Source organism: Urocitellus parryii, chromosome 3 (genome assembly GCF_045843805.1).
Source record: "Urocitellus parryii isolate mUroPar1 chromosome 3, mUroPar1.hap1, whole genome shotgun sequence".
NCBI lineage: Eukaryota > Metazoa > Chordata > Mammalia > Rodentia > Sciuridae > Urocitellus > Urocitellus parryii.
Genome location: NC_135533.1, coordinates 91951425 through 92095603, shown reverse-complemented (window position 1 = coordinate 92095603; position 144179 = coordinate 91951425). Strand labels below are relative to the sequence as shown.

The 144179-nt window shown below is 34.2% G+C and overlaps 2 protein-coding genes across 3 annotated transcripts in view; both read left to right on the top strand.

Moving 5' to 3' along the window:
* Positions 1–42300, top strand: part of Tbx20 (T-box transcription factor 20) — a 47156-nt gene extending 4856 nt beyond the window's left edge. The window contains exons 3-8 of the mRNA XM_026387636.2: positions 182–346; positions 3915–4023; positions 7996–8154; positions 17449–17525; positions 40687–40799; positions 41960–42300. Of these exons, the coding sequence (XP_026243421.1) occupies positions 182–346; positions 3915–4023; positions 7996–8154; positions 17449–17525; positions 40687–40799; positions 41960–42300 (964 nt within the window). The remainder of the gene's footprint in view (positions 1–181; positions 347–3914; positions 4024–7995; positions 8155–17448; positions 17526–40686; positions 40800–41959) is intronic.
* Positions 42301–64108: 21808 nt separating this feature from the next.
* On the top strand, positions 64109–134761 carry Dpy19l2 (dpy-19 like 2). Of its 2 annotated transcripts, XM_077796780.1 has the most exons (23): positions 64109–64502; positions 68810–68834; positions 70187–70274; positions 72826–72963; positions 75846–75966; positions 78854–78947; positions 81107–81164; positions 83333–83424; positions 85881–85980; positions 101809–101886; positions 102666–102752; positions 105265–105324; positions 111556–111636; positions 113816–113917; positions 115151–115222; positions 116515–116561; positions 117863–117884; positions 126892–126939; positions 127405–127524; positions 128393–128567; positions 129837–129936; positions 131100–131225; positions 134611–134761. In XM_077796780.1, exons 1-23 carry the CDS (start codon positions 64109–64111, stop codon positions 134759–134761), a joined length of 2379 nt encoding a protein of 792 aa, XP_077652906.1. The 2 variants fall into 2 exon arrangements, with proteins under 2 accessions (XP_077652906.1, XP_026243405.2); XM_026387620.2 differs by lacking the exon at positions 117863–117884 and having other exon boundaries at positions 126915–126939.
* Positions 134762–144179: the final 9418 nt, after the last annotated feature.

The following is a 144179-nucleotide window of genomic DNA, read 5'->3' as shown; positions in this document are numbered from 1 at the left end:
TCTCTGTATTCACATCACTGTGGCTTTACAAGAAAAAAAAAAAAAAAAAAAGGTGGTTTGGGAAGGGATGCACTTGGATGAAAGTCCATCCTTTCCCTCCCCTCCCAATTCGAGTCAGTTCAGTTCAAGTCATTTCACTAGGAAGTGTGAACAGGGCCGGTTCTTTGTCTCTCTTTGTCAGGAGGATGTTTCCAACCATCCGGGTGTCCTTTTCGGGCGTGGATCCTGAGGCCAAGTACATAGTCTTGATGGACATCGTCCCTGTGGACAACAAGAGGTATCGCTATGCCTACCACCGGTCCTCCTGGCTGGTGGCCGGCAAGGCTGACCCGCCGCTGCCAGCCAGGTTCGTGCAGTTTCGTGCTTCTGGATTTTTCTGTGGAGCAAAATGTTATTAACCCCTCTGGCAGAATGTCTCTGGCTTATGTGAATTTTAAGCAGGTCTGTTTTTGAAGCAGGGTTCTGGCATGAAGACTTTTCAAACCTGGAAACTCCAGGGTTGAATGGAAAATATATTAGTCTCTAAGAAAGACAGTTTACACATAGAGAAAACACTGATTTTGTTTTTCTTGTATTTCAAAGTTTTCCTTAAATTTGAATATTTATGAGAAATGTAAACCATCTGATTTATGTTTGTGTATAAAATTTCTAATTGATACTTAAAACCCAACTAGGTAAAAATACTAATGAAATGGTTGCCCTACATTTTTTTTCAGAACAATGTATTTTAGCAGAGGGTTTGCTTATTGTGAACATTTTTTAGTAATTGGTTATATTTGCACATAATAAACATCATTTTGGTAAAATTTGGTTGTTTTTGACAGATAAAGGGTTCAGAGATTTCAAGAAAATCAAACCCTTTTCCCCCCTCCACAGTTTTAGTGGATCAATGTAATTCAACAAGTTAAGACTCTTTTACATGAAACATTACTCAGTTAATGTATTAGGGATCATATGTATTTATTCATGTGGTAGTCATTGCTAATAATGTTTTTCTAGGAATATACTGTTTAAAAGAATTCCACACACACTTTTATTATTGTTGATATTTCACTCAAATGACCATTCTGGGGGTGGGGGGGAGCATGTATTTGTGAATAGTAATAGCTAAAGCTACAAAATCTAACCTCATAATTTAATATAAAACAGAATATTAGTTGACTTTGTATTTTGTGTTTAACCTCATAACTTTTAAATTGTTTCATGACTATTTTTTTTTTGTGTATGTGGGTGGGTAACTGAAAAGTGGTGTCAGATAAGAATTTACTTAAATGTGCAGATTTTGAAGTTATGACTGATATATATCTAGTATGGAGTTCTTGTCAAGACACACAATTTACACATTCAGCTCAGATATTCTACTTAATCAATAGTTGGTCACATTACTGAGTTTATTGTGTGCTAAATCCACTAGAGAAAGGATTATTAGCACCCTTTCAGTTTTCTTAGAGTAGGAAGGTCATCTTCCCAACCTTTCTAAATCAATATATTAAATAACACTTAGGACTAAGACATGTCTTTAAAATTACAACTCATATTTTTAGTTGAGCAAGATGTTACAGTTTACAATATAAAATTAATGGAACTAGTATTCTCTATTATTTAATAGTCAATTTACTGTTATTCTTGAGCTTCCTTCTGAACTTTTTGATATGTTTTAAATGAGAGAGAGAGAGAGAGAGAGAGAGAGAGAGAGAGAGAGAGATTTTAGCCGATTCTTAACTGTTTTTTATAAACACTCTTTTTTGTTTTCCCAGTCTTCTAAGAAGTTAATCGCTCTTATTTAACATGCATTTTCTTCCTATCTGAAGGTATGGGGAAATGGTGCAGGCCAGCAGGACTTTGGAAATATGACATGTCTTGTTTATGTTACTAATCTGTTCTGGTTAGAGAAAGAAAGCTTGTACCAATACACTATCTTAACTGAAGCATGTTTAAGCTATTGCTGGAATTTTAAGTCCTCCTTGGGAGGGGGTCGAGAGGGGAGGGGCTTCCTGTAAGAGTTTTCATTTATTCTACTTCAGTTTATTTATGTTGATATTAGATAAAACTGTGTAGTGGATTATGGGATATAAATATTCTGGATAATTTAAGCAACTATTCTTTATTATCATTGTCAAAAGAAATAGTTTGCTGTATTCTTTACCTCCCCAAAGAAAAGGGGGAAAATTGGGGGAAACGAGAATTTTTGTACTGATAGAAAAAATTTTTTGTGGTTCTAGGTCTTTGAAGCACTATATTTTAAAGTCTGTTGGTCTGTCATTTTTAATCAGAAGAAATAATGCCTGACAATATTATTTGATAGTTATGGGCAAGACATTTTCATATAGGACATTCTTTTTTTAAAAAAATGATTAGTATGTAAATGGGTTACTATTTACTCTTAATGTGATTATGTACAGTGACTGTGATACTTTAAAGAAGAAAATTTCATCAACTTCTTGGATTTTCAGTAATTTTGTACTTTTGGGGGAGGGTAGGAAAGGATACTGATCAATAAAACAACTGCACTTATAAAATTACAGAGGGATGAATTTGAAAAGCTATTATTTCTGTGCTATAAAAAATGAATACTTTAATGAAAGCAGTCATGAGCACCCGTCCTAAGAACAGTGAAACAAACACCTGAAGGCTTTAAAGTTCTTCCATGAATCTGGCAAACATCTTAAATGCTGTTAGCCTTTTCTTTGCTTTGCTCTGAGTGGGCTTTGTGAGTTCCAGCCTGAGTTCAATAGTCTTCTATTCTTAGTCTTCTTGACAAACCGTGGCATAACCTTCTTGTCCTGTATACAAACGTTACAAGGAAATGTTTTTGTGACTTCTTTCTCTTGCTTTGCCCAACCAAAATATTAATGTTTAATTATATTTATAAGACTCCTAAATGGAACCTCCATATAAATAGCCTGTTTCATGGATAAAGGAATTTATCAGGGTTGGGGTGTAGCTCAGTGGTAGAACTCATTCTTTGCATGTAGAGGCTCTGAGTTCAATCCCTCAGATCTTATTTTTTTCTGTGAAAACCAGAATTTCACCTTCCCCCTCAATAGTTCTTTAATTTCCCTCTGATTTCAGAAAGGTTTTGTCAAGAAAACATCAGGATAGAGATTTACAAAGAGTTGTACTTGAGGTAATGGTTGCAGGTATAACAAATGGCCTATGTTTTGCTGTGAGTAAAAGATTGCCTTGCATATAGGAATGGATCAATAAATGATAGATTTTTTTCCATCAAAACTTTTATTTATTTGCTTAAGCTGTTTTACAAATGAATTGATTGAATAATTCAAAGCTTATGCAGCTTGTTTAAACTCTTATTTAGTGAGCATATAAACAGATGATGATGAAAGTAGGTGACAGTGTTTAAAGTACCAGAAGGCTCACCAGAATGTCAGCTCTGATAGAATTCTCTATGTTCCTGTATGAAAATTCCCTTTTTTATGTTTGCAAAGAACATGGACTTTAAACCAAGTCACTATTAAGTTTAAATAAATGGATTCTCTAAAATTGTTGCCTCTTTTAAATTCTTTGTTTACCTTGCTTTTTAATGATACTTGTAATAGGAACTCATGTAAATAGTCTTTTTCTTCTGAAAATACCTACAAGATTTTGTGTTTGGTAGTTGCAGACTGGTAGCTGACTAGATAGATAGAAAAAAACAACCCATCTTTTAAAAGTGGCTTGCTTGGCACATATAGAATACTTATTATTACCCTTTTTAGATCATTGGTGCATGAAACATAAGATATGTTTTTGAATTATTTTAGCATTATTTATATTAATAAAATGGAAGCATACGGAACAAACAAAATGAGCCACTTATATAAGGTTTATGTGTTCCTGTAGGCACAGAACATTGTACAACTCACAGAGACAGATTTTTAAAAAAGTGTCTCAATGAAGTTCTCTCATGATTTTAGGCTCTACGTGCACCCAGACTCTCCCTTTACTGGCGAGCAGTTACTCAAACAGATGGTGTCTTTTGAAAAGGTGAAACTTACCAACAACGAGTTGGATCAACATGGACACGTAAGTAGGGTGCCTTGGACTGTGCTGGTACTTTGGATGGAATGGAGAAGTCATACAAACGTCCTCTCAGTCCTTTCCTCCCTTCCCACTCCACTTTCTGATTTTCATCTCTGAGTCATTCTATGAGAACATTCATGTGTTCTTCAGGGAACCTTGACAGATTTTGTCAAGAAGCCATTGCACAGATGTCATGTGCCACTGCCCTGGGAGAAGGTCAGGGATCTTCTGTGCCATGGGTTTCCCAACACTTCTGCAACTGCCTTATCACCTGAGTCGACTACACATAGGAGGCTATTGCAAACTGGTCTTGGCTTAAGCATCTAATTTCTGTTAGTAGTGTTTCAAAAATTCAGCATAAAGGAAACGGGACTAAGACTTTCCTTGAGTGTGTTCTATAGAACACATTCATGTAAGATGCAATAGAATAAAAGGGCTTTTTTTTTTTAATAAGTTTGCAATGCTGTTTACTTATTTTGTATCCCCTTTTGGAGAGTTTTGTAAATTTTAAAACAGAGAATCCTTGCAATTAAAAATGAAACATTTATTTTGTGTCAATAGAGAGTTCATTAAAATATGGAAAAAAGTGAAATTATAACCATAAGCTCTTATCAGTAGATAATAGAACAAATAGTCATTGATGAAGACCCTTACACATTTGCCAGAATTCCTTTTTAAGGCATTATCTGTGATGTGATTGAGTGCTTCTATATGGCAATTTACATAATACATTTGGATTCAGTTTTTATATTAAGAAACTTTAGACAAACTTGCAAACTTCTTTTCAATAAGAAATTACTATCTTTTTCTTTCTTTTACCTCTTTACTAAGTAAGGATTTTGTAACTTAAGGTTTTAGTTTTTATTGAATCTGTGCCAATTAGAGGAAGTATTTCAAAATCTTTTTCAAAGATGTCTTTAAATAGGTAATTAAATAGAGAGTTCTAGATACAGTTTCAAATGACTGGATTGAACCTGGAACCAACTAAATGGCTTTTGGTGTTACCACCATTCATTTGCCCCCAGGCCTCCTTTATAACATCAGTCAGGGTGACCAGGTTAACTTCTGTCTATTGATGGCGCTATTGAGATATTGAAAGTAGGTTAGTAAGCTTTTGTTGTTTTAAGTACTGACCTTTATGGATGTTGACATAACTTCCTTTCAGTATTTTATTTAATAATAATAATAATAACAATTTTGATGTGTCCATTCATGGATTTTTTTTCAGGTTAAAATTTATGAAGCATCCGAATGATTTTTTTTGTAGGTCAGTGATAATTTTTAAAATTTATTGGGCACCAACTGAAATCTTTGCAAGGAGAAAGGAAATTCTTTTATGGGTCTGGTATTTTCCCTATGTGAAGCTTTTAGGAGGATTATTTGGGTCATTCCAGAAAGACCTGACTGTTCATCTTGAGATAAACTGTCCAGAATTTAAATGTCTTTCTTGTTCATGACAGCTTCATGGTGGGACTAGCACTACACTGGATTTCAGGAGCTCTGGGTTTTAACTTCTTCATGTCAAGATCAGACCTTGACAAACTATTGCTCAGATCCATTAAAAATTTCATGATTCAATATAACCCTTGGTCACCAGAATGAGTGTGTTCTGAAAATTTTAACCAAAGATTTTTTTGACAATGTGTTGTGGCTTTTTTGAACATGTTCTGAAGCCCTAATACAGATGCAGTTTTAGCCTTATAACAGGGCAATTTCCTATCCCCAGAAATTTATTTTTGCAATGAAGCAGAGTCCATATTTCTTTTAATGTTTCTTAGCTCCAGGAGGCATGGTGACTAGAGTCAGAAACTCTGGGGTCTCAGACTGTTTGGTGCATGTTCCCAAATGAAATTGGCCTTGGGGGCAATTGGAAGTAGGGGAAAGGGTGTTATTTAAAGCTTACTATATTTTTTTTGTCATTTCAATATGCATATGTATGAGGGGGTGTGTAAATGATTTGAAAATTATTCTTAGTAGAACATATAAGGAATGTTGAAGTTTTTATTTTTTCTTATATCAGTGTTGAAGACAAATGCTTCCTTTGGTTGATTCAAATGTATTCCAGTTTTGTGATTAGCATCAGTAGCATGAACTTCCAGGGATAAATGTATTATGCAAAGAGATGACATTATTTTTTAAAGTTTTATTTAATTCATTTGAAGTTCTAATTTGTTTCAGTTATTCCTATTCTAGTTTAGAGTCATAAAAAGGTGACATATGCAAAATTCAATCCCTTCCCTTCCTGTTACTTTACTTTGGCTTAAAAGTTAAAGAGACTGATAGAGATTGATTATATTGTTCCCTCCATATCAGTGGGGGTTGGTTCTCAGACCCCCCCCCCCCCCCCGTGGAAAGCAAAATTCATGGATGTTCAAAAACCTTTATATAAACTTATGCAGACTTTGCATATAACTTCCTATATACTTCAGATAACCAGTAGCTTATTTATAATACCTAATACAGTGTACAGTTGTTATACTATGTTGTTTAGGAAATAATGACAAGAAAAAAGTCTATATGTTCTATATATGCAATTAAAAAATTTTTTTGGATTTGAAGTTGATTTAATCTGGAGATGCAGATTGTATATAAATTTATCCCACAATATCTAGCACTTAATTCTGCTAAAGCCTATTGGCAGAAACACTCACCACACCCATGTTAGCAGGAGAGCAAGGGAGTCATCAGCTGCAGTATCAGTAGCAGCAACCAACACTGAGTGCCTGCGTGCGGCCCTGCCACACTGTTTATCAAGTGAGTGTGAGAGCCAGTCTCTCTGCTAGGGGCTTAGAGGAAAGCAAATAATGTAAGCCCCTCAGCCCAGGAAAGAGACCCAGTTTTAGACATTTAGGTAGCTATCTGGGTGATAGTGGGAAGAGGTGAGAAATTTTTATATCTAAAAATGTGTTTTGTTGCTTACATTTCATAATGAAAATGTTTTATATTTTATTTAAAAGATAAATGAAAGATGTTGTCTCTTAGTTGCCTTGTAACAGGGTATCTTTATTATTTCTAAGAATTTGTCAGCTTTAATCAGCTATAGAATGGAAGATGGCCACCACTGTGATTCAGATTTAGCTTTCTTTCTTTTATCTTTTGGCTGGGCAGATACTAAGAAATTGAACCCAGGAGTACTCTACCACTGAGCTATATCCCCAGCCCTTTTTATTTTTATTTTGAAACAGGGTCTTGCTAAGTTGCCCAGGGTAGCCTTGAACTTACAGTTCTCCTGCCTTCCAAGTAGCTGGGATCAGAGGCATGCAGCACTGTGCTGGACTTCAGGTTTCATGTTATAACTGGAAGTTTTGAATGGGGGAAGCTGTCATAAATATGAACAGTAGAGTTCATATTTACTGAGCATTTCCTATTTCTGTGTGCTTTACCAGGGTTATGCTGTCTGGTCCTCATCAGAGCCCTACGAGGTTAGCCTTGTTTTTGCATTTGAGAAAACTAGAGGTTGGAGAGTTTTAAATCATTTGGTCCCAAGATTAAAGAGCTGTAAAATGGAAGATCTGGGATTCGAACATACGTCTGTCTTATACCATACATCCTTTCTAAGTTATTTTACTCCGGCCCCTATGAGTCATAACCTGGCCTCCTAGAATATGTAATTTTTTTTATTTTAGAAAATTCAGACATACATTACTTTTGGCCTAACTAATAAAAGTATTTAAAGACTTGATTTTTACCAAATGAATAGAACTTATCCTCCAGACGACCCACTCCTTCTCCCTCATCATTTTAGAAAGGACCTTTGAAGCAAACTGGGTTATTTGCAGTTATTTTGGTAAAATGTGATTCATAACAATGACTCTGCAGAAGTGTGTGAAAATGATTTGCCTGGAATGGAAAGGATAGATCCTAATCTTAAAATTGAATTTGAAATTATGGATTTGATTTTTCTTGCTTTGCCTCACTGTACTCTTTGGCTGGCTAAGTATGTAAAATTCAGTACTTTCTATCTCTTTGTTGTAGATCATTTTGAATTCAATGCATAAGTACCAGCCAAGGGTACACATCATTAAGAAGAAAGACCACACGGCCTCCTTGCTCAACTTGAAGTCTGAAGAATTCAGAACGTTCATCTTTCCCGAGACAGTTTTTACAGCAGTCACAGCCTACCAGAATCAGCTGGTGAGTGCACAGTGCACAATTTAGCTTCTGCAGAGGGTAAGGACTTAGGACACTTCAGTTGCCAGCCCTCAGAATGGTTGTTTACTTAGGATAAAGCTACTGAATGGCAGCCCTAGGCCCTCTAGGGGTGTGATGAGTGGCTGTATATGACATCATTTTACTTTCTAGAATCTTCAGATTCCGAGTCAGTTGTTCATTGCCCACTCTCTGCCCCAATCTGCCTTCTCAAATTTTCTTTTTAAATATTTTTTTAGTTATAGATGGACTTTTTAAAAAAATTTATACGTGGTGCTGAGAATCGAACTCAGTGCCTCAGACATGCTATGCAACTTCTCTACCACTGGGCTATAACCCTAGCCCTACTTTTTCATATGATCTTTTCTAGAAGATTATCTGCTTCTTTTTTCTCTACCTCCTGTCAACATGTACAACCCTGTCCTTGTTGCTCCATAAAATTTAAAAGTTCAGTTTCTCTGATTAATTAAACACACATCTTCTTGTCAACTGTCCAAACTACTGATACTTCAGATATCTTGTGAGGTTGGCTCAATTGTAATTTAGAATGATTCTAGTAAAATTATTTTAAATGTTTCTTTAAATAATAAACTGCAGTATGTAAACGGTTATGCATTTAATTAACATCAAGATATTTAATTTATATTCTTGATATTACATTTCAAATTTGTGCATTTTATTTGTCCATAAAGTTTATTCCAACATAGTAAATATTTATCAAGGTCCCAGTAAGGGCCTAGCACTGTTAGATACATTTTCTTCTTTTGTGGTCAGCATGAGCTCAAGAGACTTACAGCAATAGTAACAATCTACAGGTGAGGAAGTTGAGCGAAGAGGTAAGTGACTTCTGTAGTTCAGAAACACCAGAATTCAAATTCCTTTGGATATTCTTCAGTAAAAGGGGCTCAAGCTCTCAGTGTACTTCCCGATTCAGTTGTTCATAGCCTGGTTTCGTATCTTGCTTTTATTTGATTAGTTGTGGGTAGTCAGGACAGTTGCTCTCCTCTTGTGGTATTCTTGAGCTTTAGTTTCTGAGTGAATAACGACGAGGTACTGCCTGATAGATGGCTCAGAGTCCATCATAGGTTGACCAAGCAGAGGGAATATGGTATAGGCTCTTAGGAAAAGCAAGATAAAGCCTAGAGCACAGGTAGCCCATTGCTCATGAAGGAATGGAAGCCCAGGAAAGGGATGTGGGCAAATTGCCAGAGTGGGTATGTAATGCTTGAGGACCTACAATTCCTGTATGACTTTTGAGTAGGCTTTATTTCACCACTGTGGCTGCCATTTTCCTTACTGATAAGTTAGGGCTAAGAACTGACCAGACCATCTTAAGGGACTGCCATGAAGATTCAGTGAAAGCAAACATGCCTTTGGACGGTGTCAAGCTGGACTATCTCAGGCATGTCAAACGAGAATTTGTCATTGTTTGAATTTTAAATTTAACGATGTCTTTTCTCAATGAGATAAATGAGGGCATCGTTGTTATCCTGTGAGTCATCTTATTGCAGAAACAAAACAAAGTATTTTACCTTTCACATTTTCTCCAAAATGACAACACAAGAAGAGAACCTTTCAGAGAATGCCCAGCTAAAACAATGTGTACTGCCTGAAGTCCACAAAAGCCAAAAACCCTAATGCTTGTTGCCCTGAAAATCTGGAATTTTGAAACCAGTAGTCCCATTTTTAATTTACTTGAAGGCACATGGAATGCAGATATCATAGATTCAGAAGAAGTTTGGGAAACATTCAATTCATTTTTATACTAACTGAATTTAAAACCTTGATAATACAAATATCAGATTTACAAAAATTTAAGAAGCCCTGTTGATGTTTCAGAATGAAGTAAACACTTGTCACTTGGACATTTCAATACTTTTATCTGAATTCTTTGTAAAAAGGGCAAAAAATTAGTAATTGTTTTTAGTGAAAATTATAGAGACAGATCAAAAACTAAAGGAAGTTTCTATATATAATGCATTAAATTTAGTTTAGCAGGTAACAGAGCAATCATGAATAAATATAGGTAGGACTTTTCATAGTACACTGAAATAGGAGCATATTATATATAATAATAATTTCAGTACTTACTATGCACAAAACACTGTTTGAAGGGTATTTTATTTTTTACTTTTCACAGTGATATTATGAGATAGGAACAACAAAAGAGAAATTATTAAAAGAGAATTTTGAGGGCTGGGGATGTGGCTCAGGGCGCTGGGTTCGATCCTCATCACCACATAAAAAATAAAAAAATAAAGATGTTGTGTCCACCAAAAACTGAAAAATAAATATTAAAAAATTCTCTCTCTTTCTTCTCTCTCTCTTTAAAAAAAGAGAATTTTGACCAATTTTTAAGCAAAATTTGTATTCTGCATTATACAGTTGTTAAAATCGAGGCAGAAGTTAAAAAAGTCACCCAGAGTGATCTTACTGCTCCCATCACAGATTTAAATCCAGGTGGTTACATTTGAGAATTGTTTTTAACCTTCAACGTGTAGGTGCCTACTGTTCAGAACTCATCTTCTCTCTACTTTTGACCCTTATATGCTGAGACATCCTTTTTTTTTTTTTAAATAGGGTTTCATCTCTTTATGCTCTTTTTTTTTCTCTTCCAAAAATACTCACTGCTCATCTGCTGTGTGAAGGGTTCCATTCACACTACAAATTATTGAGTGTAACTGGAGGGTCACCATCCTCAACTGGAGGTCAGAAGATATACTAGTGTTAGCTGTAACTAATAGGAGCTATATGCTTTAATGTCATATTATCTCATATAATTATTTTTCCACTAAACTTTTTACTTAGAAATTTTCAAATAAGCAAGGAAAAATGTAGTGAATGTACCCTCCTTTTAGATTCAACAACTGACATTTTTCCAAATTTGCTTCATCTCTTCCTTCTCTCTCCTATTTGTATACATACTTTCCCTTTCCCTGAATTACTTGAAACTGATATGCAACATCATGACATTTTATTACTAAAGACTTCTACAAGTGTATCCTGACAATAAGGATATTTTTATGACCATAATATCTTTATCAATTAATAAGAATTATTCATTAATGTCATCTAATATTCAGTTCATTTAAAATTTTTAGGGTAGACCAATATGTGTTTGGTAATTTTTTTCTCTCTCTCTTCACTAGGCTCTAACTCAAGTTCGTAGTTTGGATTTATTATTTCAAATTTAGAAAAACCTTTCCACATTTTTTTCTTAATCTATTTAATTCTGACAGTTATCCCTAAAGGAAGCTCTATGAGCATCATTTTGTAGATAAAAAAAACTGAGGTTCAGAGTGGTTAAGTCACTCGCCCAAGGCCACAGTTTTGATAAACAACACGGTCCATCCTGAGGTTTTGATCTTCCAGGTTTTAATTCTTCCCTTTTGGTGGCATTATGGTGTGTTTCAAGGCCAAGGATATGACCACTGCCTGTGTCAAAGGTTTGAGAAGTGAGTTTGAACATGTTACTAAGTTAAAATAGGTTAAGATAATAATTAACGCTGACTCCAACACTAATTGCTTCTCTTGCTAATGTTTTATTTCTAATTGATACTATAAATGGACTTAAAATCCAGCCACAAGAATCCCACTATCCTTTATTGCATCGTAAAGTATAAAGATTAATATGATTAGTATGTCATTTCATTGCTGAATAACCCACAATGGAAGCATGTGAATTCAGAATTAACTTCCTCAGCAGACCCTTTTGTGCCTTAGTTTATTTCTGTGCATTTGCCTTTAAAACCACCATCTTTAGTATAAACCCTTTTATAAATGTGAAATTCAGTTAATAGTCCAAAACTTGATTTTATATACTGATAGGCCAGTTTTGCAAATGGTTTATAAATCTCAGAAGATGAATCAAAATTCCTAAAGCAGATGCTTAAAAACATGTGGAATGAATAAATCAGTTTGAAGGGTTTAGCATTTTTACTAGTTTTATGACAGTTTCTAAAGTTTTACTTAATTCTTTCTAGGTCTCTGTATATCAACAGCTTCTTCAGTGTTAGGCTGTTTATGCACTGTTTTCCTTACAGTAAACATATGCTACAATAAGTGTATAAGATATAAACAAAGTAAATATATACTGTGTATAGCATAAATATTAAAATTTTTTCATGAGTGAAGAAGAAGGAAGTAAGTAAGAAAAAAGAGGAGAGGATTTGAAAGTTGATATTTAGGACCACTTTTTATCTTGAATTTTGGATAAGACCATTCTTTTTATTTCTATTCAAATCCAAATCAAAGTTTTCAGTAGAATTTGTGGGGAAAAAAAGCTTCTCATTTATTATGGCTGGTGGTTTTATTTATAAGTAATGAAAATCAAAACTTTTTTTTTTTTTTGCTACTCCTTTCTCCTTTCTTTGCAAGGGAATGATTGCATTTCTGTACATTATTAGATAAAAGCTAAATACATTACACTTTCAACAAACTGTTTTATAATTTAAAATTTAAAGGTCATGCATTGCTTTTGAGCAGGCAGATCATTGCCTTAGAGTTGAAGTGTAGGTCAGGTTTCATTTTTAAATGCCTTTGGTCAGATCTTTTCCTGATAATTGGAGAAATGGTCTCTGAGGGCCAGTTTCACCTTGTCACTGGGAACCCCAGATTAGGTTCAGAGTCCTGTGATATCACTGGGAATCAGGACACTGCAAAAGCTTCCTTTTGACAAATGGTGGTGTCAAAAATCTGCCCTCCAATGATGACATATATATTTGCAGATAATATAGATTTTAAAAGAGTAAATTTTCTCCAAAAGAATTTTATTATGCTCTATATTGTGGAAATCATACATACAAAATAAAAGCAGCATTGTATTTTGACTTGAATTAGTCATACACACTCTACACTGTAGGCGCTCTTAAGCAATTACAATTACTTTATGTTCTTTTCACCAAGTAAGAAACATGGCTTCCTTTAAAAATTGATTTTGAATGATAAAGAAGCCATAGCCCTGGTTTCTCTATAAGTGATGTTTCGTAGTTGATCCTTTTTTGATTCTTCTTTTTTTAAATCTTTGACAAGGGTGATCTTGTCCCATGGCACACCTCAGGCTTCCTGTATTAGAGCATGAGTGAAATGATGTCCAGCTGCAGCCGGGACTATAGTTCAGCTCTTCTCTCTGACCAACTCTCAAGTGCGCTGCTTTTTCAGTTTTCCCAGATTTCAGAAAGGGATGTAAAACTACACCTCCTGAAGTGAAAATCTGCCTGTATAACTACTGGCTTTTATTTAAATAGTGAGGAAGGGAATCTCTCTCTGATCTCTTAACATGTGGTTACCTAGAATGTTAAAATTTTACTATTTAAAAATCATTTTATCTTAAAAATTAGAAAATGAAATAAAATGCTTTTAAGTAAATTTACAGTTTTAGTTAGTCTGTAACTAGTAAAAGGATGAAATCATATTTCCGGCTGCTTGTTGTTGAAGTAAAGCATAACATACATTTTGAGTCTATTAGTGTGGACACCCAGGTAAATTCAGCCGTCTAGCTTTATTATGGTGAGTGTGATGGGCTCACTGAGAAGTTGAACCCAGGTCCCTGTGCTGCCAATTAATACTCCAGAAAAAAAAAATTAAGGATGTAGTATCAACCAAGAGTTCCTATACAATTTTAATGATAATAGATTTTTCCCCTCTAATATATAAAAGGAATTATGTTCTCCAGAATTAGACAAAGTGGTCCATAGAAAATGTAAACACCTGGTAATTGTCTCGAAGTCTTTTTTCTAATAATATCAAAATGTAGAAGAAAAAGTTACCATTGATAGTTCTGGATTATGAAAACTGGGTTTAAGAAATATTGAAGTAGAGAATTCTAATAATAAAAGAAAATTCAAAAAAATTTGAAAACTCACATTAAATTTAATTCAGTTCTTTGCTCAAAGCTGTGGCAGTAACATAAAGGGAGACAGTGAACAATACATTTTTAGAGTACATATTCTATATGGTGTTAGGGACTGAAGGTTTTAAGATCACTCCACACTCATCACATTCTGACACATTAATCTTTATTTTTGGAAATATGAACAAGACCAAATATATTTTGATATCTTTTTTCAGGGACAAAAATATTTAGAAATTATAAAAGATAGATAATCCCTTCTGTCCTTTTAGTTTACACTGGGATTTAAAAAAGCTTTCCATGGTTCACATTTAAGAACATCTGTAAAAGAATTTCTTACAATATGAGCTTTTCTATCTGATTTCTTATCTGCTATTATCTCTAGAACATTTAATCACTGGAAAATCCATTCATTTTTTTTTGCTTTTATAAACATGCTACTTGAAGGAAAGCTCACCTTTTTTATTCTGTCCTGTTGTTTTGGCTTGAAATTTTCATCTGGGTTTGATTCATCCTTAAGGTGACTAACCATGCAGGGACATGGTGCCACCTTTCAGTTCCAGTTAGCAGTGCATCTCTCTGCCTGCACCAAGAGACCATGTGTTCTTTATTTATGAACTATTCAACATCTAGCACTGTACATGCAAAGTAACCCTCATCAAGTAGTTGTTGATGAATTATTGCAAAAATATTTTCATGAACTATAGAACACCTTAGAAATATAAAATATTTTAAATTATAATTGTTCAGTAGACCAACCTAGATGCCATTCAATAGATGAATGGATAAAAAATGTGGCATATGTACCCAATGGAATATACTGAGCAAGAAAAGAGAATAAAATCATGGCATTTGCAGGTAAATGGATGGAGTTAAAGAAGATAATGCTAAGTGAAGTTAGCCAATCCCAAAAAAACAAATGTCAAAAGTTTTCTCTGATATAAGGATCCGTAGCGGGGTAGGGATAGGGAGCATGGGAGAAATAGACAAACTCAAGATAGGGCAGAGTGGTGGGAGGGGAAAAGGGAGCATAGGTTTAGAAATGATGGTGGAAAGTGATGGACATCATTATCCAAAGTACATGTATGAAGACACGAATTGGTGTGAATGTACTTTGAATACAACCAGACATGAAAAATTGTGCTCTATATATGTAATAAGAATTGAAATGCATTCCACTGTCAAATATAAATAAAAAATAATTTTAAAAGATCAAAAAAAAATAATAATTGTTCAGTAGAAAGAGACATAGCTCTTGCCTTTGAGGATTTTAAAATCTTGTTGATACTTAGAATCCTAGAATACATTGATAGTGTGAGTATTAGGAGATATTTATGATTTATTTCAAACAAACAAAAATTTTTTCCTTCCTGAAAAATCAACCTTCAAAAATAAAGTTCTAGTCCGCATGAACAAATGGCTGGAGCTGACAACTCTTTAGTAAATGTTAGTTATGTATGAGAAAAGGTTCTCTACTAGCTTTTGATGGCATGTTATAGAGGCAACCTCAGGTGACCTGTATATTATTTGTGTATATCCTCTAAGTAGATGTTGTTCTCCATTGTCATCAGGTTGTTTATTTATCTTGCTTATTTTCTTCCCTATTTACCAATTTCCATAACTAAGTAAGAAGGAAATTAGTTACTTTCTTTTGGTGCTCTACAGTGGATGTTCATGAACTAAAGATAAATATTTCTGAGAAACTTAAAGCCCTTAAAGGTTATTACCACAAACCCCATCTTGTGGCTTCCTAGTGTAATGGATAGAATAGAGCTGTCCATCTGGTGGGAATTGTGCAGGAGAGCTTCCATCTTTTTTTTTTTTAATATTTTTGAGTTGTCAATCAATCTTTTATTTATTTATATGCAATGCTGAGGATTGAACCCAGGGCCTCACACAAGCCAAGCAAGTGCTCTACCACTGAGCTATGACTCCAGCCCCAAGAGCTTCCATCTTAAGGGAGATGAAGAGCTTGTGTGCAATTTTGCAAGTTTAGCTCACATTAAGAAAACTAGAAAAAAAACCCATCTTTTTTAGTGAGAAAATAAATTATGTGTTAATGATTTGAAGGGAACTGTGGATATACTTTAATTAGAAAAAGTTACACTTGGCAACATATTATTTCACACTCCCTATTCTAGTTGTTATTCCTTATTTTGAAGGAAAAGGACATTTTTCAATCCATGACTACCTTCCCTGTAAGAATATTTTGTATGTGTTTTCCTTCAAAGATTAACATGGGGTCTAATTTTGATGCTGGTGAACTGTGTCTCTCTTGGTAGGTTTCCTCTGTTCTAATTCAGTTACTGACCAGCTGTATCTTGGTCCTTACACCTTTGTGCCTCAGTGGAACCATATATCAGAGGAGGGCATGGGTTCAATGCTCTCTGAGGTTCCTTTCAGCTCTGATAGCAATTTTCCATGTCAAGTATCTTTTAATTAGTATCTCATCTATTTTTTGCTTCACAACCTAATGTATTTTTCATTGGAGACATGGTACATATGATTTAATGGATCTTTCTACTTTAATGTTAGTATTATAAGAATTATAAATACTGTTGGGTATGACATCACATGCCTGTCTTTCCAGTGGCCCAGGACACTGAGGTAGAAGGATTCCAAGTTTTCTCCTTATCTTCAACAGGAGAAACGTCAGCAACTTAGAGAGACCCCACCTCAAAAATAAATCATAATGACTAGGGATATAGCTCTGTGGTATAAGCACCCCTGGTTTCAATCTCCAATACAAAAAAAATTATAAATTCTTTGGCATAGACACTTAATACTGAAGACTGCAACTCTTATTAGAAAGTATTGCTTTCCATATAAGCATAGAGTTCTATAAATAACTTTGTATGGAAGATAACAAAAAATGGACTAATTTGATTCTAATTTAGTCAAGAGGAAAGAGGGAGGGGGTACACTTATATTCTGAAGACTTTATAACATGTATTTATGCTGTGTAATTAATATAGTGTTGAACATGAGGCTATGATTAGCCATTTAATTTTTTTATTTATTATGACATATGTACATGCTGATAGTATTAACAAAATCTGTTGCCAAATCAGAGTGAGTTTGCAGTTTTGCTTTTATTCCCCATTTCCCACCAATGCTGGAATTGTACACAGCTCTCCCACTTAGGGAGCTGCCCCTTCTGCAGTTGAATTCTAGCCTTTCACTATTCTCTTAAATGATTCAAACTCCAGTTTATGTCTACCCTTGCTGCAAGGCCCTCAAATCTAATTATGTTTATCTTGGCCATGATCCATTCCTTCTGTGAACTTGTCTAACACTGAAACCCTGCTTACGATTTGAGAGACATTATGATATTCTTGGGGTGCTATGAAAAGTGAACAAACTTTCTGATTTTCCCTCCTTGAGCACAGAAATGAGATTATTTTGTACCCATTCTTTTTTTTTTCCAGATAACCAAGCTGAAAATAGATAGCAATCCCTTTGCCAAAGGTTTCCGGGACTCCTCCAGGCTCACTGACATTGAGAGGTAATGAGAATTCTCTGTTTACTTTTTTGTCCAGATAAGATAAAGAGAAGAGTGAGTTTGTAAGAACACATGCCTTTCGACGCCAAGGAACCATAACCTTTCTGCATATAGTCTCCAGTTCTTTGCACCCTTTCCTTCCAGTTGTAAACCCCACAGATATTCAGTTCTTAAGTTTTGACAGCTGCTGCAACTGGATCTATCATATGCTCAGTTTGAGTAAGGAGATGCTTTGGTTGGGGCACTCATTTCACTGTGAAAAATAGGACTTTGTTGTTATCAAAGTCTTAGTCCTCTTGATAGTATTAAGTTTCATGTTTTGAGGAGTGACAGTCTGCATAAAAATGAAAACTTGATAGCCTTTTGCCTTCTGAAGTGGATGTATTTGCTGACACCAAGAGTATAAGGTTAATTTGGAAGTTTGAAACAAGGAAATGTAATTTAATTTAAGGTTACATGATTTTACCTATAGAGTAGATGTCTTATCTTCAACAGGAGAAATGTCAGATCTCAGGACCTGTATGAAGACAAGCAATAGTCATGTACCTATAACTTAGCTTACTTCTTCTCAATTAAAATGGTTCATGCAGTTTGAGACCATCTAGGTCATGGGTAATGACTATATCGAGATTCATAGTTTGCCCAATATGAATGTCAAAAAATATATTTCCCAAAGAAACTTCTAACCATATCAGTTATTTGTATTTCTTCAACACACTGTCTCCCTATATTTAATTTTTTACGTGACTGATGTCTGTGTTGACAAGGTGAGTACCTTAGATCCCAGCCCTTTGGTTTACTTGTGTCTCCATATCTTTGTGTGATTTCTTCACCAACTCCTATACATTTCTGCCACACTCTTTGTTACCCACCACATAGCCACATCTGACCTCAGCACTTCTGCCCAATTTCTCTTGGCAACTCATATTAAAGGATAAGGATGTCTGATTCTTCTTGCACCTTCCCAAGTGTCAGAGAAATGGGGAAGTGGTTTGGATGGGGAGAAGAAATACAGAGACTCAGTTTGGAGGCAGAGGATCAAGCAGGACTGGCTGAACATTGGATTCAAACTGTGGAATTTGAATCAAAAAGAAAGATTAATTAGTTGGAGAGTTTCACAAGTGGTAGGGGGTGGAAAGGTCAGGGTAGGATACTTGGGCTTATGGTTGCAAATCCACTGCAAAATGCAGAGAAAAGACAGGGGGTAATTCTCCAGGTAGGTGAATAAGTCAGTGAGAATGTTGTAACCAGTGTGGGTAAGAAAGGAGTTTACTTACAAAGCCTTCTTTATTTATGTGTGACTTTTCCAATTCCTCCTTCTGAGGGCCAGAAACTCGGATGCAGATGAGTTTGTGCAGCTGGAATGATTTTAAGTGAATTTTTCTTCAGTTTTATATGGGTTTCAAGTATGAATACCAACAATGACTCAGTGGTGCAGTAGTAATATATTTCCAGTGTGTATGTACTGTCATATCTCCTGTCTCAGATCAGGGGGTAAGCATGATATATTGGGAGAAAACCGTCATGGGGTAGGGTTGCAGCTCTGCCTTTTCCTAGGAGAATGATCCTGGAAAAGTCACTGAATCAAAGTCTCTTTCCTAATCCAGAAAATGGACACAATAATCTTGCTCACTTTGAAGGTTTATTGGAGAATCAAGTAAGAGGACATGTATGGAAGCACTTTATAAAATATAAAAATGCAAAATAATTGCAAGCTTCTCATTGCATTAGGTGGGCATTGCCTCTCACAACTTGTCCACCATCTAAGGCTACTTTTAATGGTCTCAATGAACTACTCTTAGAGTAAAAATAACCTTGTAGTCACACATATGCTCATGAGATAGGCGTACACAGTCTGACTGCCCTTTAGAGCAGCAGATTTGATAATACACGTGGCCACATTTTCCACTTATTGAATAAGCATCCTGATGTGAGAGCACTCACGTGTATGTGAAGCTAAGTAGTTTTCAATGGTCTGAGGGCCAAGAGAGCACTCTTACGTGACTAGCTGAAAGTTTGCAAGATGACCTAAGTAGTGTGAAATTGGCCAAGGTTTTGGATTTCATTTCCAGGTAGTTAAGTCTGAATTTTTCCTAAACAGCCTTTGGGGATGGGACAAATCAGATCAATTGATCTTTAGAGACCTACAGAAATTAAATTAGTCTGGAGTCAGTTACTGCACTAAACCATCTAGTAATTGAATTGCTTCTTGTAACTGATTGAAAACAGCCCCATCTGTAACAATATTGGGAGCTTTTCTTCATAAGAGATCTGAGAGAAAAACACATCTTTTTATGACATGATGACAGATATTGCACTTTTCTAACCTAATTGAATATGATGTTATGAATATGTGACCTTAATGATTTCAAGTTTCCTGTTCGAGATTTACAACTTACTGTGTAGGACAACCGAACAAAAATGCCTTTAGGATCTGATCTGTTTGTCTATACCTTGAAACTCTGTTATTATTCCTTTTGTAACTGCACTAGCTTCGTTACTATTAAGGCATTAGGTTTTTCTAGGTTTAATTTTACTACATTGTGTTTGAAGAGTGGAATGTCTCACGTCATGTATAATCTTACTTTTCAGGGACAACATCTTCCTCGCTTGTAAAAGAAAACCAATCTTGTTATCAAAAATAGAAAGTATATCCACTATGGACAGCTAAGAAGCGGTCTAAAAAGCCCAAAGGGATATCTTAATGTAATCTAATTTCTAGTTATTTAGATCAGAAAAAGAATTACCTACTGGTTCCGTATGATAAATAACTACAGACAGTCTGCCAGTTGGCATTTTCTTTTTTGCTTTAGGCAGAGGGTACATTGTGCACTACACAAAGGCACAGTATTCCACCTGAGAAAGGAAAAATATCTGAGAATTTTTTTTTAAGAAAATGATTTCTTCAGAAATGTTTGTTTTATTAATTTTTCCCTTTTACCAAAAGAGCTCATGCTCATTGCAAAAAAAAAAAAAAAAAAAAAAAAAAAAAAAAAAAAAAACCAACCAAACAAACAAAAAACCTAGAAAATAATGACAAGGAAGAAAAAGCATAAAAATAATGAGAATCCCATTCAATTAGAAATAACCACTGGCAAACCCTGTTATCTGTTCATTCTTTCAAGTGCTGCTCTCTGCATGTACAGAACATTATTTCCTTTAAAATTTGTCATGCTGCACAAACTATTTTAACTCTCTATTTACCTAATAATCTATACCTATGACACACTTTTTAATGGCTGCCTATGTTTTCATTATGTACCATTATTTATTTGACTAATCCAATGTGTTGGCTACTTAAGTTCTTTATTATTATTTTGTTTTGCCATTACAAGTATGTCAGGAGGAAAATGATTTTTTTAAATACATATTCTTAATTATGACTCACATAATTTTTGTGGGTAGGACAAATACCCACAAGTAAAAATGCTGGGTCATGGCTTATACTTTCTTTTCTTTTTATTGTAGTGCTATTTTTAATGTAAAAAATTGGGGGGTAAGAACATAATGTTCAATAGCATAATAATGGTTTTTAATGAACTTTATAATCATGGAAATTTTAAAAATAGTGGAAAATATACATAAAAAAATTACCATTTAACAGTTTTTAACTGTGCCATTCCATGACATTAATTATGTTCATGATGTTAGGCTGCCATCACCTCTATCCATTTCCAGAATGTTTTTACCATTTCATCCTAATAGACACTCTGTACCCATTAAAATAACTCCCCATTCCTTTTACCTCCAACACTTAGTAATTTCCACTCCACTTTCTGTCTCTGAATTTTCCTGGGGTGGGTACCTCATATAAGTGGAAAGATACACATGTTTTCAATCAATTCAAGCTTCCTTTCAGAAAGACTGTATTAACTGCCCACTACCCTGCACTCTTGTCAAACATGATCATCATCTTTTAATCTTTGCCAGTATGATAGGTGAAAATTTGAGTTTTCTTTTGGAAATTGGCCCATTTATTTCTTGAGCTCAGTTTTTTTCCTTTTTGATTGCTCACCTTCTTCTTTTATTTATCTGTATAAGGTATTTATGTATCAAGAGTGTACATATTTATTGTTCCTATATGTTGGAATCATTTTACCAGTTTGAAAAGTTATGTTTTTGAGAAATAAAAGATTTTATTACAAAATTTATCATTCTCTTTATGATTTTTGCCCTAGGAAGACTTTCTTCACTCCAAAATTACATGAATATTCAACTATAGATTTTCTATCACTTTATTTTTTTAATTTTCCACTTAAATCTTTAATTCATGTGTTATTTATTTTGGTATAAGATATAAAATAGACATATTACCTGCTTTATTTTTTAACAAGTAGCCCTAATATCATATATTTACTAATATATTTATTTTCTACTTATTTATAATTCTCCCTTCATGAATTCCAGATTCTTATCTGTATTTTTTAGTTTATTACACTGTTATAATTTTCATAAATTGATAGCAGTTGATGATACCTAAATAACTGAGATTTCAAATCTGTTCTTTTTACTTGTCATTTTTTAGATCTTCTTTATCTTCTTAATGTTTATGCTTCTAGTATTTAGAATCATTTTGTTAAGTCCTCTAAAAAATCTTGGAACTTTAATTGACTTAGATATTGAGACTTCCATTTTAGAAGTATGTCATATATTTGTTCTTCCATTGTAATCTCCTCCTATGTTCTAAGAAGTTTTGGCATTTTCAAGTTTGTAAGTCTTGTATGTATTTTCCTAGGCACATACTTGTCCAATACAATAGCTATTGGTCACAGGTAGCTGGTGAGTACTTAAAATAATCCTTATTGAGATGTGCTTTAGATGTAAAACATAAAAAAAAAAACTATGGCCCAAGGGAACAATCCTCTTTCCCCCCATTCAAAAAAAATAAAAATAAAATAAAACAAATCTGGACTGGATTTTTAAGACTCAGTATAAAAATAAGAATGAAAAGTTCTCATGAACAGTTTTAAAATACTGATTAATACTGAAGGATATCTTGATTTGGTTAAATAAAATATGTTTTTTATGTTTAATGTGGAAACTAGACTATTTCAGAATTAGTTATGTGGCTCACATTACATTTCTATTGCAAACTAGAGTTTTCGTAGGGGCACAGGTTGCTTTTGTAAATAAAATTTTAAATTAGAAATCTGCCTAATTTAATCTATAAAAACTATTACTTTCCCTGTCTTTAGCATTCTTCCGTTTACAATACAAAAAATTAGTTTTAATAAATTTCCATTTTAGTCTGTTTTTCAGATTGCTGTGTCATTTGGAAAAAAAAATGATTTTTCTCTGTTCTACTAGTTACACATTAACTTTTTCTTATGACAGTGACTAAAATTTCCAAGATAGTACAGAAGAATAAAAATAATTGGCATTTTTTCTTTTTTTTTTTGATTTATATAATAATGCTTGTAGTGTAGATAGTTTTTGATGGCTTTCAATTTCAGATGATATAAATGCAGTACCCATCTATGCCTGAATTAAGAATCTTTTGCTAACTTAATTTCAATTGAATTTATATTTAATGCTTTTTAACATCTATTGAGTTGATCTTAGTTATGTTTCTATTTTCACATAACAATTTGATTAACTCTAGTCATATTGTCTAGGTTGAACCATCCTTATATTCCTGCAATAAATCCTACCTGAATTCTATGTTATTCTTGTAATATATTGCTAAGTTGAATTTACATTTTTTAAAATATTTATTTTTTAGTTGTAGTTGGACACAATACCTTTATTTCACTTATTTATTTTTATGTGGTGCTGAGTATCGAACCCAGGGCCTCACACGTGTGAGGCGAGCGCTCTACCACTGAGCCACAACCTCAGCCCATTTTTTAAGGACTTTTGTTATCAATCTTCATAACAAAGATATAACTTTGTTTTTCCTTCTATCAGTTTTGGGTGTCAGATTTCTGCTAGTTTGTTCATATGAAATGAAATATTTTCTTTTTAATTTTTTTGGATTAGTTTAAATAGCAAAGAAGTAATCATTTACCTGAAGAGTTTATCGATCTGGTCCATAAATCCATCTGGGTGCAGTATTATTTGGAGGGAATACTTCTTTAACAGTGTTCTTAGTTTGTTCCAAATTCACAAATATAAATTGACTTCTGTCCCATTTAGTGCTGTTTGCCTCAAATTCTACTTTGTCTAATCTACATTTCTACCCTTTAAAAATTTTTGCTCTGTTTGCCTGTTGATTTTTAAAAAATGTTCCCCTCTTGTATCAGCATAGAAATATCCTGACATTACTTTCATTAAGACATAAACAACCCTCTCTTGATTCATTTGCCTTTCTCAGTTTTCTGCTCCTTCTTAGAGTAAAGCTTCTTAGGAAGTTGTATTTCCTTCTCCAATCCCTTGCTTTCCTTTCTGCTGCTCTGCCTTTTAGATTTGCACTGCCAGTATCCCCCAGCCCATCTTTTCCAGATCACCAGCGAACTCACCATTGCCCAAACCAGTGACCAGGCCCATTCCAGTCTTCATCCTACCTGCCTGTCAGCAGCAGCATTGAGAACAGTTGTTGATTCCCTCCCTGTTCCCTCCCTTGGCTCCCAAGACCTCTCTTCACTCTTTTGGCCAAGACTCCTCACTCTTCTGGGTTTTGGGATTTTTTTTGGGGGTGGGTACCAGGGATTGAACTAAGGGGTACTCAACCACTGAGTCACATCCCCAGTCCTATTTTGTATTTTATTTAGAGACAGGGTCTCACTGAGTTGCTTAGTGCCTCACCATTGCTGAGGCTGGCTTTGAACTCAGGATCCTCCTGCCTCAGCCTACTGAGCTGCTGGGATTACAGGCATGTGCTTTACCACGCCTGGATAAAGCTTTATCCTTTTAATTATAATAACAACAGTAAGAGCAAACACTCCATATTTGCTATGTGTCAGGCAGTGAGTTATATACTTGGTGCATTTTATTTTAGTTACTCTTGAAAACAGTCACATAACAAGGAAACTATTATCGTCCCTATTTTACAGGTGATACACCTGAAGCTGAGAATTTAATACTTTGTCCACATTCACATGATTAGTACAGAAATCATGTGAACCCAATTTAATTTGTTAGAAACCAAAGTCCTTTCTCTAATGTTCATTACATTTCTTTCAAATAATTATAACATCCTTAAATTCTAAAAGAACCTTAAAATTCTAGAAGAAAGTAATATAAAGTTGGTACTTCTCTTTTTTTTTTGCCAAGAATGAATTTATTCATTTTTACGTTTTCTTGTCTGACAAAATAGGAACTACACATACTACCTCTTTCTCAACCACTAATTTTTGTTTAAATAATCTTAAACTTAAAATACAGACTTTTATTCCCATATTTTTATAGTCTTTCTCAGATTTTTCCTTAATGTTCATAGAAGGATTGCAACACATTAATTACAATCATTTAAAATTTAATGCAAGCCACTCATTTTGTTGCTTATTGCTCATTTCTTCTATACTTTCTTGAATCACTGCAATTGTATTGTGACTTTATTCTCAGTGTTGAGTAAACATTAAGTAATTGGCTGAGGAAGGTCATGCTGGACTTCCTCATGCGTTCTTGTTTTTTCTTTGCAGGAAACTTGCCTGTTTCCTGTCTGTACAAATTATTTCTAGAATGTTTTCTTTATCTTTGAAATTCATAAATTGTATCAATATCTGTCCTGTTGTAGGTTTTTTTTCATTAGTGTTTAAAAATTATTTAAGCTTTCCCTTTAACAACTCAAGTTTTAATTGAGCTCAGGAAGATTTACTTCCTGTTTTTCTTTTTCTTTCTCCTCCTCTTCTTCCTTCTATTTCTCCTAGCTTCCAATTGGTCTGCTCTACTCAGATCTTCTAAAACTCCTGTCATGGAACATATGTTGCATCTCCTGAATCTATTACCTATTTATATATTTAACTTTTTACTCTGAATTTTTGGAGAACTTCTTGTATCAGTTTTCCAATTTGTTTATTCTCTTTTTTTGCAGCATCCAATATTCTGATTACTGTCTTTATGCGTTCCTACAAAATGCTGTTTTATTGTTTCCAGAAAATTTGTACAAGTTCAAAATGTTTCCCTTTCATGGCTTCTAGTTCCTGTTTTATTAATATAGTCTTCTTAACTCTCACTGAAAATTTGAAAACACAAGTTAGATTTTTAAAACCATGTCTTCCTGTTTCTTGCAATAAATCTGTTTCAGGGGGAATAATTTATTTTGCTTTATCAAATAACTCTTCTCCTTTTGAATTGCTGAATGGTTTGTAATGTCCAATTTTTTTTCTGTAGTTGATCTATAGAATGCAATATCTGTTTAATATTAGAAACTAAGGTTAATTCTGAATGTTAGTGTGTGGTGCTATGTCAGATCTTCCAAATGCAGACTGAAGAAAGGGGAGTAAATTTACTGTCATTTTACCAATATGGAAACACAGTATTTCTGTGTAGATTAGAGAGCTGTTGCAGTTAGGGGGAAGCAGCCTCTGAAAAGGGAGCATTATCTTTGCAATGCTATCTACCTTGGCTGCTAGAAACCAGTCAAGTGACCCATGCCTCCTCCAGAGCTGTTCACAGTCATGGCTTCACACTCTTGGGTGAACCAAATGCATTGTGAGCTAATTCTGTCCCTCTGGACTCCAGAAGTATGAGAATCTGCTCCCTATCAAGTACACAAAGATTTGCCTTCATCTTAACATCCATTGCTCCAAAGCTCAGAAGCCTTCTCATTTACTTCCCTCAGATATTTTTCTTCTTTGCACATGGACAGATGGCAAGCTGGTGAATACCTCCCTCATTCCTCTCCTGTTTGTGGGTGAAATATCTTTTTTTTTTTAATTTTTTTAGAGAGAGTGAGAGAGAAATTTTAATATTTATTTTTTAGTTGGCGGACACAACATCTTTGTTGGTATGTGGTGCTGAGGATCGAACCCGGGCCGCACGCATGCCAGGCTAGCGCGCTACCGCTTGAGCCACATCCCCAGCCCCTGTGGGTGAAATATGTAATGACGAGTTTGGCACCATATACCTCATTTTGGGGTTTCTCTTGTTTTCTTGGTCATATCAGTGGAGCAGGAAATTAAATATATGTTTATATCACCCCATTGGTTTGGAATTCATACTGAGAATCTCTGTAAAAGTGATTTAAAAAACCCCTTACATTGAATAAAACTTTCAAAACATGAAATTTGGACAAAAGCTCAGTGGGCTTTTTTTTTTTCCCCTCAGAATTCACTGTTGGTTTAGATGAGGAAGGAGACTTTAAGAAATCAAGTTGAAAATCTAATTTCTAGGAATTTATAGAATTTTTATCTACATCAAGGCAGTGAGTTGCAAGCATGTTGGCAGATTTGCTGAAGAGGTACCCAGTTTGCAGATAATTTATGGGGTCTTTCATAATGACTTACAGTGCCAGAAATTATTGTGTAGTCCCATCATAGATCTAGGCCAGTTTGTATTTTCTGATGCAGAAGATTTTCCTTAGGAGTACTACATGGTTAGCAGAGCCTACATCTAATCAGTTAAACAACCTTGAGCAAGAGATGGATAATGATAGCACACAAGCTAAGAATGGCTTCTCACAATTTTAAATGGCTGAAAAACTTTTAAAGTAATATGTCCTGACATGCAAAAATAATAGAGAGTAAATACTTTTGTCTATTAATAAAGTTTTATTGGAACATAGTCAATATAGTTTATATTTTGAATGTGTTTGCCATCCTGCTATAAGAGTTGAGTATGTGTGACAGAGACCATATGGCTTGCAAAGCTTAACGTATTTACTGTCTGGCTCATAACAGAAAAAGTTTGCTGATCTATCTTTGCTTAGATCTTAAGGGGCTATGAAATATTGGCAGCAAGGAAACCTACTATAAAATTTTACCTCTTTAGGGTGATTTTTCCTCTTTTTTTTCCTGTAACTAAAATGAAGAATCCTAACCTCATTGTGAGACCCACATGGTGACACTACTTTGACAAAGCTGGAGATATCTGATCTCTGCTAATACATGTCCTGCCTGTCCCTAAAGAGGTAGTGGAGACGTGTTATTAGGGTTGTTTTCGCACTGGTAGTTGAAGCCAGAAGAAAGATGACAGAGTGGGAAAATGTAATAGCTTAGAGATGCACACTTTTCAATGATTCCCTAGAGATCTTAGTTATCTGTGTAACTTTTGTCCATCTTCTAAACTTGTGCCTTAGTTATTGTGAGTAACTGAAAACCAGGTTATGCTATGGTTTGAAGGCTGTAAGTTGAGGCTTGGTCTCCATGGGGTGGTGGGGATAGCAACTTTATGAGATGATTAGATCACCAGAGATGAGCACTTTACTTAAGGGAGTGAGTCCTTACTCTAGAGGGACTAGACTGCTCACTTTGAGAATGTCTCCTTCATCTTGCTTGCTTGCCTTCTCTCTATCCATGTGACCTCTCTCTCCTTTGCACACACCATCATCATTGTCACACATGCTGTCACATGATGCTATCCACCATGTTATGACACAGCACCAGGTTCTTGACAGATGGGGTCAACACCCAATCTTGGACTTTCAGCCTCCAAAACCGCAAGTTAAGTAAATCTCTTTTCTTTATAAAGTACTCAGTCACATATATTTTGGGGATGTTAGTACAAAACAGACTAAGGTTGTAATTGTTTTCTCTTTCAGAGTACTAGAACCTTGCAGTCTTTAGACAATTAGTATTAAAGGAGTTAGGAAAAAATAAAAAATAAAGTAGGAGTTAGTGGGTGTTAAAAAGATTACTTGAATATCAGCTTGTTAAAGGATTGGAAAATACCTTCTTTTTCCTTTGCTTTTATTGTGTATGCAAATGGTAGGGTTTTCAGGGGGCATTATTGGGGCATTATTTCAGGGCCTCTATTTCTTTTACCCACAGACTTTCTGAAACAACAGAAAGAGGGTAGAAGTAATTCTCTGAATATCACTTTTTCTCTTCTTTGTACTTTCTTAGAATGAGGGGTCCTTTGAAGACACCTTGAGACTCTGCCTACACTAAATTATAGGGAGCTTCCCAGTGGAATCCTTTTTACATTGTCAAAAGCTCTGCTGATGACTTTATGGGTGAAGAGGAGGAAATTCACAGTGAAATGAAGGATGAGGATTATGAAGATTTCCCTTCTCTCATCCAGTACTCCTCTGGCACTTGAGCCAGCTCAGTGGACTGGGAGATCTGAATGGGCTCCATAGTCTGTCTGTCCTATAGTAGAGGCATTTCTTAAAATCCTCCTCTGCCTTGGAATTCTGAACATATTAGTCACTTTTCTTAGAGTTTGATCCAGAATGAGACTTTCTGCAGTGCAGTTTTGTGCATCTAGTTCCTCTCTCCTCTGTGTAGGATGTCTGCTTGTCTGGGCTTTCTTCCAAGCCTTCTGTCTAGCTCAGAAAAGAGAGAACTCTGCCACTGTCACGAACCAATTAGTTCAACCTGATGGTCGTTACTCAGGTAGCGAACAAAATAAGTTCTCATTATCACTCTTAAAGAAAATCAGATAGATTTGGGCCAAGGAGAAGATTATTTATATTAATTTTTGGAGGAAGGGAAACAATACTAGCTCAGAATAATATCTATTAAGCTTAAGCCTAGTGAATAACAAAATTATTATGGCTCATAAATTAGCTAATTTCCTTAATCTTTCATAAATACAACTATATTTGGGTAATAAAGTAGAAGTGAAATGTCATTTGCATTTGTTATTTAAATGTCATAAATGTCATTTTATGTAAATATACATAAAAATCCATCAAACAAGCCTGAATAAAGGGAAACACTACAGAAGAAGCAAGCTACTTGAAAGAAATACTAAAGATAGGAAATGGCAAAAGTTAATGTCAATTTTTTCTGTACCTTAGACTGTACCCCTTCTCCTGCTAACCTGCAGTGCTCTCCTGGGACCTACACTCTGTTATAAGGAGCCATGGAACAGATTAGGGCTTCTGAGATGGGGAGACTAGAGGACATCTATGTCACTTCTGCTTAGAGGGAGGGAACCCAGCAGCATACTGTTACTTGGATGTGTCTTAGTAACTAAGGCTGCTTTAACAAAAGACATAAATTGTGTGGATTACAAGTAACTAACATCTGTTTCTCATGGTTCTAGAGGCTGGGAAGTCCAAGATCAAGGTGCTGGCAAATTTGTTGTCTGGTTCATCTCCCTCTCTGCTTTATAGATGGTGCCTTCTTGGTGGAAGCCAAACAAGCTCCTTCAGGTGTCTTTTATAAGGGTACCAGTCCTCATACACGAGGGCTCCACTCTCATGACCTAGTCCTTTCAGCATCCACCTCTTAATATTATTATCACATTGGGGATTAGATTTCAGATTCAAACTTTGATGGGACATAGACATCAAGACCATAGTAGATATTAGAACCAAGAGACAAAAATAAAGGAGTTTAAAATTGAATTTTATCTCTGTGACTACTGAATAGCATATTATAATATTCTAATCTTGTTGAAATGAAAATAGCTTTTTTTCTTAATTATTGGTGTGTGATTTACTCTTTCTTAAATATGGATTAAAAAGTAAGGAAATTAGTTTTCAACTTTATTATGTGTACAAAGGTATGCCCTGGTGTTTTGCTTTTAAATTTTCAGGAAAGAACTTAATAGGAAGTATTTATTTTGACATTAAAATTAAATTTAGTAGTTTATCATTTTATCCCTGTCAGTATACCAATTGTGGCAACTAGGGTCCAGACAAAAAGTGATTTGCCTAAAGTCAGCCACACAAATAGTAGATTTGGGGTTAGCACTCAAGTTTCTTTTCAACTAACACTTGAATTTTCCAAACTAACTACTTTAACTTTTTGCTTTTATTTATATGTAATCATGTGTTACTTAACAACAGGGATATCCTCTGAGAATTGCATCATTACACAATTGCGCAGTTGTATGAACATCACAGAGTATACTAATACAAACCTAGATAGTGTGGCCTACTGCAGACCTGGGCTGTAAGATACAACCATCCTGGTCTATGTGTTCTGTCATTGACTTAAATGTCATTACATGGTACATGGCTCTATTTATAGCTTCATAAACAATATGCCATTCCCCTCCACATCCACTTTTATGGAAGAAATCAAAGCCCAGATATATATATAAGGAATCTGGTTATTTAGCTTCTTGGGAAAGAAAAAGTCTCCAATGAAAATAGACTTGGTATAAAAGTCTACATGCATAAAATAAAAGCAGTTTTGCTTGGCAACTATATTAAATTTTGCTCTTTAATAAAATCTATTCATTTAATAAAATTTAAATAGTCTGTTAAGAAAACAACAAATGAGAAGGGATGGACTTTAACAAAGTTAATTTCTTTTTTCAAATTATTGGACAAATCACCACAAAATTCCTTTAACTAGCAAAATGTTTTTCTGCATTAAGAAGTTACTCATTTATCTACAACTTTTAAGAGGAAACATTTGTTTTACAAAACTGCAAGTCTAAATCACTTCAAAAAAATCCCCTTTTTTCCCCTTCCTAGAGACTAGCATAAGTAGCAATCCTTCATGGTTGACTTGTGGTTGTGAATTATCCTGTTTTGTTCTTGCTGGTGTCTTTCCATCTGAATGCAAAGGATGTCTGTTCCCTACTTCACAATTTAGTGAAGTTTATTTATAGGCTGAGTAATCTGGACTTTGCATGAAAGCTTTCTTCTAGTTGTCACAGCCCTAAGACTTACAAAACTAAGTTTTTGTTTTTTTCACTGAAAAATTATTTAAGTTACTAATTATAATATAAAACTAGAAATGTATATTACTGTGAAAAGGAAAAAATCAATAGGATTTAGTCAAATAAAAATAAAGTCTAAAAGCTTTTTAAAAGATTAAGTATTTTGTTTTCCATAATTGATTGCTTAATATATTTCAATTCTCAAATTAAAATTAATGATTTATAATACATCTCAAATTGTATTACCTAAAAATTTTCATTTATCAAGTATTTTGTGGAAGCTACAATATTGATGTATTATAATTTATAATATACCTGCATAAATCTTTAGAAAAATATTGTGACAAGGAGCTATTTATAAAGACTCAATGAGACATGATATAAACTTGAACAAGTTGATGAGCAACAACTTTAAATATTTTGTTTTTGAAAAGTTAGGTTTGTTTTTAATGGATTTAACATTTTCTCCTTGAACACAGTTTTTGCCAGGTCTGTATTTAGAAGAGGAAATTAAAGTTTAAATGAAAATAACATTTAAGTATATATAATCAGAAAGAATATATATATATATATATATATATATATATATATATATAAAATTTGGTGGGAAGTAAGGTTTAAATGAAGCATAGAAAGTTGTAGGGCTTGGTAGTGTCAATTTCAGCTAAAATGAATGATTGTGTAATTAGCTTTTGGAACACAGGATCTTGATACTCATTATTAATAAAGAAAATTTAATTTTATTATCTATAAACATTTACTGAGCTATGCTAGATAATAATTAAGCTGTATATGTGCATGAATTCACTTAACCATAACTTTTAAGAGAGAGATCATATTAAAATCCTCATTTTACAGAGAGAAAATGGAGACATGGGAAAGTGAAGTAATTTGCCCTCAAGCACACAGCTGACAAGAGGCAGAATAAAGACAGTTAAACAGCTCCAGCAAGCACACTCTTAAATCATTTATTAAGGCAGTGATTTTCTTAGTGTGGCCTCCATGCTAGTGGCATCAATGTCACTTGGAAACATGTTAGATTCACCCCCCAGACATAGTCTGAAGCTCTAGGGTAGGGCTGGACAGTTTATGGAACCCCCTAGGTGATTCTGATGCACACCATGTCTGAGAACCCTTGCTTAGACAAAAGAAGCATTTTTTTTTTTTTTCTGATCTGGGACCAGTAGTCCAAGAATGAAGACAGTCAATGCAAGCACATAATTACTATTAATCTAGTAAGTGCAGTAAAAGAGGAATCTATTTGGAACAGTGGTGATGAAGAGAATGTGAGGGGAAAGGGAAAGCTTTGCTTTTTGAGCATTGAGACATTTCAGAGATAGAGGAAGGGCAGCCAGTTCTAATTGGTAGAACACTGGAGAGTTTGAACAAATAGTTCAAATGACTTGAAGTAGTTCTGAACATTTTGGTAGGAGCTATGAAAATCATTGTCACCATCCTCTATTTTGTCCATGTTTGGCTCTGATTGTGTCTCTGACATGCATATTATTCCTGGAATTGATGGTAACAAAGTAGTCAGAAAAGTTCTTTTGAAGATCACCCAAGAGAATGATGCACTTTTTTGCCTAGAAGATAATTTAGCAATAGATGCTAAAAAGGCTAACCTTCCATAATGATATCCATTTTATTTACCTTTTAAATCCAAAGGCAAATCTACTAAAACTCAAATCTCTTGCACTAGCATATAACAGAATTGAGCATGACAAGATACTGTCATAGCTCAAAAGACCTAAGTCACTTAACCTATTAGGTGAGTCATCCCTCATTTTTGAGGATACAGCATTTTAGAAATCCTTGTGATAGGCTTCCAGGCTACGTAAATTCTTTGCACTTTTCATTCTGCTGCAAATAGGGATTAGACATAAAGTAAACAACATGGGCTGACTACTTTTTGTAACATCTTCTGAAGAGATGGCTCTGATATGCACCACTGTGTTCAATCACTTAAAAGGCAATAATTCAATTATGCTATCCTTTATATAAGAACTGCCATTGCTTTCAGTTCACTTCCAGGCCTGACACAAGTAAATCACTTCGATAAAATCCCTTTTTTTCCCTTCCTAGAGACTAGCATAAGTAATGATACCAATGATCTAGCAAGGACAAAATGAATATAATGTATTTTTTATAGAAAGGCAGAATGTTTCTCAAGGCAGTGATTCATTGTGTTATTTAGAAAATGAGTTTTCTTTTGAGTGTATGTGAAAGATGTTTAAATGCTCTTATATGAAAAAGCACTTTTGGAGAGGCAAATACTGTAATTCTATTTAGAATTTCAATGCTTGAATGTAGCATTTTGTATACGGAAATTACAGAAAGAGGAATACATCTTAGAAATATACCATCAATAATTTGGGCCCTTTGATGGCCATTCCTTTATAACTATACCAAAGAAAATATTTCTAGGATATTGAAACAAGTTTTGCTTGTACTGAAACAATCACCTAATTCTTATCTAATTTTATTTTAAATATTAAAAATAGAACACATGGCCCAGACTCAAAAAGATACCAACTTGAGTATTTGTTATAATTTTAATTTTATTATGAGTTGTATAGGTCATTTGACTTTCTTCTTAAGGATACAGGTTATCCAAAATGATAGTCACTTTCTAATATTATAGTAAATTAAATCCTTGAGTAAGTGACATTAACTGTTAAAGCTTCTAGTTTCAAAATTCAGCATATAATGATTGAAATATTTGGCAGTTAGCAGATTAATTAGGACCTATGTCATGCCAAATTGTCATTTTCATTATTTTTTAAATTAATGTGGATTGTACATGTTAATGTGGTTAGGTGTGATACTTCAACACAGGTACTCAGTGTATACTTATCATATCTAGCCTCCCTTATCTACTCTCTTGTCCTCACATCCCAATCTGTAGTAATCACTATTCTGTATTCAAATCAACTTTTAAAAAATATTTCCACATATGAGAGAGAGCTTTTTTCACTTAACATAATGCCCTCCAGTTATGTCCATTTTCTTGCAAATAGCAAGATTTCTTTTTTATAGCAGAATAATTTTACTGTGTGTGTGTGTGTGTGTGTGTGTGTGTGATTTTCTTTAGCCATTCATCTGTTGATGGGGACGTACATTGATTCTATATTTTAGCTGCACAATGAACACAGGCATGTATCTTCTTTTAAAATATTTTTTTTTAGTTGTAGATGGACACAACACCTTTATTTTGTTTATTTATTTTTATGTGGTGCTGAGGATTGAACTCATGGCCTCACACTTACTTATGCAAGTGCTCCACCACTGAGCCACAACCCCTGAAGGTTTCTTTTCAGCATGCTGATTTCATTTTCTTTGGATATACACTCAGAAATGGAATAGCTTGATCATCAGTTACCATGGTGAAGTTTTTATTTCAACAAGTCTGCTCAAAGAATTTCAAAAAAATAGATTATATTTGTTATCAAGTGAAAAAGAATCACGAAAGCTTTCATTTCCTCATGAAAATATTAATATGATAGATATAATTTTGTAGTAGAATTGTAAAAATCATTCTAGAAAATTCCTCTGCTCACTTTAACATTAAATCATGGGAAAATGATTTAATGTTAATAAATCATTAGATAAGGAATCACATTATTATGAAAAGGATTATTCAGAAAGGTAGAAATGGAGAAAAAAATCTAGAGAATAAAATATTTTTGTCTGTTTTAGATATATTTTTCTAGGGCTCTAACATTTTCTGCATATCTTCTATGTGTCAGATACTTTTTTAAGTAATTCAAATTCAGTATTATTTAATGCTGACACTAACAGTTATTATCATTATTCTCTGATTTCCTATTTATATTTTTCCTAGCACTATGATTTAATTTACTGTGCTTTTCTTCCCCACCCCCACGATTTTCCTCCCTTAGTAGGCAGGGAAGTTTAAGTGCTTTGTTTACTGCTATCTCTGCAATTTCTAAAATAATGCATTGTTCATAGCAGCAACCCATCATATACATTTCTATATGTGTGGATGTATCATATATTCATTTGTTTATTCACTATTCACTCATTTTATTTATATATAAGCATCTGAAAAGATTGCAGGAAACAACCAGTGCCTAATGTTCACACAGGAATGGGAAAAGTGCCTAATCCAACCAGTTGGAATGGAAAATTTTTGATTTTACATGGCATTTGGTAGAGTGCTTAGGAGGGTTTTGCTTCAGAAGTGAGGAAAGGTTAGCTCTCAGCTGAACGGGGGTCCAGTCCTACATCACATATTTTGAAGCCAAACCCAAAATTTTACTTCCAAATAATTTACTCATATCCCAGAAGAAAGTTCTGTAATAAGAAGAATAAAGATAAAGATGAGAGCAGGTTTATTGTTAGAAACAAAGTGAGGAGACAGTGAAGGAATATTTTTAAAGAACAGAAAGAAAAGGTCTGTCAACCTAGAGTTCTATACCCAGAAAAAAAAAATGTCTTTCAAAAAACAAAAGCAAAATAAAGACTTTTCTTCAGACATACAAAAGCTAAAACAAACTGCACTACAGATGTGTTCAATGAAGTTCTTCAGGTGAAAGGGGATTATACTAGATGTCAGTCTGGGTTTACACAAAAAAATGAAGAGCAGGAGGAATGATAACTACTTGGAAAAGGAGATCAAATATTTTCATACTATTTAAATTTTTTTAAAACAATAATTAACTATTTAAACAAATATAATAATGCATAGTGGGATTTATGTAAATCAAAATGTTTGACAGGAATGGCACAAAGGTTGGAGAGGAGAAATGAAAATATATTATTGTGATTTTTGGGGGTGGGACATTGCTGGGGATTGGTAAGTTGCTTTTTTTTGGGGGGGAGGCATATACCAGGGATTGAACTCAGGGGAACTCAGCCACTGAGGCACATTCCCAGCCCTATTTTGTATTTTATTTAGAGATAGGGTCTCACTGGCACCTTGATGTTGCTGAGGCTGGCTTTGAACTCATGATCCTCCTGCCTCAGCCTCCCAAACCATTGGAATTACAGGCGTGTACCACTGCACAAGGCAGTGAGATTCTTATACCATACTTGAAAACATAATAATTAACTTGAAGATAAATTATGACAAATTAAAGATATTTACTACAAATGTGAAGGCATCTACTATCAAAGCATAAGAAAGTTGTAACTAATAAACCAATGAAGGAAACAAAATGGAATCATAAAAATTTAACCATAAAGAAGGAAAAATAAAGGAAAAAGACAATAAGGAACAGATGTACAAATAGGAAACATATAGGAAGCTAATATATTTCAGTGTAACCACATAAAAATCACTTTAAATATAAATTCACTAAATACCTCAATTTTTGTTTGAATTAAAAAGTGAGCCCAAACTTATGTTGCCTACAAGGAACACACTTTACATATAAAGACATAAACTGAAAGTAAAGCAATAGAAAAAAATGATCTGAATGTTAGCACTAATCAAAAGAAAGCCAGAATGGCTATATTAATGTCAAAGTAGATTTCAGGGAAAAGAATGTTATTAGAGACAAAGTAGATCATTTCATACTAATTAAAAGGCTCTACTCATCAGGAGGACATGCAATCTTAGGTGTTATGCACCTAATAATAAATCTTCATGTTTGGCAGAACTATAAGGACAAAGAGACAAATATACAGTCATCCTTAAAAATTTCAATATTCCTCTCTCAAAATAATCAGGTAGACCAAGTATATATAAAATGAGTAATGAAGAATATTTGAATATCAACCAAATTGACCCCGTTTACATTAGAAAACACTCCTTCCAGCATCAGCTAAATATATCTTCTTTGCAAATTTTCCATGATAGACCATACTCTATATCACAAGTCTCAATATATTTAAATGCATGTAACTTTTACAAAATATGTTCTCTGACCACAACAGACATGAATTACATCAGAAATCAATGACAGGAAGACATCTGGAGAGTCTATACATATTTGGAAACTAAATAGCTAACTAAATCTGTTATTTATATAACAGATTATATAATTATGTTAAACTAAAACTGTTATTTATATAGAAAATGAAAACAACCCATAGAGCAAGAAAAATATCAAAAAGGAAATAAGAAAATATTTTGAACTGAAGGAAGATGAAAATATGACATAGAAACTTGTGGGATGCTGCTAAAAAGTATTTAGGGAAAATTTTTATCTTCTTTAGTATTGAAGGAATATCTCAAATCAATTACCTCATCTTTCATCTCAAGAAACTAAACAAAAAGAGCACATGAGATCCAAGTTCAGGGGAAGAAAGTAAATAATAAATATTAGAGTCGAAATCAATGGAATAGAAAACAGGAGAACAACAAAGAGCACCATTGGAACCAAATGAAGAGATTAATAAAATTGACAATTCTTTCAGCCATACTGACCCAAAAAAAGTGGGGGGTGGAAAACACAAATTACCATTATTAATGAGAGAAGTAATATCACCATAGATTCTTCAAATATTAAACAGAATGATAATAAAAGAATATATTCTATAACATATTATAAACACTTCTTATAATTTCCACAATTTAAATAAAATGCACAATTTTTTGAAGGCCCAAACTACTAAATATTATTTAAGAAGAAGTAGACAATCTGATGGCTGTGAATTTGTAGTTAAAAACCATTTCATAAAAAAAAAATTGCAGGTGCAATGACTTTACTGGTAAATTGCACCAAACATTTAAGGAAAAAATAATAATTTTACATAAGCTATTCTAGAAAATTGAAGAAAAGGGAATATTTTAAAACTAATTATGTGAGACCAGTGTAATAACCTTAATGCTAAAACTAAAGAAAGATATCACAAAATGGAAAACTATAGCCAAATATCCTTTATAAATATTATGGAAAAATTCTAAACAGAATTCTAGGCAATTGAGTCCAACAAAAAGATAATATATCAGGACTGACTAGGGGTTAGTTCAGGAATGTTGGGTTAGTTTAACATATGAAGTCCAATCAATATATAATTGACCATATTAACAAACTAAAAAAGAAAAAGCATTTGATCATTTCAGTAGACATATGAAAACATTTAAGAAAATTCAACATCTTCCTGGTAAAAATTTATTAAACTAGGGAACCTTTTCAGTCTGATACAGGCATATACAAAACATTGAGGGCTAATATTATACCTAGTGGTCAAAGACTAAATGATTTTGTTCAAAATAAGGAAAAATCATGGATGTCTACTCTTACCACTGTGAGTTCAAATTTGTATGGGCACTTTTAGCTATTGCAATAAGCCAGGAAAATTAAATAAAATCCATCATGATTGGAAAATAAACAAGCAAAATTATCTCTGTTCACACAGAATTTTTTTATCTGTTATTTATATAGAAAATGAAAACCTATAAAAAAGCTACTCGAGTAAAAAGGTGTGTTTAGTAAGGTCACAGGATACAGGATCAACATGCAAAAAAATAACATACCTATTATCAGTGAACAATTAGAAATCAAAATAAAAAGCAATATTTACTAAAATATGTTTAGAGATAAATCTGGCAACAGACATGTAAGACATATTTAAAACTACAAAACACTGCCAGCTGTGTCGGGTAGCACACGCCTGTAATCCCAGTGGCTTGGGAGGCTTCAGTGCTGCAGTCCGGCTGCAGCAAAATAACCGGGGAGTGACGAGGAACTTGTATAGATCAATACAGCAGGAGTGGGAGCCGTTTATTGTAGGACAGGAGGGGTATATATACCACACAGTTTATCTTAATTAACATAAACTAGATACAGCAGTCAACCAATAAGGAATCTCCACACTTAATGGCTCGCTGGCATTACTTCAGAAACCACTCCCCCTGGCAAAATGTCAGGCGCCATCTTGACTTGTTTCTAGACCCTAACACATCAGCAGGAGGATTGTAAGTTCAAAGCTGGCATCAACAACTTATTGAGATCCTAAGCAATTTAGTGAGACCTTGTCTTTAAATAAAATACAAAAAAGGGTTTCAATGTGGCTCAGTGGTTAAATGCCTCTGGGTTCAATCTCTGATACCAAAACAAACAAACAAACAAAAACCCAAAAACCAAAGCACTGCTGAGAGAAACTAAAGAAGACTTAAATAAAAGAAAGGACATATTGGTGCATGGGTTGAAAGACTAAATATGTCAGTTCTTCACAAATTGTTCTACAGATTTAACACAATTCTGATCAAAATCCCAGTAGGCTTTTTAAAAGAAATGAATAAAGTGTAATACTGAAATTCACATTATAATACAAAGGGAATAGAATAACAAAAACAACTTTGAAAAAATACTAGCTAATTTCAAGACTTTATTTGAGCTATAGTAATCAGGACAGTGTGGTTTTGTTATCAAGATCACGCACAGATCAAAAGAACAGAATGGAGGATTGAGAAGTAGACTCATCCCCTATTCTAGCTGAGAAGACTACCCTTTTCATCTGTGCACATACATGAGCTTTCTAGAACACCAAATGCACTATGAATTAGATAGTATTTTTCCCATAGGTAAAGTATGTATATCTATGTGAAATCATAAGGTTACATTTTGAAAAGTTAGTATGACATTTATTCATTTTTCTTATTCCTCCAATATGAAATTTACTACCAACATAAAATTTTAAATCCTCTTTTGGTCATTTGGTGGTTAATTTAGTGTTGATCATTAGTTCACAGATATACCTAAAATATATGCTGTGCAAACTTATGTGCTATTAGTATTCATTTTTGGCAAAGAACTTAACTTGGCTAAAATCTTGATAGATTTTTTTTTTGAATAGCAGCAGATCAATTGCCCAGTACCAAAAATAATTTTTGTTTTTAAAGTTAACCTCATTCTTTGATTCACAGACTGTGGTGCAAGAGGAAGATAATCTACAAAGACAATGTACCAGTTTTTCTAGGGGCTTACTGCCATTGATGTCTCCTTCACAGGTTTTCTGTAATTTTCAGTCTTAAAGCAATAAGGATCTCAAAGTGTGCATTACCCAAACTATCCATATTGTCATGCACTATCATCAATTGTTTGATCTGTTAGTAAACAATAAGTCTTTTTTATGATCAATTATTTTGGATTTTTTGGCAACATTTTGTCAGATGTTGAATCAGTGCCGTTTGGATCATTTGAGTATTTTGTATTCATTGTCAGTGAAATCATTAGAAAATGCTCCACAGATTCTCTTCGGTCACAAAATTTTTCACATCATTAAATTCCATATTCCTGTAGTCAGGTATCATGGTTCCTTGTTCACCTCTTTATCCTTCGTCTTATAGGGTTTCAAGAGATTGCTCTCATCCTATAGTTTTATGTGCTTGCATTTATGGACTTGAGTTGATGTCTGAGGAGTCACTCTACAATAGAATACATGAACACATTTCACATGTTGTTTCCCTGAAGTGGTTTCCTTTTGACTGAGAAAACAGATTTACTAACTAGTGAATTATCCTTAAGACCCCCTTGTATCTCTGAGTTCTTAACTTCGTAGTGAACTCATTACATATTACTTTGTAACCTAGGGAAAGTGTGGAGAGCCTGATCCAGAAGCATTCCTATGCCCGCTCACCCATCCGTACCTATGGAGGAGAAGAGGATGTCCTGGGGGATGAGACTCAGACAACCCAAAATCGAGGTAAGATAGCTTTGGGGGTTGTGGAGCCAGTGGGAGCTAGAGTTCCTAAAGGAGAATGAAGGTAGGTACTTGATGAGACAGCCTGTCCCCAAGGTACACACTGTCAGGAAAGGATTTCAGGGCCTTCTCAGGAGGGGACAGCCCCTTATGATCTTATGATCTCCACATGTATTATTGTCCAAGTTCTAAGTGATTACACTGCCTAAAGTTACCGTTTTCTAGTAAAAGGACACTGAGCCTTTGACTTAGGGGTCAGGAGGTACTTGTCTGTAATTTAGTACCAAAGAGCTGTTGAACCTTGGCAGCAGTTTACTAGTCTTTCTGAACTTCAGCTATATAATCTGAAAATGAAGGAATATATCTGTTCTGCGTACATTAGGTATGTCTTATTAGGATCAAAGACAGAAGTGGAAAACACTTTTAAAAGAGGATTGTCCTGTGAAGGGTATCACGTAAAAGTGATGACCCCAGTGGTGAGAGGAAGAATAAGCCTAGTTTCCCTGTCTCAGGGAGGAGCCCCTACACTTGGGGAAGGAAGTCCTGAGAAGCGGCCAAAGGTGCTCTATCCCAGGAACTGGAGCATTTGTATGGGGAGGGAACCTCTGTTATTTTTTTTGCCCATACTTTAGAAGATATCATCAGAGAAAATATAGAATATTTCTTATTACTTAACCATGCAAACTGCTAATGCAGCCACAAAATTTAATGTCAATTCTTGTTTAAACTTTTAGGTGCTGCAGTATAGGACAGTTTATTCTTTTAGATTCTCATAAGTGGCTTTGGAAGTTATATAGCTTTGTTGAGACTTAGACATCCATAAGGAGTCTTTTTTATGGAGATGCTGCAAAAGTTAGAACACAGATATTTGGAGCCCCAGGGAATCAGTTCATCACCTTCAGGCAAGTTATTGTGTTTTGGTCATTCTGTGGGAATATGCAGGCCATTTAGTGAGTTAAGTCTTTTTTCAGTTAGTAAATTCTTTCTTCCATGCAGGATTTAAATAATATCTTCATATCTAAAAAGGTAGATTTGGCCCATGACAGATCTCAAGTGCAGTTGTCTTTTCAAATCATAGATCTATTAAATATTTTTGAAAATAAATAGAACTTTACAGATAATGCCATTCCAGTCTAATGAGTGTTTTTTTTTTTTCCTCATAGGGTCAGCCTTTACAACATCTGACAATTTGTCTCTCAGCTCCTGGGTATCATCTTCTTCCAGTTTTCCTGGATTTCAGCACCCACAGTCTCTGACTGCTCTTGGCACCAGCACAGCATCCATAGCAACACCCATTCCTCACCCCATACAGGGTTCTCTGCCACCATATAGTCGGCTGGGGATGCCTCTGACCCCATCAGCCATTGCGAGCTCCATGCAAGGGAGTGGTCCAACGTTCCCTTCATTCCACATGCCACGGTACCATCACTACTTTCAGCAGGGGCCCTATGCTGCCATCCAGGGACTGCGCCACTCCTCTGCTGTGATGACACCATTTGTATGACTCTTCTAAAAAGGGGAGAATTTAGATCCAGAATGTGCAAATGGGTATGGAAATATAGGCAGGGCTGGGTGGGCGGGATGGCGGGTATTGGAGCAGGGGCTCTCCAAGATACATGGGACCTATTAAAGAGGAGAGCTGGACTCACAATAAAATCTAATGCTAAGGGAATGCACCATGGACCAGGATTCATCTGTAGTTGGGAGAATATCTCTTAGAGAACTTAAGTTGGGAACCTGTCTTAGGTTCAGGAGAGAATCAACATAAAGTTCTTAGCCAGCCTAAATCTTGCAACTAATAGGATATTAATTTACCCAGAAAGCTTAATAATATAAGGCAGATGAATGTTAAGGTGCTTTACTCCTTAGTTAAAAATGCTGTGTCAATGCAGTAATGTATAAAATCAGTGTGTATAGGTTTTCTTTCTGCTTTCCACAGTTAAAAGAATCTTCAAAGAGGCAATACTATATAGCATACTGACCATATGACTAACTTAAGTCAGTTTCTCCCTGTAGAAAGTGGGAGCCAATAGAGAAATATCTGTAGTGCTGTAGCTTAAGCATGTTTAGTTTTTTGTATTTAGTTTGCTGGGGAAGGAGCTGAGATAATGCTAATGCATCCTGTTGTGTGGATGGATATGTGTAGTAAGCCTTCACAAAGCTCTTTTTGCAATATTGAAGGGCCAGTACTTGACAAGCTCAGTCTTTAGTCTTTTTTCTTTCTAATTCTCTTTCTTACAACAACTTGTTGGTTTTGAAGCAAGGGCCTCTCTAGATTAAGGACTGATTTTTTTTTTTTTTCTGGGCTGCATTCTAAATACACTACTGACTTATCACTGAGGAACCCTCCAAAGCCTATGCATGATGATATGTGAAGCTTTATTTCACTTACAGCTTAAATAAAAAGATGGTTGTTCTGTTCTGAAAGGAATTTTTCTACAGAGGGAGCCAAAGGCCCCTTCATTTTCACTTCAGCTTTTGGGAGACTTTATGGATGTTAAAATGCACTGGGCCCATATTCTTATTTTTGATAAATCTGCTTTGTTGCTGCTGCCACTGATTGACAGGGTTTGAGAATGACCATTCTAAATGCTTGGGTAGCCATGATTTAGTGTGCTCATGTGTAGTAATGTGCCCATGTATCTGACTTACCTTTTTTCCTTACTGTGTTACATTTGGAGACTCTTACCATTTTCTCACTCCTTAATATGAAATTGCATATTAACTTGCTGACAGAAACATTGGTAGTTCTTATAAGTCCATTAGAGCTTCATCCACTTTATTTTCAACTTTCGCTATCTTCTTAAGCCTTTCTTTAATGTGTATAATAGTAATCAGTTATATTTTAATTCTATATAATCCATATTATTTTTGAGCATCATATATCTTAGCATTTACAGTCTGGGTAACCACATTTGGTATTTAGCAACAGTTCATTTTCCTAATAATAAAGATTTAATGAAATTAATAGTCTTTCAACTCAAGGTATAATGCATTCCAGCTATAGGATGTAAACTGTCTTCTTAGCCAATTTCCTCAAAACTCTAATTTAATATCTATATGTAATTTTCATTCTATTCTGTTCTTACTGCAAAAGTATTGAATCTATTATGAGAGATCGGAAATATTGTTACTGACAGTAGAAGTGTATTTGGGGGGTAAATGCAATATACTTATCACATCAGACTTCCGTAGATTTTATTTGGTTGTTTAACGTTAGACTTCTACACATCAAATGCCTTTCTTGGGCATGTTCAGCCCATGAAACAAGGCATGTTGACATAGTCTGGCCATGAAATGCCAATTTTGGATTTTACACTTGCCATTTTTCACTGAATCCTAAAGTCTACTTACAAAGGAACAGGGACTCTGTTAACAAAGCATTTCAAAGCCCTATGACATATACTGTAGGTTAGTTTCTAACTTCTTGCATGTTATGCTGTAGCATCCTTAGGTAGTTTACTTTCAGAGTACAGATGTGCAGTTCTTTAAACAAAGCAGTTATGACTAATGTTTAGATAGGGGCTTAATGTTTAATAGTTGGCCTATTGCCAGTATTCCTTTGAATACAGAGTGCTGTTGCCTAAAGCAGGAATAACAAAAGATGCTCTTTTACACAATGATGCCACTTAATTACTTGTTGGCTTAAGTGAATCTGTGTCTAAATTTCCTTTTCAAAGAGAATTAGAGGATTATTTACTATTTGAAAGTTCTCCCAATAGCAAGTAGGCTTATGTGTTTTTTTGTGAAATGTAGTTGTATACCATTATTTCCTAACTCAGAACTTTGTTTTGTAATTAAGCAATATGAGACTAAAACTAGGGTAGACTGCTTAAAGAAAAGCAAAGCAGGCTCTGAAAAAATGATCCCTGAAATTTTACATGGGATATATTTTTAAGCATTGGTCTTACCTGAACTAGAGAGAAAAAGCACAAGAGAAACAGATTGCAAGCAAATCAGTCACTCTAGTCATGGGAACCAAGAGGTAGACATTAACCCCACCTGTGTCATTCCAAATGATTCTGTTGTCAATTCTTATTGACCCCTGGGGAGCTTAGTATTTAAAATTCCAAATCTATTCTACCTAAGGTGATTGCAAGAACTATATATTTAATGGGAAAGCCAACCAAATGATAACAACCAGGAGTTACATTTGTAATAAATTCTTGTTTTTTCCTCTAAGTATATTACAGTATCAAAAAGCACAGCTAATGTGCAGTGCTGCTAAAAAGAGTTCCTGCCTGTCAGACCAGATTGGTGGAACTATAAGGAATCAAATCAGTTTATAACTTAGTAGGCTCTGAATTTGAGATTTGTTTTTAAAACAATTGTCAATAATTTTAAGTTCAGTTATTCTTTCTACTTATTTAGTAAATCTCTTCCCTCCTCTGCCTACCTTTAGCAGTACAAGCAATAAATATATCTATCTTGTGTCTAACATATCACAAATTTTTAGGTAACAGGTCTCGATTAACAATTTTGTATTGCATTGCTGGTCACTTCGAGTTTATACCAATGGTATCTTTCCGGGAGGGCCTATCACCATTTCTGATAGTTGGGCACTGAGTGCATGATATTATAAAGCTTCCTGATAATGCCGTATTATCTAGCAAGCACCCTTGTGTAGGGCTAAGCTGCAGGCGGTACAGTGACTTCTGGGGCATTCCAAGATCTCTCCTCTTCCACCTTTATCCACACTTCTGTCATTTTGTTTCTTTAGCCACAACCATCTCCTAAACAAAAAGGAAAAGGAAATCCTCTAACAGCCCAGGAAATAAATGTGAAGTATCTTCATCTCACACTGCTTATGAATTTTTCGGAAAGATGTCAGGATATTTATTCCATTTCTATGTTTCACGTTAGCTTTTCACACTGTCGTGTTTATATAAAGCCCGGTTATACTGAGAATGAGCACCTTCAAATAAAGTGGATGGAATGACTTTATACCCCATTAAATATACAGAAAAGGTTAATCATGACTTAGTAACTAAAGCTCCAGAAATTCAGTTATGCAATATATAGGGAAACATCACAAGAAAACGAACACTTTATTCTATCTTCCACTGATTTAAGTGAGTAAAATTGTTTTCATTATGAAATGGATAGAGAATTGATAATTATTAAAACAAGAAGATGCTCTAGCCTAAATCTAGACAGAAGATTTTCAACTTGCACCTCTAGTGAGTGGTGGCTGAGAGGAGTTTTGTATAAATTTTTATATTATGTTAGAATTAAAGGATTCTTTTTTCTGTAAACAAGCAAATGTTACAGACTCTTAAAACTTTAGAAAATCATAAAACTCTTCCTTCATTACTTCCTCATCCATTCCATTTATAAAATATCCTAGTTCTTATTTTTCTTCAGCATGCTTAAATATAGAAAAGTTCATTTATAAATATTTGATGAGCAAGTAATCCAAAAATATTTTCCAGCCTTCTTTCTGTTTCTCTCTCAAATAATTTCAACCCCCTCTCCCCTCTAAACAAAGTAGAAGGTAATAACTTTTCATTGTTTCAAGTAATAAGTAAATAACATTTTTGTGAAATAGTATATCTGGACAAAAAATACAATTTGTTGTATTTTACTTCTGGTACATTAACATATTGTATTTAGTTATTTTTTTTTAATTTCCAAAACCTAAAAGAAGTTCTTTTATTTCCTAAAGGGTAAAATTAGATATGCCTCTTTAGACTATCACAGTTTCATGGTTTGCTGTGTCTTCGTTTGCTTACTGAACTGTGTGAGAACCATCACTATAATGAAGTGTGTGTGTTCAGGGTGGGAGGGAAGGGCTTGGGAAATGTTCTATGGAAAAAAGGAAATTATACACGTAATACTATGAAGTAACATCTAATGAAGTTCTTTTTAAGTGCAATATATTTATTTCTGCTAGAAATGTATTATCAACCTTATGTAATATTTGAAGCAGTACATGTTATTTGTAAACAGCTTAAAATTATATATTACCCCAAATTGTACAGAAGTACAAATGTGTGGATATCAGTTTCTTTCATTAAAAATGGTGTGGTTTTGATATATATGCACACATTTACATCTCTCATTATCTTACACACTGTAACTTTTGGTACCTTTTTCCTCACCTGAAAGAAAGATTGACACCATATGGTCACAGCTGGCCTCTCCCAGACCAGACACAGCACTGGCTTATAACACAATATTGTAGCATGATTTTTAATTACATTTGAATGACATCAGCAAAAGCATTACTCGTATACCCCACCATTTCCCATTTTTCTACTCCTAGTCCCCTTCTGTTTATCTTATATAATGTACCCTCAGAATCCTGTGATTTTTGCACCTCTTGTACTGAATGGTCCTGAAGACCACATAAAACTTAAAGAATTCCTACCTGTCATTCCAGCCATGAGTACTTGGATGTGCTATAATGATATTACACAAAGCAGGTTGACCTGAAATAAGATTAGTCAAATTCAAAGTCCTAATCCTCCTTCCACATGACAGTCCTTCAAAATATGTGGCATTATCAGACCTTCTGCTTTCAAGTTTGCTCTTACCCTTAAATTTTTGTTCATGTTGAACAACAACCTTTTAAAAATCATTTAGTTAGAAAAATTTCAAGTTTTAAGAAAAGTTGCAAGAATGGTATAACAAAAATCTGTACATCCTTAACCCAGATTCACCTGTTGCTACCTTTAGCACTATTTGCTTTATCTTGTGCACACTGTGTACACGAACACACACATACATACACACTCAGTGCACAGCTAAGTAATATATAGAGCTTGCTCTCTGAATCATTATGGATTAAGTTGAACATATGCCCCATTGTGTCTAAATAATTCAGAGTATATTTAAAAAATAAAGATTTCATTAAATAGCCACAGGACTGTTAGCAATTTCAGAAGATTTAACAATGACACAACACTTTAATCTAGCTTCTGTATTTGTTTTGACAAATATGTACTCATGATTCGAAATATCAATATGTACTCAGTTTTGTCAAATGACCAGTAGTGTCTTTTGTAGCACATTATTTCTAACAGAATAGATCCACTTGGTCTTTTATGACCAAAGGATTCTTATTTTTCAATGGTTTATAATTTATTATTATACTTAATTATTCTGATGCTCAAATTATTCCAGTTTTGCCATCTGACAAAAATGAGTACATATTGTTATTTTTAATTCCAAAGTATTCCCAGTAGGGTCCTTTTTACCTTTGACACATTGCATCTTTATCTGGCCTCTTCCATGGTATGTACCCTGGATCCCAACAATGTCAACATATTTGTTAAATTATATAACAAATTTTATATTTTTCACTCATACTATCTATCAAAAACAAGCCGACTAAAAAGGAGTCAGGGCCTGTGCAGTGAAGCACACCTGTAATCCCAGTGACTCAGGAGGCTGAGGCAGATGGATTGCAAGTTCAAGGCCAGCCTTAGCAACTTACAGAGGCCCTAAGCAACTTAGAAGACCCTGCCTCAAAAAAAAAAAATAATAAGGGCTGGGGATGTGTGGCTCAGTGGTTAAGCACTCTTGGGTTAAATACACAGTACAAAACAAAACAAAACAAGGTAGGATATATTTGCTGTTGTTTTCCTGATATTCAACTTAAGAGTATTGTCACAGACACATTCAGGATTTAGGTGAGGGTCCTTCTTGCCCTCCTTGCAGCACAGCTGTTTATATTTCAGTTTTCTTTTTGTTTAAATGGATTTTTCTTCCCATACTTATTGTTTTAAAAATATACAAAAAATTAAGAAGCTTCTAACAACAACAAAAAATAACTCATATAATTAATGATTAGCAAGTTTGTAGTACAAGGTTAATATTTAAAAAGTCGACTGTTTTCTTCTATGCCAGAAATGAACAATTGGAATTTGAAGTAAAAGCAAAACACCATTTATATCAGCACTAAACAAGTGAAAAATAAAAACATGATATAAATAAACAAAATATGTTCAAGGTCTGTGTGAGAAAAACTACAAAATGCTTAAGAAAGAAGTCAAAGAAAAGCTAAATAAATGGAGAGATACTGGAGATACTGCATGTTATGATTAGGAAGACTCAATATTGTGAAGATGTCACTTTTTCCCAATTTGTAGTTTCAGCATAGTACTGATAAAAATCCCAGCAGGTTAATTGTGGCTATAAAATAAGCTTCTAAAGTTTATGTGGAAAGGCTAAAGACCCAGGATAGCCAACTCAATATTGAATCAAGTCAGAGAACTGGCAGAGGTCAACTTGAAAGCTTACTACAAAATTAGAGTAATAAAGACAGGGTGTACTGGTAAGAGAAAAGACAGATTGGGGGACAGAAGAGGGAACTCAGAAATAGACTCACATGTGTAAAATCAATGGATCTTTGACAAAGGAACAAAGGCAATTCAGTGGAGGAGCTGTAATATTTTCAACAATGATAGTGGAACAATTGAATATCTACATCAAAATAATAAACCTAAACATAGACCTTACACCTTTTCAAAAATTAACTCAAAATGAGGCATACTCCTAAATGTAAAATACAAAACTATAAAACTTTTAAAAGATAACATAAAATCTAAGTAACATTTTTTTAGATGTAACACTGAAACCATGTTGATTATTGATTAAAAAAAAAAGGTAATGGACTACATCAAAATTAAAAACTTCCATGCTGTGAAAGTCTCTATTAAGAGAATGAAAAGACTAGTCATAGAGTAGGAGAAAATATTTTCAAAATACATATCTGATAAAGGACTTTTTATGCAAAATGTAGAGAACACCTTAAAACTCAACAATATGAAAACAAGCAACCTAATTAAAGTAAAGGCAAAGATCTAACTGAACAGGCATCTCCCCTATGAAGGTATACACATGGAAAATAACCATATGAATCCCAGCACTGCAAAAAAGAAAAGGAATAACTTTCAGTTACAACATTAATGAACCTTGCAATTAGGTGAATTATATCAACAAAAAAGGAAGGAAGCCAATCAACAAGACTACAGTGTTACAGGATTCCATTTATATGCATTGTCCATAATAAGAAAATTTATAGAGATAAAAATATTAGTAGTTACCTAGGGCTCACTGAGAGTGGGAGAGGTGAGTTAGTAGGTGAAGTGATTGTAATTATGTGAATTATATCAATAAAACATTACTTAAACATTAAAGAAATAACATCATGCGATGAGGGAATTGTAAATTAAAACATGAGATACTACTCCACTTCTATTAGAATGGCTAAAATCCCAAACACTAGCAACACCATCCTGTTGATGAACAACATGAACTCGCACTAATGGCAAGCAGCATTGCAAACGGTATAGCCATTTTACAACACAAGTGTATCAGTTTCTTGCAAAATTACCATAGTATTATCATGTGATCCAGCCATTGTGCTCTTAGATATTCACCCAAATGATTTGAAATTTTATGTCCCACAAAAATCTGCACATGAATATTTATAGCAGATTTATTCATAATTGCCCAAAGGTGGAAACAACTAAGGATGTTCTTCAACAGGTAAATGGATGATCAGATGTACATCCATTATCCTTCCATCAGAATATTATTTAGTAATAAAAAGAAACACTATAACTCAATGGTAGAGTGCTTGCCCAGCATGCATGAGACCCTAGGTTTGACCCCCTAGTACCACAAGAGAGAGGGGAGGACTATCAATCTGAGAAAAGATTTGAAGGAATCTTAAATGCATATTGTTTAAAGAAAAAAAATCATTCTGAAGGGATCACACACTATAAAATGCCAACTATAAAACATTCGGGAAGAAAACAAAATTATTGAGACTATAAAAACATCCATGGTTTCCAGGGTTTGGAAGGAGAGAGGGAGGAATAAATGAATGGGGAGCACAGGAGTTTGGGGAGGCAGTGAAACAATTCTGTCCTGATACCTTAATGGAAAATACAGGAAAATCATGCATTTATAAAACAGTACAACTTAAAGGATAAAATACAATGTAAACTATGAACTTTAATAATGCATCAATATTGGTTCATTAAATGTACTGCACTAATGTAAGATGTTAATGATAAAAATTATGTATAAGAGTAAAGTAAGGGGAGTCTATTGGAACTGTATTTTGCACATTTTTTTCTTTAAATAAAAATTGCTCTGAAAAAAATAAAGTCTAATAGTAAAACAACAATGACAACAAAGTATTACTTTGTACCCACAGGGATGGCTACAATCATTAATTGTGTATAATAACAGGTGTTGGTAAGGATTTGGAAAAATTGGACCACTGCCTCAACATTGGTTATTGGGAATGTAAGATGGTGCAGCCACATTGGAAACACAGTTACAATATGACCCAACAATTCCACGCCTAGGTACATACCTAAGATAAGTTAAAATACATGTCAAAACATATAAGAATGCCCATAGTGTTATAATTCACAATAGGCAAAAATGGGAAAAATTCAAATGTCCATTAGCTAATGAATTGATAAATGAAACATGGTATATCTGTAAAATAGAATAAATGAAAGGTTAAAGCATGGATCAACCTTGAAAACATCATGTTCAGAGAATGAAGCCAGTAACAAAGGGCAACATATTATACGACCTCACTTATACGAAATGTCCTGCTTGTCAGAGACTGGAAGGAAGGAGAAATGGAAATAAGTACTAATGGATATGAGATTTCTTTCAGGAATAGTAAAAATGTGGAATAAAATAATGGTGATGTTTGCATAACTTTGTGAATCTAATAAAATCTCTCAATCACACACTTTAAAGGGGGTGAGTTTTATGGTATGTGAATTATATGTCACAAAGTTCTTATTTAAAACTTTGGGAAAAAAAAGAAAAAGAAAAATACAACCCAGAAAATCTTTTATTTCAATTCTATAGGTAGCTCAACATGTCAATCTTGAAGATTTCCAGGGAAGTTAAATTTTGTATACTTATAAGAGTGGGCTGTCCAACTTCTGTTATCTGTAAAAAGAAGCTATTTATGCTATTTGATAGCTTCAGGTGAAACCTATGTAATTTATGTTAGTTTATTTTTCTTTTCTGTTTATTTATTTTACTTTAGTTTTCTCTCTGTTTCCCCCTAGGGAACAAAGTCAAAGCTGGTTCTTTGGACTCCTTAGAAAATAAATAAAAATCATGTACACAATCCATTCTCCATTTTGATCGTTAATATGGTGATGATTATAAAATATTTATTTATCTTTTATAAAATATTTATTTTACCCATGAACCATTTTCATAAAGGTGAGCTTATGGTAATGAATCTACTCCTACCACATAATTCTTTCATGAGAGTGGAGTTCCCATGACCTAGTCACTTCCAACTCGGGCCCACTTATTAAAGGGTTCACCAGTTCAACTCTGCTATACTGGGGACAAAACTTACTGCAAAGGAAACTCTGGGGGACAAGCCACAGGCTAGCTGTGTCATCAACCTTGTCTTTTCTGAACCCATGTATACAACCTTAATTAAGAAATATAAAAGCTCCAACAAATACATGAAACAATGTTCAACATCTTTAGCAATCAGGGAAATACAAATCAAAACTACACTGAGATTTCATCTCCAGTTAGAATGCAATCATTAAGAATACAAAAAAAATAATAAATGTTGGTGAGGATGCGGGAGGAAAAAATATGTGTATATGCTATTGGTGGGATTGTAAATTAGTACAACCACTGTGGAGATTAGTATGGAGGGTCCTCAAAACATTAGAAATGGAAAAGCCATATGGCCCAGCTATGCCACTCCTTAAAACATATCCAAAAGAATTAAGGTCAGCAAACTATAGCAATACCTGCCTACCCATGTTTATTGCACTACAATTCATAATTGCTGAACTATAGAACCAGCCTTGTTGTCCAGCAATGGATGAATCGATTTAAAAAGGTAGAGTTTTATAATGGAGTTTTATTCAGCCATAAAGAAGAAGGAAATTATGGCATTTGCAGGAAAATGAATGGAATTGGAGAACATCATGCTAATAAGATAAGCCAGATTCAAAAAGTCAAAGGTCCTAAGTTTTTTCTCATATATGAAACATAAGAGAGAAAAAGGAAAGAAAAGGACCTCATCAAAAAAAAAAATTGAGGGCTGGAGTTATAGCCCAGTGGTAGATTGCTCACCTTGCAAGTATGAGGTCCTGGGTTTGATCCTTAGAACCACATAAAAATTAAAAAAAAGGTATTACGTCCACCTACAACTAAAAAAAATATTAAAAAAATAATAGAATTGAGACCATTAGAGTAGATAAAGGGGAAAAAGGTATGGAGGAATGTAATAGACATTATGTATAATTAGAATGCTCTAATATAAAATGGAAAAAGAGAAAAATGTAGAGCAAATGCCTACTGACAATGATTTATTGAATTATTTGACACTTAGAAAAGTAAAAAAGAAATATAAAACCTGGATAACTCAACAATTTTTCACTTAATGGAGTAAAAATTGTCATTGGTAAGTATCTCAAGAAGGGTTTCATCAGACTATAGCAGAGACAAGGAGAGGACTTTAAAGTTCCATCTTTATTTTTGGGAGATGAGTTAATATTTATGTGCAAGTTGGACTCTGCTGCCCAAAACAAAGGTCTGGTAGTTGTTTTTGTTTTTGTGGTCTTGATGTAAGCATTTAGGAGTTATGCATGGATGTTCCCCCCTGCTCCTTATATTCTAGTTTCCATTTAGGCTCTGCTATGGTTTGGATATGTGGCGTCCCCCAAAAGATCCCGAGTTACTGTAGGAATATTCAGAAGTCAAATGATTAGATTATTAGAGCTATAACCTAGTCTGAGCGGACCAACTGGGTGGTAACTGTAGGCAGGTATGGCATGGCTAGATGAGGAGGGTCACTGGGGGTGTGCCCTGGAATGCTTCATCTTCCCTGAATCTCTCTCTGCTTCCTGGCCACTATGAAGTGAGTACCACTCCTCTACCACATCCTCCCACCATGATGTTCTGCCTCACCTTGGGCCCACAGCAATGAGACAGCCCACCATGGACTAAACCTCTGTTAAAAACTTAACATTATGAAAACAAACACTAATTAAAATAAGGGTAAAAGAGCTATCTGAATGGATATCTCCCCTAAGAAGGTGTAAATGGAAAATAATCATATGAAAAGATGATCAGCATCATGTGATTAGGGAGTTATAAATTAAAACAACATGAGATACCACTACACATCTATTAGAATAAGTATTAAATATATTAGAAATCATGACTGCACATTGATATTTCCAATTCCAATGAACTTCCAAGAGCTCCCTGCAACCCCAACATTTCAGTTATGAGACTGTGAGACAAAATAAACTTTCCTCCTCTAAGTTGGTCTTATTGAATATTTTGTTCATAGATGCATAAAGCTTACTAACATAGGCTGCTAGTGGATTGAAGTAATTAGAAAATAGGAATAATAGAGTTTAGAGACAAACAAAACTAAAAGTTGGTTCTTCGAAAAAATAAATAAGATCAACAGACCCTTAGCCATGCTAACGAAGAGAAGAAGAGAGAGAACTCAAATTACTAACATACGGGATGAAAAAGGCAATATCACAACAGATGCTACAGAAATACAGAAGACAATTAGAAATTATTTTGAAAACCTATATTCCAATAAAATAGAAGATAGTGAAGACATCAATAAATTTCTTAAGTCATATGATTTGCCCAGACTGAGTCAGGAGGATACACACAATTTGAACAGACAAATATCAATGGATGAAATTGAAGAAGCAATCAAAAGACTACCAACCAAGAAAAGCCCAGGACCGGATGGGTATACAGCGGAGTTTTACAAAACCTTTAAAGAAGAATTAATACCAATACTTTTCAAGTTATTTCAGGAAATAGAAAAAGAGGGAGCTCTTCCAAATTCACTCTATGAGGCCAACATCACCCTGATTCCGAAACCAGACAAAGACACCTCAAAGAAAGAAAACTACAGACCAATATCTCTAATGAACCTAGATGCAAAAATCCTCAATAAAATTCTGGTGAATCGAATACAAAAACACATCAAAAAAATTGTGCACCATGATCAAGTAGGATTCATCCCTGGGATGCAAGGATGGTTCAATATACTGAAATCAACAAATGTTATTCATCACATCAATAGACTTAAAGATAAGAACCATATGATCATCTCGATAGATGCAGAAAAAGCATTCGACAAAGTACAGCATCCCTTTATGTTCAAAACATTAGAAAAACTAGGGATAACGGGAACTTACCTTGACATTGTAAAAGCTATCTATGCTAAGCCTCAGGCTAGCATCATTCTGAATGGAGAAAAATTGAAGGCATTCCCTCTAAAATCTGGAACAAGACAGGGATGCCCTCTATCATCACTTCTATTCAATATAGTTCTCTAAACACTGGCCAGAGCAATTAGACAGATGAAAGAAATTAAAGGCATAAAAATAGGAAAAGAAGAACTTAAATTATCACTATTTGCAGATGACATGATTCTATACCTAGAAGACCCAAAAGGGTCTACAAAGAAACTACTAGAACTAATAAATGAATTCAGCAAAGTGGCAGGATATAAAACCAACACACATAAATCAAAGGCATTTCTGTATATCAGCGACAAAACTTCTGAAACGGAAATGAGGAAAAACACTCCATTCACAATATCCTCAAAAAAAATAAAATACTTGGGAATCAACCTAACAAAAGAGGTGAAAGATTTATACAATGAAAACTACAGAACCCTAAAGAGAGAAGTAGAAGAAGATCTTAGAAGATGGAAAATATACCCTGTTCATGGATAGGCAGAACTAACATTATCAAAATGGCGATATTACCAAAAGTTCTCTATAGGTTTAATGCAATGCCAATCAAAATCCCAACGGTATTTCTTGTAGAAATAGATAAAGCAATCATGAAATTCATATGGAAAAATAAAAGACCCAGAATAGCAAAAGCAATTCTAAGCAGGAAGTGTGAATCAGGCGGTATAGCGATACCAGATTTCAAACTATATTACAGAGCAATAGTGACAAAAACAGCATGGTACTGGTACCAAAACAGGCGGGTAGACCAATGGTACAGAATAGAGGACACAGTGACTAATCCACAAAGCTACAACTATCTTATATTTGATAAAGGGGCTAAAAGCATGCAATGGAGGAAGTATAGCATCTTCAACAAATGGTGTTGGGAAAACTGGAAATCCATATGCAACAAAATGAAACTGAATCCCTTTCTCTCGCCATGCACAAAAGTTAACTCAAAATGGATCAAGGAGCTTGATATCAAATCAGAGACTCTGTGTCTGATAGAAGAAAAAGTTGGCTCCGATCTACATATTGTGGGGTTGGGCTTCAAATTCCTTAACAGGACACCCATAGCACAAGAGTTAATAACAAGAATCAACAAATGGGACTTACTTAAACTAAAAAGTTTTTTCTCAGCAAGAGAAACAATAATAGAGGTAAATAGGGAGCCTACATCATGGGAACAAATTTTTACTCCTCACACTTCAGATAGAGCCCTAATATCCAGAGTATACAAAGAACTCAAAAAATTAAACAATAAGGTAACAAATAACCCAATCAACAAATGGGCCAAGGACCTGAACAGACACTTCTCAGAGGAGGATATACAATCAATCAACAAGTACATGAAAAAATGCTCACCATCTCTAGCAGTCAGAGAAATGCAAATCAAAACCACCCTAAGATACCATCTCACTCCAGTAAGATTGGCAGCCACTATGAAGTCAAACAACAACAAGTGCTGGCGAGGATGTGGAGAAAAGGGTACACTTGTACATTGCTGGTGGGTCTGCAAATTGGTGCGGCCAATTTGGAAAGCAATATGGAGATTCCTGGGAAAGCTGGGAATGGAACCACCATTTGACCCAGCTATTGCCCTTCTCGGACTATTCCCTGAAGACCTTAAAAGAGCATACTACAGGGATACTGCCACATCAATGTTCATAGCAGCACAATTCACAATATCTAGACTGTGGAACCAACCCAGATGCCCTTCAATAGATGAATGGATAAAAAAAAATGTGGCATCTATACACAATGGAGTACTATGCAGCAATAAAAAATGACAAAATCATAGAATTTGCAGGGAAATGGATGGCACTAGAGCAGATTATGCTTAGTGAAGCTAGCCAATCCCTAAAAAACAAATACCAAATGTCTTCTTTGATATAATGAGAGCAACTATGAACAGAGCAGGGAGGAAGAGCAGGAAGAAAAGATTAACATTAAACAGAGACATGAGATGGGAGGGAAAGGGAGAGAAAAGGGAAATTGCATGGAAATGAAGGGAGGCCCTCATTGCTATACAAAATTACATATAAGAGGTTGTGAGAGGAATGGGAAAATAAACAAGGAGAGAAATGAATTACAGTAGATGGGGTAGAGATAGAAGATGGGAGGGAAGGGGAGGGGGGATAGTAGGGGATAGGAAAGGTAGCAGAATACAACAGTTACTAATAGGGCATTATGTAAAATTGTGGATGTGTAACCGACGTGATTCTGCAATCTGCATTTGGGGTAAAAATCGGGAGTTCATAACACACTTCAATCTAATGTATGAAATATGATATGTCAAGAGCTTTGTAATGTTGTGAACAACCAATAAAAAAAACCCTTTTGACCCATTTTTGAATCAGGTTGTTTTCATATGGTTGAATTTTCAGAGTTCTTGTATATAAAAAAAAAAAAAAAAAAACCAGGGAGTGGTTACTTCAGCCTGGGGTCTTAGAAAAAAAAAATTACCCCAACAACTGGAAACTTAACAATATGCTACCAAATGAACATGGGTTGTAGAGGTCTTCAAGGAGGAGATTAAAAAATTCTTAGAGGTAAATGAGAACACAGACACAACATTTCTAAATCTCTGGGACACTATGAAAGCAGTACTAAGAGGAAAGTTGAATGCATGGAATTCATTCCTTAAAAGAAAAAAAAAGTCAATAAATAAATGACTTAACATTACATCTCAAAGCCATAGAAAAAGAAGAACAAATCAACACTGAAAGCAGTAGAAGGCAGGAAATAATTAAAATTAGAGCTGAAATCAATAACATCAAAACAAAAGAAACTATTGAAAAAAATTGACAAAATAAAAAGTTGGTTCTTTGAAAAAATATATAAAATTGGCAGACCCTTAGCTATACTAATGAAGAGAAGGAGAGAGAAAACTCAAATTACTAACATATGTGATGAAAAAGACAATGTCACAACAGACACTACAGAAATACAGAGGATAATTAGAAATTATTTTGAAAAATTGTACTCCAAAAGAGTAGAAGATATTGAAGGTATCAACAAATTTATTAAGTCATACGATTGTCCAAATTGAATTGGGGTGATACTTAAATATTTAAATCAGGATGGCACTATTTAAACAGATCAATTTCAAGTGACGAAATAGCAGACGCCATCAGAAGTCTACCAACCAAGAAGAGCCCAGGATAGGATGGACACACAGCCAAGTTCTACAGACCTTTAAAGAAGAACTAGCACCAATACTCTCCAATTTATTTCAGGAAATAGAAAAAGAGGGAGCACTTCCAAACTCATTCTATGAGGCCAATATTACCCTGATTTCAAAACCAGGCAAAGACACATCAAAAAGAAAACTTCAGACTAATATCTCTAATGAATATGGATGCAAAAATTTTCAATAAAATTCTGAAAAATCGAATACAAAAACACATCAAAAAGATAGTGCCCCACGATCAAGTGGGGTTCATCCCAGGAATGCTAGGTTGGTTCAACATATGGAAATCAATAAATGTAATTCATCACATCAATAGACTTAAAGATAAGAATCACATGATCATCTCAACAGACGCAGAAAAAGCATTTGACAAAATACAGCACCCCTTCATGTTCAAAATACTAGAAAAACTAAGGCTAACAGGAATGTATCTCAACATTGTAAAGGCTATCTACGCTAAATCCCAAGCCAACATCATTCTAAATGGGGAAAAATTGAAAGCATTCCCTCTAAAAACTGGAACAAGACAGGGATGCCTTCTTTCACCACTTCTATTTGACATAGTTCTTGAAACACTGGCCAGAGCAATTAGACGAAAGAAATTAAAGGGATATGGATAGGTAAAGAAGAACTCAAATTAGCACTATTTGCCGATGTTATGATTCTATACCTACAAGACCCAAAAAATTCCACCAGAAAACTTCTAGAACTAATAAATGAATTCAGCAAAGTAGCAGGATACAAAATCAACACCCATAAATCAAAGGCATTTCTGTATATCAGTGACAAATCCTCAGAAAGGGAAATGAGAAAACTACCCCATTTTCAATAGCCTCAAAAAAATAAAATACTTGGGAATCAACAAAAGAGGCAAAAGACCCCTACAATAAAAATTACAGAACACTAAAGAAAGAAATTAAAGAAGACCTTAGAAGATGAAAAGACCTACCTTGCTCTTGGATAGGCAGAATTAATATTGTCAAAGTGACCATACTATCAAAAGTACTATACAGATTTAATGCAATTCCAATCAAAATCCCTATGACACCCCTCATAGAAATAGAAAAAGCAGTCATGAAAATTATCTAGAAAAATAAGAGACCCAGAATAGCTAAAGCAATCTTTAGCAAGAAGAGTGAAGCAGGTGGCATCACTATACCAGACCTTAAAGTATACTACAGAGCAATGGTAACAAAAACAGCATGGTATTGGCACCAAATAGACTTGTAGACCGATGGTACAGAATAGAGGGCACAGAGACTAACTCATTTAATTATAATTATCTTATATTTGACAAAAGTGCCAAAAACATACATTGGAGAAAAGATAGCCTCTTCAACAAATGGTGCTGGGAAAATTGGAAAATCCATCCGCAACAAAATGAAATTAAACCCCTATCTCTCACCATGCACAAAACTCAACTGAAAGTGGATCAAGAACCTCAGAATTAAACCAGAGATGCTGTATCTATTAGAAGAAAAAATAGGCCCAAATCTCCATCATGTGAGATTAGGCCCCAACTTCCTTAATAAGACTCCTATATTGCAAAAATTAATATCAAGAATCAATAAATGGGATGTATTCAAACTATAAAAAACTTTTTTCTCAGCAAAAGAAACAATCAGTGAGGTAAATAGAGAGCCTACTAATGGGGAACAAATTCTTACCACTTGCACATCAGATAGAGCACTAATCTCTAGAATATATAAAGAACTCAAAAAGCAAAACAGCAAAAAACCAAATGAGGCCAATCAATAAATGGGCTAAGCTACCTAACAAATGCTTCCAGAAGAAGATATATAATCAGTTATCAAATATATTAATAAATATTCAACATCTCTAGCAATTAGAGAAATGCAAATCAAAACTACTCTTAAGATTTCATTTCACTTCAGTCAGAATGGCAGCAATTAAGAATACAAATAACAATCAGTGTTGGCAAGGATGTGGGGGAAAAGGCACCCTCATACATATAATGCTAAGTGAAATTAGCCGATCCCCCCAAACCAAATTCCGAATCATTTCTTTGATTCAAGCATGCTGATTCATAATATACTACAGGGGGTGGGGATGGGAGGATTAAATGAACTCTAGATAGGGCAAAGGGAAAGGGTATGGAGGAAAAGGAAGGGAACAGAGGGGTAGGAAAGATGGTGGAATGCGATGGTCATCATTAAGTACATGTATGAAGAACGAAGGATGTGCCTCTACTTTGTGTACAACCAGAGATGTGAAAAATTGTGCTCTACATGTGTAAAATGAATTGTAATGCATTCTGTTGTTACATATAACAAGTTAAAATTTTAAAAAGATGCATTTACCTTTAAACTTGCTATATGCTTCACTGTATGACAACTTTCCATTTTCCCCTTTAAAGCAGCCCCTGTACCCAACTAGAATTTTAAAAAGCTCTATAAAGTAATTCAATATTAGCTTTTAAAGTAAAATTTTTACTATTTAAAAATTAATCAACCCTAGATTTGTAATGATTATAGATTAAATAAGTAGGTGTTTTATAAAATACACAAAGTTGAAAGATACTCATTTTCAGCAGAGGCAACTTGCTGAAGAATAATTTGAAAGACTCTTTTAATATATAAAAACAGATTTGAAATTATGTGAAAAACAAATAGCCTTTAAGAAGCACATACCCTAGTTTTAGGAGACCAAAATAGAGATATATAATAAAACAAAAACATTTTTAATCTTTGAATGTATAGAAAAAGTCTTAAGGAAGTATAATTAAAGTGAGTAAAACTAAAAAGTAAAATTATCTAAAAGATTTGAAATGTAGCTTAAGTGCAGTTCACATAATTGTGCGATCCTAAGAATTTTGCCAGCATTTTGGAAGACAACTAATTTTGATAGACTAAAGATAAATATATTGATGCCATTTCCAACTCATTGCACCATAAAAAGCATTTTGTGAGAAGTAGCACAAAACCATCTTTCATGCAGAATAATATCAATCAAAGTGAAAGCAGGATTTTAAATGATCAAATTAAAAGTGCAAAGTTTATAACATTTTCAAAATGGTGTTCATTGAATTCCTTCTATCTAAATTGGTCCACATAATCAAGGTAGATATTGATGTAGCTAAGCTTAATTTAAATTTGTATCTGTGTATTTGTGCAAAGCTAAAGCACTGAAATTTTATAGACAATTTTTCTGAACCAACTAAAACACAGTCATTATTATTTGGAAAACTATTGATCATAATGACTATCTTAATGATTTTCATACAGGAAATATGCTATATAATTGTTATTATGTGGGTTTACATTTAGGATTTCCCTACATTTCATATTTAGTAAACTGATTCATTACAATAATAGTGATTTTGTTCTTTTTCAAAAAATTTTAATTTATTCATTTAAAACTATCTAAAATGTTTTAAAATTCTGATTTACAGGTCATTATTGCCACCTGCTGGTTACATAGTTAAGTTGCTTTTTTTTTTTGGTAAAAAATTACCAATTACCTTACTAAAAGACAAAGGGAACAAATAGGCAAGTTTTAGATACATATGACTGGATTAGAAATCTTTATGCAAGGAAAATCAGTTGATGTATCATGAGGCATCTTCATTTCTAACAACATAAGGTAATGTAGAAATATATTGCATTATATCTAATTATATTGTGCTATTTAAATTATTTTATAACAGAATGAAATATCAGGAATATTGGTTTAAGTTGTTATTGTTAATAAGCATGTAGCTGAAATGTGACTCAAATAACTTTTTAAGATAACTAGGTTCAAAAGAGATCATTCTTACAGAAGATATAAAAAGATGAAAATACGCATGATTCTAATGAACTGTGGATAAAATAAATGTCATGATTTCCCTCTTACACACAGATCTGCTCTGTTTAGTAACAGAACACATAACTATTTAGGCAACTGTTTCAGTTTTCTCAGTTAACTAATGAACTTAGAACATGTAGTGTTGTTCAATAATAGAACTAATATATAACTTGATGATTATGAATCCAGGTGAGCAAAATTTTAATTGGAAGTAATACTCTCCAGCATCCCATAAAATATTCCATCTAAAACATGGTAATGTAACATTAATTAAGTATGCACTAGGTTTTAGGTGGTTTACGATCATTATTTCATTCAGTGATACCATTCAGTAAGATGTATGAACTTCACTCATTTTTCAAATGAAGAAATTAATCTTAGAGTGGCTAAATTACTAGCTCAATGTCACACTGTTGATTTTCCTATGAGGGTCCTCTATGTAAAAGATTTAGAAGAGTGCCAAACACTATTAATTAATCCTATGTTTACTATATATCTGATTCAAAACGAAAAATACAATTACTGCACTGCCTTTATTGTTCCAAAATATTAAAACATAAAGTATTCTATTTTGTGTATTCATTCAAGAACACTTTTACCAACCACTCATAAATACCTTGTATTTTAAACTCAGTACTGAACAGGTAGAATTTACTAGCTGTTAAAAATTGGGCAAATTACTATATCCCTGATCTGCAATTTCCTATAAGTTGAGTGCCAAAACATAAAAACAAAAACAAAAACAAACAAACAAACAAACAAACAAAAAAACCCCACAGTACAGGAATGTAGAAATGCTCCCTGGGGAGAAACAATAACAACCAACCTTGTAAAACAACACATTGACCATAATAGTACTTATTGAACTTTGGGTGTTTTTAAATATTTTTATTTTTGTGCTTAGTGAATTTAAACTAGTATCCAGATGAATAATACTTGTCCATAAGAGCTCTAGACTCTCAGAGAAGGAGTAATTACTGCAGCCCAAAGGTGACAAAATTCAGGTGGGCAGGGAGAAAAGGATTTTTAAAAAGCCAGTTACAGAGCCTCCTGCTGTGGCCCTCTCACTTGGAATGACTGGAATGGAAGATCAGCGTCTGGGAAATGGGAAAGTTGAAAAGGTAGATGTGGGCAGATTACTGAAGGCTTGATGAGCAAACCAGGGAGTTTACGCTTTATGGGCTATGTGGAGCCATGAACATTTCTAAACGGTGTTGCATTAGGGTCACTAACCTGGCTACAGTGATTTATATTTCTGACGGGGAACTGGGGATTAGGGAGTTAAATCTCCTCGACAAAAAAAAAAAAAAAAAAAAAAAAAAAACAACAAAACAAAAAAAACCCGAAACGAAACAAAACAGATGGAACGTGAAGCAGTATGACTGCTGCATTATGGACTGTGCCAGAGGACATGGAATATGCCACCCCGCACCCTCTCCCGTCCATCTGTACCAGCCACTCAGGCCTCCATGGGATGGTGTGGTGACTGTGACAACAAGCGCGCACCTCTTAGTTGGTCCTGGGTAAAGACTGATTTAGGAAAGTGCTGCACGCCTTGAACACAACCCTTCTATGGCAGAGGAATTCTGACGCCCCTGGTGGAACTCCAATAAAGGATAGTAAGGCGAAAACCATGGTATCACATTACACACGTCCACCTCAGGCTGTGGGGTGACATCTCCTGACTCACGCGGGCTGGGTACCCGTCGCTCGTGGGATGGCACGTGGGGGCTGGATGCGAGCGGGGCTGGAGGCGCGCAGGGTTGTGCTCGGGAGGCGGTGCGCGTGGGTGGCTCGCGCGTGCAGCTGGCGTGGAGCGCTGCTCTTGGGAGGTGGCGAGCGCCGGGGTGCTGCGCCGAGGCTGTGCGCGCGGGTGGCGCGAAGCAGCGAGGCTCGCGCCCCCACCCTCCACGTTTCGCGGTTGCCATGACGACTGGGAAGCCCGCAACGGCGGCGAGGACTAGTCGTTGAGGCTGCGAGGCCAGTCAGGCCCCTCGGGACCTCGCCTGAGTCGGCTGGGCCCGCTGCCTAGAGAGACCCAGCTCCATCCGAACAGGGACTATGAGAAAATGGTCGGGCAAACGAGGAGTAAACTCAAAGAAGCGACTTCAGAGCCACCTGAATCTACTCCCGCCTTGCAGTCGAAGCGGCGGCGCAAGGCCACCGGAGCCGGAGCCGGGGAGCCCGAGTTGGAAAAAGAGCTGCAGGAGGAGATGGAAAAGCCGGAGCTGCTTCTGCAGCCTTCGTCCCTAAGCGGCAGAAACCTGCCAGGGGGCTCCCGGGATTACACGCCGCGGAAGATCCGAAATTTGAACGCGCAAAACTGCTTGCATCTGGAACAGCTCGCCAAAACACTACTTTTCGGCCGCTTTCAATTTCTCTACTGTTTCCTGGAACAGGTCCGCGAAAAGGTGCACGTATTGCAGACCCTTAAGGTCTCGAGCAGGACCACCTTCAGCATAGGTGAGCAGAGCAGGCAGGAGAGCCCTTGGAAGGAGTCTGATGGCGCTCCTGCCAGGGTCCCGCGGTGCTAGGCTTTTCCCTTGGAGCCTAGAAAGATTTGAAGTGGTTTTCTTGAGTCTTAATGGAGAAGAATTTAACAAGCGTTTGTGGGTTCCTAGCAGCAATAATGATGAGATCCAAGCGCTGGAGAAGCACTTGCCAAGAATTCCCAGCCTCCTTACTTCTTGTGTTAAAATAGGATTTTTGGGCTTAGTGGTCACTTCTGTGTCAATAAAATATTATTTAACCTAGGAAGCCAATTCTCACACTTTGTAAAAGTGATTGGCAAGATTTTTTGGGTGGGAGGTAAAGATATTTTATGCTTCTCTTCATCTTAAATAAAGCAAAACGAAGGAAGTGTTTTTTCAAATTAGTTGACATCATTGATATTGAAAATAGGGTCAGACTGGACAAAGATGACCCAGTGCTGATACCCATTTACTTTCCGTCTGGTGTGGTGCTTCCATGCTTAAAATTAGGGATTTTGTCTTATTTAGGTACTTGAAATAGTTTTCTTCCTTCATCTTTTGTAGTTTGGGATATAACTTAAATGTTATTGTTGTCTCTATTTTGAACCCAATCCTTGGTCAGACTGAATACCAATATAAATTGAGACATAGATAAATGTCTTTTAATGCGAGTCATTGTATTTTCTTTTCCACCAGGTTAGTGGAAGCTCTGCACATGAGTGATAACAATACTTGAGAAATAATGGTAGTTTTTGTTTAGATTTTTATCACATTTCTAATTATGTCAGTAGACATATTCCACATCCAGAATCAACATGGGTTTGGAAACCACACCATTTTCCCAAATCCAAGTTCCAGTGCACTGAAGTTTGGTCCTTAAGAGGCACCTGATGAGTGTTGGGTGCAGTAATGACAGACGATATCAGTTGTTATGGGAGCTTAGAAGAACAAGTTAATATTTTAGGGCTGGGAGTGAGAAAGGAGACCAGGAAACACTGTTGGGGAAAATTGGGGCTCAAATTGTCACAAAGGGCCAATATTTGGATGTACGGAGCTGAGAACAAGTATTAGAGGCTGATGGAACTGTATGATTAAAGTTGTGGAAGTAAGACTACATGAAAGCCATATTAGGCTGAAAGGAAAGATGTGGAAAAAAGAGAAAGTAGGAAGTAAATTGAAAAGGTTGATTGGGATTGGCCATGAAGAGCCAAATCAAGGCCGAGGGTTGGGCATTTGACCTCTATTATTTATTAGTAAGAAGGCACTGATTGATTCTTTTCTTCAAAAACATTTTTTAAGGAGATAATTTGAAATTTCCACCTGAAAGGGTATAATTCAGTGGCATATTAGTACATTCACTGTGTTGGCACTGAATGACTTTCAAATTGGAGAATGATTTGATGAGGCATATGCTTCACAGAGGTTCACTCAGCAGCAGGGTGGACACTGGGCTGGACATAGAAAAGGAAATAGAATGGCTATAATGGTCTTAGCATGTAGGAATGGGGAGGGCCAGACAGAGATTGACAGGACAAGATAGGTGGTTAGAACAGGAACTGAGGGAGGTGGAGGGAGAGAGAAAGTTCAGGTTTGAAGATCATGGATGTGGTAATAATTAGTGTAGAAATGATCATTGAGAATTTGAGATTGCCAAGAGATACCAATGTGGCGAGAGAAAGGGGGATACAGTAAAGAGACCTGGAGAAAACTTTTAAACTTAGTTTCAGAGGATGAGAAGAAAAGGAAAAAAAAAACAGGTAAATGTATAAAATGTTTTTAGGAAAATAGAATGGGGAGATTTGGTGTGACAGAGATGAGAGAAAAAAAATCCAAGAAACTGATCAAATGCTACAGGAAGATGGAAGAGCATAGGAATTGAAACAGAGCGTTGATTTTGATAACTAAGAGGTCATTGGTTATTTAAAGAGTTTGGGAACTTCAAAGGAGAAAAGTGGCCAAGAGTCTTGTCATTAAATGGGAGAGAAACAGGGGCGGTCATGTTCCACTCTTGGAAGGGTTCTTACCTTAAGGGAAGTGTTTTCAGTTCTAGGAAAATGAAAGATCAACAAATGAAAGACCCAAGAAAGGAAATAATTGATGGAGCAACGTTTTAGAATGTTTGAGAAGGGGGAATTAAAAACACAAACTTGAGAAACTAGGGAAAAAAGGAGAGAGACTTTCTCTTCCGAGGTGGTAGAGAATAGAAAAAACAAGGATTACTGTGTAGAGAAATGTTGAAGTGGAGGTAAAAGCAGTTGGGAGTGCTGGTGGCCCTTGGTGTTTGTTTCAGTCAAGTTGAAGACTGGGTCACCCTCAGGGTGAGACTGATAGACACAGGGTGTAGGGACATACTTTTAATCACTATGTAAAGGCCTAATGCTAAGCACTTCATGCACCAGGAAAACTGTATATTATACCCATGTTTGTCCTTTGTGGGGGGGGAGGTGTGGAATATAGGGTGAGGGGGAGAGAGTTACACAAAGACTTTTGAGGATCTTTGAAAAGGTTGATGGATTTGGTAGAATCTTTTGGTAGATCTTTTCCACTTAAAATATTATTTTTAAGAATTTTTGCCAATGCATTTCATTTTCGGGAGAATAAGAGAGTACAAATATAGTTGAGTAGTACAGTTACTGTATTTCTTAAAGTTCATGAAGCCTTATCAGATGGGCATCTTTTTCCAATTTAGAGAGAACGGTGACTCAGACTACATTAGATAGGAAATGTTAACAAATGTATAAACAGTGAGTAAATATTTCAAACTTTGCAGGGCAAATAGTGTCCATTATATCATCATCTTCTTTTTGGTACCAGGGATTGAACCCAGGGACACTAAACCACTGAGCCACATGCCCAGCCCTTTTTAAATTTTTTTATTTTGAGAGTGGGTCTTGCTTAGTTGCTTAGGGCCTTGATAAGTTGTTGAGACTGGTTTTGAACTTGCGGTCCTCCTGCCTTAGCCTCTAGAGTTTACAAGCATGTGCCACCTGCTCAGTATCTTCATCTTTTTTTTTTTTCTTACAACCTTTTAAAAACATAAAGACCATTTATAGCTTGTGGAAAGTACAGAAACAAACCATAGGCTGCAGTTTACCCATCCTGATATAAAGCAGGTAAATTTTGTGGAAATTATTTAAGATGAATCCAGGATAGTAATATGAAAAAAGAGCTGGAGAAACATGATTGGGGATTTCATCATTGTAATTTTTAATTCCTTTATTGAATAACTTGCATTTATTTTATTAGCCAATTTGAGTAAGTTTTAAATTTTTAAAGGGGTTAATGTTTGTGGTTTTTAAGATGACTTGCTAAGTATATTTGGGGCAACCATTAGAATTATTACAAAGTCTTAGAAGGAAGGCAGGACTTCTGAAATAGTAAATTCACTTCTCCCTGACAAGAAGGAAGATATTTAGGAGATTATCAAAATCAACTTTTTCATAACTTCAGAAATTAGCCAAAGGATTACAATAACCTAAAGAACATTAATTCAAGTAAAGCTGCTGAACCCTTTGAGAACGGTAGGGTTTGTGGTATTCTTGTTCTGCCTCCTCCACCACTGCCCACCCCTTCTCACCCCTTTCTTCTCCCCAGCTCCATGGTATTCTTATAAAAAGCAACTTTCTGGTCACCAGAGGGCACAGACTATGTTTGTTGCTCTTTAAAAACTCCATATCTAAAGAGTCCCTATCGGACCTCATAGCCCTCTAGTAAAGCCTCATGCACGGGGTGCATGTTATGGGCCATTTAGAGGTACCTAGATCTGGGAACTCACAAAGAGCTGACACTTCCTCAAGGTTTGAATTGCATAATGGGGTTTTCAAATGGGCTCTTAAGAAATGATTTTCTACATTTAACCATTTTCTGATGAGCCCAAGGGACAGTGTTCTAGAGTGGTTCCTGTTGGCTTAAGTCTTTTCTAAAAAAATCTGAGCCTGGTGTACTTATTTACTTCCTTTTTAAAATTTACACAATAGAGAATAAGAGACAATAGAAAATAATACTGAAAAAAACCAAAAAGTTTCAAAAGCACGTATTTCATCACTTTACAAATTATCTAAGAGGCATATATAAACCTTTCAAGTCTCCCCCTTTGCTCAGTTGTCAAGGTCCCTTTGCAAAAGGTAAGTGTGATTTGCAATTTGTTTTGTGTCCTATGTTCACATGAACCAGAAGTAGCTGGCCATCTATCTTTATTTTCTATCTCTCTGGACATGTAAGCAAATGCATTTGAAATACTTGTTTTAAAGGTATTTCAGGTAAAGCATCTTTTAATTTCCTTTTTTTTTCTTTTTCCAGCTGCTATTGTGGGAATTTTGCACTGGTAAGATTTAGTTTTCTTTTGGAATAAATAAAAAAATTTGGTTTATAACTTGCCATCAATATTTTCATATAGTAAAACATAACTTCTAGCCATGTATATGGAATATCTCTATGTGTACCAATTTATAAATGTTATTTTTTAATAAATCTCATATGTGAAGCAGAATTTATAAAATAGATTAATTATGAGAATAGTTACTTACAAATTTAAATATTCTGGCTTTACCAAAGAATTCCCCACTGTATTTCCTTAAATATTTAAGTTTCCTAGTGTATTTTGTAGCTTAAACTAAAATACTTTCTTACTTTAGAGTATCAATGTGTTGTTAAGTGACATGAGTTTAGAGATAAAATTTTATTAATACTTGTCAACTGGTGAGCAGGTAGAATCGAAGAGAAAGACTCTAGTAGTAGTAAAGGCAGAAATAAATGACTTTGAGCCTTTTACTATGCATGGGCATTTTATTTTACAAAAGTGATCTATTTGTAAAAATCATCTGTAAAATAATAATATTTTCCATCTGGAATATTTTTGTCTCAGCTGAGCTCAGATTTCTACTTTGGGGAAGTATGGATGCTGTGTTCTGTTGGAATAGTGCTGCTCTGGTCATTGTGTCTTCAGGAAGCTTTTGATGTTAGCTATAATGGTAGGAAGGATTCTTACTGATATTAGTCTCCTGACATATGACCCACGTGTAAATAAGGGGGAGTGGAAAACCAAGTTGATGGATGGAATTTTGCTTTATTTTCAACGTCATTGGAAAGCACCACATAATTAAGGATCGAATAAATGTTAACTGCAATTAATTTATTTATCACATATTTTGTCATTGTCTACAGCTATTGATTTGCACTATTAAAATATCTTTTAAGTATAGTTCTGTGTTCTTTGGCACTTTAAAGTTGATCCATTATATGATACTATACTTCTTTAAAAATCAATTTCATCTATTTTTACTTAAAATTATATTCTGAATACTTTTCAACAGTTAATAAAGGTATTTCCCCAACCTGGTACATTTGAATCACTTCTTAAACTTAAAAAGCAAAACAAAACAAAACTTGCCAGTGTTCTGATTTAGAAACCTAGGGTGGAAGGAAGGGAGGAGAGAATTGGAGGAATTTTGGATATACATAGAAATAAGTTTAAGAACTAAGTTAATAAATTTCACATATGTGCTACACTGGATTATAAATGCCCCAAACATGTAAGTTAGTAAACAATTCTACTATTATCTTAGTATTTATTATAAAAATTTATTTTTTATATGGCTTTCTTACTTTAGCTATAACCTAAAAATGTTTTAGCATTGGTTTGACACCCGTTCTTATTATATTTCATTTTTTCCCTAGGATACATTTAATATCACTTTTTGAAAATGACCGTCATTTTTCTCACCTCTCATCTTTGGAACGAGAGATGACTTTTCGCACTGAAATGGTTAGCCTCTATCTTCTAATGAATTCATTTGTGATTTAAAAATAGAAAGAATGTAAAGTAGAAATTTATTAGGAATGGAAATGAATTTTTGTGTCTAATTTCTGTTTTATAAATTTCCAGAATATTAGGTCCTTTAGCCACTTCTTGTTTATTTTCATCTTTCTGACACCTGTAAAGTTTTGAAGAATTTGATTCATAAGTATTTGCATAGCATATTTTAAGATATGAATATTTTAAAAAGTTATATTTCTGTGACAGGATATAAACTATTATTAAATAAAGATGGTAGCTGTGGCAGAGTGTGGGCTTTGGTGACAGATCACAGGACTCAGCAGTAATGTGCTTCATTGTTTGATGGCTAATCAGTTATCTTTCTCATCTCATCTATTAAGTAGAAATAATAGTTTCCTCATAGGGTTTTAGTGAAAACAAAGGGGGAAAATGAACAGAAGCATGTATAACAAAATAATATCTTGTTATCAATAACTTATTTAAATATATACATTGCTTTCCTAAATACAGTCTTTTGCATATTAAATATCTCTTAATTGTTGTGTTGCTTGTCTTTCTGCACTGAAAGGAAAATACTTCCATGAACTGATATTTTGACAATCAAAACTATGAGAAAATGGCCAATCAGAGATGAGCTAAAACAGATCTTCAGTTGAGGACCCATTAGTGTTGTTTGGCCTATCAAAAATTAGGTAGTTGAATTCCAGTGAGTATGATGTAAATGGCTAAAAGCTTACAGAGTAAGTAGAAAGGGAAGATGACTGCTGGAAAAAAAAAAAAAGTACTCCAAAGGAGCATAATAGACTTAAAATATTTCTCAAAGTATACAGTAATGTTTTAATGAAAGATATTCAAGAGATAGCAACTGTTGTTACCCAAACAGGGCCACGAAAAATGCAATATATTGGTAAAAGATGAAAAAGATGAAATGAAAATGGAGACTGATAAATGGAGAGACAAAAAGATTCTTCTAGACCACCATGGACTGTCCCAGTATGGATCAACCAGAACAGAAAAAAAGGCTGAAGGCATAGTGAGAGAAAAGAAAGGGGAAAAGGGCTGAGGGTGTAGCTCAGTGGTACAGTGCTTGCCTACCATGTGCAGGGCCCTGGGTTTGATCCCCAGCACCACAGGGACAAACAAAGGCCTGGTGTGTGTGAGGGTGGGGTGAGGGGGGTGTTGCTGGGTTTGAGCAAAGCACACAGAAGCATTGGAGCAGCGAAGGCAGCAAAGGTTTGGCTTGACTCTTAAAAATGAATCATGTTCCCTGGGACAGATATTTGATTGGAAGTACACACATTGATTTCAGTTCCCACTAAATGAAAACTATTTGTTCTTATATTTTAACTTGGCCTTTTGAAAAAATTCAAACTCCAAATAACTCAAGCTTATTTTGGAAACTTGAATAATATTTTCTTTGATGAATGAAAACTATATTGATGTTTTTATTGGCTGCTGCCTAATATCTAGGTATTATCACACGTCAAAACCTGTAAAGTGTTAATGTGGATGTTTTGTTTGTTCTTACAACTTGGTTGAGCATAGTTAGCAAAAAAACTAATCATTTACTGGCAAATTTGAGTGAACTCAGATTTTTTAAATTTATGTAATATTATTTAAAAATAAATATCAGTGGATCTTATAAGTAATACTTGTTTGGGGTTTTGGTTTTGTATAATTTGGAATAAAAGATATTTTGTGTGTAAAAAAATAAAATAGTTGGATGAAGGAAGAATGAGTCTAAAGTTGAAATTATTTTTATTATTTTGGGGCCAGAGTGTATTATTACAAACAATGTAGACCTTTATTTCCTTTTATAAATCATGCAGTTCTTTATTTTCTAACTTATTTGAAAATAGCAAGTTGACAAAGTGATATGAAAAATCGTGCTTTAAAAAAATGCTTGAATTTTAAATCAAAGGCACTTTTACTATCCTAATGAAGCCATTATTTCACATGCTGAAATGATATGTTAAAATAATTCTTTTTTCAATATACAGCATTTGTGAGCAAAAGTCAATGACATTTAGCTGTCACTTTGTGCAGTGATGATAGAGGTATGAAATAAGCAGGAAGCATGAAGTTCCACTCTCAAGCTGTGTTTATGATCATTATGTGATATTTCTTAAAAGCATAGGAAAAAAGGAAATTTTTCATATGCAAAATTTGCATAGGGTCACAGAAGCATCCCCATTTATGATAAAATTCATCATATGCCAACAATCCAAGGACTGTGGGCACAACAGATTTGGTAAAATTTAAAGTATATTGTATATATATGTTAAGGCCCTATTAGAAAAGACCATCCCTAAAATTCTTCATTTTGAAAAACTTTAAGCACTCAGAAAACCTGATAGAATAGTAAAGCAATATCTGAAAAATCTTGCTTTTTAAGTCTACTAATGTAATATCAAGGAGTAATTAAAAAGTCTTATTATTGACCTTTGCTTCAGAAAAAAAGTTCTAAAAGGAAATGTCAAAATATTTTAAAGTTTTATTTGTATTTGACCTCTGTGCCTTTTTTTTTTTTTAAATAAAGGGACTTTATTATTCCTACTTCAAGACCATTATTGAAGCACCTTCATTTTTGGAAGGACTGTGGATGATTATGAATGATAGGCTTACTGAGTATCCCCTTGTAATTAATACAGTGAAACGCTTCCATCTTTATCCAGAGGTGAGTAATATTTTGAGACAAATAATAGTTGTAGAGAGAATTTTTTAAAATAAAGGCATAAAATATAATGATACTACAAGAAAATTGGGTGGTGGGTTTCAGGTTTATTGATTATAAATATTCTTGTAGTTGAGCATAGTACCAAAAATTTCTCCCTTAATATTCAAAGTCCACATAAACCATGCCCACATGAACTTAAAAAATGAACATTAGTATGAAGTTAGGACCAGGATAAAAGACAAGCCAAATGGGAAAGAGTCAGGAGAACCAAAATATGTTCTGCATGGGTTTGTTGGCTCTGGAGACTGAATGGGTGGCTGTGAGGACCACATGGAGGGGCAGTGAAAATGGTGATCAGAGCAGTGACTTTGGAGTTACATCACTGAAGTAAGATTTAAGGAGCTTTGGGTGCAGCTCAATGGTAGAACACTTGCCTTGCATGTGGGAGGTTCTAGGTTCCATCCCCAGGGCTGGGGAAAGAAAAAAGAAAGGTTATATTAATATTCTTTTCCATTGTTTACTTTACAATTTTTACAACTTTAATTTTTTTTTCATGGGAGTCTGCCAACTCTAGAAATTTGAGAAACAACAGAAAATTTGTAAACTCAATTTTTGTACTCAAGATAAATGCTAAATTTATTTATCAGGAGGTAAACCTTGCTTTTTGGATTAAAGTTATCTCAAAATCCAGAATATGAATTCAAAGTTAGTATCTTTGGTCCTTCATGTTTTTGTAGGTTTAAAAATTATTATTTTGATTTTGGAATGTTTAAAATTATAGAAACTAAAAAGAATAATATCAGAAATGTATAATCAACCATTTAGAATATGTAAATGTCATCTTTTGCTTCAGAATTTTAAAATAAGTATTAATAAATATCATTGAAGTCACCTTTGTTTTGTTAACAGTCCAGTTTGCTCCTTTGTCATTAATTTGATGTGCATATTCATCCAATCTCTTATTTTAAGGATTTTTAAAGTATATTTTTAGGTCTTCATAAATGCCCTTATACTCACTGTGTCTTTCCTCTCAGCATTAGATTTTTAAATTGTGTGTATATATATTTATTCCTTTAATTTTAACCATTTTTATAAATTCTAAATTTTGTTTATACATTTCCCTATGTGTACATGTTAAATTATTTCCAATCTTTCTGTTCCAGTTTTAAAATATATATTCTTGTATGTGTTTATTCCTGTATGTGTGCAAAATTTTCTCTAGAATATACACATAGAAGTGTAATTGCTATGTTGTAGTATATGTGCTTTGTCATCTTCACCAAATATTGTTAAACAGATCTCTCAAGAAAATACAGCAATTCACACTGCTGTGTAGAAATCAGTTTTTCTCATATCCTTTAGATTTCAAATAATCGGATCTCTTCTTTTAGCTGGGATATGTTTTTGTTTTAATTTGTACTTCTATTATTATTTGTGAGGTTAAATATATTGCCATGTGTAATAGACATTTGGATTTTTTGTCTATCAGTCACCTGTATAAATCTTTGTCACCTATTTGGTGGTGGTTTTCTTATTGACCTTTGGCATTATTAATATTTTTGTGTAGTTATCTTTAGTGAGATGTGCTGAGCATGTCTTCTTGCATTCTGACTTCTTTTGATTTAATTAGCTTTGTTGAGGTATAATTTACAGTAATGCAATAAAACACACTCATTTTGAGTGTGTAGTTCTTTGAGTTTTGACAAATCTATGAAACTATATACCCATCATGATGGTCTAGTTATAAAACATCTTTGTAACACAAAAAAGTTTCTTTGTGCTCCATTGTGATAATTCTTTTCTCTGTTGGATTGTCTTAGCATATCTATTGAAAATGGACCATATTATTTTTGATCCATTTCTGGACTCTGTTGTTCAGTTAATTTCTCTATTTATACCAATACCATGTTTTATTATAAATTTTGAAAGAAAAAGGTTTTCCAGTTTTTTTTCTTCTCAGAATTGAATTTTAATATAAATGTTAGCTTGTTACTTTTAATAAATATTTTTGCTAGAATTTGATTGAGATTACATTGGATTTATAAATATAGTTAGAAAGAACTGACATCCTAACAATATTAAATTTTATAATCCATGTTTGTGGTATGTAGGTCTTTATTTTGATAATTATTTTTAATTTGATTCAGCAGTGCTATTTTCTAGTATATAGTTATACCTAGGTACTTCTTTTAAAAAACTATTATAATGGTATTATTTGAAATTTTTAATTTTTTTGGTACATACTTCCCCTTCAACTTTCCTTTTATTCACTGTCTTTATTCTGTCGGTCTTCTAATTTTGTGGGATCCTATTTTTATTTATTTATTTTCTCTCTCTAGTTTTCACATATGAAAGAAAAACCCTTAACTTTCTGAATATGGCTTATTTCACTTAGCGTGATGTTCTCCAATCCCATCCATTTGCCAGCAAAGGACATAATTTCATTTTTCTTTGTAACTCAGTAGAACTCCACTATGTGTATATGACACATTTTTTTATTCATTAATCTACTGCAGGGCTCTGTGGGCTCATTCTATAACTTGGCTATTGTGAATTGTGCTGCTATAAACTATATTTTATATATTTTAATGAGGAAATAAATTCAGAGACCTAAATTAAATGTTATTAAATGTTCTGTAAAACTTAGTATTTTTATTAGTTTTATTTTAATTATATATTTTTAGACTTGATTTTATAGTTGATTATATAAATATTACATATATAATTTTTAAATGACTGTTTCCTAGATGCAATGGTTTAAATAAACTTGTGAAAATTTATAATGTCAAAGGTGACCATCGTAAATTGGTGTTTTGGAAGAATTGTTATTTTAAGAGAGTATATTTTCTTCCATTCTCTCTTCTTGTTTTTATCTTTTATAGGTAATCATAGCCTACTGGTATCGCACATTCGTGGGAATAACGAATTTATTTGGGGTAGAAACTAAGACCTGCTGGAATGTCACCAGAGTAGAACCTCTTAACGAAGTTCAAAGCTGTGAAGGCATGTTTCTTCCTAAAATGCTGCTGTGCTGTCCTTGCTGTTTCCATAAACATCTCAGAGTGTTAGGACTCAATTACTGTAAACTACTGTGATTATTTTTTTTCTCTAGAATACCTTAGAAATGTCTTACCCCAATAACTATTTTACACTTTCAAGTAGATTTCTGAGAAGGCTCTGTATTTCCTTATTTGAGTATAAATACACTTCAATGTAAAGCAATCTTTTTTCTTTTTGGTGCTGGGGATTGAACCCAGGGGTGCTTAACCATGGAGCCACATCCCCAGCCAGTTTTTATATAGAGACAGGGTACTGCTGGGTTGCTTAGGACCTTGCCAAGTTGCTGAGGCTACCTTTGAATTCATGATCCTTCTGCATCATCCTCCACAGCCTTTGAGATTATAGGCACGAGCTACCGCATCTGGCCAGTGTAAAGCAATCTTGAGTAAAAATCAGTTTTCCATTTCAGAATGAGATAATACTGAAGAAAAAAAAAGAGTGTTTCTGATGACTTCAGTATGTAAATGTTGAGGATAGATTAAACAATTCAACAATGCTAGTAATAGTTATTATATAACTTTAATTATGCACACATACTTACACATACAATATTTCTAATACAATACTTGATTTTATTAGAAATATTGCTTTATTGTGTGCTTACATTCCATGAATAATTCTAAGTAAGCTCTTCCTATGTATCTTCTATACTGGTGTCTTTGTCAAAGAAACATTTTTGGAATTTAAACAGTTTTTCAGAACATGTAAATAGTCATTTCTATTTAAGATACTTGTAATCTAGCACTTTTACAATCCAAGTCCCTAAAGACTTTAATTCAAAGTCATATACATCTACTTGCATAACATTTTTACAGTTGTTTTTTCTTTAGATTCTCCACAGAATGACTACTTGACTATATTTTACAAATGCATTTGTATAGTTGTATTTACATTTAACATTCAGCTCTTGAGATATAAAATAAATCTACATTTCCCTAATATTTTACTGATTCTTTTACATGACATTTATAAAATCTAAAACTAAACTGCTGTCTGAGGGAAAATTATATTTTTTACAACATAAAGGAATGGAGAAAATGCCTCATTAAATAAAAGACTCAATGACTCAATCAATTAGAAGTATAACTTTTTCTGAGGGATGAAAAACCATCACCTTATATAGGAACACAAGAAATGCCTACTAAGTTCACAATAAGTAAACAGGTTATTGTTTGACATTTGGGACATAGCAATTGACTAGTGGACACGTGTCCTTGATCTCATAAACTGTATACTATTAGAAGGCTTTTAAGTGTTAGAACTGTGGTGAATATTACAAATGAGATAAAAAGTTTGCTGAGGTTAGGAGTGAGAAATGTTTCAAGAGAAATAGAAATGCTTCAAGATTAGGGACCAACATATTCAAAAGTCCGGAGGCAAGAGGGAACTGAAAGACTAGAAGTGGAACACAGAGATAGAGAAGAAAATTGGTGTGAAATGATGCTGGGAATGCATGCAAGGGTCAGATCATGATGGGCCAGATGCTGGTTAAGAATTTTGTACTTTATCTATTGAAGAACTTTAATAGGTTCACATGTTAGACATGACTTTGACAGCTATATGGAAAGGCCATTAATATAAGGTGCAGGTGGATTCAGTAAGGCCAGGTAAAAGAAGGCTGTGGTCTCAGCAAGCAATTGTAGAAAAATATTATGAAATCCCTGGATTTCAGAGAGATTCTGGAAGTAGAATAAACATGATTTGGCAGTTGATGGGAGAGAAGAGGGAGAATGAAGAGCCAAGTAACCCTACTTGGTTTGTAGCTTGAGTTCCTTTGAATGGTAGGAAACATGAAAAGTATCAGGTTGAATCACTACATTTCATTGTGGATATATTTGTGGTAATTGAGAGACCTCAAAGTGGAGATGTCAAGTGGCTACCTGGATGTATAACATTAGGAATAAGAAGAGCATTCTGGGATAGACTTGGAGTCATCTCTATATAGATAATCATTGAGGTGAAGGAAGTGGAAGCAGATTGAGAAGAGAGCATGTGACAGGCTAGGGTGGTCTAGCATTGAAGAGAGATGTGTAAAACCAGAGAAGTTATTACAGGGGGCAGAAAGGAGTAGACAGGAATAAGAAGGAATCACATGGGCCAGACTTCAGATTTCAGATCCAACAAGTTGAGCGCATCTTAGCAAGTAATTTTCTATGTTCTGTTTTTTTCAATATCAACACAGAATACTTCCATCCCAATAATCTTATAAATCTCATCTAAGAATTATATGAAATGATGATTATAAAACACACAAAGTGCTATACATAAAAACACAATCTAACATACAAGATATGTTAATATTCTTGCTACATACAATAATTAATCAAATAACTGGACCATCTCATATAGGATTAAGTTGCTCCTTGAGGTGGGGTACTATATTTATTCATCCCAGAGCTTGGCAAAAGACATGAATAGTATAACAAGATATGGCTTTTTTCTTGGAATTCATGAAGTGGTTCTGTAGAGAGTTGCAGACAAACTAGTGTGAAATTCCAACAAATCATCATAGTATAAGTGTGACTATAATAAAGCATAAATGTAACTACATAATACATTATAGAGGCTGGAAATGTAGCTTGGTGATAGAGTGTTTGCCTAGCACATACTAGGCCCTAGGCTCCATTCCCCGTACTAAGGAAAGAAAAAAAAAAAAAGAAACATGTACAAGGGTAAAGATTATTGTAACTATTAAAGAAAGCAGGTATTTGGAAAGTATATGCTTTCATCAGATTCATGAACTCTTGATTACAAAGCACTAAGAAAAGTATGCCCAATTGCTTTATAACATTTGTTCATTAAATACTGAATAATTTGTGTCTTTTCAAAGGATTGGGAGACCCCGCTTGCTTTTATGTTGCTGTGATTTTTATTTTAAATGGACTAATGATGGGATTATTCTTCGTATATGGTACATACCTGAGGTAAGACTACTGAATTAAAAGATCTTACAAAGAGATTATAAGGACTGGCTGATGTTTCTTGATTAAATGAAAAGGACAATTAATGATGTTAATTGATTAGTTGAAGGAAAGTTTGTACATTCATTTGATTGTTTTCAGAGGCTTAACCATTATTAATACAACCAGAAACTGAAAATGTCACAGAAATATCTTTAAAGGCCTCTCTTTTATCTGTGTGGGGATTTAAAAAACTAGCTTAAGATTTCTTAACAAAGTTTTTAATGAAAATGTCTCTAGTTTATGCATAAAATTACTATAGCATTAGAGGGGAACTCTGGTTGGCATTAATAGCAAAATTATTTCATATTTTAATCTCTGTAAATGTGAGATTAAGATAGCTATGGGAAAAAAAAACACTATACATCACTTATGATGGACCCTTACATCTGTTAGCCTGTGCTTTTTGATAGAAGTACCACAGTTTTATTTGGAGTAGCAGTGGTCTCAGTCTCTGATGATAGTTGGAATTAATTATAACAATCCTGTGTTTCGCCCTCACTCTCCATAGTTCTTGGGAGAGCCATATGAACTAACTTTTCCCAGTGGAAAATAGGGCAAAATCAGCCATGGTTTTAGCTAGTGTAGCATTGTCTTTGTCACAAAAGAACAAATTCAGCTGCCTCTTCTCTGCTTTTTTCCTGCTTTTACTTAGTTATGATTCTTGGAGTTCCAGCAATCATCTTGTAACCAAGAAGAAAAGTCCATAAAAATAGCAAATATGTCTCTATAATTGCTTACAAAATTCTAGAATACCAAATGCATTAATAGTCACTAGTCTTTAAGAAATACATAGATATAACCAATATTGGCTATAAAAATGTCACCCAAACTGTGAAGAGACTAGGAATTATAGCATATGAGCAACAAAAGAAATAGAAATTTGGGGGAATTTTTGGCCACCCTCCCTCACTGGCGTTAACTTGGAATGTAGATTATTTTTATTCCGTTAGTAATTAACCATAAAATGTTAACATGCACATCTAACTTGAAAGTCTAAAATGAACTGACATCTTTTCCCTTCTGATCAATGTGAAGTATTTTAGGACAATATTTCAAAACAGCCTCTCACATCTTACATGTTAGTACCCTAGTTTAGTATTCCTATTACCTTTCCGTAGCAGCCCATGTTATCATTGTTTTTGTTTTCAAATGTTTGATTCATTCACATGCTCCTAGTTCCTATTAGAATGAATCATCTGTTTCTCACACTGCTTCTTTCAACTTCTTCCTTTTTAAATTTCCTTTAGTGAGTCTGTCTATAGCAAATGATTCCCCATTAGTTTTCCTATTTTTATTTTTGTTTTTTTCTTTGGTACCAAGGATTGAACTCAGGGGCACTCATTGAGTGCCACATTCATCCCCAGGACCCACAGGATGATTGTGAGATCAAAGCCAGCCTCAGCAAAAGTGAGGTGCTAAGCAACTCAGAGACCCTGTCTCTAAATAAAATACAAAAAATAGGGCTGGGGATGTGGCTCAGTGGTCGAGTGCCTCTGAGTTCAATCCCTGGTACCCTCTGCCAAAAAAAAAAAGAAAGAAAGAAAGAAAGAAAGAAAGGAAGGAAGGAAGGAAGGAAGGAAGGAAGGAAGGAAGGAAGGAAGGACTCTTAATCTTTGATGATTATTAGCCATCCTTGATCTGATGTTTGTATTCTGATTACTGTTTACTTCAGATTCAACAATAGAATAATTGCAGTTACTTATACAATTTGAAATTACTATCAAATGAAGCTATTAGATTCTTGTATCTTTCAGTCCCTTAAATCCAATTTCAAAAGACAAAAATTTATCTCCATTCACATTTTTTTGAAGAATACAGACTCTGAAATGCTGACCTGTTTGTTAAAAAATAATCATGTTCAGACCTTATATCATCATTCAGAAAATATTTAAATATAATAAATTTTAAAATTTAGATTATTATATGTTTGTTTTGTCTCTTTATACATTCAAGGTTAAAACTTTGACTACCTGGGTATTTAAATTTTATTTACAAGTAATGGCTTACTGTTATTATATTTTAAATACAGATAACCATGATTTAAAATTTTAACATAGTTTTGTGGAAAACTTGCTATATATAAATTGTAACTATGCTCTTTTTTTTTTTTTATAAAACAGTGGGACTCAGTTAGGAGGTCTAATTACAGTACTGTGCTTCTTTTTCAACCATGGAGAGGTTCGTTTTTAGAAAAAATTAGGGTCTGTATAGGAACAAAGAAATATCATTAAAACAATATGTAATTGCATATTATTTGTAATTTTGCAATATTTTAAAGAACTTTATGTTGTATGTTGATATTTTAATTGTGTTGATTTAAAGTTTTAAATCATTAGAACTAAATATATGAAATATCTTGCATGGGTTTTAGTAAATATTCACATATATTCTTTAGAAAAGAGGAAACACTGTACTTGTCAAGTCAGGCACTTCACTTTACTTTTGTTTATTTCTGACGAATTTTTGGAAGTAGTTTTTTTCCTCACCATACACATTATGGTGAATTTTAGAGAGATTAGTTTCTTATCCAAGATTCACTACCTGATGTAGCTGCATTTCTCATTCTATATCTGTGTAGTTTTAGATCCTCACTTTCCATTCTATTTATAAAATATGTACTTAACTTTTAATTGTCATGAACACTAAACGTAAGACCTGCTCTCCTAAAAAATTTTTAAGTATGTGACACAGCATTATTAATAAAATGTTGTACAACAGCAGAGCTGTAGGACTAACTCATCTTGCATAACTGAAACCTTATGCCATTGCATATGTCCAAGGATGGAAGTGGCCTCAGGCCTGATGACATTCACTTGAGGCATTGCCACCCAGCTGTCTCACTTCTTTTTATCATGTCATGGTCCCTTTTCAAACACAATGCTAAATTTAAGATAGAAATTAGCTTACTAATTCATCCCAGAACAACATAATTTGCCTAAAAAAGAGCTCATAGAAACTTACTTGAAATATCATTGATTCACTTGACAAAATGTTGAGTATATATCATGTAACAAACTCCATTATATGCCAAAGATGTGGCAGTAAAAAAGAATCTTACTGCTAACTTTTGGAATGGCACAGATTACATAGGAGAAAAGTCTTTTTATCTGTTGTAAGTGTGTTAATAAGTTATATAAGGGAATAATAAAAATTGCACATAAAATGCTTCAAATATATTAACTTAAAGCAAACGAATGCCTTGTCATTCAGGTAACTGTTAACATAAAAAGCCTTTTACTTGAGTGTGACAGACAGCTGGTGGTACGAGTTGAGTTTGTGTGTGTGTATGTGCACATGCACACACGTTCATGTGTAGTGATGGGAATGAACCCAGGGCTTTGCATATGCCAGGCAAGTGCTCTGCCTTGCCTGAGCTACACTCTTAGCCCAAGTTGACTTTTTAACATAATTAATCTTTGAAGGTTTACAATTTTTATTTCTTAGAAGAAGAATAATAAAAGACTCTTGCAAATTAAAAAGTTTAAATTCTTTCCAGAATTTCCTTTTCATTTTTTTTTTAGTTGTGGAGCTGGGGATTGAACCCAGGGGCTTGTGCATGCAAAGCAAGCACTCTGCCAGCTGAGCTATATCTCCAGCCCTCAGAATCTTTGATAATTTTTTTTTTATAATTCTGACTCATACACCCATACGTCTTAGAAAGTGTTAAAGTATATATGAAAATTTAATGAATAATTTATTATATGCATTAGTTTGAGAAAGACACCCCCAAATTTTCAAAATATGGATAATTACAAAGCTTATGTACATGTATGATTTAAGAAAATAATATAATTCCACATTCTATTAGTGTCTCTGTTAGTTTGATGAATATTAGTGATCAACATGTAAATGATTTTTTTCAGTTTTTAAAATTTGCAGTAAACTCTTTTAAAGATGTATGTCATAAATTCAGTGGTAATCTTGGTATTTACAAATGCCCTAGGTGACATATGTTTACATATTTTTTGGAGAGGTACACACCTCAAAGCCTGAAACTCCAGGATCAAGCCTGCAGGACTGGCAGATGGACCTGATCCAGGAGTCTCACAGTCCCTATCCTTACCCTCTTCTTTGGCCTTTGGGTTTCCTTGTGCTTGGTCTGAAGTATCTTTCACTGATTTCTGGAATAGGTAGTTAATCACTCTCTCCTTAATGGCTGTGTGGAAGTGAGCTCCAAAACCCGAGAAGCTCTACTAGTGTCATCTCGGTTGTTTTTCTTAGACACAGAAATAGGATCTATTGAGCCTAGTATTAAAATTAGTTAAGTAAGCCAACCCTTAAGTGTTAAATTAATAATGTTTGTTGTAACGGAACATGACATAAATTGAGCATTTTACTGATTTCAGGCTACCCGTGTAATGTGGACACCACCTCTCCGTGAAAGTTTTTCATATCCATTCCTTGTTCTTCAGATGTATATTTTAACTATGATTCTCAGGTAATTTTCATTTATACAAGAAAATGAAATAAATTCTAACTTATGTTTATAAAAATTTACTCAATATATTGAATTGTAATTACCAAATATAGGTGATTTTTTTAAAAGTTTTTTTAAGAGCTGGGTGTGGTGGTGCATGCCTGTAATCCCAGCAGCTCAGGAGGCTGAGGCAGGAGGATCACAGATTCAAAGCCAGCTTAAGCAAAAGCAAGGCACTAGGCAACTCAGTGAGACTCTGTCTCTTAATAAAATAAAAAAAAAAATAAGACTGGGGATGTGGTTCAGTGGTCAAGTGCCCCTGAGTTCAATCCCCAGTACTTCTCCCTGCCCAAAATAAAAATAAATGAATGAATAAATAAATAAATAAAATGAGTATAGAGTTAAGATGATAACCTAAAAATTACTATGTAAAAATCAATCTCAATTTAAGAGTTTAGGCTACAGGTTTTAGATAAATACATTATATCTTCATAGATCAAAATCTATGTGTTTATATATAGTTTGCAAAGACTAAATTTTTGTATTCTGACCCATCTTTTTTTCAATATGTGGTCTTGATGGAGCATTAATATAGGTGCCATGAAAAATTGCTCTGTGTACAAATTTGGGAAATACTGGGTTAGATAAAGATTATGTGTTCTCTCTCTCTCTCTCTCTCTCTCTCTCTCTCTCTCTCTCTCTCTCCATATATATATATACATATACATATGTAATCTATATCCCCCTATTTCTTAATGGTGTTTCTAGCAATCAGCCAGTGTCATCTCAGCTGTTTTTCTTAGACACAGTTTTGGCTGGGATTAAGTTTAGAAGCATTTCAGAAATTTAAGAGGTCTGAGAAACAATATAAAATTAGTAGCAGAGTACTATAAATAACTGTCATAGGAATAAGTTTGATAGAATGTTAGTGGTGAGATCTCACTGAATGAAATAATGATCACTCCAAACTCTGAGGGAGCCTTATTTTGCTTCATTTTCGAATCCCTGGCAGTTTCCATCTTATATGAAAATCATCTGTGTACATATATCTTCTTTCTTTCTTAAAAGTATAAATTTATGAATCATGTTTATGTACACAAATGTCTGCATCTACATATATGTATGTGTGTGTGTGTGTGTGTGTATATATATATATATATATATATATATATATATATATATATATATTTTTTTTTTTTTTAAGTACACCCAAGCACAGACTGTGCCGTACTGTGCTTTAACCACAGAGCACTTAGCATATTCCCATGAGAATATTTAAGGCCTTATATGATTGCTGATTAAATGAAGGCAACTAATACATCCAGATGTGCTTACAAATCTTGAGAGAGAGCAGACTAACCCCTGATGTGTCACATACCTGACAAGTTTATCTTGGTGTTGAATTTGTCTTTGGAAGTCTGCTTCCTATATACAGATTTGTATAGGTTTGTTTGGTACATCACCTCCTCTGAAAGATTATAGTGAAGGAAACCAACAGTACCTCCGCCAACCCTTACCAGTTAAATTACCAGGAAGATTTATTGAAATTACATTAATCTGGCCAGACAGGGGTTCCTGGATTGAAATGTCCTACTTAGATATTTTGAAATTATTCTTGAAGGCATGTGCTATATTCTACACCTTAGTCAAAAATGATTTTGCTTGATAAAATGCAAGATCACCAAGTGCTTAATGAATATTTTGTGATAATATTACTGACATTATGTTTTAAATGCTGTTTTTGAAAAGTTATCTACTTTTATATAAGGATTTGTCAAAACCCAGTACAGCTTTTACAAAAGGAACTGTTGCTGTTTTATTATTTACATAAAACATATGTATTTCTTTTATCAGATTCTTAAATATACTCAACTTTTCTGTGATAGAAGGAGTTGGTTACCAATGTGTTTTAGTATTGCAGAACAGACAATTTAAACTTCAGCCATAATGATTTAACTACATTCTGGAACTATTTTTAATTTGTTCTTTTAAATCTTTTTGCCTTAAAATGTTTCCATAGTTGTTAACTTCCCCACTAGCACTTATAATTTTCCTCATTATTTTCTGAAACATAAAAATAGTAGTATATAAACATTACATCTATGCATATAAGAAAAAAATTGTGAGGCATGCCAGATTATTGTCATGTCCTATCTCTGACCTTCCCTGGGATATTAAATTCTGAATTTCAGGCATATTAACAGGGAAATAAACTTTTATATTTAAAATATTTTATCTAATTATAAATTTTGCAATATTGTTCCTAAAACTCTTTAATTATAGTTGTTCTACACTGGGCATTTTCTAGGCATTTTTAGTTCTTTTTAGTGAACTGAGTCCCAAAGTTAGCTGTTTTTTCAAAGGTAAGGGGATCATTTAGATTTTATTATTTTGCAAGTAGTCTTTTTCTTTATTTTTTAAAAATGATTGACTGTGTTCGTGGCAAGACTTACTGGTATCATTTCTTTCCATTTAAGGACCTCACACAATAACGGAAAACATTTCATTGCACTCTGTGCTTCCAATATTGCTTTTATGCTTCCCTGGCAATTTGCTCAGTTTATACTTTTTACACAGGTAAGATGATTTTAAGCTAATTTAAGTTAAATGTAACATTTTTTTTCTGTAGAAATTTTAACATGTGATTGTATTTATGCCCTGAAAGACTTTTAAAATATAAATAATTATAACTGTATAATAAATGCATAACTTACAATGATTTAATTACACATTCTATTAGCGTATTGGTTAGTTTGATGAATATTAGTGATGAACACGTAAATGATTTATTATTTAACAAATTTTCTTTTTGGTTGCTGAGATAACATCTGTGTATCTATCTACCTGTGTATTTTTCTTTTGCCTTAGGACTCATTTTGGTGCCACATCACAAGATAGCTAAAGTCTTTCCTGCTCTTTATGATCTACTTCTAGTGTAGGGTTTCTACTTCTAGGGTAGCTGAATTCTGGCCATTTTGTCTGAAGAGCAGAATTTGAGTAGGAACCATTTCTCAGAGCTTTTATCATGATATCACTTACAGGAATTGAGATATCCTGTTTCCCAAAAGACCTAAGTAACTAATGGCAAGAAACTGAAATGGGTAGAGAAAATAAAAGAACAGTTCTGATGAAATTTCATGATACTAGGATTTCCATTAGGGTTCCTTTCCACCTAGATTTTGCTTGGAGTTCATTCCTCAAAAAAAGAAAAAACCAACAAATAAATGATCTCATACTTCATCTCAAAATCCTAGAAAAAGAAGAGCAAAACAACAGCAAAAGAAGTAGAAGGCAAGAAATAATTAAAATCAGAGCTGAAATTAATGAAATTGAAACAAAAGAAATAATTGAAAAAATTGACAAAACTAAAAGCTGGTTCTTTGAAAAAATAAATAAAATTGACAGACCCTTAGCCATGCTAACGAAGAGAAGAAGAGAGAGAACCCAAATTACTAGCATACGGGATGAAAAAGGCAATATCACAACAGACACTTCAGAAATACAGAAGATAATCAGAAATTACTGAGAAACTGTGATTTAATTCTGGCAACTAAGTATTCTATATTATATTTTATTGGGAAATTCCAGGCATGTAGGAGTGATTGTTATGACTAAGGAAAGAGAAAGGAATAGTTGCAGAAAAGAAACTGTAAAATCAGAAATGATAGAAATGTGAATTATTTTCAAAGAAGAGAGTGTTGATATTTTATACAAAACTGGTTTTCAATTTCATTTTCACTCACTATATAGTTGATTCTTTGGAGTACAAAATTAGGTCACATCTTTTTGAATATTTAAATGTGACTTCATGACCCCATCCTGTTTAAAACAAGAATGTCTACTGGTCTCTTTGAAGTTATCCTTCTATTGTCAACCATTTATGTAGGCAAGGATCAATAGTAGATGTTCTATCCTTACTCCTGGCCCAGAAATTCGGCTGCTTGAATCTGGAGGATTCGTCACTATCAGGGATTCTGTGTACTATGGCAGATGCCACCACACTGCTGTTACAAAGCACTTTCCTCTTCTGCATGAGAACTTTCTCGCATGATGTTACTAGGCACATTGCTTGATGACTGCCTAATTGCACTAAGTTGGGAAGAATCTTAAGTGAACAAAGACTACCTGAGCTTTCTTGAGTAAGGAGGCTCTTTTAATGGCATTTCCCATATGGAGGCTCCTATAGGCCAGGTGGCTCCTACATCTACCTAATGTGTATCTCATTCTTTGCTTCTGAGATGTAACCTGGGGGTAAGGCTGCTGTTTGGACTTCTGTGAGTTCTTTCTCTAAAGAGAAACGTCTGGCAAGTTAAATTTTCTGTCCTAAAGCTTTCCTAGTGATTTGAAGAAGACCCGTTGGTGGGCATGGAAAGACAAAAACTCAAATGTACCTTCTTAAAGACAAAAAGCTTTGGAACAGCCATATATTCTGGGTGCTTCATAATAAAATGGACCAGGATTCCCTGTTTACCCTTGTGAACGGCCCAACTCTTTTCAAGGGGAATGCAGCCATTCTGTCTCATAGCACACTGGAAATGCTAAAATATCTGAGTCAAGTCAAAGGAGGTTCAGCATCACCCACATGCCCTTTGTAGAACTAGCCTTTTGCCTAGGATAGGATCTGGGACTTTAGTGTTAAGTGAGCTCATAAGTTCAGAGTCTTCCAGCCCATACTCTTTGTGTGTTTTGCAAGTTCTTTGGGGTTCTATCTTGCTAGCTTAACCAAGTTAAGATTACACTAGGTTTTCAGAGATGTTCAAATATTAGTATATCTCAGAAAAAGGTTTCCACTTGGGGAAACTCCTGGTTCCTATATGACATGTTTCCCAGTTCCTCCCTTTTCATTGAACTTCAAATCTCACACATCAAGAGTCTCAGTAATGATAGTCTTTTTGAAGTGAAGGAAACCTTCTGCTCAAAAAAACAGTGTGTACCTGTTTGATCTATAATAACTGAAAGAAGCCACCAAAATATCCCCACCCCTGAGAGGATTTGATGTTCCTTCTGCTGGAAGTAGATGCAGCTTTTCTTATTAAAAATATCAACCTCCCTCTCTACAAATTTATAATGATCTGAAGATTACATATACTTGTAAAAAACTAATTAATCTATTACTGAGTTGCTTTCCTACATAGAAATCTACGTGTTACATTTTTCATAATTAGTAAATTTTTTCCTCACCAGGTTGATCTTTCTATTGATCTTTCTATTGACACCTACAACTATTTTATCAAATAAACTGTATTCAAACAGCAAGCAAACAGAAAGCAACTTTGTCCCAATGCCCCTTAAAACCTGTTTTCTGGGCTGCTTCTTTTTAGGTGAAATCTCAGGGGATTCTATATGTTTTCCTTTCCTTTAGGCTGAAGAAAAGTATCACTTTATTAAATAAAAAATTTGAAATTCTTACATGATGTGTCTTCAAACAAACAACATGATATACACTTTCACTTATTTAATTTCTTATTCAGTTTCTTTCAATAATGCTTCATAGTTTTTTTTTTCTTAGACTTGTCCCCAGGAATTTCTATTTCTCATGCATTTAAGAAATGGTGTATTTTAAACTTAAGTGTATAGTTCTAGTTAATTTTGTTAATTATTAAAATATTCTAGCATGATTTTTGTATGCTTATTTCAATTAATAGAGGGGGTGTGTATTAAAATCCTATGGTAGATTTGTCTATATCTCTTTTAGTTCTGTAAAGTGTTAAACATTTTGATACATTATTATTATGTACATAATTATCATATATTACTTTCATTAAAGTGCCTATTTATTGGTAGTGGTATTTTTGCCTCAAAGCCTATATTTCTGTTATAATGGAGCCGTATCACCTTTCTTTTAGTGTTTATATTGATCTTTCACCATTTTTTTATGTTCAAATTTTTCTGCATCTTTACATTTTAGGTGTTTTATAAGCTGTAATTAGTTTTTTAAAAATCTAGTTAAATAATACTTTAATTGTGTTATTCAGTCCATTGATGATGATGTAATTATTGATAATTAATTTTAAATTTATCATCTTTCTAAGGCAGTTTCTTTGTATTTGCCCCATTTGCTATGTGATGTTTATACACCTCTTTCCCATCTGACCAGCCGAATGCTTTTATCGTTCCACATTCCTACTGTGTTTATTCGTTTAGTCATACTATTTTTCACTCTTTTAAAGATGACCTTAGAAATTAAAACATTTATTTTTGAGTTACAGTATAAATTAATACTATCACTTCTTCCCAAATAATACAAGCACCTTAAAACACTTTAAATCAATTTATTTTCCTTCTGGATTAAATGCCATTTGTTTTTTGCTATGTGTGTATGTCCATGTATATTTGCATATATATGCATATATGTATGCTATATGTGTTTACATGTATACACACATACTTAGTTATTTTTAAACCTCATAGCATCTGTATTATTTTATATAATTAACTTTTATAAGATTAAGTAGATTTTTCACGTGTTTATTTCCCTTTTGAATGCTTTCGGTCTCCAAGCTTCCACAGAGGATCTTTTTGGTGTCCAAAGAGCACTCATTAGTATTTTCCTTTAGTGTGAACCTGTTGGTGACAGTTTTTGCATTCTTGTATGAGAATGTTCAATTTGCCTTCTTTCTTAAAGGTAATTATCTCTGGTATAGAACTCAAGGTTGGGAATTTTTAAAATTTATTTTCTCAGTGTTGTGAAAATATCATCCCATTATCTTCTGATTCATTTCTGCTAAGAGGTTAGTTGTAAATCCTGTTTTTGAGGGCATTCTCAGTCTTCCCACCTCATCCCTACTTCATCCCACCCCACACAACCATGTATTATATCCTATAATTATAGGGGATATATCTTTATATTCTATAATCATATATCCCCTATAATTAGCATCTTGCATTAATATAGTACATTAGTTAGAACTAATAGACTAAAATTTGTATTTTATTACTAAAGGTCACAATTTATATTAAGGTTCTCTTTCTGTATTATACAGTTCTATGAGATTTGACAAATGCGTAATGATATGTATCCACCATTATAGTATTAGTTTAGTCATATTTTTCACTGCTGTGACTAAAAGACCTGACAACAACAATTTTGGAGGAGGAAAAGTTTATTTGGGGTTCATGGTTTCAGAGGTCTCAGTCCACAGACAGCTAGCTCCATTCCTCAGGGCTCAAGGTGAGGCAGAACATCATGGCAGAAGAGTATAGCAGAGGGAAGTGGCCCACATGTTGATCACAACATGGAGAGAGATACAAGATACACTTGCCAGATGCAAAATATATACCCCAAAAGTAAGCCACCCAATGACCCACCTCCTCCAGCCACACCTTACCCACCTTCAGTTACCACTCAATTAAACCCATCAGGAAACTCATTCGTTTGGCTCTCGTAACCCAATTATTTGACCTCTAAACCCTCTTGTGTTGTCTCATGCATGAGCTTTTGGGGGACACATTACATCCAAACTATAACAAATATATAAAATATTTTCAACATTCTAAAAAAAATTCCCTGTGCTTCACTTATTCAACCCTACAACCCTATCTACAACACCTGGCAATGACTTTAACTGTATAATTTTACTTTTTTATAAGTCATATCATTGGAATTATACATTATGTAGTCTTTTCATACTGGCTTATTTTACTTAGCAATATGCCTTTAAGATTCCTCTATGTCTTTTCATGGCTTGATCGCTCATTTTTATTGCCGAATAATATTTTTTTTTTTTTTTGTTGCTCAGTTGGCAGAGCATTTTTTTTTTATTGTTGGTCGTTCAAAACATTACATAGTTCCTCATACATCATATTTCACAGTTTGATTCAAATGAGTTATGAACTCCCAATTTTATCCCGTATACAGATTGCTGCATCACATCAGTTACCCTTCCATTGATTGACATATTGCCTTTCTAGTGTCTGATGTATTCTGCTGTCTATATTATTCTCTACTATCCCCCCTCCCCTCCCCTCCCCTCCCCTTTTCTCTCTCTACCCCTTCTACTGTAAATCACTTCTTCCATTTGAATTATCTTGTCTTACCCCTCCTTTCCTCTTATATGTCATTTTGTATAACCCTGAGGATCGCCTTCCATTTCCATGCGATTCCCCTTCTCGTTTCCTTTCCCTCCCACCTCTCAACCCTGTTAATGAAAATCTTCGTCTCAAGCTCTTCGTCCCTACCCTGTCCTTGTTTCCTCCCCTTATATCAGAGGAGTCATTTGGTATTTGTTTTTTAAAGATTGACTAGCTTCACTTAGCATAATCTGCTCTAATGCCATCCATTTCCCTCCAAATTCTATGATTTTGTCATTTTTAAATGCAGAGTAATACTCCATTGTGTATAAATGCCACATTTTTTTAATCCATTCATCTATTGAAGGGCATCTAGGCTGATTCCACAATCTTGCTATCGTGAATTGTGCTGCTATGAACATCGATGTAGCAGTGTCCCTGTAGCATGCTCTTATTAGGTCTTTAGGGAATAGACCGAGAAGGGGAATAGCTGGGTCAAATGGTGGTTCCATTCCCAGCTTTCCAAGAAATCTCCATACTGCTTTCCAAATTGGCTGCACCAATTTGCAGTCCCACCAGCAATGAACAAGAGTGCCCTTTTCCCCACATCCTCTCCAGCACTTATTGTTGTTCGACTTCATAATGGCTGCCAATCTTACTGGAGTGAGATGGTATCTTAGGGTGGTTTTGATTTGCATTTCTCTGACTGCTAGCGATGGTGAGCATTTTTTCATGTACTTATTGATTGATTGTATGTCCTCTTCTGAGAAGTGTCTGTTCAGGTCCTTTGCCCATTTATTGATTGGGTTACTTGTTGTCTTATTGTCTAATTTTTTGAGTTCTTTATATATTCTGGTTATTAGGGCTCTATCTGAAGTGTGTGGAGTAAAGATTTGTTCCCAGGATGTAGGCTCCCTGTTTATCTCTCTTATTGTTTCTTTTGCTGAGAAAAAACTTTTTAGTTTGAGTAAGTCCCATTTGTTGATTCTAGTTGTTAACTCTTGCGCTATGGGTGTCCTATTGAGGAATTTGGAGCCCGATCCCACAGCGTGTAGATCATAACCAACTTTTTCTTCTATCAGATGCCGTGTCTCTGATTTAATATCAAGCTCCTTGATCCATTTTGAGTTAACTTTTGTGCAAGGCGAGAGATAGGGATTCAGATTCATTTTGATGCAAATGGATTTCCAGTTTTCCCAGCACCATTTGTTGAAGATGCTATCCTTCCTCCATTGCATGCTTTTAGCCCCTTTATCAAATATAAGATAGTTGTAGTTTTGTGGATTGGTTACTGTGTCCTCTATTCTATACCATTGGTCCACCCGTCTGTTTTGGTACCAGTACCATGCTGTTTTTGTTACTATTGCTCTGTAGTATAGTTTGAAGTCTGGTATCGCTATACCGCCAGATTCACACTTCCTGCTTAGTATTGTTTTTGCTATTCTGGGTCTTTTATTATTCCATATGAATTTCATGATTCTTTTATCTATTTCTACAAGAAATGCAGCTGGGATTTTGATTGGCATTGCATTGAACTTATAGAGAACTTTTGGTAATATCGCCATTTTGATGATGTTGGATCTGCCTATCCATGAGCAGGGTATATTTTTCCATCTTCTAAGGTCTTCTTCTATGTCTTTCTTTAGGGTTTTGTAATTTTCATTGTATAAATCTTTCACCTCTTTTGTTAGGTTGATTCCCAAGTATTTTATTTTTTGGGGGGATATTGTGAATGGAGTAGTTGTCCTCATTTCCATTTCAGAGGATTTGTCGCTGATATACAGGAATGCCTTTGATTTATGCGTGTTGATTTTATATCCTGCCACTTTGCTGAATTCATTTATTAGCTCTAATAGCTTCTCTGTAGACCCTTTTGGGTCTGCTAGGTATAGAATCATATCATCTGCAAATAGTGATAATTTAAGTTCTTCTTTTCCAATTTTTATCCCTTTAATTTCTTTCATCTGCCTAATTGCTCTTGCCAGTGTTTCGAGGACTATGTTGAACAGAAGTGGTGAGAGAGGGCATCCCTGTCTTGTACCAGATCTTAGAGGGAATGCCTTCAATTTTTCTCCATTCAGAATGATGCTGGCCTGTGGCTTATCATATATTGCTTTTACAATGTTGAGGTATGATCCTGTTATCCCTAATTTTTCTAGAGTTTTGAACATAAAGGGATGCTGTACTTTGTCGAATGCTTTTTCTGCGTCTATCGAGACTATCATATGGTTCTTATTTTTTAGTCTATTGATGTGGTGGATAACATTTATTGATTTCCGTATATTGAACCAGCCTTGCATCCCATGGATGAATCCTACTTGATCATGGTGTATAATTTTTTTGATATGTATTTGAATCCGGTTCGCCAGAATTTTATTGAGAATTTTTGCATCAAGGTTCATTAGAGATATTGGTCTGTAGTTTTCTTTCTTTGAAGTGTCTTTGTCTGGTTTCGGAATCAGGGTGATGTTGGCCTCGTAGAATGAATTTGGAAGTTCTCCCTCTTTTTCTATTTCCTGAAATAGCTTGAAAAGTATTGGTGTTAGTTCCTCTTTAAAGGTTTTGTAAAACTCTGCTGTATACCCATCCGGTCCTGGGCTTTTCTTAGTTGGTAGTCTTTTGATGGTTTCTTCTATTTCTTCTATTGTTATTGGTCTGTTTAGGTTGTCTATATCCTCCTGGTTCAATCTGGGCAGATCGTAAGACTTAAGGAATTTATCTATGCCTTCACTATCTTCTATTTTATTGGAGTATAAGGCTTCAAAATAGTCTCTGATTATCTTCTGTATTTCTGAAGTGTCTGTTGTGATATTGCCTTTTTCATCCCGTATGCTAGTAATCTGGGTTCTCTCTCTTCTTCTCTTCGTTAGCATGGCTAAGGGTCTGTCAATTTTATTTATTTTTTCAAAGAACCAGCTTTTAGTTTTGTCAATTTTTTCAATTGTTTCTTTTGTTTCAATTTCATTAATTTCAGCTCTGATTTTGATTATTTCTTGCCTTCTACTTCTTTTGCTGTTGTTTTGCTCCTCTTTTTCTAGGATTTTGAGATGAAGTATGAGATCATTTATTTGTTGGTTTTTTCTTTTTTTGAGGAATGAACTCCAAGCAATGAATTTTCCTCTTAGGACTGCTTTCAATGTGTCCCATAGATTCCGATATGTTGTGTCTGTGTTTTCATTTAACTCTAGGAATTTTTTAATTTCCTCCTTGATGTCTTCAATAACCCATATGTCACTCAGCAACCTGTTGTTCATTCTCCAAGTGATGCTTGATTTTTCCTTTCTTCTTTTATCATTGATTTTCAGTTTCATTCCATTATGATCAGATAAGTTGCATGGTATTATCTCTACCCCTTTATATTGTCTAAGAGTTGCCCTGTGACATAATATATGGTCTATTTTTGAGAAGGTTCCATGTGCTGCTGAAAAAAAAGTGTAACTACTTGATGTTGGGTGGTAAAGTCTATATATGTCAATTAAGTCTAGGTTATTAATTGTGTTGTTGAGTTCTATAGTTTCCTTGTTTAACTTTTGTTTGGAAGATCTGTCCAGTGGTGAGAGAGGTGTGTTGAAGTCTCCCATGATGATTGTATGGTGGTCTATCAGACTCTTGAACTTGAGAAGAATTTGCTTGATGAACACGGCTGCACCATTATTTGGGGCATATATATTTATGATTGTTATGTCTTGTTGGTTTATGGTTCCCTTGAGCAGTATGAAGTGTCCTTCTTTATCCCTTTTGATTAGCTTTGGCTTGAAATCTATTTTATTAGATATGAGTATGGACACGCCTGCTTGTTTCCGCTGTCCATATGAGTGGTATGATTTTTCCCAACCTTTCACCTTCAGTCTATGGATATCTTTTTCTATCAGATGCGTCTCCTGTAGACAGCATATTGTTGGGTCTTGTTTTGTGATCCATTCTACTAGCCTGTGTCTCTTAATTGGTGAGTTTAAGCCATTGACATTTAGGGTTATTATTGAGATATGGTTTGTACTTCTATCCATATTTGTTTGTTGATGTTACTAAACCTGATTTGTTATCCTCTTTGACTACTTTCCCCCCTTTACTGTCCTACCTCCCATTGTTGGTTTTCAATGTTATTTTCCATTTCCTCTTCCTGCAATGTTTTGCCAAGGATTTTTTGAAGAGATGGTTTTCTAGCTGCGAATTCTTTTAACTTTTGTTTATCATGGAAGGTTTTAATTTCATCTTCTAACCTGAAGCTTAATTTTGCCGGATACACGATTCTTGGTTGGAACCCATTTTCTTTCAGTGTTTGAAATATGTTATTCCAGGATCTTCTAGCTTTCAGAGTCTGTGTTGAGAGATCAGCTGTTATCCTGATTGGTTTACCCCTAAATGTAATCTGCTTCCTTTCCCTTGTAGCTTTTAAAATTCTTTCCTTATTCTGTATGTTGGACATCTTCACTATAATGTGTCTAGGTGTGGATCTCTTATGGTTTTGTACATTCGGCGTCCTGTAGGCTTCTAGGATTTGGGATTCTGTCTCATTCTTCAAGTCTGGCAAGTTTTCTCGTATTATTTCATTGAATAGGCTGTGTATTCCTCTGGTTTGGAGCTCTGTGCCTTCCTGTATCCCAATGACTCTTAAATTTGGTCTTTTGATATTGTCCCATATTTCTTGGATGTTCTGTTCATGGTTTCTTAGCAGACTTGCTGAGCTGTCTATGTTCTTTTCCAGTTGAAATACTTTGTCTTCATTGTCTGATGTTCTCTCTTCTAAGTGATCTACTCTGCTGGTAGTATTCTCAATTGAGTTTTTAAGTTGGTTTATTTTTTCCTGCAATTCTAGTATTTCTATTTGTTTGTTTTTTATTTCCTCTATCTCCCTGTGAAATTGATCTTTTACTTCCTGGATTTGTTTGTCAATGTGATCTTTCATTGTCTGATTTTGCTGTCTCATGTCTTCCTTGAGACTCCAGATCATCTGAAGCATGTATATCCTGATCTCTCTATCTGACATTCCATCTGTTGCACCTATTACCTCTTCTAAAGTTGAGTTGACCTGCATTGCCTGTGGTCCTTTCTTTCCTTGTCTTTTCATACTGCTGGCGTTTCTTTCTGCTTGGTGAAACTGTTGTGTTTTGAAATTTTCCCTCTATTTATTTATATTGCTCTTGTATAGTTGAATAATCACCCTTGCAGGGCATGTAGTGGCTGTGATCCTCCTCCAATTGGTGTGATCCGTCTACCAGGCTGGCAGGCCCTAGGTCTGCTCTGCTGGTCGGTCAAAGGTCCGCCTACCCAACAGGCACGAGGGGCACCTCTATCACTCCGCAGGTTGCTGGGCCTAACCTCCCGATGGGTCAAAGGTTCGCCTAGCTTGCAGGGGGCTGCTCCCGGAGCGAGAGCTAGGCCTCCCGGGGGAGCCCGGATGGTGGAGGCCGACTGCCGGTTCAGGCGGGGTGGGCCAAGCCGCACTGGGTGCCGGCGGCTTGCAAACGCGGCTGGTATCAGCAGGACTTAACTCCTGCACCCGCTGCGGGGGCACCTTTATCGCCGAGTAGCTGCGGTCGCGTGGTTGGGACCCGGGCGGGTGGGGCCGCTTCTCCCAGGGCGAGAGCTGGCCTCCCGGGGGAGCCCGGATGGCGGAGGACTGCCGGTTCAGGCGGGGCGGGCCAAGCCGCTCCGGGATCCCGCGGGTTGCAAAGGTGGCTGGCTGGCGTCTGCAGGACTTAACTTCTGCACCCGCTGCTGGTTCGGGCGGGTCGGGCCAAGCCGCTCAGGGATCCCGCTGGTTGCAAAGGCGGTTGGCGTCCGCAGGACTTAACTTCTGCACCCGCCACCGGTTCGGGCGGGGCGGGCCAAGCCGCTCAGGGTTCCCGCGAGTTGCAAAGGTGGCTGGCGTCTGCAGGACTTAACTTCTGCACCCGCCACGTGGGCACCTTTATTGTCGAGTAGCTGTGGCTACCTGGTTAGGAACCGGGTGGGTGGGGCCGCTTTTCCCAGGGCGAGAGCTAGGCCTCCCGGGGGAGCCCGTATGGTGGAGGACTACCGGTTCGGGCGGGGCTGGCCAAGCCGCTCAGGGATCCCGCGGGTTGCAAAGGTGGTTGGCGTCTGCAGGACTTAACTTCTGCACCCGCCGCCGGTTCAGGCGGGGAGGGCCAAGCCGCTCAGGGTTCCCGCGGGTTGCAAAGGCGGCTGGCGTCTGCAGGACTTAACTTCTGCACCCACCACGAGGGCACCTTTATCTCCAAGTAGCTGAGGCCACCTGGTTAGAAACCGGGCGGGTGGGGCCGCTGCTCCCAGGGCGAGAGCTAGGCCTCCCGGGGGAACCCGTATGGCGGAGGACTGCCGGTTCGGGCGGGGCGGGCCAAGCCGCTCAGGGTTCCCGCGGGTTGCAAAGGTGGCTGGCGTCTGCAGGACTTAACTTCTGCACCCGCCACGTGGGCACCTTTATTGCCGAGTAGCTGTGGCTACCTGGTTAGGAACCGGGTGGGTGGGGCCGCTTTTCCCAGGGCGAGAGCTAGGCCTCCCGGGGGAGCCCGTATGGTGGAGGACTGCCGGTTCGGGCGGGGCTGGCCAAGCCGCTCAGGGATCCCGCGGGTTGCAAAGGTGGTTGGCGTCTGCAGGACTTAACTTCTGCACCCGCCGGTTCGGGCGGGGCGGGCTAAGCCGCTCAGGGTTCCCGCGGGTTGCAAAGGCGGCTGGCGTCTGCAGGACTTAACTTCTGCACCCGCCACGTGGGCACCTTTATTGCCGAGTAGCTGTGGCTGCCTGGTTAGGAACCGGGCGGGTGGGGCCGCTTCTCCCAGGGCGAGAGCTAGGCCTCCCGGGGGAGCCCGTATGGCGGAGGACTGCCGGTTCGGGCGGGGCGGGCCAAGCCACTCAGGGTTCCCGGGGGTTGCAAAGGTGGCTGGCGTCTACAGGACTTAACTTCTGCACCCGCCACGTGGGCACCTTTATCGCTGAGTAGCTGTGGCCGCCAGGTTAGGAAGCGGGCGGGTGGGGCCGCTTCTCCCAGGGCGAGGGCTAGGCCACCAGGGGGAGCCGCCTGCCGGAGCGGCTGATGGTTGGGGGACTAGACCTCTGTGCCCGCGTGGCCTTCCAAGATCCACTTCTCTGGGGCAACCTGTCACTTCGAGTAAACCTACCAGTTCACGGCAGCTCTCCTCTTAAGGAAGTTATGCTAGAAGTTCCTCCGTAGCTAGGCTGCAGCTGTTTCGATGAGTCTTTCATATCCCGTTAAAGTGGAGACGTTGGAGTCGCTGCTTCCTCGCCGGCCGCCATGTTGGATCCGGGTTTTCCCGAATAATATTTAAATATATAATTGTACCATAATTGGTTTATCCATTCACCTATTGAAGGACATTGTGGTTGCTTCTAGGCTTTGGTGATTATGAATAAAGCTATCATAAACATTTGTGTTCAGGTTTTTGAGTGGACATAAATTTTCAAATGTTGGGTATGTATCCAGGCAGGCAATTACTGGATTGTGGGGTAAGGTTATGTTTAACTTTGTAAGAAATTGCTGATTCTATAGGTTTTGGGATATTAGCCATTTCTGTCCTAATCATTTGTTATGGTTTAGGTATAAGGTGCCCCCAAAAAGCTCGTGTGGGGACTTGGGTGTACCTCAGTGATAGAGCGCTTGCCTAGCATGTGTGAGGCTACTGGGTTCAATCCCCAGTACCACATAAAAAACAAATAAATAAAAGTATTGTGTCCATCTACAACTAAAAAATTTTTTTTAAAAGGCTCACAAATGTGTAAGAATTTTCAAAGGTAAAGTGATTAGATTATGAGAAGTGTAACCTACCTTGGATTAATTCACTGATATGGATTAACTTGGTGGTAACTGTAGGGTGTGGCTGGAGGCAGTAGGTCACTGGGGGGTTGCCTTTAGGGTTTGTATTTTGTCCCTGGTGAGCAGAGCTCTGTTTCTGCTTCCTGGTTGCCAGGTCCCAAGCTGTTTTCCTCCTGAATGTCCTTCCTCCATGATGTTCCTGCCTCACCTTGGTCCCAGAGCTATGGAGTTGACTGTCTGAACTGAGACTTCTACAACTAGGAGCTCCAAAATAAACTTTTCTTCCTTTAAATTGTTCTTGTCATATATATTGGTCACAGCAATGCACAAGCTGATTAAAGCAACAGTGATATCTCTTTATTGTTTGAATTTCAATTCTCTAATGGCATACAATGTTGAGTATCTTTATATGTGCTTATTTACCTTGTTCTCTGGTGAGGTGTTTCTTCAAAAGGTGTTTTGCCCATTTTTAATTGGGTTGTTTGTTTTCTTGCTTAGTTTTGGGAGTTCTTTGTGTATTTTGGAATTCTGCTATTTGAATTGTATATGTTTTGCAAAGATTTTCTCTGTCTCTAGCTTATTATTTAATTTTCTTAATAGTGTCTTTTGTAGAGCAGAAGTTTTTAGCTTAATGAAATTCAGTTTACAATTTTTTCTTTCATGGGATATTGGCTTTGGTGTTATATTTAAAAACTCATCATCAAACCCAAGGTCCACCTAAATTTTCTCCCGTATTTTCAGTTTTATAGTTTTGATTCATACCTTCAGGTTTAAAATCCACTTTAAGCTAAGTTTTTGATGTAAGGTCCCTATCTAGAATCCTTTTCTTTGCATTTGAATGTACAGTTATTCCAGTACCATTTGCTGAAAAGACTCTTTTCTCCTCGAAGTTTAGCTACCTGCCTTTATGTGTGTTTATTTCTAGACGCTGTATTTTGTTCCATCTATCAATTTGATATTCAGTCTTGATTTATAGTATAACTTTATAGTATGTTAATTTCCAGTTGCTCTTACGAGTTTTCTCTTTGCTATTGTTCTTGTGCAGCTTTTAAAATGATATGCCGATGTCCTCAGGATTTTGTGGAGGTTTGTTTTGTATGGTTTTGTTTTTATTCTTCCTTGGGAATTTGTGATACTTCACAAATCATTGCTTGATATTGCCTATAAATTTGGGGGAAGCTCCTTGCTATAATTCCTTTAAATATAGCTTCTACCTAATTTCCTCCTCTAAGATGTAAAGTATAACATAACTGATCTTTATTCTTGTGTTCAGATAAATTTCTTGTACTTTTATCATTTTGTGCTTCCTTCCAGATATTTTCTTCTGACCCATCTTCTAGTTCACCCAGTTTTTTGTTTGGCTGTGTTTATCCTGTTTTTAAACTCATTTATTAATGTCTTAATATTGATTATTTTAATATTGTTTTAAAATTTCATTTGGCTTCCTTTTTTTATGGTACTGCAGATTGAACCCAAGCATGCTCTATCTCTGAGCTACATCCCAGACATTTTTTATTTTTATTTTTATTTTTTATTTTTATTTTTAATTTGCCCAGTCTGACCTTGAACTTGTGATCTTACTGCCTTAGCCTCCTGAGTAGCTGATTATGAGTGTATACCATGGTGCTCAGCCAATTTGATTTCCCCCATTTTTTTTAAAGACTTGTGCTCTCTTAGAATATTCGGTCCCTATTATTTCCTTGAACATGTCAAGCATAATTTAAATTTATGTTTGATGATGCTAGACATGTTTTTGAGTGATTCGCAAGTTAAGAATTGTTTTTATATTTCTAAAGTATTGCTGAAAAAAATATTAAAACAGAAAGAAGTCTATTCAACAGGGTCCATATGTGCCCCATAAAGCATAACATTTTTACTATTTGGCTTTTTACATGACAAGTTTACTGATGCCTTATCTAGATCCTTTGCAACCTGTTTTTATAGTTTTTGTGATACTGTCTTATCTCCTCTTATGCTTGGCAATTATTTGATATGGCATAGAGTTAAATTAAGGCTAAGTTGATATGAACCTTCTCCAGACAAGATTAAATTTGCTTCCAGCAGGTAAAGAAAGGCACTAACAATCCTGAAATATCTTCATACAATTAGATTAAGATGATGCAAATGTGGGTTTCAGTCTTTCTGAGGGCTACTTGATTTTTGGTTCACTCTTAGACCAAAGTCTGGGAGTCTACCAAGCATTCCTTCCTTGGTGTACCCTACTGTCCTATCTACCTGAAATGCCTGCTCTGCTTACTGATCTCTCAGCTGCCTCTCAGCTAGAAGCATCTGCCTCTGTTGGAACTGAGAGAAAAGGAATCCAAAATGTCATGCTCATTACTATAGATTTACATCTTTTTCCTGATTTTATTTTGCTAATTTCTAATTTGACTTGTTAATAATCTATGGTTTTCATACTTATATACTTTTTTATATTTTTACATATATATGCATATATATATTTATATTTTTTCTTAGCTATTCTACTTCTTAGTTGAAAGTGGTTCCAATTACTTTGCCTATTGTTATCAGAAATAGCTCTCCCTCTTATATTTACTTTGCCTATCAACAGTGAAGTATTTATTATAATTTTTTCACTTTTGCATTTTATATATTTTTTTCAGATAGCCTCATTATTTCCCATGTACGTTGTGGGGTACATTGAGCCAAGCAAATTTCGGAAGATCATTTATATGAATATGGTAACATTTTAAATATTCATAAGTCAAATATTAAAATAAGCTCTCAGAGTTTATAAAACATGAATAATTCTGTTTTATGGGATACTTCCTTTTGGTAGTATTTAATACATAATGATGTCAATGGCATCTAGAAGGAAAAGTGAACTGTCACAAATCCTGTATTATAGTTGATTATACTTTCAACTAAACTGTAGATGTGTTGTGCTTTCTAAAACTTTTGTTTTTAAAATTTTTGTTTTATTTATTATTGTCACTACTTTTGCAATTGTCTTTCTCTAATACCTGAGATTTTTGAACTTTGCATAAATATGACACTCTGCAATTGAAATTTTATGTTGTTGAACTTTGGTTTTTATCTTAGTTCACAAATGTATTTTCCTTTAAAACAAAACAAGAATAAAGCTTCATAAGTGATGCAAATTATGTAGTAATCAAAATAAGATTAGGAAAACTAATATTTGCTAAAATAATAAACTAATAGTTTAAATATTTTTATTATCTTATTCTATTATTGAAGCAATAGAAATAAGAGTTAATTTTTCCTTTATCCAAGTAGTAGATAGAGAAAAAAAATTATTCTGTGTAGATTTTATGATCTTGAAGTTTAATACTTAGAACCTTATAGTAACTTAAAATTCTATTATAATTGGGCCAAGAACTATTAATTTTCTTTATACAAATAAAATTTGCATATTAGAAGTGGCTGTTTGCCTCTGAAGTTTGAATTATACTCTACATGTAATAACTATAAAACATGAGTTTGTTTTTTCATTTTTCAGATTTCACTTTTCCTTTGTTTCATTTTGATGTTTGGAAATCCAATGTACTTATCTTCTTATTATTCTTCATCTTTGTTAATGACATGGGTAAGTGTTGTTAAGCTCATGAGTTTTCTTTTTTTCATCCATCAAATAGCAAGCTTTTCTGTCTAATGTAAGCATAGGAGAATAAATATGGCCCCTTTCTCATTATCTTTTAACTTGAAAAAGTTTTTCCCAAGTAAAAACTTTTTCTGTATCTCATCCTTGAAATGCAGTATAGTACAGTTTCCCTGTTTAAAGCATTATACAGATAAATACTTTAAAAAGTATTATGAAGTAATAAGACTGACTTTTTTCCATGGAAAATTTAAATTTATTCATTTTTAGAATTAAATTGTCAAATTCCAAAAATAAACAAAGCAAATTTTATCTTAAATGGATATACATTAATTTTAGATATGATATTTTGAAGCACGAACTTTTTAAATTATATTTTTGCTATTAAGAAAAGAATTGTAATAGACTTTATTCTCTTCTGAATGCTATAAAATTTTCCAAGTACCCCATTCTCATAATACTCTGAGAATACTGCATTATGTTTGCTATTGTGTTTATCTGCTTCTCCTACTGACCTGTATGTGGGGCTTATCATGAAGGCTTTATTCATGATTATATGTGTACTTTCAGAAATAGATTAATGTTTGAAACATCACAGGTTCTCTAAAACTATTTGCTATATAAATGAATGAATAATAAAAAGTTATTTTCTATGTTGAAGTTTTCTTAAAAGATATTAGATCATACAAAACACAATATTATAAATGTATAAATAACAATACAGTCTGTAGAGAATCAACGTTCTCTTATCATTTAGCTACATATTTGAAGCCACTTGACTTAGAATCACTATCATTAAGAAATTTAAATTGAAAGGACATTTTGAGTAGATAAGTAATCAGTTTGAGATATTTGTTGCTATTTTGTAATCATAATTCCTTTTTCACAAGCACAGATTTTATATTACTTAAAATACAAATTGAGTTAGACTTTTTCATACACTTTTTAATATCATAGAAGATTTCTTGGTTCTTTGGAGTCAAATAAGCTTTTGAAATAAACAGAATAACAGAGTTTTAAATTTTGTTGTGAATATTGATGAAATGAAAAAAATCTGCCATTAATTAAAAATAAGAGATATAAACAGTTATTTTAGAATGGAGTAACTTCAGAAAGAGTATCAAAGTTCTTAGTCACATATCAAAATAAATTTCTGATCCAACTTGTGTAATTTCCACAAAAAATAAATAAAAGTTATAATTTTTCTAATATTTCACATATATAAATTGTATTTGTTAATATATTAGCTTTGTATACAAAGGAGATAGTCATATATTCTATTCTATTCCTCTATCATTGAAATGGATGAAGTATTATTTGGGTTGAAGTATTTTAGATCTAGAAAGATTTCTGAATGAAATATGTTAATTATTTTTTATTATAAGGATGAATAATCTGAGAAATAACTAACTGGAGGTTACACAGCGTAATAGGGTAGAGTGATGACTGAAATATAGATTTTGTAAAAAAAAAAATTATTTTTAATATCAGCCCCGTTGCCACTTTTTGTTCCAAGACTAGATATACACGAATTCTTTCTGTATTCTAAAATACTTTTGAGGTGCTGAATGATCTCATATTTTAGGTCAGATATAAAATATTTTTAAAGATTTTAAATTATTGCAATGTGAATATCAAAAACTATCTCATTGGGTAAAGTATTTGAAATTAACCTTCATTAATATAGCAAATATCTCCACTTCTGTTTCTTTTTCTCCATGTTTTCTAATGTAGGTATGCATATAGGGTTTTTTTTTGTGTGTGTGTTAACTAACACTATTTATGAGTAAAACAAAATAAGGGAGGTAAAAATTTGGAAATAGACTGATTCTATTTCCTTGAGCAATGACAACATAATTAGGATAAGTATATCTCGTCTCCTCACCTAACTTAACTCTCACAGAATGATATTCATGTGGATAGGTTTGGAATGATGGTTCCATGGTCAGTTGTATTACTTTTAGGCACACTTTTGATATACATAAGCCAGAATCTGGAATAGTCTCTGCTGCTTTCCATTTCCACACTGATCAAATATGATACCATCCACAGTATTGCCAAAATATAGCACTTTGCCATGTGCAGATGATTATGAGATTGTTTATAGATTTTAACATTTCTGCTTCCTACTCCTTTTTTTCCTCATGGTAATGAATCCTTTCACTTTCTCCTTCCCCACAAAATGTATTCTTGCTGTTTTCAACATTGTCTCATACCTTTTAGCATTACAAAGTGGTGGTGTCCATACCTTTTTAGGTGTTTAAACCCTACAGAAAAAGTCCATCATAACTATTTGAGAAATCAACTTAAAGAGGCTAATTTTAGCACACAAAGCACTTAGCTATGTCACGTCCAAAATTTGAAAAGTCAACAATTAATTAGGAAAATGGCTGGTAATAGTTGAGATGGAAGAGTTCTGGCTTTGTAGTTTTTGAAAGGTTCCTTTCATATAAAATATAATTGTTAATTTTATTTTCATTTCCTGTTATGTGTATTTTAGGCAATAATTTTAAAGAAAAATCAAATTCAAAAATTGGGAGTTTCTGAACTCAACTTTTGGGTAAGTTTCAGTTTTTCTAAAAACACAGTTTCTTTAATCTCAATAGCTACTTTCAAAGGTAGAAAATCATCTTCAGATGTCATTTATTCTTTTTTTCTGGGTCTTTAATGTATTTCTATTTTTAAAAAACCTTCAATATTGAAGAGTTAAATGTTTACACATTATATATTGAAAAAGTGAAACTAGAAAAGTTATATTAAGATGAGGAAATAGATTTTTCCACAGAATTCAAAAGAAGGAAATGGAAAGAGTTGCCTGTTTGTGCTTTCTGGAGGCATTTTTTTAAATCACTTTTGGTGAAAAAGTAGAAAGATTTGATCACTAAGTTGTTGGATGACATGAGACTTCTAACATATGATATTTTTCACTTCAGAAAAATTAGGCAATTTGATAACTCAAAAGAAAATAAAAAATTTAATTATAAACTATTGAAAAATAACAATTAAAACAATGCCCTTAGTCATTTAAGGAATTCTGCCAAGCTGTACTTAAAGGAAATTTTTTTTTACTTAAATTACATTTCGACTACATTTTCAGCAATAGACTTGGAACAATAAGAATTAACTAAGCTATAAACTCAAGAATATCAAAGAAACAAAAGTCTGAGTATGGAAAAGTTGGCAACAAACAGAAAACGTAGTTTTGAAAATATGCTTTACATATCAGAAAGAAAAAATATATAGTGTTTGAGTAAAGCTAACAAAATATGACAATATTTACATGGTGAAACTTATGTTTAAATTTTTAAGGTATAAAGAATATCCTACTAAATAGAAAAATAAACCATGTTTATGCATAGACAAACTCCTTATAATCTCACTTCTTCCCAGGTAATGTTTAGATTCCAAGGAATTTCAATAAGATTGACTTGCTGGTCAATTTTCAATGAATGATGCTGGAATAATTTGTTATTTATATAGGGAAAATTCACGTTATGTACAAATACCATTGTGCCATCATAGATGGTTTCAAGCCGGACCCTTTATCCCTTTGACCTGCTTCCTCAAGTCTTTGGATGCTTGCTTACATTCTGACTCAACAAGATGCACCAGGCTCATCTTGTATTTTTCTTGCCCCAACCCTAGAATCAATCCTGATTCCTTTTAGTGGAGAAAGGGTATTTAGAACTCAAGACCTGAGTGGTAGGTATTCTCATTAATACCAGTGTGTTCTTGCTTCTAGGCCCTTTAGCTATGTACATGTATGTATGTGCATGTATACATTTGTGTGTATGTGAATGAATTCATGATTTTATAACCATACTTCCATTGCTAGTCCAGCATTATAAATAGGCAAAAACACTACAGGTCATCTCTTGAAACTCAGTGCAGTGGCAGAAGACAGTCTTGAGCCCAACATCTTTATGACCTTTACTAAGTAGCAGTCATCTGCTTTGGTAATTGTTTTCTTCATCAGGAGAGTGGCAAAGATGGAGCAGCAACATTATCAGCACTGGGAGACAGAGATAGAGGAAGGATTTCTCATAGTAGACACAGGGAAATTCTCTCCATCCCACGGGTCTGGTATCTACCATTTCTCACACTCCAGTGTCAGTGGACAGCTTCAGTGGCACCACCAGGGATTGAACAGGAGCAATATTAACACTAGACCAGCCAAGAAAGAGCTCTTTGCGCCCCACAAACCTGGTGTCTCCAACTCTCCACCTAATGGCAAGAGTGCTGGAGAGGTACATTCTTCCCTATAGACAGCATGAGTGGGGACTGAAATGAAGCCTACAAGGGCATCAGGTGAATTACACCTTCCAGAATAGCACTGCAAAGACTCTGAAAACCAAATTGGCATTGTTACAATAGTATACAAAAGAAGATTGGGACTTGCATGATAAACTTAAACAAGGTGACTATCTGCTCATATAGAATATTAAAATAAGACCCAAAGTCTCTAATGCAATACCCAGAATGAACCAGACACAATAGAAAACTACTTATTATAGCAAGAATAAGAAAAATAATAAGATGAATGAGAGGGGACAACATATGTCAACATTGAGATGAATAGAATTATGTGGTTTTTGAAATCTGTATATTACTTTTTACTAATTATTGTACATTTTTATGGTATTTCAATTCATGCACATAATATGTACTGATAAAATCAAAGCAATTGACATTTCAATCTCCTTACCTTTACATTGTGTTGGGAGCCTTCATCCTCCTCTCTCATAGTTATCAACAAAATATATGATAGGTTATAGTGAATTGTAGTCACCTTCCAGTACCATAGAACACTAGAATTTATTCTATCCAGCTATTCCATTTCTGGGTATATATCCAAAGGAAATGGTATCAGCATATCACAGAGACACCTGCATGCTCATGTTTATTGCTGCACTATCCTCAATAGCATCTATGCTATAAGTGGATGAATGGACAAAGCAAATGTGGTATGCATACACAATGGAATATTATACAGCCTATCATCTACAGCAAAATGGATGTAATTGGAGGACAACTATGTTCAGTGAAAGAAATCAGACCCAGAAAAGACAAAACTGCATGTTCTGTCTCATGTGGATGTTAAAAAACAGTGGGTTGAAACATGTATTAGTGATCACTAGAGGTGGGGAGCAGGGAGGAAAAGAAAGGGAGGGAGTTTGGATAATGGATGTTGGGGATTATTTGATAAGGATTTTAAAGTAGTCATCATAAAAAATACTTCATTGAGAAATTTTAAATACTCTAGAAACAAATGAAAAGATTAGAAACTATCACCAAAAAATAAAAACTTTCTTTTTTTAATTGAAAGTTACAGCTGGGGAATTATAGACCTGAAAAATACAATAACAAATTTTAACAACTCAGTGAATAGGCTTGATAGCAGAGCAAACATGATAGGAGGCAATCAGTGCACTTGAAGATAAAGCAGTAGAAATTACCCAAGCTAAGTGGAAGAAAATGTCAGAACCTCAGGGGTCTGTTAGGGGGAGCCAAAAAGACCTAATATTTATATCATCAAAATTGTGGCAAAAATGGGAAAAGAGAGGGACTGAAAAGTATTTGAAGAAGCAATGCTTGAAAACTTCCCAAATTTGGCAAAAGACAAACTTATATAATCAAGAAACTGAGCAAATCCCACATGGGATAAACCCAATGAAACTCACACCATGATACATCATTATTAAATTTCTGAAAACTTAACACAAAGAAAAATTCCTGAAGGCACAAGTAGAAAGAAATGGCAGATTAGCTAAAGGGCAAACCCGTCTGAATTACAGTGGACTCACGTGAATCTGTGGAAGCCAGGAGGTAGCACAGCATTTGTGAAGAGCTGATAGAAATGTCAACTAGTACTTAGAGTTAAAGGTGTCCTTCCCCAGGAACAAAGCAGAAATGAAGACATTCTCAGATCAAGGAAAACAAAGAGAATTTGGTACTCACAGAGAAACTGTTGCAGAATGCTTAATTGAAATCGTTGAAACAGAAAGGAAATGATGAGAGAAAGAAACTTTGAATATTAGTAAGAAATAAAGAACAACGTATTCTCATATGGATAATATGATTTCTATTCATGAGAATTTCCTCTCATGCTTTCTTTTGGTTTATTTTGTTATGTCTTAATCTAGAATTCTTAGATAAGGATTTAGTGAATTTATTTTCACTCTTTCATTTTTATTGATACAAGTTTTTGAGGTCATGACTATTCTTGAGATCATTACTTTAAGCAAGTCTCCCTGGGTTTCTAACAGGGACATCATTTACCTGATACTCCTGTCACCCTTCTGTTTTTCACCTTTCTGAATCAGTTTTAGGATGTTTTCTCTTTTTAGCATGAGTTGGGTCTCACATTTGAAAATCTTTGTTATAAATTTTCTCTGGGTTTTATTATATTTACTTTTTTTCTCTATATGATTCTCCTTTGTTTTAAACTTTCTTACTTGGGAGGTTAATATTACTTCTGCAGTTATTCCATACGCTAAACCATTTTTCTTTGACTTTTATACTTGAAATTCAGATTGGTTATATATGGAGTCCTTGGTTCACAAACTTTCTTGAGTTTCTTGAAATGCTGCTACACTGTTTCTTTGCTATGTATGTTTCTGTAGGTGTGTGTGGTGATGGGGTACTGGAGTTTGAATCTAGTATCTAGAGGTATCCTACCCCTAAACTCCATCCCCGACCTTTTTATTTTTTGAGACGCGTCTTGCTAATTTTCTGAGGCTGACCTTGAACATGGGATCCTCCTTCCTCAGCTTCCAAGTAGCTGGGATTACAGTCCTTCACAACTGTGCCTAGCTGTATGTTTCTTTTTTTTTTCTTTTTTTGGTTGTTCAAAACATTACAAAGCTCTTGACAATATCATATTTCACTCTTTGATTCAAGTGGGTTATGAACTCCCATTTTTATCCCGTATACAGATTGCAGAATCACATCGGTTACACATCCACGTTTTTACATAATGCCATAAAAAACAAGGGAGAGAATTGTATGTTTCTTTTATTCAGTTTGATGCTAGCCAAAATCACTTGCCAGGAGGTTCAGAGGATTTTTTTTTTTAAAATAGACTTATTAGAATATGTCTTGCGTTAGTTTACATACAGGTTCAGTTTTCCTAGTGCCCATTGCATCCTCTTCAAATGTACATTCACGTTGTCTTATTTGTGGAAAGTTTTCTTGGATTATAATTTTCTGTGATTCATTGTTTTTCCAGTCTTCCAGTTCAACAGCTTTCTGTGATCTTTTTAACTCTTTTCTGATCTCATTTTCATTCTTTGTGGTTGTTTTATAGCCTAAAAATGTTCTTATTATTTTTTGTTTGAATCTTTTAGTCATTTTTTAAAAATAATAGTCTTGATTTTCTGGTATTCTCCTTTTCTTCCATTCCTCTTCTGTGTTTAATAAATTTTGTTTTTTCTCATTTCTATTTTTAGTTTTTAAATTTTTTATTTAAGCTGATTTTTAAATATTTATTCCTTTGGAATACTTACTTGTAAGCTTTGTGTTGTTTGGTGGTATGGATTTCATCAGCTAAAATATTTGACTCAAATTTTTCTTATCTTTTTATAGAAGTTTTTTTACAGACATATAGGCATCTTTTATCTAATTATTTTATAGACAGGATTGGCGTTTTCTAGTTCAAGTACAACTACTTCTATCAATATAGAAATTTTTTTCAGTAAATATAACTTTTTTTCTTCCCTTTTTCTCTGTTTTTTCCTCTCTCTCCTCTCTTATCTCCTTGCCCCCGCTTTGCCCCTCTCCCTCTCCCCCTGGTGATGGCAATCATGGCTGATTATCTTTTTATTTTTGGTTGGTTGTTCTGCTGAATATTAAATTTTCCCTTCCTACTTCTATTTCCTTCACCATTATTTTTCCAAAGGGATTTTCTCCCTGTTTATCCTCCTTTCTATCCCAAAGGAATGCTTTTCTGAGACCTAAACCATTTACCCAATCAGTATCTGGCCTCAGTCTTCTAGGGCTTTTCTCTTTCCCAGGGTACTTGAGTTCAGTTCTGCCCCCTCACTTCCCTCTTTTCTTTTCTCTGTATTTTGTGGGTCCTCCCTCATTCTCTGCAAAGGCTTAGGTCAGGAATATGAGGTACAACTCTGCTGTATTTGTTGTTTACTTTTCCATTTATGGGTAGTTTGAAGTTCATACTGTTGTTTCCTGCATTTGCCATTGTGTTATTCTACTTGTTGGCTGGTATGTGGAGAGATTTGGATTTAGGCTGTTATAATTCCTCTCACTACCCTGAGTCTATTTTCAATCAATGCTGGACAAAAACTTAAACAACTGTAATAATAAGATCCAGGAGCCTCCTTGTCTGTTTTAGTACACAGATCTCTTCTGAAAATGAAAACTTCAGTTTTCAAATTTCAAATTTTAGACTTTTTTTCTTGAAGTTAGACTCATGTATTTCTAGAGTGAGAAAAGAGCTGTATTTTGAAAAATGCATTTTCAGCTGAGTAATATTTGGAAATAAATAAATAAATAAACTGTCTTTTCTTAACAAAATTGGAAAGAAATACCTTTTTATAATTTCCTTTAGATTTAGGATATATAGTGCTCTATTATTGTTGTGTATTTTGCAGCAATGTCATCAATTGCAATTCCCTTTTCTAAAGGGGCATCTTTTTTTTTAATAGCTCACAATATATGTATTCTACTAATGTTCCTCACATGATTCAATCATTCTATGTCACATATAGGTATGATTGAACATTTTAATGAGTAATATGATATTTTTAATCTTGGGCTTCTGTTTATTTCCTAGCTAATTCAAGGTGGTATTTGGTGGTTTGGAACAGTCATTTTGAAATTTCTGACCTCTAAAATCTTAGGTGTTTCAGACCATGTAAGTACTTTCTAATTTAAAGCATTAAGTTTCTAAAAGCATGTAGCTGCATTAAAACCTTAAAACAATCTATTCTTTTCTCTTCATTTTACAGAGAATCCCATTTCTTTAAGGTTCCCAGACTATTTATTTGCAGATTTATTAATAAAGTCCTGCAGATCAATGGTCTTTGCATCAGCTAGGAAAAAAGTGTATCAGTGAATGCTAACTCAGTCTTCTAGGAAAGAAAAGATTACTAATAATTTGTTTAGTTATTTATAATATTTTAGGTAAAATACATATAGTCATTTAAATGTTTTTTCATGTTTTATAGATTTTTAACATTGCAGTCTATACTTGGCTTCAAAATACAGAACTAAATATCTCAATGTGGTTTTATTTATGGATAATTAAGGACTAAATTAAGATATGATTTGATATTTTTAATCTTTAATGGTTATATAAAGAGAGGATGCTAAAATTTCTCAGTCTTTCAACTTTTAAAAAATATATGTGGAGGGCCTGGGATTGTATGTAGCTCAGTGGTAGAGCACTTTCCTAGCATGTATGAGGCACTGAGTTCTATCCTCAGCACCATGTAAGAATAAATGATATAAAGGTATTGTGTCCATCTACAACTAAAAAATAAAAATAAAAAGGAATAAGCTTTTCAAAAATATATGTGGAGTCTTATCTCTTGTGTGCTCTTTATGTGTTTTTCAAAGCTAATATCTTAAGCAATGGCCCTTTTCTAGGCCTAAGTCCCTACTTAACTAGTTAGTTTATGGAATAGAAAACAATGCATAAAGTTACATTTGATTTATAGCACTTTCTGTTAAGAAATAATCATACATGATCATATCATACCATAATGTATGAAATTCACCTTACTTAGTACTTTCCAATAAGGGCCATCACTAATATTGAAATTATGCTAATTGGAGCAAGTGATTATGGTACTTCCTCTCTAAAAAGCCAACTACTGTTTCTATCCAATAAAACATGCATACATGTTGATATTAAATAAAATTTCTAAGTGTGAACATTCATTTACTATTTATTGCTGACTTTGAATGGTGATTTATTAGTTTTGTTCGTTGTGCTGCTGTCTGATATATCTGACATACTCCCTTGTACCCTTCCTTTTTATTGTTATTAGCTTTTTTAATAGATTATTTTATGATAAAGTTTATTTAGGCCTTCTAAGTTATTTATTTATTTATCAGTTGAGATGGTCTCTGATTTTTGTCACCCAACTCTTTACAAGAAACACATGTATCCTCCCTTAGTAGTCTTCAATGAGGACTTGAAAAACTTGAAATTCTAGTGGTTTGATTAACTTCTTTTTAGCCACCAGGATAAACTCAGAATTGGAAAAAGAAAGAGCAATTCTAAATTTGTTTTGGTACTGGTAGATAGGAGGAACAGTGAATGAACATGAAACACTCATAATTATCAACTTGGTATAAACAATTTCTGTCCCTATCAAATAATTTGAATTAGGGTTTTAGTGCCAAATATTTTTCTTTTTCTGGTCTTCTAAGCATTTAGTGCAAAAATAATTGTCTCACCAACTGTAGACAGTAAATCATTAGTAGATAATAGGAGCTCCACAGTGGGATTGTGTGTGGCATATAATTTTAATGCCTTAAGAGCAAGTAACTAAATCTAGATATATAATTGTTCTGATTCTTATGAGGAATAGCTTTCATATTTAATGACTCAACTGTATGTTTAAAAAAATGTGAAGAAATACCAAACATAATCAGCATCTGAGGCTTTGTGAAAGTAACAGTGCACAGAAGGTTTGTTTTATGATTTATACTGTGTGGTGAAAGGTGAAATGAAATCTTTGGGGTGAAATTAACCTTTTAAATAATAAATTATCTGATTATAAAATCTCATGATTTTGAACTGCATAGTCATTTCTTCCCAACAAGGGCTGATTTTAGCTTTATCATGTTCTCTGCTTATTTTTCTCTGACCTCTTTCTTATTTTTTTTCACTTGATATTTCTCTTTATTTTCAGTTTATCTTGATAAGTCAGCATATAGTACATTTGATTTACTGCATTTTAGATACATCTGTGTATCTTGGATTTATCTGCTCTGTAGACTTCATGACTTTCACATCAAATTAAATTATTACTGTCTATAATTATTTGTGTAATTTTAATTCATTTTACTTTATTTTTTTCCAGATTCGCCTGAGTGACCTTATAGCAGCCAGAATCTTAGAGTATACAGATTTCGATACTTTAGTGTATACCTGTGCTCCTGAATTTGACTTTATGGAAAAAGCGGTATGAAAATTTCTTTATTTTTTACCTCTTTAGTTTTTCCTTTAATCGGAAATTCCAAACTTTTACACAAAATATGCCCAACTTACTTACTATATCATTTTAACTATAACTTTGTTAACCATATGACCTGTAAAATCAATAAATAATAGTCCCTATCTTAAGTTAAAAATACTGCAAATATTATGAAACTTTTTAACATGTTATTATCAAAGAGGTATATTATCAATAAGTTAATGAATGTATAAAATTTATTATAAGTTTTAGAAATTCAAGTATTATCTTTTAAAAGTGCTCAAGTTATATAAAATTCATGGCATTATCTTTTAAAAAAGCTCAAATTGTTAAGCTTTAAAATATTTGCTTTCTCATAGAATCATGAAAAATCAGAGCAGGAAAGGATCTTAGTAACTGTGTAATATAATTCTTTCTTTTGCAGATGCAGAAAGAAAAGCTTGTGAGTTCTAATTACATCCTAGAACTCCCAATTTGTTGTTCTTTCCTCTCTCTGAGGCTTAATTTTTTTCTTCAAAGACAATTAAGAAATTGTCACTGGATCAGTCCTTGTCTAATAATTAGTGGTCAATGTAATAATGAAATTTTACATTATTTTCTTTTCCTCCAACCAGTCATATATTCATTGAAAAATGGTTATTGACCACTAAGTATCTGTGAGGAAGTTTGCTGTGGGAATACAGAGGAAAATGACCTTGCTCTTGCTTTCAAGAAATATATAATTTAGTTACACAGCAAATCACTCCATATCACAAGAACAGGTCATGAGAATATCTACCTGATGTGCTGTTTCTGATTTCATTCATATTTTTAGTAATTACTTTGGCTAGTTTTCCTCCTTGTTAGCTCCAGTTTCACTAATGAAAGTAACAGAACTTTGCAGTATAGGAAATGAGAACATGTGGCCTAGGCATCAGTAGACTCACATGTTAATACTTAATATTATTAAGTAAGGAAAAAAATCAAAAGAAAGGACAATATTATAGAACTAACTTAGGTTTAAGAGTTTTTAATTAATTTTTTGAACACTTAGTATTAACTATTTTTATAATTTTCATTCTTGCATTGGAATGTGACAGCTGATAAATATATATATTCTGCTAATTACAATGATATTTTACCTTTAAGAAATATCCTCATTGCATTCAGTTTGACATAGATTTTTACTAACAATGTAAATTTGAATAAATAACTATTTTTGAATAATTTACTATATTTCAGACTCCACTGAGATACACAAAGACATTATTGCTTCCAGTTGTTTTGGTGATTACTTATTTTATCTTTAAAAAGGTATTTTTAAAAATTTTATTACTTGTTTTGGGGTTCAAGATAAAGATTATGATAGATTAATGCTAATTTCTCAGAATTTCTTCCTATTTTTAGATTTATTTTTTATCTTTCTAATAATTTTTATTCAGGTCTTACTTTATATAGTATTATACTTTTGTTGTAGAAAGACACATTATTAAAGAAATTTTATTCTTTCAAAAGATTTTATCAATCTCTTACTATATATGAAGACCTACATTAACATTGTAGGTATGTTGGACAAATAAAACGCACCCACGTCTGTCTTGAATAGTCCTGTGGAGTGAAAAGTGGCAAAATTAATCATATTTAAAAAATAATCATATTAAAAGTTAAAGAATTATTAATTGTAACATGTGCTATGAAATCAGAGTAAAGCGCAGCTTTAGTATCTTCCAAATATAAAGCACATTCAAAGAAATCTTGAGACACACAGGGAAAATTTGTATAGTCATTTAAAAATCTCTTTCTACATGTTCACTGTCTTCACGGCAGAGGAAAATAATATCATAATAAAGAAATAAATCTTTAAAACACCACTGGCAGATGTTTTTGGTCTGGGAGTGGTTTATTTAAGAGCCTATTTAATGACAGTAAATTCCTAGGGTTATGTATCTATTTAGCAATTTTGAATCATGTTTATTTACCAATTGTCTTGCTATAAGTCATGTATTTATTTTAGATTTTAAAGCAATAACATGATTTCTCTACCACAATACTATTTAAGGTCCTGTTGAAAGTCAAATTGCATACCTTCTCTAAGGAATTTCCACATCCACATTTCTCATTCCTCTGTTTCACATAGACTATAAAGTTGGTGGGAAAGAAAAATAGGAATATAGATATGTAGAGAAACTGACTGTTTTGATTCCTAATTTGCTAGGGAGGCCAAGATAAAATAGTCTCTGAAAATACATGGAAGAAGCTGACTCCTTTGTAGATAACAATACACTCCTACTCTACTCCCTGGCACAATAAAAATGTAAACTTACAATATTAGAAACTAGTTATCCACATTATAGAAGTTAGAATTTTGGAGCTGAAGTAGAACTGAAGATTTATTCTAAAACATTTTTTTTCTAATAAAATCAGAAGTTATAATTTTAAAAAGTTATTTGCCTAGGGCAGAGCTGGGACTAAACTATTCCTGAGAACTCACTTTAATGTTCAAAAACACTTCTTTCTAGTTTAGGATGTTTATATTAACTAATTAGAGCACTTGAAATGTTACAGTGTTCCTTAGAAAAATCTCATTGATTTGATTTTATTCACAGGCTTATCGTGATATTTTATGTGTCTTATCTACAAACACTTATCTAAGGTAATTATATCACAGTTGTTTTTAAAACATATCAGGTTAAATATGAAATATATTACTGAAATATTAATTTTTCAGATGAATGTACATTAAACATCATGGTTAAGAGATATAGGAACTATGGCTGTGGTTGTAGCTCAGTGGTAGAGTGCTTGCCTAGAGTGTATAAGGCACTGGATTTGATTCTCAGCACCACATATAAATAAATGAATAAAATAAAGGTCCATTAACATCTAAAAACATATATATATGTAAAAGAAAGGAGAGAGATAGGAACCAAATTTAGATGTTTCTTTTTTTAAAAAAACAAGACTGTTCCTATGGATTTCTTTTATGAATTCAAATTTGTTTTGGAGATATTTATACTTGTGAAATAGTTCAAAGTTTAAATTGATTAAATTTTAATATATCACTAGAATTTAAAGTAATAAACCTGAATTAAATTCAAAATTTAATTTGGTCAGGCTTTTTTCTTTTTAACTTTTAAAGAAAGTACAATTGGGGCTGGGGATGTGGCTCAAGCGGAAGCATGCTCGCCTGGCATGTGCGGGGCGCTGGGTTCTATCCTCAGCACCACATAAAAAATAAAAAGTAAAGATGTGTGTCCACCGAAAACTAAAAAATAAATATTAAAAAATTCTCTCTCTTTAAAAAAAAGAAAGTACAATTGTTTTTCTGAATATTAATGAAATGTTTTTATAAACTTATTGTTAAAACTGTTTGTTGTATCACATTTTTAGTGATTTTAGTGAAATTACTAGAATATAAGGCCTAACCAGATGCCAACAAAAAATAACATGTCTCAGATGTCACACATAGATAAATTGCTTCAGGATACAAAAAGCGCATTTTGAACCTTCTGAGGGAAATTTTATCTTGACTTACATTTTGTATCTGTAGTTGTATCATTTTATTTAGTGACTTTTATTTTTCAGAAGTTTTAGATTTATTAAAAAATTGTGACGTTTCTATGAATCTCTTGCCCCATGCTGAGTTTTTAATTAGCAGTTTTGTGTGGTTGCCAGAAGACTAATTAAGACCTTTGAGGCATTTGTTGAAATCATTTCAAAATAAAGGTGATAATACACCCACTCAACCGTGTTCTAGACAGATGGAGGCTGTGGAAATGTTTCTTGACATTCAAAAACAGTGTATTGAAACTGATAACTACTCATATAAGGAATTCATGAGGGAAGTTGGGATGTTTAATTGGATAAAAGATTGAAGGTACATGACTACTGTCTTCAGGTGTTTGAGAGGGTAGAATGTGGAAGAAGACAGGCTCATGAGTCAATGAGTGGAAGATGCCTAACTCAGAAAAAGCAAGTCTCTTTTCATTGGTTGTATACCAGAAATGACAGCCTTTGTGCATATAGGCAGAGCAGTCCTTTAAATCACAAATGTAATACATGCTTATAGCATACTGGAAAAACAGTATATCAAAAAAAGAGAAAATATTCCCTCTCTTAGATCTACTTCACAGATATTGTAAACAGCTTCATATTTATCATTCTAGAAAACATATGTGGAAATATAAATTTTAAAAATTAGAATCATAATATTCCTATTATTTTGCATCTTGTTACTTTTATTTAACAGTGTGTCATGGGCTTCTGCCTAAATATTTCTTACATTTCATAGTACTTTTGGCATTTATTGTTTACCATCATGGGTGACCACCATGTGTTTTGTCATTGCTGTATCTATGAATATTTAAATTTTATTTATTTTTGTCATAATGTACAATGTTATGAGTAATAAGCATTCTTGTATATTTGCCTTTTCACACTTTTGCTATTTCTGTACCTTACTGAATTTAAAATAGGACTGCTGGATCATAACTATAAGCATTTTATAATTTAATATATATACTGAGAAATTATAATGATGAACATACTCATTTCCCTGCATCTCCATGAACACCAATGATATCACAACTTGTCATTTTTTTTCTAATAGGTTAAAAACAGGAACACATGTCCTTCTCATTCCACTTGATTACAAAATAGCTTAAGAATTCAGATACACATTTCTGTAGAGATAACATGGAAATGGCCAAAAGCCATATTCTGTGAATTTGACTACTTTAGATACTTCATATAAGTATATTGAAATATTGAAACTTTATGAAACTGACTTGTTTCATTTAGCGGTAATGACCCCAGGGTTCATTCATACTGTCACATATTGCAAAATTTTATTTTTTTAAAAAGTATGGATAATATTCCATTGTAACATTTTATTTTATTTATCTATTTATATGTCAAAGGATATGAAGTTGTTTGCACATGTTGACTATTGTGAATAGTGCTGCACTACACTTAGGAGTATTAATATTGCTTCAAGATCTCAATTTCAAATCTTTTGGATAAATATCCACACGTGTGAATACTGGATTTTATGGCAGTCCTATTTTTAATTTTTTTTTATAAACTTCTGTACTGTTTAACCATAGGAGCTAATATGCAAGGATTCTTTTTCTGCATATCATTGCCAACACTTGTTGCTGTTATTTCTTTTATCACAGCTATCTTAACATATATAAGGGATAAATCATTATGATTTCAATTTGCATCATTTGGCCCTTCCTTGTCACCTTTGGAGAAATATCTATTCAAGTTCTTAGTCCATAGCCTGTATTGTAATTGAATTGTTTTTTTTTTCTTCTTCCTCCTCCTCCTCCTCTTATTCTTGTTTTGTTGCTATTGAGTTACAAGAATTCCTTATATATTTTGGAGAGTAATCCTTTATCAGATAAATGTTTAGCAATTTTTTTTATTCTGTTTCCTTCTTGCACAGGGGTTTTATAAATTTGATATAGTCCCACTTGTCTCTGTTTGCTTTTGTTACATGTGTTTTTAGTGCTGTATCTGATTTATTTCAGTTAGAATGATGTTCTTCAGGTCCATCCATTTTTCAGAAAATGCCATGATTTCATTCATTTAGGACTGAATAGCTACATTGTGTATATATACCACATTTTCTTTATCCATTTGTTCATTGATGGGCACCTCTCCTGGTTCCATAACTTGGCTATTGTGACTTGTGCTGAATTTATTAATATAGTATTTTGATTTCAGTTCTTTGGGATAAATGCTGAGGAATAGAATAGCTAGGTTGTGTAGCGGTTCCATTTCTAGGCTTTTGAGGCGTCTTCTTAGTGCTTTCCGAAGTAGTACCAATTTTCAGTCCCACAAATACATATCGGTGTACCTTTCCCCCCACTTCCTCACCAGCAATTATTATTTGTATTCTTGATTATTGACATTCTATATGGGATGAGATGAAATCTTAGTGTAGTTTTGATTTACATTTTCCTGCTTGCTATGAATATCAAACATTTTTCCATATATTTGTTGACCATTTGTATTTCTTCTTTTGAGAAATGCTTATTTAGGTATTTTGCCCATTTATTGATTAAATGATTATTTTTTAATGTTAAGTTTTTTGAGTTCTTCATATATTCTGGATATTAATCCTCTGTTGGAGGAATAGCTGGAAAAGCTTTTCTCCCATTTGTTAGACTTTCTCTTTTTTAAAATTAATTTATTTTAATTAGGGATATGTGACCGAAGAATGCAGTTTGATTCATTGTACACAATTGCAGCACAACTTTTCATTTCAGTGGTTGTATATGAAGTAGCATCATACATGTACCTAGGGTAATGATATCCTAGGCTCTCTCTTTATGATATTATTTCTTTTGCTGTGCATAAGCATTTTATTTTTTCCCATTATTTTATTGATGTGTTATAGTTGTATATAATGGTATGATTTGTTGTAACATATTCATACGTGCGCAAAATACGTCAATATTATTTGTTGTGTCTTTCCTGAGCATTTCTTCTCTTTTCCCTCACTCCTTCCCTTGGTCCCTTTCCTCTACTCATCTCCCTTTGATTTTCATGAGATTTCCCCTGCACCCCCACTAACCATTTTTTTTTCTTCTCCTTTTCTAGCTTCCACATATGAGAATGACATATGAGAGAGAACATAAATCCTTGACTTTATGAGTTTGGCTTATTTCTTTGAACATAATATTCTCAAGTTCCATCCTTTTTTTTTTGCCAAATGACGTAATTTCATTCTTCTTTATGGCTGAATAAAATTCCATTGTGCATATATACCACATTTTCTTTATCCATTCAGCTGTTGATAGATACCTAGGTTGTTTCCATAGCTTAGCTATTGTGAACTGTGTTGCCATAAACATGGAAATGCATGTATTGCTACAATATGATGATTTTAATTCTGTAGGATAAATACCAAGGAGTGGTATAGCTGGGTCATATGGTGGTTCCATGCCTCACCTTTTGAGGAACCTCCATACTGATTTCCATAGTGGTTGTGCTAATGTACTATCCCACCAATAGGTTTAAGTGTTTCTTTTCCTCCACATCCTCTCTAGTATTATTGTTTGTATTTTTTATGGCTGACATTCTACCTGGAGTGAGATGAAATCTCAGTGTAATTTTGATTTTCATATCCCTAATAGCTAATGATACTGAACATTTTTCATATATTTGTTCACCGTTTGTATTTCTTTTTTAAAAAATATTTTTTAGTTGTAGACAGACATAATACCTTTATTTTATGTATTTATTTTTATGTGGTACTGAGGATCAAATCCAGTGCTTCACACATTCCAAGCAAGCGTTCTACCACTGAGCCACAACCCCAGCCCCACCATTTGTATTTCTTGTTCTGAGTAGTGTCTGTCTAATTCATTTGCCCATTCATTAATTGGGTAATTTGCATTTGGATGTTAAGTTTTTTGAGTTATTTATATATTCAGGACATTAATTATCTGTCAGAGAGTAGCTAGCAAAGATTTTCTCCCATTCTGTATGTTCTCTCTTCACATTCATAATTGTTTCCTTTGCTGTAAAGAAAGCTTTTTAATTTGATAGCATCCCACTTATTGATTCTTGGTTTAATTTCATGAGATTTAATGGTCTTATTAATGAAATTAGTACTTGCACCAATATGTTGACCTTAAATTTTCTTTTAGTAGTTGCAAAGTTTCTAGTCTAATTACTAGGTCTTTGATTCACTTAGATTTGAACTTTGTGCAGGGTGAGAGATATGGATCTAGTTTTATTCTTATACATATGAATATCCAGTTTTCTTAGTACCATTTGCTGAAAAGGCTATCTTTTCTCTGACATGTTTTCTTGTCACCTTTATCAATGAAGAGAAGATAACTATGTGGGTTTGTTGCCATGTCTTCCATTCTGTTGCATTGATCTTCATGTCTATTTTGATGCCAAAACCATCCTGTTTTTGTTATTATTGCTCTGTAGTACAACTTGAGATCAGGTATTGTGGTGCCTCCAGCCTGACTTTTTTTACTCAGGATTTCTTAGGATATTACCATAAGAATTTTAGGACTGTTTTTTTCTAGTTCTGGTAAGAATGTCATTGGTATTTTGATGGGGATTGCATTGAATCTGCATAATGCTTTTAGTAATATGGCCATTCTATAAAGAATATGGAATATCTTTCCATCTTCTAAAGTCTTCAGTTTTTTCATCACTGTTCTATCGTTTTCATTGTAGAGGTCTTTCACCTACTTAGTTAGATTTATTCTCAAGTTTGTTTTGTTTTGCTTTGGTTTGAACTTAATATAAACAAGGACAGTTTTCCTGATTTCCTTCTCAGAAGATTCATTTTTGGAGTATATGAAAATGATTGATTTATGAATGTTGATCTTGTATTCTGCTACTTTGCTGAAATTGTTTATCAGCTCTAGAAGATTTCTGGTGGAGTGTTTGGGATCTTCTAGATATAGAATCATGTCATCAGCAAACATCCCTTTAATTTTCTTCTCTTGGATGTTCTGCTAGAACATATTTCAAGAACTATATTGGATATGAGTGGTGAGAATTTCTTATTCCAAATTTTAGAGGAAATGCTCTCAGTTTCTCTCCATTAGTGTAATGTTGGCTTTAAGTTTGTCATATGTAGTATTTATAATGTTGAGGTAAGTTTGTTCTATACTTAGTTTCTCTAACATTTTTAATATGAATCAGTGCTGAATTTTGTCAAAGATCCATCAAGATAACCATGTGATACTTCTCACTAATTCTATTTATATGATGAATTACATTTATTGATCATGAATATGTTGAACCAACATTGCATCCCTGGAATAAATCCAACTTGATCATGATATATAATCTTCTTAATGTGTATGTGGTTTTTTTTTCTTTTTTTGTACTGGGGATTGAACTCAGGGGCACTCAACCACTCAGCCACACCCCCAGCCTTATTTTCTATTTTATTTAGAGACAGGGTCTCGCTGAGTTGCTTAGTACCTCTCTGTTGCTAAAGCTGGCTTTGAACTCTCGATCCTCCTGTCTCAGGCTCCTGATCCACTGGGATTACAGGTGTGCACCACCATGTCTGGCTCTTAATGTGTTTTTGAATGCAGTTCACTAATATTAAGAATTTTTGCATCTATGTTCATTAAGGATATTGGTCTGTTTTCTGTCCTTATGGGACCGAAAACTTATCTGGTTTTGGTATGAGATTCATAGCCACTTCTTAGAATTAGTTTGTGAGTGTTCCTTCCTTTTCAATTTCATGGAATAATTTGAGGATTGGTCTTAGTTCTTTAAATGTCTAGTAGTGGAGAATCTATTGGGTCCGGGTTTTTTTTTTTCTTTGTTGGAAGGCTTTTTATTACTGCTTCAATCTCATGGCATGATATTTGTTTGTTTAGATTTTTTTGTATTCTCTTGATTCAATTTGGAAGGTACCTGTGTCTCAAAATTTATCAAAGCTTTTAGATTTTACAATTTATAAGTTTTCAAAAATAATCCCTAATGGTTCTCTACTTTAGAAATATCTGTGATGACATCTCTTTTTTCATCTCTAATTTATTGATTTCATCTTCTCACTCTCTTGTTTAGATCAGCTATGAGTTTATCAGCCTTACTTATATTTTCAAAGAACCAACTCTTTGTTGCATTGACCCTTTGTATTTTTTTCATTCTCTATTTCATTAATTTTAGCTCTGATCTTGATTATTTCCTGTCTTCCACTGGCTTTGGAATTCATTTTCTCCAGCTTTTCTATGACCTTGAGATGTACCACTAGATTGTTTATTTGATATTTTTCCTTTTTAAAAAATGTATGCACCTAATGCTATAAACTGTCCTTTTAGAACTGATTTTGTACTGTACTGCCCCAATGATTTTGGCATGTTGTATCTCTATTCTTGTTTGATTCTAAGAACTTTTTAATTTCCCCTCTCATTCCTTCTCTGATCCATTCTTCATTTAAAAGACTATTGTTTAATTCTATAAGTTTGTGGGATTTCTATAATTTTTCTAAATGTGACCTGACATTTTTCTCTTGTGACTTTTATTATTCTATCTTTATTATCTATATTATGCATTTTGATTATTATGTGTCTTGGCAGGTTTTTTAAAAAATATTTTTTATTTGGTGTCATATAAACATCCTGTATATGGATGTCCATCTCATTCCTAAGATTTGGCCAACTTTCTGTTGTTATCTCACTGAAAAGTTTCTTAATGCCATTAGCCTGTATCTCTATGCCCTCTTCTATCCTGAGGATTCTTAAATTTGGTCTCTTACTATTGTCCCAGAGTTTCTATGTATTCTGATCTTGTTCTTTTATTTTTAATTTTCTATTGATTGAGTGGTCCACTTCACAGACCCTGTCTTGAGGCCTTGAAAATTATATTTTATACATATTCTAATCTGTTGGTGATGCTTTCAAGTGAAAATTTTATTTGATTTATTGTCTTTCATTTCCAGAAGTTGTGATTGATTTCTTTTCAGAATCTCTCTCTTTTGGAATCGGTCTTTTACTTCCTGTATTTACTCTTAATTCTTTACTTAGGTATTCTATTAACCTACTAATTATTTTAATAATCTATTTTTATAGTCTTTTTTGAAATTTCATTCCCTTCAATGGCTGTGTGTTCCTTTGTTGGGGAATTGTAAACTTCAGGGGAAGACTTGTTCACCGGTTTCCTCTTGTCTTTACAAGTCGTGGACTTGCACATGTTGAGAAACATTCCTCATTCTGTATTGTGTGTCCTTTGTTGTGTAGTTCTCTTTTGTAATGAATTCTGTGTTGTTGATATCTATTAGTTTTGAGACAGACTCAGTTTAATCCAAGCGTTAGTTTAAACCACCTCAGTCACATCCACCAGGCACACTCTAAACTTCAAGGCAGGCACTTGCTGGAACAGTATGATAACACTTGTTATAATGCCCCACAGAAGAAAGCTGATATGTGGCCACTTCAAGACGGCAATATGCCTTAATTCTCTACTTACCAGCAGAGAAACATGGAACACTTTTTAATCACCAGCTTGTTGCACTACCTCTGGATCAGTTAAATCAGACTGTCTATGTGTTCCACATATTCTCCCAAGCCAATTTTTTTCCATGGTTTTTCTTTCTCTGCCTGTGTGACCTCTTCTGTGTACAGTGAATTGGCACCATCAGCACTACAAGCAAAACCTCAAGTTATTTTTTCTTTTCCTATATTCAAAGCAACTAAATATTTCAGTGGATTCCTGCTATCACCCACTTCACTGGAAAGCAGTACTCCCAGTGCTTGAATCCCCCAAAATGGAACAACTGAAAAATACACTCATCCTCTAATTTAACACATTAGATTTTCCCCTACCATACTGTTTTGATCACTGTAGTTTTGTACTATGTTTTGAAGTCAGGAACTGTGATGCCTCAATGTTGTGCCATTTTCTCAAGATTTATTTGGCTGGTCCTGGTCTTTTATTGTTTCATATACAGAGTTTTTGTTTTCCCTCCGTTTGGATTATGGATTGTTGAGTAGATCTATCTGGGTTTTATTCAGCATTTTGTAGATTTCTTTTTCATTTTGATCTGAGTATTTACTTCTTCAGCTGAGCGAATTGTTGCTCCCTTATTCTTTGACTTAGTCTCTCTTTCTTGAACTTCTGTTATGGCTTTTATCATATTATCTATTTTTTTCTCTCTGTTTTCAGAGAATTACATGGCTTGGTTTTCAGCTTCAGCTATGTACACTATTACCAACTTCAGCTATGTACACTATTTTTCAGTGTTATTTTGAAGTTTTGAATCACGCACATATGTTTTCTCAGAATTTCTGAAAGCTCCTTTTCATGGTAGCTTTCTGATTACATGGATGTGATATCCTCTCAAACTTCTCTGAAGATCATAGTTGGAATTTTCATTTAGTAGTCTCTTTTATTTCTTGAATTAGCTGTGTTTTCTGTGAGGTCAGAGTTTTTACTCATTTATCCTGGTGCTTCACCTTCATGCTATTTGTGTCTTGTTTATTCATATCTTAAATGAGCTCCTAAATCTATTTGTATTAGTATTTACTGTTGCAGGGGGCAGTCCATGACAATTATAATATATACTTACCTACCAGGCATTTTCTCTACATGCAATAGCTCACTCCAGGATTCTGTTGTGAGTGGACAACTTCAGGACAAATGGGAAAACCTTTCTCTCTCGGCTGCCTATGTAGGAAAGGAGCTGCAATGGTGGTAGAGTAATTGGTAACAATTGTCCTGAGATACATCCCCCAAACACCCTTTAAAAAAAACTACAGATCTGTATACCCCTGAATTTCCTTTGAACACTGGCTTATTTTGCCCTTTTCTACTTTTAAATCCCTATTAGGGATCCTGGATATTATAAAAATACCCATACTTTCAGTGGAACAATAAAGTAGGCAGGCTTTTGACTCTCATGTAAGCTTCATGAGGATAAGAATTTACCTATACTGTTTCTGCTTTTTCACTATACAGTGGTTAAAACATAGTAGGTTTCCTGAACGTACTCAATAAGTTGGAACCACTCTTCTAGAACTAAAAATATTCATGTGCTTTACCCAATAATTTTTCTTCTAGAACTGTATCCTAAGAAAATGTTCAGTGATGCTCACAAAACTTACTGCACAAGAATGCTCATGTGGTTTTTAATTGTGAAAATGAAAACAATTCAAAACTCCAGTAGTAGTTTTCTAAAGTATTTATTATATGTAATATGAATATTTAATAGAAAGCCTTTGTATTCATTCTTCCAGAATTACAATCTTTAAGGATCAGCAAAACATTTTTTATCTTAACAGAAGAATGACTTTTTGACATACTTTCAGTACAATGACTATAAATTATGCCTTTCAAATTACTGTACATTTTAGTAATGTTATCTAATCTTTTGTATTTTTTATTTAAACTCCCAAGTAGTTTTAAGAGAATAAAATTTCAAAAATCTAAGAACAAATCAATGAAGCTGTTTTTATGTAATTATAGTATAATGGGCATTCAGTAAATAGGTAATATTTTTATTTTATTCCAGAAAACAACTCCTTGAACGTGGTGAGGTAAAGTTGTCATTTTTTTCTCTGGTAGACTTGCATATTAAACTCTCGTTCAAGGATAATTCACAAAGCGTAGCCAGGCTGCTGGGGCACCCTTAGCAGTACTTGAATTGTTCTGCACGGGTGGTTCTTTTCCCTGTTCCACTTTCTTGCCCACTTATCACTTACTAATGGACTATATGAGGTTTATTTATTTTCTATGGACTCTAGTTGACTTATTTATTTTGTATGTCTATTTATTGTCAGTATCTTCATATTAAATTGTACTCACATGTTAGCCTCACAAGGGTAGAGCTCAGTGTTATATCTGAAGCACTCAGAACAGTGCCTAGTATTTACTGAATAAATAAACATTCATAGACATTATAGTTAGAAGATCTTTGTTCTAATGAATAATAACGGCTTTAATATACTTTATACTTATTAATAATAAAATATAAAAAATAAAGACTTTGTTTTGTTTTATAGCTGGTTTTTCACACTTTGCAGTTGATGGCATTTACTTCCCTTGCTATTTTAATTATGAGGCTGAAACTGTTTTTGACACCACACATGTGTATTATGGCTTCCTTGATCTGCAACCGGCGGGTAAGGCACCATCTTGTGCAAGTACACTATCATATTGTAGCAACACTAGTATAGTTACCATGGCTTTGCTGAGTAATCCAAAACATAAAATGAGGCGCTTTAATTTAGTTAACTTAAATCATTAAAAATTTTAGTTCACAATTTACTATTGAGTGCGATATGCTTCTTCAAATGGCTTTAAATATTGTTCCTTGATTGTAACTGATATTTCTCTGATGAGTGATTAGGTACACATTCTCCCCTGTTTAGTATTCAACCCACAATATAGTCTTTCAGAGTTGTTTGTGCCAGTTTACAGCCCACCAAAACCACCCTCAAGTATTCATTCAGTAGTGAACAGATACAAAATACTTGCTCAAGTATAGTCCTGTTTAGAGCAGAGAATTCCTAAAAAAATAAGTTGTTGATCCTGGATTCCCTGGGTGTATCTAACATACAAAATAATTAGATAAATTACCTGGAGTTTTGGAACCTATAGAAACATCTTATTTAGTTTTGATTATGAGTATGTAGTCTGAAAATATCATAATGTTTGTTTTCCTGAGAGGAAGATATACATTAGGGCTAATAAAGTTTCTCTGGTTCCCACAAGGCAACCAAATGTTAATGGATCTAATTTTAGGATTTTTCAAAATTGTGATTTGCTAATCCTAATCCCAGGTTACAAATCATTACTAGAAGGATCAGGTATGCCTTTTTAAATTCTTTTGAGAGGCCTAGTAATGTATTCATTGTTTTTAAGCAATAGCTGATGATAATTCTGTATTTATATACTGATATCAACTGTAAATCTTGGTTTAAGCAGTAAAAATCCAATAGCATTCTTCATATAAGAATTATAAATAAATGTGGGTTTTTTTCATTTCAGCTCTTTGGCTGGCTTTTTTGCAAAGTTCATTTTGAGAATGTTATCTTTGGCATTCTGACAGTGATGTCAATACAAGGTTGTGCAAACCTCCACAACCAATGGAGCATAATAGGAGAATTTAATAATTTGCCTCAGGAAGAACTTATACAATGGATCAAATACAATACCAGACCTGGTATGTAGCTATTTAGTTATATGCATATACAGACATATACAGACATTTATATATACTGTGTAGTTAGGTGGTTAGCACTTTGTATGTGTGTGTGTGTGTGTGTCTGTGTGTGTATGCACAGACTGACTTACAGTACTTTGACTTACAATTTTTCATGTTTTTCACTAGCGAGGAAGCACTATACACATTCAGTAGAAACTGTCTTAAGCTTTGAGTGGTGATCTTTTTCTAGGCCAGTTGCATTGAGAGTATGATACTCTCTTGAAGCTGGGCAGTGGCACTGGGCCATAGTTCCTACTACATTGCAGACAGCTTGTCTTGCATTTGCATTCACAGTTACATTTAGAATGCTGGGTTATATTTGAAAGTAAACAGTTACTTCAGTAGATCTGAATAGCACGCCTTGTTTGTATTGTGTTAATTAAAATGATAACAACTTTCACAATTACAAGCATTTGTTCATTTGGTTTACCAGGAGACAAAACTGACACTGAAGCCAGATAGTTTTTTATGTAGTCCTATTTATGACTGAATTTATACATGCCTTTACATTAAAAAATAGTACTCACAGTTATAAAATGATTGGATGAAATGTATAAATGGCATAAACTCAAATGGCAACTGAGAGAACATAATTATGAATATTTAAAGATCATCTAAAGAAAGACATCTATGTGTTCTCTGGCACATAGACATGACTCCATATCACAACATACAAAAATCATTTGAAAAAAGGTACTATTGAGCCTTGACACTTAAAACAGTTTCTCGCTCCCTAGCATTTTTAAATAATTTTAAATGCTTTAATTTCATGATAACTCATGTGATTTACATTGTCCCTTGTCCTGTGCATCTCTGTAGTACTGGCTTGTAGTGTCATCCTGAAGTGAGATAGTGGAGTGCCTAAGGGTATGAGCTTTGAACCTTTTAGCTGTACAATCTTAGACAACTCACTTTGCTGTTTGTCTGCTTCTTCTTCTACAAAGTAAACAAACAAACAAACAAACAAAAAAACAGAGAACTCACTTCATAGAGTTCTTATGCAGATTAAATCATTGGTTTCTTATAAAAATACTGAGCACCATTCCCAACACCAAGATAATACTTAACAAAAGTAGATGTCATATGGTAGACAGTGAATACTGAGTGAATAAAATGAATGATATCAATGGCTCTTATTCAAGTAAATGCTTCAGCTTGCTTAATTTAAATTCAGATACTATGGATAAGTTTACTTTTGGTCTTTTTACATTTAATATTATTTTTTAGATGCTGTTTTTGCAGGTGCTATGCCTACAATGGCAAGCATCAAACTGTCTACACTTCATCCCATTGTGAATCATCCACATTATGAAGATGCAGACTTGAGGTTAGTAACTGACTGAATATTTCACTCAGAATCATTTGCCTACTTGTTACTGGTTCTTAGGAATAGGGGAAATGTTTGCGCGCACACACACACACACACACTTTCATCTTCATATCATGTTGGAAATTAAAACGATTATAATCACTGTCCAGAAATCATCCAATATGCACCTATTTCCTTCAAAGTAGGTTTAATAAACATCTGAAAACTGAGCAAGAGAACAGGCTGTAATAAAACTCTAAGCAGCAGCTTTGACCCACAGCCAGTTTGCCAACCCCTACTCTAATACAGGTCCCTCTGCTTAACTTAAGAAACTTCCTAGATCTTATTGGTAGAAAAAGTAATGAAATTTGCCTTATTACATCTTTTATGAAATTCTGGGGTATTTAACTGCTTATGAAAAATCTGGTTTCCATTGTGACATGAAAGTTTGTTTTTTATACATGACTGGCTTCCAAAACTCATTTTAATTATTCTACTAATGGTCAGTGTAATCTTTTTCTTTTAGTGGATTTTTGGCCTATTCTTAAAGGAAAATTTTTGAATTATTTGAAATTTTATGCCTGGTTGTAGTGACTGAACATCCCATATGCTTGAAGTCCTAAGTAACATTTAACATGTAAAGGGTGCTTTGTTCATTCTTTCATAAGAACTTAAAGTCAAATCATTCATTGTATCATATTTTGATGAATATATCCCTGTTGTGAAAAATATGTAATGTGCTTCTTCTACCTCTCCGATACCCAGGATCTAAATATTCTATTTGCTACATTGAAATACAACTCATCTATTTTTCTGTGCTTCTTTAGATATTATTTATGAAATCTGTTTTCAGATTCTGTCTGAAAATATTCTGTGAGCAAATTAATTTGTGTATTATGTAAAGTAAATTTTATATTCTGAGAAATTATCCTGCTATTCAGTATAACTCCAGACTAGATTGCATACAAACAAGCAGTATTATTCAAAATTCAAACTGGTTGTTTTAGAGCATTCAAAATATAAGTAGAAATGTGGAAATAGCTATTTCAAAAATAATTTCTGTTACATACATACCAATACCCCATCCTGTGAGGATTGAAATTTCAATTTGCTATTAAATTTTCTTTAGTCCATTATACTTTATTTTAAAATCTGTTTATAATTGTTGTTTAAAATTAAAGGGCCCGAACAAAAATAGTTTATTCAGCATATAGTCGAAAATCTGCAAAGGAAGTGAGAGATAAATTGTTGGAGTTACATGTGAATTATTATGTTTTAGAAGAGGCATGGTGTGTTGTGAGAACTAAGTAAGTATTAACACTATACTATGATATGGTATATTTTGAGCAACAAATGTTTTATTTTATTACAATAGTCCTAATTTTTTAAGACTTTATTTAAAATAAATTCCATTATACTATTACCTTGGCATTTTACTTAAAATCATTTCAGTTAGCAAAGTGAAATTATGATAATCTAATTTCAAAAAATTATTATAACATTTTAGCATCTTGATTTTCATTTAGCATCTTTTATAACATTTATTTTTTCATTGATACATGAAAATATAAAAATTTTACATATTATTGGGGTTATGTTTTAGTACATGTATACATCATATGTTTAAAATCAGGTTAAACACATCTATCTTAAACTTAGCTTTTTTCATACTTCTTCATATTTTTATGACAATTTGTATTAGATGTAAGAAATGTAGATTTGAATTTACAACAACAGTATTAACATTTTGGTACTATAGCTGAACAACAATGGATTTATAAGACTTAAGAGAAAAGTTTCTCATAACTCAAAATGACATAATAAGAAAAATGTTACTAATTAAAATTTAAAATTTTTGAACTTAAAAAAATAATCAAAAAACTTAAGGTGTTTAAGGGATTCTTGAGGCCTTTCTTTAGACTCCTGAACAGAGATATTAGCTGCTATATATTACAGTAGATGTAGGCAAGTTAATTGCCTCCTAGAATGACAATGACAAACAGGCTATCAGAAGAACAAAGCAGACTCCAGAGTTTGGTGACTCCTTTAATGGCTAAGATTAAAAAAAAACTCATCATGCCAACTTTGCTGACACTGGAGTACCTACAACTCTCATACGTGGGTTGTGTGAATGTAATGTGGCATAACCATTTTGCAAGACAGGCAGTTCATAACAACTCAAACATACACCTGCTGTGTGTATTTGCATAGAAGAAAGCATACATCCACATCAATAATTCTGTACAAATGTTTATAGCAGTTTTTTTTTATAATAGCCCAAAACTAAGAGCAGTCCAAATATCTATTAACGGGTGGATGAGTAAACACAGTATTGAAATTTTCGACCATACAGTATTACTCATCAGTAAAAACTAGAATGAACTACTGATACAAAGAACAATATGGGTAAATCTCAAAACAATTAAGTAAAGAAACCAGACATAAAAAAGCAAGCAAGCAATAATTCCAGAAAATGTACACAAATCTATAGTGAGAGAAAGCTGGTATATGGTTGTCTAGGAAGGGATGTTGATTGGGACAAGAGAGTAGAGGTGCAAAAGGGGATGAGTAAGCTTGTGGGAGAGGTGAGTATATTTAATTACATGTACATAAAATGTTCCAAAGATAAAATAATATATCAAATATTAAGAAAGATTTTTCCACCTTTTAGTCTTCTTTTATAGTTTTACTAACAATGGGTCATTAAATTGAACTAATAATTCATTTAACTATAAACAAATGTTTTGAAAAGCAAGTTTTGAGGATATATATGCAAAACCAAATCCTATTGTTAATAATCACTTTTAACATAATCCATTTTCATTAATTTTATTTTCTAATTTTACTTGAATCTTATTTAGTTATAAGTTTTTAGCAGATACAAAAATATATGAGTAATTACAAATTTCATGCTCAGAGAAAAAGACCTTACCAGTTGGAGCACATGTTGATTTTTCTCTTTGTTCACATGGGTAATTGGATGTTTTAGGAAAGATTAACTGATATTTTAAAAATAAGCATATGTAGCTGCTCTAATAAGGAGTTTTATAAATCAAAGTTTTTCTTATAAAATATAAACATCCCATTTTTAATCAGAAATTGTTAGATTGTAATGTAATTTTTATTTATTACTATCTTAAATTTTGTCTTATTTTTATGGTTTATATTATGGCCATAGTTTCACAAGTATATACATATGTTAAAATTTATTAGATTATACACTCTAAATATGTGGAATATGTTGAATAATGGTTGATCAAGTATGCCTTAATACATCTACTAAAATATCTTACAAGGACTTTTATCAGGAATATATAAAGAACTCTCATACATCACTAATAAGAAACAACACAAAATTTGTCAAAATATTTAAACAAACACTTTACCAAAGAAGATATCCTGAATGACCCATAATAACACTAGAATGACAAAATTTACAAAGATGGATAATACCAGGTGTTTGTGAGAATTTGTACAATTTGTAGTACAACTTAAGTCTTACAGATTATTGATGGAAATAGAAAATCATGTATTGACCTTGGAAAACAATTTTGAAGTTGCTTAAAAGGTTAAATGTACATTTAATCAAACAACATCCTACTACTAGGTGTTGCCCTAAAGTAATAACACATGTCAATACAAAGCCTCCTCCATAAGTCATTGGAAAACATTGTTTATTATTATAAAACTTCAAAGTATCTCAAATGTTTATTAGCTTGCAAATGGGTAAATTGTTGTAACTCCATGTAATGAAAATTAAGAAATCACTGATCTACAATATTAGCTGTAGGAGGTACAACATCTAAGGTATGAATACAAAAACATTCTAAGGTAAAGAAACCAGAAATGGGAAGCCTACCTACCTAATATATTTGGATAGGATTCTGAATTCTGTAGTGCAGAAAAGAGGTCAGGGCAGGCCTGGGACCTTGCTTGGGGAAGGGGATTGATTGCAGACAATAGGGGAAAACTGATGGACACTTTTCTATAACTGTGTTGATGTTGATACATTCTATGAAACATTTGACCATACTTAAACTTTTACCATATAGGATAGGATATGAGTAAATTTTATTTTACATAAATTATACCTCAATATAAATTATACCTCAATATAAGTATCAAAAATTAGAAACAATCAATTTGATTCCTTTGCAGGGTGAGAAAGATTATCTTATTTAGTCCACTCTAGTGAGAAATATTTTCTTAGTCTACTCAGAACCCCCTAAAATAGGAAAGCATTGAAGAAAACAAACTTGACATAAGAACCTCCTTTCCCTGCCTTTGACTGTATGTTTTCATGCTAATCAAGGAAATTTATGCCAAACAAATTGGGATTAATCAGAAATTTGATTAGCTTTCCTTTAATTCATCTCATTTCACTACATATAGGCCTGATATTTGGATGGTGATAGTGCTTGGAAAATATTTTTGTTTCATTTTCAAAGTGAATTTATAAATATGTATTTTTGAATGTATACTGAACCTTTATTTCATTAACTGGGACATGAAAATGCAACATACTTAATTTCATTTTTATTATAATGAGCTTGTGTTCTTTGAAATGACACTTAAGATCTTTAATTTGTTAAATAAGTTAGTGTTTGGAAATTTAGGAAATACTTTATAATTTATGTATTTTCTCTATGCATGAATATATTTTTAATATAGATATATTTGTGTCTTTTTCAGGCCTGGTTGCAGCATGCTTGAAATCTGGGATGTTGAAGACCCTTCCAATGCTGCTAACCCTCCCCTATGTAGCATCCTGCTCAAGGATGCAAGGCCTTACTTCACCACAGTATTTATGAATAGTATGTACAGAGTATTAAAGGTTAACTGAGAATTACACTGTGGTGCAAGAGGTGTGTTGAAAACAAACACGGTTTGCCTTATTTTTTACCTGGTGATTTAATAAAATCACAAGTGTTAAAAGAGACACTTAAACACAAGATAATAAAAATGATTTAAAGTCTTTCTGATTACTAAAGGTAGATCACTTCATTGTTTTCCATTGAATGTCAGCTTTATTAAGCTTGTTGTATAAATGATTAAATCATTTATATTGCAAAAAAATGTTCATCTTAGAGTTTTAAGGAAAAATGTATGCAAAAAAGAGCAATGGAATTTAATAAATCAAGGATTTGGAAGTCCTTTCTTATCCAACTAGGTGAATCATTTCAGGTTTTTTCTAGTACCAGGTGTATCAGCTCAGACTCCTTCAACCACTTAGAATAATGCAGCTCTGAAATGACACTTCCTGAGACCCTGATACTGCTCACAAACACTGTACAGTCTGTGAGGAAACTCTGTGTCCATTCAAGTGGTATTTTTTCTTTTACTAGACTTCAGAAAAGATCTTTAATAGTGTTCAAATGCTTTAAAAAAACAGCTTGGTTTGTAATGTTTTGAATTTCTAGAAACTTATTTTATTTACCCAAACAGATTAATGTTTTCCACTGATCAGTTTTCATACTGAGATATATACGTATTAATCTGTCTTTAGAATCCAGTGGTTTTTCTTTTAATCTCAGGTAAAATGAAAATTGCTGTGGCACACAATCAAATTTGGTGGTTAAACATAATCAGAAAAGAAAATCCAGTTAAATTTATCGAATGAGATTTTCAGATGCTAGATCTTGAATCAAGCAAAGGCCTTTCTTTTTACCTTGATGGATTGATGGCCTTGTTAGACATAGTATTTCCAGCCACCATCTTTCATAATTCATACTTTTAAGTCTCATTTACTTTTGTTTTTGGATGAGGAAGGTCATGTTTTATAATTCCTTTCCCCCTATAAAACCTATTCAACAATAATGCTTTGAAAAGTGGTAATTATCTTGAAGATACAGTCGCCAATTGCAGAGTAACATTGTTTTTCTCTGCTTGATAAATATTAAATATGCCAGCTCTGCAGTATTTTAATGTGCATTCAAGTTAATCATCTTGAAGTTTTTATATTTATACTTCCCTTATGTTCTTGTGATAACAAAATGATTTAATTCCATAGATTAGTTCACTTATAGAAGGCAAGCAATCACACATAGAAAAAACCATTAAAATTGTTTTTCAATCTTTGTAGTTTAAAATATTCAGTATAGAATATAAAACAGCTAAGAAAGTATGCACATTTTATTTATTTTAGAATTTTCAAATAATTCCTTTTGTAAGTGTGGAGCAAAGAAGGAAAAGTGACATAACAACTAATATTCATAAAATTTAAGAAACACATTTTTGATGATGTTTTCGTAGGTCATATTTTTTTAAAAAATTGGCAGAATATGGCAAAAATGGATGAGTTTATTAACTATAAAATGTTCTATATACATATAATGATTTCATGTGGATTTTTATTTTTCTGTCCTCTGTATGTTAAATAATTAAAAAACACTTGAAGATTCTTTGTGTTTTCTATCTTCTGATCCTTAATCAAGCATACATTTTGAAATTGAAAGAGTTCTAATATAAGGAAGAAATTGGAGATTGCTGGATTTATTAGCCAAGTTTACATTGGCAATGGCCTTTATTAACTATTTTAGACAATTCTGCATAGCTGCAGCTAGAAGGGAAGGCACTGGAGATAGTTTGACCTTTGTTACAAGATGGACCTAAGTTTGAATTCTTGCTCTTCTATATTAGGATATATTAGGTATATCCATCCATTTAAACATATTTATTAAGTGCTATGTGTGCCGTGCACTGTAACCAAGCTCAGTCATGTTGCTTAATTCTCCAGTTCAGCGAAACTAGTATCCTATAATAACTTTTTTTGCACATTGATCTGAAACCACGACTAGGAATGAACTGTACATAGGCTGCAGCAATCCCCTCCATCATCGAGCTCTCAGGAATTGATGCATGGCTTAAACAGATAATATGTGTGTTCTACCCTTTTATAGCCGATAGATACCACATCCAAAATATTAATTTTAATCAAAATGAAATTATATGTTTATATTTTCTATGCTTCTATTGTATAAGTAACATACTCACTGAAAATTAATTTTTGAAAAGATTGGAAATTTGAAAGAAAGGGAAAATATTCAGTAAGTTGTATTAAAATCTCATAAATGTTGTTCATTATTTTTGCGGGGGCAGGTATTGAACTCAAGGAACACTCAATCTCTGAGCCACATCCCCAGCCTTATTTTGTATTTTATTTAGAGACAGGGTCTCACTGAGTTGCTTAGTGCCTTGGTGTTGTTGAACTTGAGATCCTTCTGTCTCAGCCTCCTATGCCCTTGGGATCATTCTTGTTTTTTTTTTTTTTAACTATACATTTTTTTGCTCATTTTCTTCTATAGAATAGTTTAAAACTTATTCTATGCTTTTCTTTTTCACATATAAACATGTAAGTGCTACATTGTTGTAAACAACTTAATGACTATATAATATCCTGTTTTGTATATCATTTATTGCTTAGTGATAGTGATACATTCTGAAAAATGTGTTGTTAGGCAAGTTGTCATGTCTGAATATCACAGATGTACACAGACTAAGACAGCTGCAGCATATCTATAATTTATATCATATAATCTATGGGAATACTGCTGTGTATGTGGTTCATCACTGAAACATCATGCAGCATGATACTGTGTGTGTGCATAACTTAACAACTTCTGAGATACTTCCATTTTTGCTATTATTGTACAGTCATATATCCCTTAACTATAGATATATGTACTGAGGGATGAGTCACTGGGCAACGTCATTGTTGTGCAAACATCATAGAGTATACTGACACAAACCTAGGTGGTCTAGCCTCCTAACACCTAGGTATATGGTAGAGCTTGTTGCTCCAGGCTACAAACCTGTGCAGTATGTTATAGTCGTGAATGGTATAGGCAATTAGAGAACAATGGTAAGTATCCATATATGTAAACATAGAAAAGCTGTGATAAAGTATGAAGGATCGAACATGATGCAGCTGTATAAGACACTCACCATGAATAGAGATTTTAGGATTGCTCTGGGTGAGTTGGTGAGTGAATGTGAAGGCCAAGGACATTCCTGGATGCACATATAGACTTCATAATATTACCCTTTGGGTATGCTACATTTATAAGAAACATTTTATTTCTTCAATAATAAACTAACATTTTTTCTGTGTAAACTTTTTTATTATTTTAAAGTTTCTGGCTCTTCTGTAAGAACATTACATGAAAATAAACACAGTTGCACAAAAACATTTATATCCTAATTCTATAAGGATTTTTTCCTATTTATTTTTTTGGGGGGCCTTTGAAACTTTTTTTGTTAAAAACTAAAATACAGTTAGCCCAAGCCTGCATAGGGTCAGTGTCATCAACATCACTGTCTTCCATCTCCACATCTTGTCCCACTGCAGGTCTTTAGGGACAGCAACACATATGCAGCTGTCATCGCCTATGGCCTCAACACCTTGTTCTCAGGCCCTTGAGGAGGTGGTACTCTTCAGAAACATGTCCATGGGGGCTTGTCTGGCTTCTTTTTCCATCATAGACTTGCTTGTAAGTAGATAGTGCACCAGGGAACATTCCTATTAACGAAAACCCTTTCAGGCTTGAAGTCCATGTTTTCACACTTTTTAAGGAGATTTTTGAGGTCTGCAAAAGCTTTTGCTATGCCCTTCACTATGAACTTCCAGTTTTTTATCTTCCCTAGCAGTTTCCTTTTCTCTTGCCTCTTCTTTAGCGATGGGTCCCTGTAACAGTTCAACAACTCCTCATTAGTTCCTCAGGAACCACCCCCAGGAGCTCCTCAGTTGCACCCTCCGCCACAGGCAGGGTACAGGTGTTTCTCATCTCAACCTCAAGCCTTGTTGAGTTTTGCAGCCTCTTCCTCCGTAGCAAATTATTTGAAGTGATGAATATACTTAAGTATATTCTTCCAGATGCAGATGTCATGTTCTATTTGGTGACATCACCTGTAGCTCAGGCTGACTCTTGATGTTGTCATAGGTGTGTAATCCTTCTAGAACTGCAGCAGTGTCTTCTTGGTGTCATCCTTAGTTGCAGCAACAGCAACAGAGGTCCTTGCTCAAATCACTATACATATTGTGATATACTTTCATATGAGTGGCAGTGTATTCAATTTATATATATATATATATATATGACAGCAGAATGCATTACAATTCTTATTACACATACAGAGCATAATTTTTTATATCTCTGGTTGTATACATAGTATATTCACACCAATTTGTGTCTTCATACCTGTACTTTGGATAATACTGATCATCACATTCCACCGTCATTAATAGCCCCATGCCCCCTTCCTTCCCCTCCCACCCCTCTGCCCTATCTCCCTATCATAGGGAGATAGGGAGCCTGTCTATATCAAAGAAAACATTTGGCATTTGGCTTTTGGGGATTGGCTTACTTCACAGAGCATTATTTTCTCCATCCATTTCCCTGCAAATGCCATGATTTTATTCTTTTTTATTGCTGAGTAATGATTTCTTTACACCAGTTTCACCAAAAACATATGAGTAATGTGCTACATCGTAATAGCTACAGTGTCACTAGATAGGAATTCTTCAGTTCCTTTATAATCTCATGGGACCACCATCATGTATGTAGTCCACTGTTGACTGACAGTCATGTGGCACATGACTCCATGTATAAAGCACTGTAATTCATGCTGTGATGCATTCAGATTTTTCTGACTTCAAAATTGTTTCCATAGGATAGATTTCATAAAATTAAATTTCAATAAAAGAATGTGGATACACTTAAAGCCTTCAAGGCAGTTTGCCCTAAATTACATCTGCAGAAGGATTATATTCCCCACTAAAAGTTAATGTGTGACAGTGCTCATTTCACAACACTCATGCTAGCATTGGTCAGCCTTTTAAAAAATACATTTCTTGCTAATTTTTGAGACCCTAAGTGATATTTATTATTATTTTCATTTTCAAATAAAAATTCACACCTCATTCTTTAGATAGACACTTCTCTGCAGTGGTATGTTATATTCTTTGATAAATCCATTGAGTCTCCTTAAAACAGATGATGAAGGATAGATAAGAAAAATAATGCCCTTTGAAAATTTTTAACCATGAGAATAAAAAATGTTCAAAAGAGTAGTTTGATATATAGCTTGATGTACAGAACTCAAAGTAAGATGTGTTAAGGACTTAAATGAGAAGGTAGAACTTTAAACTTTGTTTTTTGATTGGAGATTGAACTCAGGGGGCATTATAACCAATAAACCATATCCCAAGCCCTTTTTATATTTTATTTAGAGACAGGATCTCACTAAGTTGCTTAGAGCCTTGCTAAGTTTCTGAGGCTGGTTTTGAACTTGTGATCCTCCTGCCTCAGCCTCCTGAGCTGCTGGGATTACAGATGTATGCCACAGCACCTGAGCAGATCTTTAAAGCCTTTATAAAGCAATAGGGAATTGCAAACCAAAACTACATGGCAAAATTTACAAGTCGGCTAACTGGTGAGAACAGAGCAACAAGGAGTCTCATGAAATTATAGTAGGAATGTGAATTAGTACCACCACCTTGGAAAATGTATTACCTAAAAAATTTTTTAAGAAATGTGGTTCTGTAACTAAAAATTCCACCCTAAAGAAATGTTTGTGCAAATATACCAGGGAAAACAGTTACAACCACATTCATGAAACCATTATTTGTACCTGAAAAGAAAAGCTTCCAATAGAATGGATAAAATGAAATATTTCCATACAATGGAATATTTTCACAGAGTGAAAGTGATCTATGCCCACAAGCACCAACCGAAATAAAGCTCAAGTATAATGTTAAAGAGAAAAAATGAACTCATCAAAGTGTGTATGTGAGTGTATGTGTGTATACACACATTTTATATCTAGCGTAAAAAGTAATCAAAACTATAATTAGAAGATATAGAGTGACAAAACTATGAAAGTACAGGCATAATTGATAGAAAACTGTTCAATTATAGGAGAGAATGTGATCCTGGACTGGTACTGAGTGCTTCAATATTACTGTCCCATTTCTTTCTCAGGTGCTAAGTAATACAGAAGTGTTCATTTTATAATTATTTAAGATGTGAATATTACATTTTATAAATATGAGTGGCATATACTGACCTTGAGATTATGTAGATGAAGTTGCAAAGCCCCTTCATGTACTGCATTGGACTGAACCACACCCAAGGAACTCGGGATAAACTCTCATGAAAAAATAGCACCTCAGCTGTTGGAAGAGAAAGAATCTGTAGACAGAGCTTCATCAGAGAGCCCTTGGGAATACAAAAAGGGTTTTAAATACAAGAGTTATTTCGTTAACTTGGATGTTGCTGCAGCCACAAAAGTGCACCACCGGCTTGAACCTTCCTCTGAGAAGACACCTGGTGTCCAGCTGCTGGGAGTACGGTTAGCTGACAACCTCCAATGGTAGCACACCAGCATCTGGCATAGTAGTCAAGCCCAGGTCATGCTCTTCCCAGGCAGCCCCCAGTCAGTGACCCAGTAAGGCAGGGTGTTTGTACATGGCCATTTCTGCCCGACTCTGGACTCTTCCAAGCCTTTATTCTGGAGCTTCTCACTAGGTAAGCTGGGAAATGGTCAGCCATCCTCCATAGCTTCCTCCTTTCAAAGGTATCTGTGGACTTCTTAGCCTGAAGACTTTCCTGGCTCAATCCTTTCCCCCTACCTCCTCTACCTTTACCAGCTGTCACCCTTCCTAGTTCTACCCCTTCACCTGTCCTAATTTTCCATGAATTTTCCTGACCATGCAGAGATGATGACATCAACACAGTTAATTATTCATTTTAAAGCCTTACTAGTACCCCCTTGCCCAGCCTCAGAGAATCCTTTTGAGGCTACAGCACAATAGCAGTTGTCAGGAGGGGAGACAGGCATGCCTGAGAAGCTCACCCTGTCTCAGAGGCCCAGGCCCTAGGATAGAGAAAAGTCCCTTGGGAACAGCAGAGGCTGAGCATTCAAACTTCTAAAGTTTGGCACGTAACACCCTCTTCACTTCTGTGGAACACTATCACAAAATTATTCCAGCTAAGCCCATCTACTTTAAATAAACATATTCTGTGTTAGACTCTTTTTACAATAATGTGGAAAGTAAAACAACCTTAATTAATTAGTTAATTTTATTCCCCACCTCCATGCTAGGGATTGAACCCAGAATCCAGGACCTCACACATGCTAAGCAAGAGCTCTACCACTGAGCTATATTCCCAGCCCCAAGTGGTACATTTTTATGTTTTGGATGTTTTTTGTTTGTGTTTTTCTGTTGCAGCACTGGGGATAACAGGGACTTGTCCATAGAGGGCAATAATTATGTCACTGAGTTACAGCCCTATCCCTTAAAACAATCATAATCTGAGGTATGGCTCTACTTTATTTCCTTTTTTTTGGATACCAGAGTTTGAACTCAAGGGCACTATAACCACATCCCCAGCCCTATTTTATATTTTTTATTAGAGACAGGGTCTCACCGAGTTGCTTGTGCATCACATTTGATGAGGCTGACTTTGAGCTTGTGATCCTCCTGCCTCAACCTGCTGAGCCACTGGGATTATAGCCATGTGCTACCATGCCCTGCAATTCCCCACATTTAACAAAACGATTTAGTGCACTAGAAAAACTGGTTTAACCTAAATTAATAAAATTAGAGATGAAAATGGAGAAATCTTCATAGACATCTCAGAAATACAGCAGATCATTAGCAACTATTTTGAAAACTTATACTCCCAAAGTTGGAAAACTTAGAAGAAATGAATACATATCTAGACAAACACAATGGTGCAAAATTGAATCAAGAGGGGGCTGGGGTTGTGGCTCAGTAGTCGAGCATGTGCCTTGCACATGTGAGGCACTGGGTTCCACCCTCAGCACCACATAAAAATAAATAAAGGTATTGTGTCCATCTACAAGTAAAAAAAAGTTTTAAAAAATTGAATCAGGAGAACACAGAAAACCTAAACAGATCAAAAACTTGTAATGAGATACAAGCAGTAATTTTTTTTTTTTAAAAAAAGACCTTCCAAGAAAGAAACACCAAGGACTAGATAGATTCTGAGCTGAATTCTACAACCTTTAAAAAAGAACTAATGCCAATACCCCTCAAATTATTCCAAATTCATTCTATAAAGCCAGAATCACATTCACACCAAAACTAGATAAGGACACAGCAAGGAAAGAAACCAACAGACCAATTTAAAAAACAATAAAATATTAGCAAATCATGTTCAAAAACATATTAGATTTTCACCATGACCAAGTTGGTTTTATTCCAGAGACACAAGGATGGTTTAGTATATGCAAATCAATAAATGTGATTCATCACATAAAGAGAATTAAGGAAAAAAAAATTAGTAATCTCAGTAGAGTCAGAGAAGCTCTCCACAAAATTAAGCATCCATTTATGATAAAACAACAAAGAAACTAGCCATAGAAAGAATCTAACTCAACATTATAAAAGTTATACATTAAGAACCCAACTTCAACTTTACAGTAAATGGGGGAAAAAAATAAAAGAATTTCCTTTAAAATATGGGACGAGAAAAAATTCTACTCTCTCCACTCCTATTTAATAAAGTGCTAAAAACTCTAGCCAGAGCAATTAGGCAAGAAAAGGAAATAAAAGGGATAAAATAGGAAAGGAAGATGTCAAATTATCACTGTTTGCAGATGATGTGATTCTATACCTAGAATAGCCAAAAAGTTACACCAAAAGACTGCTACAGCTAATAAACAAATTTAGCAAAGTAGAAGGTTACAAAATCAATATACAAAATCAATAGCTTTCTTATATACCAACAATAAATCTGCTGAGAAAGAAATCAAGAATACAATTTCATTCACAATAGTCTCCAAAATACCTAGGAATAATTTTAACCAAGGAGGTGAAAGACTTCTACAATGAAAACTATTCAACTTTAAAGAAAGAAATTAAAGAAAACACAAAAAAGATGAAAAGACCTCCTATGCTCCCAGATAGGCAGAATTATTATTGTTAAAATGGCCCTATTACCAAAAGTAAAATACAGATTCAATGCAATCCCCATCAAAATACCAATTACATTCTTCATTGAACTAGAAAAAAATAGTCCTAAAATTCATTTGGAAGAAAAAAAGATGCAGAAAAGCAAAAGCAATTTTAAGCCAAAAAAAAAAAAAGCAATGCTCAAGGCATCACAATACCTGTCTTCAAATTACTATAGCTTCAAATTACTATAGCTCTGTAGCTGTAAAATCAAAACTTCATGGCACTAGCATAAAACAGACAGATAGGTACAATGCTACAGAATAGAATACACAGGACAATT

What these genes read in the sequence shown, in the direction of transcription:
- Dpy19l2 (XM_077796780.1), top strand. Translation starts at nt 64,109, where the DNA reads ATGGTCGGGCAAACGAGGAGTAAACTCAAAGAAGCGACTTCAGAGCCA. An exon ending in AGTTTATACTTTTTACACAG is followed by an intron (nt 85,981 to 101,808) that starts GTAAGATGATTT and finishes TATTTTTTTCAG; the next exon opens with ATAGCCTCATTATTTCCCAT. An exon ending in CCTTGATCTGCAACCGGCGG is followed by an intron (nt 127,525 to 128,392) that starts GTAAGGCACCAT and finishes TTTTCATTTCAG; the next exon opens with CTCTTTGGCTGGCTTTTTTG.